The sequence below is a fragment of the Oncorhynchus mykiss genome, chromosome 5 (genome assembly GCF_057628025.1).
Source record: "Oncorhynchus mykiss isolate SJ-2025 chromosome 5, ASM5762802v1, whole genome shotgun sequence".
Classification (NCBI taxonomy): domain Eukaryota; kingdom Metazoa; phylum Chordata; class Actinopteri; order Salmoniformes; family Salmonidae; genus Oncorhynchus; species Oncorhynchus mykiss.
Window position 1 is genome coordinate 56,442,892 of NC_143026.1, and position 144,179 is coordinate 56,587,070.

The 144,179-nt window shown below is 43.1% G+C and overlaps 5 protein-coding genes across 11 annotated transcripts; 4 read left to right on the plus strand and 1 right to left on the minus strand.

The window, feature by feature from the left end:
* Positions 1-8,599: 8,599 nt before the first annotated feature.
* Positions 8,600-16,584, plus strand: LOC110524063 (transcription factor BTF3 homolog 4). Of its 6 annotated transcripts, XM_021603374.3 has the most exons (7): positions 8,600-8,729; positions 8,983-9,101; positions 11,504-11,565; positions 12,569-12,682; positions 14,269-14,470; positions 16,049-16,105; positions 16,210-16,584. In XM_021603374.3, the coding sequence occupies exons 3-7, from the start codon at positions 11,512-11,514 to the stop codon at positions 16,254-16,256; spliced, it is 474 nt and encodes a 157-aa protein (XP_021459049.2). In that variant the 5' UTR covers positions 8,600-8,729; positions 8,983-9,101; positions 11,504-11,511; the 3' UTR covers positions 16,257-16,584. The 6 variants fall into 6 exon arrangements, with proteins under 6 accessions (XP_021459049.2, XP_090091367.1, XP_021459048.2 ...); XM_090235241.1 differs by lacking the exon at positions 8,600-8,729 and having other exon boundaries at positions 8,875-9,101; XM_021603373.3 differs by lacking the exons at positions 8,600-8,729; positions 8,983-9,101 and adding an exon at positions 9,836-10,815.
* A 418-nt stretch (positions 16,585-17,002) lies between these two features.
* Positions 17,003-28,763, plus strand: LOC110522972 (zinc finger FYVE domain-containing protein 9). 2 transcript variants are annotated; one of them, XR_016496162.1, is made up of 16 exons: positions 17,003-17,252; positions 18,604-19,463; positions 19,588-19,687; positions 21,686-21,897; positions 22,378-22,510; positions 22,824-22,946; positions 23,129-23,284; positions 23,497-23,721; positions 23,954-24,036; positions 24,215-24,319; positions 24,556-24,706; positions 25,175-25,255; positions 25,475-25,771; positions 27,102-27,207; positions 27,327-27,506; positions 27,787-28,763. XR_016496162.1 is itself a non-coding variant. In XM_036977858.2 (16 exons), exons 1-16 carry the CDS (start codon positions 17,189-17,191, stop codon positions 27,946-27,948), a joined length of 2,904 nt encoding a protein of 967 aa, XP_036833753.1. In that variant the 5' UTR covers positions 17,003-17,188; the 3' UTR covers positions 27,949-28,763. The 2 variants fall into 2 exon arrangements, 1 of the variants encoding a protein (XP_036833753.1); XM_036977858.2 differs by having other exon boundaries at positions 25,609-25,771.
* Positions 28,764-37,897: 9,134 nt separating this feature from the next.
* LOC110524065 (very long chain fatty acid elongase 1) lies at positions 37,898-64,972 on the minus strand. The gene is made up of 9 exons (XM_021603376.3): positions 64,702-64,972; positions 53,452-53,562; positions 40,879-40,975; positions 40,550-40,740; positions 40,081-40,161; positions 39,830-39,886; positions 39,625-39,730; positions 39,039-39,175; positions 37,898-38,761 (listed from the first exon to the last, which is right to left on the minus strand). Exons 3-9 carry the CDS (start codon positions 40,937-40,939, stop codon positions 38,435-38,437), a joined length of 960 nt encoding a protein of 319 aa, XP_021459051.1. The 5' UTR covers positions 40,940-40,975; positions 53,452-53,562; positions 64,702-64,972; the 3' UTR covers positions 37,898-38,434.
* A 911-nt stretch (positions 64,973-65,883) lies between these two features.
* Positions 65,884-75,248, plus strand: LOC110524066 (MOB kinase activator 3C). The gene is made up of 4 exons (XM_021603378.3): positions 65,884-66,762; positions 71,311-71,887; positions 73,186-73,388; positions 74,395-75,248. Exons 2-4 carry the CDS (start codon positions 71,470-71,472, stop codon positions 74,422-74,424), a joined length of 651 nt encoding a protein of 216 aa, XP_021459053.1. The 5' UTR covers positions 65,884-66,762; positions 71,311-71,469; the 3' UTR covers positions 74,425-75,248.
* Positions 75,249-95,673: 20,425 nt separating this feature from the next.
* LOC110522873 (transmembrane protein 275-like) lies at positions 95,674-99,599 on the plus strand. The gene has a single exon (XM_090235243.1). It carries the CDS (start codon positions 95,822-95,824, stop codon positions 96,644-96,646), a length of 825 nt encoding a protein of 274 aa, XP_090091369.1. The 5' UTR covers positions 95,674-95,821; the 3' UTR covers positions 96,647-99,599.
* Positions 99,600-144,179: the final 44,580 nt, after the last annotated feature.

Consider the following 144,179-nt stretch of genomic DNA (forward strand, 5'->3'; position numbering starts at 1 on the left):
CATCATGGTTTGGGCCTGCTTTTCTTCAGCAGGGACAGGGAAGATGGTTAAAATTGATGGGAAGATGGATGGAGCCAAATACAGGACCATTCTGGAAGAAAGCCTGATGGATTCTGCAAAAGACCTGAGACTGGGACGGAGATTTATCTTCCAACAAGACAATGATCCAAAACATAAAGCAAAATCTACAATGGAATGGTTCAAAAATAAACATATCCAGGTGTTAGAATTGCCAAGTCAAAGTCCAGACCTGAATCCAATCGAAATTTCAGTCTCTCGATGTGCAAAACTGATAGAGACATACCCCAAGCGACTTACAGCTGTAATCGCAGCAAAAGGTGGCGCTACAAAGTATTAACTTAAGGGGGCTGAATAATTTTGCACGCCCAATTTTTTAGTTTTTGATTTGTTAAAAAAGTTTGAAATATCCAATAAATGTCGTTCCACTTCATGATTGTGTCCCACTTGTTGTTGATTCTTCACAAAAAATACAGTTTTATATCTTTATGTTTGAAGCCTGAAATGTGGCAAAAGGTCGCAAAGTTCAAGGGGGCCGAATACTTTCGCAAGGCACTGTAGGCCTATGTAGCTTCATGTATTTGTCTTTTAAAGCTGTCATCTCGGTTTTAATTTGAAACATCTTTTTACCCTTTGCTTGTTTATAACAATTGCAAAGACATTGGCAACTTTGTATTGTAATCAGCTTGGTTCTGAAGTTATCGGCAGTCACAGAATCAGATAGAATCCAGATGTTTATGTTTAGCGAATATCTTGTGTATGAAGTGACGCCAAAGGGCAAAAGAAGCATCTAACTACCCAGTTAGCTGTTCTACAACTTGAGTGCACCTTGAGTAACAATGGTTTTGGGAAAGAGCTCTGAGATTTAACGATACGCCTATGAAGTTTCTAACGATGAACTTAGCCTTAAGATGCTTTTGGGAAACCGGGCCCCAGACCATAAATTACACATTTTTTTGCACATTTTCGAAAAACACCATTTCCATGTGGAAATGTTGTATAATCACCTTGAAGTCAAGAATACTTGGTAGCAACAGACTTGCACAATCACTGTCTTAGTCTTCATCATAGGATCAGGACGTTAGCAATGAATGTGCCACCAGTCAAGAAGAGAGAAACAAGAGGACATACACTACCGTTCAATGGTTGGGGTCACTTAGAAATGTCCTTGTTTTTGAAAGAAAATAAGAAAAAAGTCAATTAAAATAACATCAAATTGGTCAGAAATACAGTGTAGACATTGTTAATGTTGTAAATGACTATTGTAGCTGGAAACGGTAGATGTTTAATGGAATATCTACATAGGCGTGCAGAGGCCCATTATCAGCAACCATCACTCCTGTGTTCCAATGGCAGGTTGTGTTAGCTAATCCAAGTTTATAATTTTAAAAGCCTAATTGATCATTAGAAAACCCTTTTGCAATTATGTTAGCACAGCTGAAAACTGTTGTGCTGATTTAAAGAAGCAATAATACTGGCCTTCTTTAGACTAGTTGAGTATCTGGAGTGTCAGCATTTGTGGGTTCTATTACAGGCTCAAAATGGCCAGAAACAAAGAACTTTCTTCTGAAACTCGTCAGTCTATTCTTGTTCTGAGAAATGAAGGCTATTCCGAGAAATTGCAAAGAAACTGAAGATCTCGTACAACGCTGTGTACTACTCCCTTCACAGGACAGTGCAAACTGGCCCTAACCAGAATTGAAAGAGGAGTGGGAGGCCCCGGTGCACAACTGAGCAAGAGGACAAGTACATTAGTGTCTAGTTTGAGAAACAAATGCCTCACAAGTCCTCAACTGGCAGCTTCATTAAATAGTCCCCGCAAAACACCAGACTCAACGTCAACAGTGAAGAGGCGACTCCGGGATGCTTTGCCTTCTAGGCAGAGTTGCTAAGAAAAAGCCATCTCTCAGACTGGCCAATAAAAATAAAAGAACACTGGACAGAGGAATTCTGTGGGGGATGCATGGCAGCAAAGCTACTACACAACACTAAACTATACATTAATTGCACTGTAACGGTCACAAACCGTGCCCACAAACTGTTAGGGACTACATAAAGCTGTCCCAAAAGCACCACTGCTACACCTGGCTATCAGCGGAGCCTTGTCTGTCAGCCTCATTTACTGCCTTTAAAAAAACATAGCTGATATGGCTGACCTGCTTAATCAAATGTGGTTTCTTCTAACAATTGAGATGTACAAACTATGGCATAAGGGGACGACCAGCGGATAAGAAACAATCCGTAATTTCGATTAAGACATGAGTGAGCTAGGACAGATGTAGTCAATATAACTATTTGTTCAGCACTTTTGAAATGTACAGCAACAAAATTCAGAACATGGGCAGTTCTTAGTGTTCTCCCTGTACACCAAGTCAGACCAATAGGATAAATAAAGGGGGCATATAAGCAGACATTGAAAGCTCTTACAATATTCGATGATTACATTTCTCTAAAACAGGTTATAGGCTACATGTGCACCACCAAGTTAGAACAGTATATGAAATTAAGAGGTGAAAATAGATCAAATTATTAGGGTGAGGCACATTGAACGCCATTTGGGTCTTTGTGTCAAAAAATATACATGTCATAAAACACTATTTTACGCGTTGAATAAGCTTTTAATTTGACACGTCAAAATATCACAATTCTATTATAGAGTGTTGTGTGTGCTGAATTTGAACGTGCAAGCCAAGCGCAACAACTACTATTTGTAGCACTGTCAAAGCTGTACAAAAAAAGTTAGTAACAAGCACACACCGGCCAGGAACGATGTGTTTACAATACCACATTGGTGAAAATAGTCCAAATTTTGTCATCAATGAATGACCATTCAAAACATATTTTCCCAGTTTGAGCTGTTTATTCCCGACTTCCCTGTTGCAATGCTTGCAGTTAGCCATTGTCACCGATTCCTTATAAACCACTCATTGTTGAATTTGTGATCTCCAAATTGTTGTGTAATGTTTATGTCCAATGGCCGATGAGCAGCAATACGTTTTTCTATTTTTTCTCCTCATTCTTTCTCTTCATATGACAAAAATTAAAAAGGATTTGCCAGTAGACTTGATTCAAGATGACTGCTAGCTAAAATTGTGAAAGTAAGATGTTGACATGATCAGTCCAATCAAAGCTACTGTACATATAACATGATTTGACGTAATTTCTGTGGACAATGACCTTGAGCCTTCTTGGAAATATAACTCTATGGCGGGACCCAAAGGGCTGAAATGTTGGATGTCCACCCTTTCTAAGGACTTAAGCTTGGCGATTGCGTAAGGTCCCCATGAGTGACAGAGCACTGAGCCAATCACGGCGCAATGCTCCTATTTTCTGCTGGCTAGCCCCACCACCACAGAAAGCACCGAGCTCAGCTGAAACACCTGCATTTTGGAGCTGCCTTACTCAAGAAAACAAAAAAGAGACCGTGTTTGTATGCAGCTTTATTAACTCAATCAAATACATTTTTTTTACATTGTTTGCAAACTGATATGTGACATGAATCAATGCCAAAATAGCATGCAAAACAGGCAAGCCCCCCCCCCCCCCCCCCCCACACACACACACACACATTTTTATATATTATTTTTTGGCTAAAAATGTGTCTCAAAAGAGCTGGGGCTCAGTCCATCCTGCCCTGAATGACGGGTTGCCACTGAGTGTTTCCCAACTGCAGTACTCGACTACCCACAACAGCACACATTTTTTGTTGTAGCCCCAGACAAACACCTGGTTCAACTAATTTAGGGCTTGATGATTTGTTAACAAGTTGGATCAGATGTGCTTGTCCGGGGCTACAAAACAATGTGTGCTGTTGGGGTATTTGAGGACTGGAGTTGAGAAACACTTTATTAGACTTACATTCTGTCTCACATAATGTCCTATATTTACCACCGTAGGTCATTGTCATCATGATGAGCACCCGCATCCCTGCTACTGGCAGTAATGCATGGCCACCTGGAACCAGATCCTAGGACCCCTGGGTCTATATCCTTCTGAAGAAGGCCATCATCTAGAAGCTTTTCCGGGTGGACACCACTGCTGGGGCACCAAAGCCCACTCCCACATCCTCCACCACTGGAAATGCAGCACACTGAAGGGCTCTGGTAAGATCAGCAGCACCTCCATCAGCATTAAGCCAGACTGCTTCTGCCTGAGTGGAGATGTTGGAGGCCTACCGAACACCATGATCAAGCCCATCACCTGAACTCCTGGATGGGGCATCTGATCAGAGAGAGCCTTGGTCCTGGGTGAAGGGTGGTTTGGAGGTTGCAGCAGCAGCACATTGATGTATATGTGTTAAAGCTAAGGAACCAGACAAGTTTGGTTTTTGGATGAGCATAGTAAGTACACTGCGTGCACAATTATTAGGCAAGCGAGTATTCTGATCTTCTCATTATTTCTATGCACATTTTCCAACTCCAAACCATATAAACTTATTGGATTGAATCATTTTTAGGTGATATGTATTTGTGTAATGAGGGAGTGTGTGGCGAAAGTGAATGACACCTTACATCAAGGTGTGCATAATTATTAGGCAGCTTTATTACCTCAAGTAAAATGGGCCAAAAAAGAGGTTTAACTGACACCGAAAAGTCAAAAATTGTAAAATGCCTTTCAGACGGATGCAATACTCTTGAAATAGCTAAACTATTGAGGCGTGACCACCGGACAATAAAATGTTTTGTTGCGAATAGTCAACTGGGGCGCAAAAAAAACGCATAGAGAAGAAAGGGCGCAAATTAACTGCAAAAGACTTGAGAAGAATTAACCAGCTACCAGGATCCCATTATCCTCCAGTGGCACCATGTTCCAGAACTGAGAAGAATTAAACGTCAAGCTACCAGGAACCCATTATCCTCCAGTGCCACCATATTCCAGAACTGAGAAGAATTAAACGTCACGCTACCAGGAACCCATTATCCTCCAGTGGCACTATGTTCCAGAACTGAGAAGAATTAAACGTCAAGCTACCAGGAACCCATTATCCTCCAGTGCCACCATATTCCAGAACTGAGAAGAATTAAACGTCACGCTACCAGGAACCCATTATCCTCCAGTGGCACTATGTTCCAGAACTGAGAAGAATTAAACGTCAAGCTACCAGGAACCCATTATCCTCCAGTGCCACCATATTCCAGAACTGAGAAGAATTAAACGTCAAGCTACCAGGAACCCATTATCCTCCAGTGCCACCATATTCCAGAACTGAGAAGAATTAAACGTCACGCTACCAGGAACCCATTATCCTCCAGTGCCACCATATTCCAGAACTGAGAAGAATTCAACATAAAGCTACCAGGAACCCATTATCCTCCAGTGCCACCATATTCCAGAACTGAGAATAATTAAATGTCAAGCTACCAGGAACCCGTTATCCTCCAGTGCGACCATATTCCAGAACTGCAACCTACCTGGTGTGTCCAGAAGTACAAGGTGTCAAGTGCTCAGAGACATGGCCAAGGTCAAGAAGGCTGAAACACCACCACCACCGAATAAGATTCACAAGTTGAAGCGTCAAGATTGGGCAAAGAAATACCTGAAGACAGATTTTTCAAAAGTTTTATGGACAGATGAAATGAGAGTGACTCTTGAAGGACCAGATGGATGGAACCGTGGCTGGATCAGTAATGGACACAGGGCACCACTTTGAGTCAGGCTAGGTGGAGGAGGGGTACTGGTATGGGGTGCTATCATTAAAGATGCGGTAGTTGGACCTTTTTGGGTTGAAGATGGACTGAAACTTAACTCCCAAACCTACTGCCAGTTTCTGGAATATTCTTTCAAGCAGTGGTACAGGAAGAAGTCCTCAGCATTCAAGAAGGCTGTGATCTATATGCAGGACAATGCTCCATCACATGGATCCAAGTACTCCACTGCTTGGCTAGCCAGCAAGGGCCTCAAAGATTGCCAATGACCTGGCCCACTTCCTCACCTGATTTAAATCCTATTGAGAACTTGTGGGCCCTTCTCAAACATGAGATTTACAGTGACGGAAGACAACACAACTCTTTGAACAGCATTTAGGAGGCTGTAGTTGCTGCTTCAGCGAAAGTTGATAGTGAACAGATCAAGAAACTGACAGGTTCCATGGATGGAAGGCTCATGGCAGTTATTGAAAAGATGGGTGGCTATATTGGTTACGTAATATTTTTGAAAGGCCAAAAATGTTATTTAATTGTCATTTTTTTGTTAATTATTTGTTACACTTACTCTAAAAATGGAGAATAAGCAAGTGTGTTGGGAGAAATGATTTTTGTTATTTAGTTTCCTAATAATTCTGCACACTAATAGTTACCTAATAATTGTGCCCACTTATACATTCCCCTGAGAAAAACAAAACTCAGATTTATTTTGTTAAACATTCAGGTTAGAGGTTCAATAACATATTGGATTGACTTAGAGTGATGTGTTTGTTCAACAATAAAATTAATACTGAGGAATTCAATTTGCCTAATAATTGTGCACACAGTGTATTGCGCATTCATGAGGCACACAGAACCTAGCAACAGGCATGTTGCATATCATTGACACACAATTAATGCCTGGACGAATATGGACCCCTGAGTTAGCCTCATTGACTGTTGTTTCTAGCTAACCTACAGCACCACCTGACCTTGAAAGGATGAACTCTGCAATCCGCACTAGCTGTCAATGTTGTTTTCTTGAGTCTTCACTGTGATTTTCAGCAGTATTATGATAGATGCAGGTGCTCAGAACTAAAGACATCTGCTACTCTCGAGGTCCCCAGAGCCCTTCGAGCCTGTGCAGAATGACAAGGCCAATTGATTGTTTCAAGCTCTGTTTCAAGCTCGCTATCAGTCAGTGAGAGAGTGCCAGGCAATTTGAAACATCAACTCAGCGTGTGTTCCTCCGTTGAAGCTAATAGTTCTGTTTCACAGTCTTCTGGAATCCCAATATGGCAGCTATGCCATTGTTACCACGTGAAAATATGGGTTTTGAATTCTTAAGAGACTTTTCTGGCTGGCCCGGCCGTTGAGGTTGCTGTTGTGTCTTACAGATGGTTGGCCTCTTCTCTTTGACCTGCTGCGGTACTGTGGACTGATGAAAAATTTGTTTTTGACACATTTGAAATTCATGTGTCTGTCTGTTCTAACTTAGAGTACTCCGTTCTAATACCTCAGGTCTATTGGCCCTACCCACCCCTACGGGAGGGCAGCTCCCTCTCAGCCCAGTCCAACACTTCCTCTGTCCTGGCAACCCAATGGTGGAACCAGCTTCTTCCTGAAGCTAGGACAGAAGAGTCCCTGCCCATCTTTTGAAAACATCTGAAACCCTACCACTTCAAACAGTATCTTAAATAATCCTCCTATGCCTGTGTTATGTGGATGTCCCACCTAGCTATCTTAAGACGAATGTACTAACTGTAAGTCGCCTGGACAAGAGCGTCTGCTAATTGACTAAAAGGTATATATATTTTTTTATAAAGTGTTGTACTTTTTGTACAACACATTTTCTGTATTAAGACATTTTTAGAAGTGATTCTCTCACCATGGGTGCTCAGCCGGCTTACCACTTACAGCGCAGTCAGTTTAGCTCATCTGATGATGAGTAGATCACCTCTATCCTTTCAGTGGTTTTAAAAGGATTTAATTTAACGTAACAGTGTTTACTTAAACCGTGTTGACATCACATTACGTATATTTATAGACTATGTATACAGCTGAAACAGAATGTGCAAAGGTATCCAATGAAAGTCACATCGGTGCAGTGTAACATATATCAAGTCACTGCAGTATAACTTGTCTGTAAATGCCTCATCTGTGTTGAAACATGGCCTGGAAGTGTTTTCCGATCCCAAGGCTCAAGTGGTTTGAGATTTGTGATTAACAAATGAATTATGTGTTCTTGAGTAAAAAATAAAATGTGCAGATGTTGTGTTTGTGTTAACCATCATGCCAACAATATGCATGCCAAAGATCAGTATTGTGTTTTAATTTCCATACGATTTTCACCGTTCATTGTATTGTTGAAACTTTGTATTGATATATCTGCTCTTTCCTACTTGAAAAACAATATAGGCTACAAGTTCAATGATCCCTTTAGTATAAACTAAATTATATAAATTTTTCTACAAATTGCCTTTTATGTTCAAACTGTGAATTTGAAGTGTTTTGGAAGTAGGCCTAGACTATGTTGACAGGTAATAAAAATGAAGTTCAAATTAATTTGCCGCTATGAGGAAGTGATTTATAGAGACTTGTTAGAATAGTTCTGTTTGATTGTGTTTTAACACACAAAGCTTTTCAAAATGTTTTTTTTCTGACAGGTCCCCCTGTGTATCACTCCCATACGGTAGAAGGGTTAATGAGTTTCCCCATTTCTCTTTTCCCCTTTTTTTGGGAACATATGTGAAATGCACTTTTAAACTGTGAAAGACAGCAATACCCCCCCAAAAATGTATAAATATAGGCTAAAACTGCTTTTCCAATAGAAATCCTAAATCACACTTGCAGGCAATGTCTTGGAGACATTGGCTGCATTCCAAACTCAAAGTTGACAGCCCTTGGCCCTAAACCCTCAGCCCTTGGGGGAATCCCCGCAGCCGTCGGTTCAAATGATTAGCCAAGCAAGGGAAGTTTGCAACGTAAGCCCTCAGCCCTCGTTTTTAATGGAGTTTGCGAGTGTACAATTACGTTCACTTCGGGCCTGAAAGGAAAGTCTGCCAAAACTTTAAACCTCAACATACAAGTGTAAGTTCAAAGGAATGTAAATAAGTTAAACTGTGCTACTAATGCACAAACACATCTCGTAAAAGTGTTGATGTTTTTGTTTTGTTATCTTTTGGAAATTGTAGAAATAAAACATTTTCTTTCTTCAGAAGTTCTAGCTAGGCAGGCTAACGTTAGTCAGTTAATTTGCTAGCTATCATACAGTAGGCGCAAATCCATTATATAGTTAATATAAGTAGACATGCAATCATAATTGACTGTAGCTCATATAAAGCTTCCGATGGCTGAAAACACAATCGTCGCGGGATGAAGGAATGTCTGCTCTGCAAGCGTAAACTCCTCAGACGTCAAGACATCATCAGAAGTGTCCAGTGTTGCCAACTAATTTTCAGGGTAAGTTGCTAGAGGCAGGTTGATTTGTTGCTAAATGACGTTGTAATGTAATTTCGTGATAACATAAAAACTGTGTCATTACGTAGAATACACAATAACGTTACTCAAATTGACTGACCATCTCGGCCAAAAAAAATATGATTTTGCATTTGTTCAGGTACAGATTCTCACTCTTTTCTGTACTTCTGGCTGTACAATTGTGATTGAGACATGTTGATTGATGTTGTAAGTTCTGTTCAAGATCAAACATTCATGACCAACTATATTCATTGGGTTTGGCTCTCGTACTACTGCTGCTGCTGCAGTCGGCCAACAATGATTTGCAATTAACTGAAATTGCTGCTGGCCTGCTGCTGCCTGTGCACGAGCTGAGCGCCTGCTGCTGACGTCACTCACAATGCACTTTTGCAGCCAGGCACGTGTGTTGTGACTGAGTGTGTGACAGACAAAATCGTTTTTTTTGTCATTTAGAGGGAAAATGCGTGCATTTTAGCGTTTGAGTCACTTTTCAAAAGTTACTAAAAGTTCCCAAAACGTTTTAAAAGTAGCTCAATTTGTTGCTAGGTGTTGTTTGGGGGAAAAAAAGTTGCCAGGGTAGTCTGAAATGTTGCTAAATCTAGCAACAAAATTGCTAAATTTGCAGCACTGGAAGTGTCCACTTAATTTGAGGGGAGAGGGTGTGTCTTTTCAGTGTTTGGAATGCAGCCATTGGCTAGATAAGCTATTGCGTGGCCACACGTCATCGGCTCTAATGGTCGTCTCGCCCCGAAATGCACATGTGCAAGTACTTATTTTTGACGAAAATGAAAACGTGTCAATTTGTCACTTTCACAAGGTTGGAGTAATAACATGTTCGACTACTTAGGCCGTTTGCTCGAATCTAGGTTGTGCCTTCAGATTTCGAGAAAAATATTTGTTCACTTCTCTCATTTACTCCTCAAACACCGGCTTGGATATTTGGTCTATTTTCGCAAGCTGTTTCCCGGAAGTCTTGCAATGTTGCGCTTCTGGGTTTAGAAACTCAATGGCAATACGCAACAAAGCGTCCAGGCGGCTGGAAAACCACTCGAAGAAGAAGAAATGGGTCAGTCGAAGACAGCGGATTGGATGATGAGTTCGAATTAAGCAGCGCGTCGGGCAAAGTTTGTGAAGATTAATGTTATGAATGGACAACACTAGTATCGAAAACTGGAACAAAAAGGAAATTGACTAAAATTGGAGTGGAGAATATGAATGTTAATGAATCACTTCTTGCTGGGATGCATATGTAGGAGACCTATTTGAGGTGTCGAAATAGTGAAGTATGCGCTGGAAAAAGTGGAGTCTGTCAGACCAGGAGTTGTCTTAGTTTGATGAAGACCACTCCTGGTTTTTGGGATTTAAGGATTTTACTTTAGAAAAAGTATGTTTAACTAGGCAAGTCAGTTAAGAACAGATTATTTCGCCGGAAGATTCGCCCTCCTAGGTTCCCCTTGAGCCTGTGTAGGGATTTTTTTAGCTGAAAAGTTTTGTGATTTAGTTCAGTTTATTTATTTTAGTTTGGTCGTGTATTTTTGTATTTTGTTACATTTTTGGGAATACTGTTTCCATCCCGCACAGTAGGTGGCGGAATGCACATTACGTTGTGCGATCGCCAATATACCATAGAAGAAGATCTTCGTCATATCCTCCTATCTTTCGTTGCCGCATGTTTCCTCGGATATTTGTGGATCAGGTCTGGTATATTGTTTTTACGTCCATTTTAGAGTGGTTTTATGGTAAACAATTACGTGTGTGTTTGATATTTGACTGGGATTGATGTACCTTAGATGAAAAGAGGCAATGACACTTCATAGGATACCCAGCAAATCCACTGTTTTCATTTTGTTAACTGGCTCGTGTTAGCGTGCTAGTCTGTCTGGTTAGCCTGGCTATATCTGGCTATTTGTTTGCGTCTTCAACAGACAGCATCCCTTTTGTGAAAGATGACGCATGTGGATTAGGCTCGTTATTGAAATTGTAGTTATGTTCTTTGTTTCACTGTTCTCCGTTGGGTAGTTAAAGTTAGATAGCTAGTAACAACGCCCTCTTGACAAATGTGGTTAACTAGCTCGCATATTGAGGTTCCCTGGCGTGTACAGTTGTTAGCTGGCTATCATAGCTAGCAGCTAGTTAAGTGAGGAATGCTGAACTCCATTCTCTGAGCGTTTCTCGGCTAGTTGGCTTGGCAGCAGATGTATGTTGACGCAATCCATAATACTTCCAGTCAAATTATGGATGAAACTGGTCATCTGGAGCAAATTGTTCTGATACTAGTGTAGATAATTGACAAGATAACAACCCATATGCCTCCACTTGAAAACAGTTCAGTTGCTAGTTTACATGTTTTAGTTTAACTTCTACTCATCTGTCATTTTTTCCAGGTAGAAACATGAACCAAGAAAAATTAGCAAAACTTCAAGCCCAGGTCCGGATAGGAGGAAAGGTAAGCTAATTTCCCTATTTAGAGATTCAACAGGAAGTACATGGGGTGCGTTCAGCAGGACAGAATGGTGTGCAATGTTTAAAGGTAGTCAGTGATATGACGTAGATGCGCTAAGTAAAAAGCATAGTGGGTCAATTTCCGCAACAACTAAGTGCATTGGAGCGCAAGGCTAAACTTATCCACTGTTTTGGTCCCATGCCTACCTATAGAAGTTTGAAGAGAGCCCGTGTACATGCGCAGATACTGTTTGAGAGTGAAGTCTTGCATCATGCTCATCGCAATATCTGTGGTGCTGCTTGTGCAACGTCATTTTGCTAACTCTATTTCAATAGAAACTGTTTTGTATGAAAAGTTGAAAAACGTTGTGATTATGGGGTTTGCTGCACAATTCCGTCATGGTCTCAACTACTCTTGGCTTCAAATTCAAAGTTTGGTTATGCATCAGCAGTCTTTCTCTTGTCAGTCACTCAATTTAGCTTAGGGCCCCCAAAAGGCTAGGGCCGGCTCTGTCTGCATGTGTGGGTATGGATGTGGGTACACAGACACGTGAGCCACTCTGGCCCCTCATGGGGTGTTTTTTTTTGTCCCATCCCCCACCCCATCAAAGTTGGACATCCCTTTTCTACATGTTGGAGGCATGTTTGTTATACATTAACGTGTCTATCTGAACATTCCAAAAACATTGTGTCCTGTTGAACGTGCCTCTGAAATGTGTATTAAATCAAGTCAATCTTGATGAGTTAGACCTATATAATACATTTTTATCAAATGACAATATAGACTAAAAGTTGTTTAAAATGGCACATTATTTTAGTCATTTAAGGTGACATGTTTATAATGAAATATAGGCCTACTTCTGTTATATATTTGCAAATGTTTTATTTTTAATCATCAGCCGTATGGTTTCCGATACTCCTGATAGGTTGGTAGAGCACTGGGCACACCACTGCTTTATTTAACCTCTATTGGTGTACATTCTTACATCTCCCTGTGTTGTTTTCAGGGCTCTGCACGTAGGAAGAAGAAGGTCGTACACAGGACGGCAACAGCCGACGACAAAAAACTTCAGAGTTCGTTAAAGAAATTAGCTGTCAACAACATTGCTGGTATTGAGGAGGTAAACACTGCTACCATTATACATTTTGTCATCTTAAGTTCTTAAATGTTGTATTTTGTTAGTTTCATGCCTCCCTTATACAGTGCCTAAAGAAAGTATTCATACCCCTTATTCCACTTTTTTTTTTGTTACAATCTGAATTCAATATGGATTCAATTAGGTTTTCTCACCAATCTACACAAAATGGCCCATAACGACGAAGTGAAAACCATGCTTTTGGAAATATATTGAAAATGAAAGAAATAATATTTCCTATACATAAGTATTCACACCTCTGAGTCAATACTTTGTAGAAGCACCTTTTGCAGTAAGTCTAAGAGCTTTCCACTCCTGGATTGAGCAACATTTGCGTACTATTATTTTCAAAATTCTTCAAGCTCTGTCAAATTGGTTGTTGATCATTGATAGACAAACATTTTCAGGTCTTGCCATATATTTTCATGTAGAGTTAAGTCAACTGTAACTTGGCCACTCATGAACATTCACTGTCTTCTTGGTAAGCAACTAGAGTGTAGATTTGGCCTTGTGATTTAGGTTATTGTCCTGTTGAAAGGTGTCTGGTGGAAAGCAGACTGAACCAGGTTTTCCTCTAGGATTTTGCCTGTGCTTAGCTCTATTCTGTTTTTTTGTGGGGTTTTTCGTCCTGAACGATCATACCCATCACATGATGCAGCCACCACTATATGGAGAGTGGTACTCAGTAATGTATTGGAATAGTTTATATTCAGGATAAAAAGTGACTTGCTCTGCCATATTCTTTTAAGTATTGCTTTAGTGCCTTGTTGCAAACAGGATGCATGTTTTGGAATATATATAAAAACTCTGTACAGGCTTTCTTTTCACTCTATCAATTAGGTTAGTACTGTGGAGTGACTACAATGTTTTATCCATCCTCAGTTCTCCCCTATCACAGCCACTAAACTCTGTAACTGTTTTAAAGTCACCATTAGCCTCATAGTGAAATCCCTGAACGCTTTTCTTCCTTACCGTCAACTGAGTTAGGAAGGACGCCTGTATCTTTGTAGTGACTGGGTGTATTGATACAAAGAACTTTACCATGCTCAAAGGGATATTCAATGTCTTTGTGGTTGAATCTGTTTGAAGCTTGACTGAGGGACCTTACAGATAATTGTATGTGTGGGGTACAGAGATGAGTCATTCAGAAATCATGTTTAACCTTTTTATTGCACACAGTGAGTCCATGCAACTTATGTGACTTGTTAAGCAAATCGTTACTCCTTAACTTATTTAGGCTTGCTATAACGAAGGTCGAATACTTATTGACTCAAGACATTTCAGCTTTTAATTTTTAATACAGTTGGAAACGTTTCTAAAAACACAGTTCCACTTTGACATTATGCGGTATAGTGTGTAGACCAGTGACGCAGTCTCAATTGAATCCATTTTGAATTCAAACTATAACACCCCAAAATCTGGAGAAGGTCAAGGGGTGTGAATACTTTTTGAAGGCACTGTAGATGTTGAAGTCTCTTGCTTGGACTGCAGCTTAGTATGGCTTTGGTGACCAAACTTGGAGTATAATTTTGAAGTGAGCAACCCCCCCCCCCCCCTCTTACTGTCACCAGGTAAACATGATCAAGGATGACGGCTCAGTGATCCACTTCAACAACCCCAAAGTGCAGGCATCTCTGTCGGCCAACACTTTCGCTATCACCGGCCATGCCGAGACCAAGCAGCTCACGGAGATGCTGCCGGGCATCCTCAGCCAGCTGGGCGCCGACAGCCTCACCAGCCTGCGCAAACTAGCAGAGCAGTTCCCTCGACAAGGTGGGTTGGCCCTCATGTAAAATCATTAGGTTAGGGCTGGAGTATATTCACAAGGAACTAACCTGGACAAAACGGGGAGGGACCAAGCAAAATGTGTCAAATAGAAGCTCTCGATTTTTGTTGCAAAAGGAAATTCTGTTATGGCGCGCACTGGGGATTATTTTGAGACCTGAGGAGTGTCTTGATGCTTACTATATATACAATTGAAGTCGGAAGTTTACATACACTTAGGTTGGAGTCATTAAATATCACTTTTCAACCACTCCACAAATTTCTTGTTAACAAACTATGGTTTTGGCAAGTCAGTTAGGACATCTACTTTGTGCATGACACAAGTAATTTTTCTAACAACTGCTTACAGACAGATTATTTCACTTATAATTCACTGTTACAAATCCAGTGGGTCAGAAGTTTACATACACTAAGTTGACTGTGCCTTTAAACAGCTTGGAAAATTCCAGAACATGATGTCATGACTTTAGAAGCTTCTGTTAGGCTAATTGACATAATTTGGATCGATTGGAGGTGTACCCGTGGATGTATTTCAAGGCCTACCTTCAAACTCAGTGCCTCTTTGCTTGACATCATGAGAAAATCAAAAGAAATCAGCCAAGACCTCAGGAAAAAGTATCTATATCCACAGTAAAACGAGTCCTATATCGACATAACCAGAAAGGCTGCTCAACAAGGAAGAAGTCACTGCTCTAAAACCTCCATTAAAAAGCCAGACTACGGTTTGCAACTGCACATGGGGTCCAAGAGTGTACTTTTTGGAGAAATGTCCTCTGGTCTGATGAAACAAAAATGACCATTATGTTTGGAGGAAAAAGGGGGAGGCTTGCATGCCGAAGAACACCATCCCAACCGTGAAGCATGGGGGTGTCAGCATGTTGTGGGGGTGCTTTGCTGCAGGAGGGACTGGTGCACTTCACAAAATAGATGGTATCATGAGGAATGAAATTTATGTGGATATATTGAAGCAACATCTCAAGACATCAGTCAGGAAGTTAAAGCTTGGTCGCAAATGGGTCTTCCAAATGGACAATGACCCCAAGCATGCTTCCAAAGTTGTGGCAAAATGGCTTAAGGACAACAAAGACAAGGTTTTGGAGTGGCAATCACAAAGTCCTGACCTCAATCCTATAGAGAATTTGTGGGCAGAACTGAAAATGCATGTGTGAGCAAGGAGGCCTACAAACCTGACTCAGTTACACCAGCTCTATCAGGAGGAATGGGCCAAAATTCACACAACTTATTGTGGGAAGCTTGTGGAAGGCTACCTGAAACGTTTGACCCAAGATAAACAATTTAAAGACAATGCTACCAAATATTAATTGAGTATATGTGAACTTCTGACCCACTGGGAATGTGATGAAAGAAATAAAAGCTGAAATAAATCATTCTCTACTATTATTCTGACATTTCACATTCTTAAAATAAAGTGATTGTAGCTAACCTAAGACGGGGGATGTTTTCTAAGATTAAATGTCAGGAGTTGTGAAAAACTAAGTTTAAATGTATTTGGCCAAGGTGTATGTAAACTTCTGACTTCAACTGTATATATTTTTTTTATTGCAGTGCTTGACAGCAAAACCCCTAAAGCAGAAGATATTGAAGAAGACGACGATGTCCCAGGTAAGGATGATTCCATTTGCAAGGGAAGTATTTCAGACACTTCAGAGGAAACATTATGTAATTTCAACCTGTAAAACCATCCTTTGTTTTCCTCTTCTCTTCAGACCTGGTGGAGAATTTTGACGAAGCATCAAAGAACGAGGCAAACTGATTGATCTTCCCCTTGAGACCCCATACAAGGATTGGAACTGCAATTAAGAAACTAAGGCGACTTCTCTGATGTTTTAACTTCTAGCTATGAAGACCTATCATTTCAAACACTATCCCGTCATCCAGAGACTTGTGTATTTTGAAATGTCCCAAGGATGCAGTCCTTATCAGACTTGCTTGCTCACTTAAACTCTCAACACATTGGTCAACGGTTCAGTACTTTTCACCACATTGTTAGTCTCGAACAGGATTGCGGTGGTCATTTTAATTAAAGCTAGTCTTAAAAATAATTTTGTTTTTACGAAACAAAATAAAGGTGATTAACATTTTCTACATGGTGCTGTGGTCTTTCTGGCTGTTGAAAGGGGATATTTAGTTTTTGAAGACTTGTCACAACAGCTGCCACCCTGGCCATCATTGTATCAAGATGCATAACTATTTGGTCACTATATAATTTCAAGCTGCTGTAGCCTCATGCTCAAAGTAATAAGGCCTTGCAGCGATGATGACATCCAATGTGATATTAGACTGACATGGATGATATCAAAGATGGTCGTAAGGACTTTTGTGGTATTTTTTTAGATCCATATGTTTTCTGTGGTTTCATGTACACAGGTCATAACACTTAAACCACATAAAGACATGAAACTGTCATATGTGCAGTAGACACATTTTTGGCTAGAAATAAGAGCACATTTTCTGTAATGGAATGATCTCATTAAGTAAACATATATTCTAATACAGTGTACACTGCTTTCGAAAAGGACGTTTAAGGACATCCTTGAGTTTACTTAAGACCTGCAGTGAGAGAGAGAGAGGGGGGGGGGGGGCAGGGGACGCAGAAGGAGAGAGGGGAATAAGTGGGAGGGAAATCGTCCCTCTGCTAGTGAGCAGGACTGCTTTTCTTGTCTTCTTCGCCACTAATGTTGCAATATGTTGAAGTTCTTCAGTGCCCGGGACGATGAGAATGAAAGCCTATTGGGTTCATTGACAGAAGGTACGTTTGTAATTCTATTCCAAAATAAAATCATACAGATAGAACTACATCATCTGGCGCTATCGTAGTTGGAATTGTAGCTGATCTGTGCAATCATGCGTCTTGCCGCGTGCGACACATTCATAGAAAGGCAGAAGCACACGAGAATATTCCTTCAGCCTATATGAATTAATGGGAAAATACGACTTGAATTATATGGAAATAACGCGATAAAGGGAATAATGCTGCGATATTAACCTGCAACGATTAATGAATCGGGATGGGGAGCAAATGTCGCATTGCCGTGTTCACTGGTTGAGGGGATTTAAACTGTTGCACGTGTGCTGGATGCGTCACCGTCCCGCGAAGCAAACGCTCAGTCAGCTGTACTGGTTGAGCCCTATTGTAGTTTATATGCGCCGTAATAAAGATGATATATTTACCAGTAATCTGTGATCGTCAGCATGAATGGTTGGGTGGTTGGGGGGGGGGGGGTAAAGCTGCAATGCAGTTTTACCCCGACAAGAATTCACCAACGCTAAAGGGTAGGCCTATCTGAAATTGTGCAATAGGCAATAACCAACCAAGGCTCAATCACAGCATAATGCAACCCCAAATCTGAATTATGAATTTTTCTTCCTCACAGTCGTAACATTTTGTCTTATTTCAGTCGATAGCGGAGTATAATATAAAAAAATATATATAGAATGAAATGTATAAATATCTTTATTTGTGTTATTGATCATTCTCGAAAATTCCAAACTAATTGTATGCACCTTTATTAATAATGTAACTTTTATAATAATAATAGTAATGTACATAATCTAACATCCAGTTTTGCCACTGAAGCCTGTATTTTTTTAATGCTGGTGTTTCACTATAGCCCTATTCCCCAGAGAATGAGTCAGCTTTACCTGGCTCTCTGGACCTGTCTCCCTCTGAAATGGCACCCTATTTCCTATATAGAGCATTACTTTTGACCAGACCACTATGGGCCTGTAGTGCACTACATAGGGAATAGGCTTCCAAAAGTAGTGCACTTCATAGGGAAAAGGCTACCATTTGGGACGTATCCTAGCTCTCTCAAGGATGACAGTGCACATATGTTGGCCTCAGTGGACGATTTAACTTATCCAAAGCAATGAGATAAATGGCCTCCCATTTATTGGACCCATTACCACCTAGGAACACAGACTGTCCCATCTGGGATCATGGGCGTGAGTGAGTGCTTAGGTGCTCTTGTGGACTAAATGTCACGTTCTTCGTATATATGCCTGTTTGTTCTCTTAGTGAAGTAAAATGTCTGTGTCAGGTTCATGTCACATATACCTTTACATAGTTTTGATCTGTTCCCGCGTCTTTGTATGAACAGATGAATCGGATGCTCCGTCTCTGATGGATGCTAAGCACCACTGGCTCCACAGACCCTGTCTGCTGATGCTCAAAGATGGGGATGTCACAAAGCCAGGACAGCTGGGCTGTGGACACATCGGATCAGATTCCCCTGCAAAACCCAAAGTCCATTCAGAGGGGGTCTTGAGCCCAGGGGTGGCTCCTGTTTCCCAACTGGAGACCCCCGCTCAGAGACTGATGAGACAGCTGGAGGAGGGAAACTGCACTGTGACCACTCTTTCAACATGGGGAGAGAGGAATTTTGGGGAGGCTTCTACCCCCCTAATGCTCAGCCCCTCCAAAGCTGCTGGGCCAGAGGTGGAGGTGGAAGAGGAAGTGAAGAACAAGCCCCAGCCATCCTCCTCCAAGGAGGACTCTGTGGTTGAGGAAAAGGAGCTGGAGGAGAGTGGACTTGAGCTGCAGGACCCCCCCAGTGGCTCAGATGCCCTAGGCCCTTACATTGACGACCCGTCTGGTCCCCCTTTGGAGGAGCCCTATGGAGGCGGCCATGATGCCCTGGTCCAAGGGCCTAGACTGGGGCTTCAGAGCCAGACCAAAGCCAACGGACTAGCTAATGATGAGACCAACGCCAACGGAGTTCAAGCAGATAGTGAAGAGGGAGCTGTGGGGGACTGCACACCTTCCCCTATGTCTCCAATAGTGGATCCAGACAATGAGCTACAGGCCGGCCCCGCGGGCATTCTGTCCAGGGAGCGAGGCACTATCCTCGGGGAGGTGGCCCCCGTGTGGGTCCCTGACGCCCAGGCGCTGGTCTGTATGATGTGTGAAGTCAGGTTCACCTTCACCAAGAGAAGGCACCACTGTCGCGCCTGTGGCAAGGTGAGGGTCTTGCACCACTATTTTGTGTGTGTGTGTGTGTAGGTTGTATTTAAAGTAAGAAGGGATTGGATGTTATCCCTGAGAAATTAGGCTGACCATTTGTGATCGTGTGTCTGTGCTACAGGTATTCTGTTCAGTGTGCTCCGGTCTGAAGTTTCGACTAACACACCTGGATGGGAAGGAGGGGCGTGTCTGTGTCTCCTGTCACTCAACTCTAGTGAAACGTGAGTATCACATGACAACACTGTTACCATGACACTACAGGGTAAATCCATTTAAATTCAATCACTTTTTGACAGGAACCCCTTTGATTTAAACGAAACCTTCCATACATGTTTGCCCATTGTAGAAGTGCTCATAAAGTGATTTGGAGTCGAATGCCAAAACATGAGATTTATATAAATTTAAAAGCTTACAAACAGGGTTGTCAAACTATTTCATAATTTCTGTGAATAAAAAATAAATAATAATATGTCCCTTTTTGACCTTTAATGTAAATGACTTATATAAAAAAAAAACTAAACTCAGATTTTTTTCATATTTGCATATGTTGTTGCTTATACCCTATTTTACATTGTCTGAGGTTTTTGTCTTGTTCCTGCTATCGGTTGAGACACAACATGTTCCTGAATACAGGGTAGATGTCATGTTTTGACTGATGAATGCACTAAAATGGAAATAAAATACAGATTTCTACTTTCAAATGGTACCACAAACCCCAGAGAATGTTGACTTGAATGGGAATATCTGTTGTTTGAAATTACAGTGCATTTGGAAGTATTCAGACCTCTTGAATTTTTCCACATTTTGTTACATTACAGCCTTATTCTAAAATTGATTAAATGGTTTTTTTCCCTTCATCAATCTACACATATTTCTCCATAATGACAAAGCAAAAATTGTTTTTAGAAATTTTAGAAAAAACAGAAATATCACATTTACATTAGTATTCAGACCCTTTATGCGATACAATTACAGCCTTGAGTCTTCTTGAGTGTGATGCTATAAGCTTGGCACACCTGTATTTGGTGGAGTTTCTCCCATTGTTCTCTGCAGTTCCTCTAAAGCTCTGTCAGGTTGGATAGGGAGTGTCGCTTCAAACCTATTTCCAGGTCTCTCCAGAGGTGTTCGATCGGGTTCAAGTCCGGGATCTGGCTGGGCCACTCAAGGACATTCAGAGACTTGTCCAGAAGCCACTCCTGCGTTGTCTTGACTGTGTGCTTAGGGTCATTGTCCTGTTGGAAGGTGAACCTTCGCCCCAGTCTGAGAACCTGCTCCAGAGCTCTCAGGACTTCATCAAGGTTCTCTCTGTACTTTGCTCCATTCATCTTTCCCTCGATCCTGACTAGTCTCCCAGTCCCTGCCTCTGAAAAACATCCCCACTGCACAATTCTGCCATCACCATGCTTCATCGTAGGGATGGTGGCTGTTATGTGCCTTTTATTGAGGAGTGGTTTCGGATCTCTATGGACAATTCCTTCGACCCCATGGCTTGGTTTTTGCTCTGACATGCACTGTCAACTGTGGGACTTTATATAGGCAGATGTGTTCCTTTCCAAATCATGTCCAATCAATTGAATTTACCACAGGTGGACTCCAATCAAGTTGTAGAAACGTCTCAAGGATGATCAATGGTACACCAATTTTTGTGGTGTACCAGCTAAATTACAGTCTTCTGAAGGGATAGGTCCATTCTATGAGTTATATTTCTATGATTGAAATGACACCCGCCCTGTATTCAAGAGCATGTTGTGTCTCAACGACACAAAAACCTCAAATGATGTTAAATAGGTTCTAAGCTACCACATATGCAAACATGAGTTTACACGTTGTTCTATAATGGATGTTAAGGGTTAAAAAATGACGAGAATTAAAAAAAAACGTTGTTTGACAACACTGTCTGTAAGCTTTTAAATTGATCAAACTCAACCGTTAATCTTTTCCAGTGATGAAGACATGGATGTCTCATGGTGGGGTATGCCAGACGGGTCAACTTTGAGCACCGTTATCTCCTGAATGTTTTGGCATTCATTGTCCAAAAAGTCACTTTCTGACCACTTCTACCATGGGCGAACGTGTATGGGACGTTTTGTTTAAATCAAAAGGGATGCTGTCAAAAAGTGATTGAGGCAATAAATGTCTTATAAAGTTAGTTGGTGCAATATGTGGACATTTGTTCCCGTCTATATTATTGACTTTCTCTCATGTATGTTGTTCTTTAGGAACCCCTCCAAGGGGGAGGAGGAAGGTGTGGTTTGCTGATGAGATCCTATCCAATGAGAAATCAGACTCTGCACCTTGTACCCCAATCAGAGGCCCCACCTTTTCACCGCTGTTATTGAGGAGAAGTATAGCTGCTACAATCAGAAGCGCCACTGGCTCACCACAGACCAGCAGGAGGGCCCCAATAGCACAGGAGATGCCCCTGCTCAATGTATGTAAAAAAATAAATAAAAAACTTATCAGACCGGACTGATTTGCTGCAATTTATACAATTCAAATAAAATATAAGTTCTAAGGATGTGGTAACATGCTTTCTGTTGGATATCTTTGATATCCATAACCCCACAGTATTCCACAAGCTCTCTCCTTTTGACTATCTTTCTGCCTCACTCATGGTTTGCCTCACTCATCTCCCTCCTAGTCCTCCTTCCCCTCCTCCCTCCATCTAGGGGCAGTAGGTAGCCGAGAGGCTAGAGAAGCAGGTCAGCAACCGGAAGGTTGCTGGTTGGAATCCTATGTCTGGTGGGAAAATCTGTCTGGGACTGTCCTCGATGCTATCACCTGCCGTTAGGGCTTTGAGCAAGGCACTTAACCCCTAAACTGCTCACCTGGCGCCGTGTGTGTGTGTCAGAGCGGACCAATTTCTGCCTTAATCAAGTGTTCTCCTCCTTCTTCTCCCTTCTCCGTACAGCCTCTGCAGGAGGCGTGTGGGCCCTGTGGCTGGGGTACGGCAGCCTTGGTCAGCAGCCACATCAGCAGCTCTGCCAACCTCATCCCACTGGAGGGCCTCCCTCCCATCCTCACCTCCACCGGAGTCAAAGGAGGTACGACCAGGCTGCTATCACTGGAGATGCTAACGGCTAGCTTACTGCAAAGCCACGTTTGGGGAAACCCCTGGCTTACTGTACTGGGACTGTCGTACAGTTAGGTAGACAGTGTTAGAGGTGTTACTCTGGTTCGTTATCAGGCGTTATGTCTTCGTGTTGGGCAATTTAATAGAATGTAAACACTAGTGGCCAGCTTACACATCTTATTTAGTCATATTTAGACACAGAGGTTAAACTATGGCTGACTGTTTTTAAAGGCGGTATTTGCGTCTAGCGGTGTCTAGCTCACAGTTTCCTCTGTCTCGCCCAGACTACACAGTCGAGGAGAGGCCCTCTGAGATGGTTCTCATCCAGGAGCTGGAGAGCGGCAGGCCCAACTCCCTGGTCTTTGTCCTCAACGCCAACCTACTGGCCATGGTCAAGCTGGTCAACTGTATGTGACCTTTCCTCTCAACCTTCAACCTTTTTTCAGTCATTGACCGTGTGTATACACTGTTTACATGTATTCCTAGCTCGCCATTGACTCAAGTCACATGTATATTTTATAAGAGTGTCAGACCGTGTCACCAGCAGTGACCTCACATTGAAGCACTGCCTCTCATTGGCTCTCCCCAGATGTAAACAGGAAGTGCTGGTGTGTGACGTCCAAGGGCATGCATGCGGTAGGCCAGGTGGAGGTGGTGGTGCTTCTGCAGTGTCTGCCTGAGGAGAAGAGCTTCCCCAAGGACATCTTCAGCCACTTCATACAGCTCTACAGGGACGCCCTCACAGGTGAGACTGGCTCTCTGACGTGGTCTGGCAACTTAGCTACCGTTGACCAGCACTGGACAAAGCTCTGAAGCAGGTCTTGAAAAGACTTCCAAGTCTGTTTAATGGTGTGCTGGTCCCTCACTCTATATATCTCTCATTATCTCCCTCCGCCCCCCCCCCCCCTCCCCCCATCTCACTCTCTCTCCTTCCATCTCTTTCCCTCCATCCAACAGGCAAGGTGCTAAGCCACCTGGGTCTCTCCCAGTTCTCCAGTAGTTTCCTGAGCAGTGAGGAGCATGCAGGGTTCCTCTGGGTACGCTCCACTCTCCAGTCCCTGCAGGGCCTGCCTATGCCCAACCAGCCCTTCCTCTTTGGCCTACTTGTCCACCGGGCTGAAGTACCCTGGGCCAAGGCCTTCCCCCTGCGCCTCATGCTCAGACTGGGGGCTGAGTACAGATGTGAGTCAGGGCTCTGGAAGCGGGAGAGAGATGTAGAGAGAGAGAGAGTGTGTGTGTGCGCGTGCATGTGCATGCAAGCAATACCCACATGAAGGCAGGATAGCTGTCGGGTTGTGGTATCTGTTACATGTGTTGCTTTGGCGACGCGGCTTTTCTCTTCTTTGTATGCGTTTCACTGCCACATCCACCCAGTGTCATCCCCATTAAGGCATTCCTCTCCCTTCCTTTCCAGTTTACCCCTGTCCTCTGTACAGTGTGCGCTTCAGAAAGGCTCTTTTTGGGGAAACTGGCCACACCATCATGAGGCTGCTAGTAGTAAGTAGCTTGCCTCTCATGACAATAACAGCAATCAACACCAAGGTTGTGTTCATTGGGGCACACCGTACCAAAACGATTCTTACTGGACAAATTCAGATAGTCCCTGCCTGTTTCAGTCAGTTGTTTCCATTTGGTGCCTAATGAATAACACATTTTTTCCCTCATTGCTTCCCAGGACTTCAGGAATTACCGGTACACTCTGCCAGTGGTGCCTGGACTCACTGTAGATCTGGAGGCTCAGAGGACCTGCATTAAAATCCCCACCAATGGCTATGAGGAGGTACAGCTAAACCACGAAACAACACTTGGTTAACTGTGACCAAGAAGCTGCTATAAATGCTTATAAATACTTTGTAAATGATAAAAACACTCCTTTATAAACAACTCTTTCATCAATAGATCAAGGGTTGACATCAATACATTCTCCCTCTCTTTCTCTCTCTCTTTCTCTCTCTCTTTCTCTCTCTCTCTCTCTCTCTCTCTCTCTCTCTCTCTCTCTCTCTCTCTCTCTCTCAGCTGATGAGGGCTTTGAATAAGTCCAATGAGCATGTGCTGGCCATGGGGGCATGCTTCAACGTGGCGGCAGACTCCCACCTCATCTGTGTTCAGGGGGACGATGGCCAGTACCAGACTCAGGCCATCAGCATCCACAATCAGCCTCGCAAAGGTGAGAAGCCCCTGGAATCAACAGACGGTGATGGGGACTATGGGAGACTGCATACTGCCTGTCCTGTAAACAAAGAGAAATACCAGTAGAGGGGGAATGCTACACAAAGGGCAAGCAGCACATCACCTACCATCAGGAAGAGGGAGAGGGAGGGAGAGAGATTACAGTACAGAGAGGTAATATTTACTGCCACGTAATCTAGCTTTTGGCAGCCTAGGGGGAAATCGTATGTGTGATTTGCCATGTTTTTATATGCTCACTTGCAATAACCGTGCCTTTGCTGTCACTTTTTTTCACCACTGGAGGGCAGTGTCGCGTCACGTGAGAGGGTGAACCAACCTGAGAAAGTTACTTGCTGTAGAAAGCTTACCTTACCTCTGTCATTAGTTTTGGTTAGTCCAACTGTAATATTTAGATGTTTCTATCTACAAGTCAGGTGGTTATATATGGGGCTGTGTTTTGTTTCAGTCACCGGTTCCTGCTTTTTTGTGTTCAGTGGAGCTCTGAAAGCAGCATCGGGATATCTTGCCAAATCCAGCATCGTGGAAGGTAGGTTCACACTTGTGTATCTTCGCTTAAAACTGGAAAGTTGCCTTACTAGTCGTATTTAACTAAAACACAGAAAGTCATATTATGATTGCTTTACTACTAACTTATCCTAAATAAGATTTCCTAAATAAGATTTCCTAAATAAGATTTCCTAAATAAGATTTCCTTATTTAGTCTGTCAATGTTTGTCTGTATGTGTGTGTCCATGTGCACTCAAAGTTGTGTGTGTGGCTGTATGTATGTGCATGTGAGTGTGTGTGTGTCCTTGTTGGTGTCTCTCTCTTTCTCTCTGTGTGTGTGTGTGTGCGTGTGCGTGTGTGTTTTTTTTTTGCTTTTGCTGTCCCCCTCTCCAGATGGGCTGATGGTGCAGATCACCGTGGAGACCATGGTGGAGCTTCGCCGGTCGCTACGGGAGATGAAAGACTACACCATCACCTGTGGGTCGATTGACCAGTCAGACAGCCAGGAGCATGTCCAGGTCCAATGGCTGGATAAGGAATGCACTTTGAATAAGGGGTGAGTGTTAGGTCATTAAACTTCTGATCAGTGTCCCATGATTTGTTTTTTGCCTATCGTTATCCTACATTTATTCTACAGCGTTGTTGGGTGCTTGTTTCTGATTGGCTAGAAGGGCATTCTAGAATAGACATTAAAACCAGATGACGGGCCGGTGGGAAAAGATATCGGGACGTTGGAATAGATATCAGAACTCCGTGCGATCATGACTCAATAAGCACCTACACATGCAGACCGTACTTGCTACAAAGTTACAGAACACTAAACCAGCCCCACACAAACTGAACTTGGATACATTGTAAATGCAGGTCCAACGAGAACCTGATGGTCACTCTGACAGAGCTCCAGAGTTCCTCTGTGGAGATGGGAGAACCTTTCAGAAGGACAACCATCTCTGCAGCACTCCACCAATCAGCCCTTTATGGTAGAGTGGCCAGACGGGAGCCACTCCTCAATAAAAATCACATGACAGCCCACTTGGAGTTTGCCAAAAGGCACCTGAAGGACTCTCAGACCATGAAAAATACAATTCTCTGGTCTGATGGAACCAAGATTGAACTCCTTGATGAACACCTGTTCCAGAGCGCTCAGGACCTCAGTCTGGTGCGAAGGTTCACCTTCAAACAGGACAACGACCCTAAGCACATAGCTAAGACCACACAGGAGTGGCGTCGTGACAAGTCTCTGAATGTCCTTGACTGGACACTCACCATCCAACCTGACAGAGCTTGAGAGGATCTGCAGAGAAAAATGGGAGAAACTCCCCAAATGCAGGTGTGCCAATCGTCATACCCAAGAAGACTCGACGCTGTAATCTCTGCCAAAGGTGCTTTAACAAAGTACTAAGTAAGGAGTCTGAATACTTATATAAATGTAATATTTCAGTTTTTTATTTTTAATACATTTGCAAAAATTTTGAAAAAACTGTTTTTGCTTTTTCATTATGAGGTATTATGTGTAGATTGATGACTGGGGAAAAAAACTATTAAATTCATTATAGAATAAGGCTGTAATGTAACAAAATGTGGAAAAAGTCAAGGGGTCTGAATATTTTCCCGAATGCACTGTACTGGCACGGTTTTCCCGCCCTCGACGTGCCAATATATCCTCCAGACACCGGCAATTATTTCCAAGGTAACGTAAAGAACGTTGGCGTTTTATATCTTACTTAAACCTCTCTCACTAACCCCATCCCATTGTCACTTCATCCACCTTTCAAGTCTTCCCCAGACTATCGGACCCTCTTGTCCATCGCTGTAGAATACCCTTTATCGTCGCTTGCCTTCTTTGTATGGCTGTGTGCGTGCGTGCATGCATGTGTATCTTGCAGTGTTATCAGCCCCATTGATGGGAAGTCCATGGAGTCCATCAATAGTGTGAAGATGTTCCAAAAGTCAGAATACAAGTCCAATGGAAAGGTCATCCGCTGGACAGAGGTACGCACGTCCCAACGTTTCACGTGGTACTCTTACTCTTACTCAAAGCCATTTGTCTCTGTACTGTATTCCCCTAAGTGCATGCCCATGTCTTTGTGAGTCTCTTGTGTGTTTCCCAGGTGTTCTTTGTACAGAGAGGGGATCGTCCCAAGAGCCAGGGTGACCACCATACAGAACACAGCCGGCTGACAGAGCGACTGGCCCGGGCATTCTGCCTGGCACTGTGCCCACACCTCAAGCTGCTGAAGGAAGATGGCATGGCCAAGCTGGGGCTGCGTGTCACACTGGACTCCCAACAGGTGAGGGTGCCCATTGAATGAACATACTGGACTTGGACCATTTAGATGTTAAGAAATACAACTTTCTGGGAGCGGAATCTTTCAAATTGCGCGTCATCTTACTTTAGTAGTTGTAGAAACTCTTGACTGCCTAAGATGTGAGTTGGGGACCACCTTTTTTTTAACAGGAAGTTATTAGTCATGTAAACAGTGGCGGGGTGTAGGCCTTCGTGATGTTGCCAAAGCTGGCAGTGAAAGCTATCGATGTGTGGCGGGTTAACATCGCTGTTTCATGTTCCAGGTGGGGTTTGTGGCCGGCAGCAATGGCCTGCCACTCCCAGCCCCGTACCTCAGCACCCTGGACACCGTGCTGACGCCCATCATCCACAGCAGGGGGCGCAAGAGGAGCGAGGGACCCGTAGTCATAGAGCTCATCTTCTACATCCTGGAAAACATCTCTTAGGGGAGGGGGCCAAAGTGCACACGCTCATCTCCACATCGCGCCGTCCACTCACCATCCTCTCTCCTGGCTCTCCATTTGTGCTGCTGTGAGTTCGAAAGAGCTTCAAAACAGCGTTGGTTGAAGGAGTACGCTCATTTAATGGACATAAAAGCTCACCTCCAGGCTCTATATGTCTCAGCCAGCCTGTGGCAAGAGGTGGCTGGGTGGTAAGTGGTCTGAAAGCTGTTCCATAGGTCACCCTGCCTTGGCCTCTAACTCAGCAGCAGAAATAAATGCCACCCTCATGTTGTTTTTCCCACTGTCAGGCTTTGTACCAGTGTTACTGTGGAATATCACCAAAACACACACATGAAACCCGAAAGTGGCCATGAGATCAGGGTATAAGTAATCTGCTTCATTTCGTGGCTTGAGACCAGTACGTCTGTATATTTTCAATAGAAATGCCCATATTTTGAGAATGCCTTTAAACTGGGGACTGGATTCAGCCCCTGACCTTAAAAAGCAATGGGAAAAAGAGAATGCCTTTAAACTGGGGACTGGATTCAGCCCCTGACCTTAAAAAGCAATGGGAAAAAGAGAATGACTTCAAACTGGGGACTGGATTCAGCCCCTGACCTTAAAAAGCAATGGGAAAAAGAGAATGACTTCAACAGAAATATATCAGTAGATCTGTAGCTAGCCGTTTGATGCATACTGAATGAATGAATGTTTAAGAATGTTTTCATATTTGAATGTATTTGAATTCCTCTTGATTGCCCCTGAAATGCATTACTGTCAACCTAGGATTAATTAAACATTATATTAACACAAGGAAATCATACAAGGTTTTGATTTTTTGAACCAAATCCGATCTTTATTGGTTGCATACTCCTATTCTTCCGATGTTGTCTGAGGTGCAGAGAAATGCTTATGTCTCTTATGCTTCGACAGTGATGTAATCCCCAACAATACAAAACAATATCAGAACAGGCAATGTCAGTCCGGAATATAAATATATATGTATATGATGGTGTGTGTAGACAGTATATGAATAGAATTAATGTGTATAGCAGTAGTTAAATAAGAAGAGCCTTGACTGAATACAGTATAAATATGAAATGGGTTAAAACAGTATGTCAACATAATTAAAGTGACCAGTGTTCAATGACCATGTACATCGGGCATCAGTCTCTACGGTGCAGGGTAGAGCAACGGGTGGTAGCCGGCTAGTAACAGTGACTAAGTTCACTGCAGGGTACTGGGCAGAGGCCGGCTAATGGGGACTATTTAACAGTCTGATGGTCTGGAGATAGAAGCTGTTTTTCAGTCTCTCGGTCCCAGCTTTGATGCACTTGTACTGCCCTCGCCTTCTAGATAGTAGCGGGAAGAACAGGCCGTGGCTCGGGTGGCGGAGGTCGTTGATGATCTTCTTGGCCTTCCTGTGACACCGGGTGCTATAGACGTCCTGGAGGGCAGGCAGTGTTCCCCGGATGATGCGTTGGGCAAACCGCAACACCCTCTGGAGAGCCCTGCGATTGCGGACAGGCGGTGATACAGTCCGACAGGATGCTCTCAATGGTGCATCTGTAGAAGTTTGTGAGGATCTTAGGGGCCAAGCCGAATTTCTTCATCTGCCCGAAGATGTCTTTGTGAATGGACCATTTCAGGTTGTCAGTGAGGTGCACGCCTAGGAACCCTCTCCACTGGTCCCTGTCGATTTGGATTGCGGTTGTGCTCTCTCTGCTGCCTCCTGAGTTCCACAATCAGCTCCTTAGTTTTGTCGAGGGAAAGGTTATTTTCCTAGAACCACTCAGCCAGGGCCCTCACCTCCTGCCTGTAGACAGCATTCTCACAGTACATTCAGGAACTATTCAGACCCCTTGACTTTTTGTTACATTACAGCCTTATTCTAAAATTGATTAAAACTTTTATTTTCCTTCATCAATCTACACACAATACCCCATAATGACAAAGCAAAAACAGGTTTTAAGTTTTTTTTGCAAAAATAAATAAATAATAATAACTGAAATATCACATTCAGACCCTTTACTCTGTAATTTGTTGAAGCACCTTTGGCAGCGATTACAGCCTCAAGTCTTCTTGGGTCTGATGCTACAAACTTGGCACACCTGTATTTGGGGAGTTTCTTCCATTCCTCTCTGCAGATCCTCTGAACTCTGTCAGGTTTAATGGGGAGCGTTGCTGCACAGCTATTTTCAGGTCTCTAGATATGTTTGATCAGGTTCAAGTCCGGGTCCTGGCTGGGCCACTCAAGGACATTCAGAGACTTGTCCTGAAGCCACTTCTGTGTTGTCTTAACTGTGTGCTTACGGTTGTTGACCTGTTGGAAGGTGAACCTTCGCCCCAGTCTGAGGTCCTGAGCGCTCTGGAGCAGGTTTTCATCAAGGATCTCTCTGTACTTTTCTCCGTTAATCTTTCCCTCGATCCTGACTAGTCTCTCAGTCCCTGTCTCTGAAAAACATCCCCACAGCCTGATGCTGCCACCACCATGCTTCACCATAGGGATGGTGCCAGGTTTCCTCCAGACTTGATGATTGGCATTCAAGAGTTCAGTCTTTGTTTCACCAGACCAGAGAATCTTGTTTCTCATGGTCTGAGAGTCCTTCAGGTGCCTTTTGACAAACTCCAAGAGGGCTTTCATGTGCCTTTAACTGAGAAGTGGCTTCCGTCAGCCAGCTCTAGGAAGAGTCTTGATGGTTCCAAACTTCTTCTATTTGAGAATGATGTAGGCAGAATTTCTTTGGTACCCTTCCTCAGCTCAGTGCCTCAACACAATCCTGTCTCTGAGCTCTACGGACAATTCCTTCGACATCATGGCCTGGTTTTTGCTCTGACAGGCACTGTCTACCTTATATAGAGAGATGAGAGAACCTCACCAAATACAGGTGTGCAAGTTTGTAGCGTCATACCCAAGAAGACTCAAGGCTGTAATTGCTGCAAAAGGTACTTCAACAAAGTACTGAGTAAAGAGCTTGAATACTTGATATTTTTTTATTTGTAATCGTTTCTGAAAAACAGTTTTTGCTTTGTCATTATGGGGTATTGTGTGTAGATTGAAACAATTTAATTCATTTTAGAATAAGGCTTTAACGTAACAAAATGTGGGAAAGATGAAGGGGTCTGAATACTTTCCGAATGCACTGTATATAAAAGTCTGCTTATCATGATATACCACAAACAAACATTCAAAAAAATGCTTTTGACCAAGAAGACCGGTTCAATGGCACGAAACGTCGCGGCTTTCTATCAGCACCATGGACAGCGCCCTACACACTAAGGCAAGATTCTGACAAAAAACAACCAGCAACATTGTTTCAATCTTACCATTTCAAAAAGGTTGCAGCTTCCTTGATGCTCTGTGGAACTTCCTGAATAACCGATCATTCCATTCTCCCCAAAATCTTCTTGTAAGATCCCCCTCAAATGGCAGTTGGATTAGATGAGCTTTCCTTAGGTGTAGCATGCTTCCTCTGTGCTGACTGAACACGTTTGTCAAAGTGGAAAATGAGTTCTCTCATGTAGCTGTGGCCGCCCCAAGAGTCAGTCCATGTTTCCTTGCAGTTAGTATGGTCGGCATAGCAGAGAGAGCCCTAGAGAATCGTTGCAAGATAGATATCAAGTGTGGTCAATTTGTCCTCCTTGGAGCAAGAGCGACACTTAACTCATATTCCACCAAATCTGTTTTGCTTAGATCTAACAGAGGTTGCACCACTGCCCCCTGTCTCTTGACTCAATCACATCCAATGTCCCCCTCAGTGATTACTGGTTTGAAATAAGGAACTCAATAAAGTCCACAATCGCCAACAAACACATGCGATTTCTTGCCAGCTGTCCATCAATAAGAAGTGTTGACAGTGTAACTGATGTTCCCCAATAACACATCAAACTAGTTTTTCTTTCCACAGTGCAGTGCATTACAAATGCTCTTTGCTTGATGTGTGCCTAGCAAATCCTTTGGTACGATCAATAGCATTCTTCCAGTTAGAATACCCAGCTTAGGTGAAGGCCTTGTCTGCGTTAGCATTGGACCCAACACAGATCTTTGGACATGGGAAAGAAAATGCAGCAGCTGCAGTAGCCATGTATTTCAGCCACTCTCTTCCTATGAAACAGTTGCCATTAAATTCATGTTTTTTTTTACAGAAAACCTGTTGACAAGGATATGATTTCTAGGCTAACCTAGGCTGGCCCCTCTGTTCCCAGATCATCAGGAACAGTCAGAGGTGGAGGCGGCTGTGAAGCCTTTATGGCGGCGCTTGTGGAAGGGGTGTGTAGGTGGGTAGGCTCTGTACACGGCGCTAGCTGGAGCTCAGGAGCATCATTGCTGCTGGTCTTGGCAGCGGCTTCGATGGTTTGATGCTGCTTCCGCTGGTCTCAGAGCATTTCGTATTATTGTGTACGTAAATCTGAGATACTCCATTTAGTATGATATATTCATTTGAGAATGTCCATCATCCATTTTCGTATGATATGTTACGAATTTGCTAAACGTACATTATGTTACAAATTTGCAAAGCATATGATATGTTTTTGCCTTAATACTGCAATACATAACATTTTGGGCGACCCAACCAAATTAAATAGGAAAGTTGAGTTGTAGATTTGTCATTCTCATTGAAAGCAAGTCTAAGAAGCAGTAGATATGTTCTATGTGCACTATTTCTATGTTCCCCTTCCTAAGTTTGGTTTTTGTACACCAGTTGAAAATACAATATTTTTGGTTATGAAAAATATATTTCACAGTGGTTTAGATGGTACAATGATTATCTACACAATGACTGCTTGTTTTGTCACATAAACTGAAATTATGCAAACTATAAACATTTTAGCAACCAGGAAATGGCGGCACGATTTCTGCATTTGTGACGACCGCCTCGATTTGGTCTTATGTAGCGAAATTTGAGATTGGGTACCAATAACACCAATAAACCTATCTGTTTAAAAAATGATTTAGTATATGTCAATCTAGCAAACCAGGCAACTAAAAGCAACTTTCTAAACAATGTTTTAGGTTAGTTTCTAGCTTGTTAGAAGGTGTAAATGGTACAATAAAATGGTTACTTGCTTATTGGACTCTTTTGTTTAGACATGTAGCTAACCATAATCCCAACTCATAACATTACTACCCGTCATGAATCTACAGGTAGCTAAAGCTAAATAACAAGCTAGGTTCAATGTTAGCTAGCTAGCTAACATTAATCTATAACTTGCCACGCAAATGGCTCAGAGATACAAATAACATTACTACACCGATCATACACGGATCATGCAGCCAGCTAACGTTAGCTAGCTATCTAACAGTACACTTTAACTTGCAATGAAAACGACTTCTTCGCAAAATTAGAAATGTATAATATCTGAAAATGTAGCTAGCTAGATTATCTTACCCATATACATGGATGAACACTTCTCCCTCTCTTTCACTGATGCCATAGTTGCCCTTAGTTTGATGATATAATCCAGACAGGTGTTTTATACAACAGCCTATACAACAGCCTTCGGTGTTCTCTTTTCGGCTCCCTCAGCATTTGCAATCAAATGTCTGAATTTTCACCTTCTCCTTCGCTATCATACTCTGCTTCCACCGGGCATTACACTGATTTCAAAACTCAGTCCTCCAGAAAGTGGAGAGCCTTAACAACACTTGTGCAGTTCTTTTTTGACATATTTTTAAAAAGCCACATTAGAAAGCATACTAAGCAGCTCATGTTATAACCAGAAGCCTGCTACATGGCAGATCTGAACTCAGATTAATCTGAACTCATCTTTCAGCATTTCCAGCCCATCCATTATAAGCCAATCATGGCTAGGCGAAGGTTCCTTACTTCTTCCATGGCTAAACCAACTGGGTTCATAATTTAACAATTGTATTCGTATTTACAGATGGCATACAAGTTTGTTTTTAAGGCACATTAAAGTTAATATGTTCCAGAAAGCATTCTTTATCAAATTAAAAATGCACATTCAAATGTCTGTCCTGTAAAGTAGTGACGCGCGACATATATGCCTAGTTTCCTGAGAGTTACATATTGCACCTTTAACTAACCTTATGTCTTATGAAACTATACCAAATGTAACATAGCATACTAATTTGAGTATCCCGGATTTACATTTACTATGTTACGTCTAGTCAATCGGACCAGGCTGCCTACACACACTGCAGCAGTGTGCCCTGTCCATTGTGCTGACACTGCAGCAGAGGTACAGATTTTTTGGGTGCCAACCTGTCATTCAATCTTTTAACTTTTTGGCTATTTTTATATAGGGACATGAAACTAAAACTAAAACTGAGGTGGCTAAGGTTTGAACTGAGGGGGCTAAGGTTTGAACTGAGGGGGCTATGCCTTCTTTAGCCCCCTCGTGGTAACTGGCTCGCGCCGAATGCAATTGGTTTAGACTTTACTGTGAAATGCTTGCTTATGAGCCCTTCCTAACAATGCAGAGATTAAAAAGAATAATACAAATAAAAATAGTAACACAAGAGGAATAAAATAAAATACTATATGCAGGAAGTACCAGTACCAGATCAATGTGCAGAGGTATGAGGTATTTCAGGTAAATACTGTATGTACATGAAGGCAGGGTAAAGTGACTAGGCATCAGGATAGATAATAATAAGAGTAGAATAAAGAACAGAGTAGCAGCAGCAAAGTGTATGTTAATGTGTGTAGGTGTGTCAATGTAGTGAGTTTGTATACAGTGTGTATACTGTATATAGTCTAGTGAGTGTAAGATAGAGTTAGTGCAGAATGTTCAGTACCAATAATTTACTATTTAGCAGTCTGCCTATTTTGCAGTCTTGTGGCTTGGGAGTAGAAGCTGACTCGGAGCCTGTTGGTCTGAGAGCCGATGCTCCGGTACCGTTTGCCAGTCCATGGCATGGGTGGCTGGAGTCTTTGCCAATTTTTTTGGCCTTCCTCTGACACCGTCTGATATAGAGGTCCTGGATGGCAGAGAACTCGGCTCCAGTGATGTACTGGGCTGTCCGCACTACCCTCTGTAGTGAGGTCAAAGGCGGTGCATTTGCCACACCAAGCGGTGAGGCAGCCAGTCAAGATGCTCTTGATGGTGCAGCTGTATAACTTTTTGAGGATCCCATGCCAAATCTTGTCAGCCTCCCGAGGGGGACTATGCAGGTGTGTGTGAACCATGTTAAGTCCTTTGTGAGGTGGACGCCAAGGAACTTAAAGCTCTCGACACACTCCACAACAGCCCCGTTGATGTGGATGGGGGCGTTTTCTCCCCTCTTTCTCCTATAGTTTCAAGATCACCTCCTCGTCTCACAAACATTGAGATAAAGGTTGTTGTCTTGGCACCAGATTACAGATACTTTTCAAAAACTAAATGAATTCTTTTTGGATGACTTTAAATCCCCCCTAAGGTTGATGTCTGCGTCCCTGTGTAAATCTAATTAGCATATAAAAAAAATCCCCATAACAAACAGTTTAAGCTAGAGCTATTTTTTTGCGTTGGCGGTAGCTTCCGAGCAGTTTGGCCTAAACTATTATGACCCCTCTATGGAAAGATGAGACTCTCACGAACACGATGGTGTTCGATCTCTACGACCCTCACAAGCATCTTGGGACTTGTTTGGGACTTGTCTTGGAATCTGCCAACTTCTGTCAGTAGCATCCGGACAGTTTGGGCTACACACTAATGTGTGTAGACTCCCATAAGGTGAGACTCCCACAAATACGTACATGTCGATTGTTTTGCTCTAGGATGCCCACAGACCTCACAAGACTCGTATGAAGGTCCCCTGTTACCAGTTGAAAAAATGAATTTAAGTATACTTTATGTATGTAGAGACTGTTCAGTTCCAAAAATAACGGGTTAAATACATGCAAACAAACTGTTTCCTGATCTTTCTTATATATCTCAGATATAGGCCAGATACTTCAGAACAAACTTCCTTTAGATTTTTGTTTTGGGGGGGGATATCTGTTGTTTGTATGGGCTAATAGCAGTAAGGCCAAAAATATTGTAATATTTTTGTTGATACTACAAAGGGTCTTAATATTCTAAATCAAATAGAAAAGGAGCATTGGTATGACATTCTTAAAACAATTCCATATAGATTAGTATAACCATCCCTTCCCTTTTTAGACTCTTTACGGAAAAATACATTATGACACCCTTCTGTTTTCTCAATGACATTAAATTCAGATTGGAAAAAACTTGCAAGTTTAAGTTTGTTCCACCTTGAGCGAGTCTGACCAGAATGTCGTATACCACTATTATGAAACAACAAATGCACATTTCTGTTTTCTCAACGACATTAAATTCAGATTGGAAAAAACTGGCAAGTTGAAGTTCCACCTGAGCGAGTCAGAGACCACTATTATGACACACCAAATGCATTCAATGGATTATTTTTGTCTTCTTCTAACGCCTGTTAAGGGGAAGGTAATCCAAAAGAAAAGGAAAGTAATCAGATTAAGTTACCGAGTTTAGGTAATCCAAAAGTTATGTTACTGATTAACATTTCGGACAGGTAACTAGCAACTGTAACGGATTACATATAGAAAGTAATCTACCAAACCCTGTGCACAGTGCACTTGTCACCAGCTCCAAGTCAAACTCATATATCTTGTGTTTGACCTAACCCAACCCTGAACCAGGCCCCCTCCCTCACATGGAGAAAGCTGTGGGCTGGGTGCTGACACTGAGCGGTCGGCAAGGCGCTCTGCTCCCCGGGTCTTCCGATGCATCTCATCAAACAAAGCAGAATGGGCCTCTTGTTTACATCCTACATGCTTGACGTAGTTTAGATGGCTGAGATAACACTACAAGGCAGGCATGCTACTGGAAATGCATTCATACCCATTTGAAACAAAACACTGTTCTATTCACTTTGAGCCTAGGCACAAAGAAATTTAGCTAACCGTTTAGACAATAAGCGTTTTGTAAAACCATGTGTGCCTACAGGACCAGAACATTAGCTAGTTTCATGAGAAAGTATGTCAAGGTTCAATCTCATAAGTATGGGACTATAATGCAAAGATGTCAATTAGCGTTTCTCAAATAGTTTAACTTATGAATTGAATCACTTAGCAGCCTCCAGCTACCAAGTAATTAACAGGACACCTTTATAAGACCTGCCACTGTACAGGTGAATTATGTGTGAAATGCTTGATAATGTAGGTGATATCAACATAGAAGTATATTTTCTGGGTGATTTAAATATTGGGGGCGGCAGGGTAGCCTAGTGGTTAGAGTGGTGGACTAGTAAGTAGTTCAAATCCCCGAGCTGACAAGGTACAACTCTGTCGTTCTGCCCCTGAACTGTTCCTAGGCCGTCATTGAAGATAAGAATTTGTTCTTAACTGACTTGCCTAGTTAAATAAAGGTCAAATAAAAATATTGACAGGCTGTCATCAAGCTGCCCACTCAAGAAAAAACGTCAAACTGTAACCAGTGCCTGCAACCTGGTTCAGGTTGTCAACCTACCAGGGTAGTTACAAACAGCACAGGAATGAAATCATCACCATGTATTGATCACATCTTTACTAATGCTGCAGAAATTTGCTCAAATTAAAATTGTATAACTGCCTTAATTTTGTCGGGTCCCAGGAAGAATGGGGAGCCATGATATAAATATAAAATACTTAAGAAAACAAGTGAGTTGTACAAATATACTCCTGGGCAAAAGTTGCACTACTAAACTTCTTCTGAGGATAGAAGGGAAGAAAGATCCACTACAGAGACGAGGCCATTGGTTAACTCCTTATTCGAAGCATACTTGGTCATTGTCGGTCACCGATCGTCAGGGAAGGCTTTTACAGCTTTCATAGCCATAATGCGTTTTTAATGCAGACTGAAATGTGTCAACTAAACTTGTGTGTAAAAAAGGTTTTTGGAACGCTGTCAACCTTTGGGTCTTTTTTAAAAAGCTACAGTATTCAACGAAGGTTCAAATTGTCATGAACATTTCCACAGGTAATACCAGTTACTTAAAATGTAATTTATTGGTATTTCATTTAACATAGATAAAGTAACAAAATTCTAAAGCATACCATTTTCATTAGTTGTTTTTGACAGTAAAACTATTTACAAAGGTGTGTTCAAGTTTGATGATAGAAACTGTACAGTGTCATCTGTCCACAGGGGGTCAGAGGGACATGATCGGGTGGCGACAGGTGAGTGGTGGGTGTAGGAGTGTTTGTGTGCACATGTACATACAGTGTGTAACCTTTCATGGGAACTGTCTTCATTGGCAACATCAGTGAAGATAAAATTAGGCCATAATAACATGTCTTCTCTTCATACATTGTGTTCCATAGTTAGTTTCCCAGTTTAAATTTAAAAACTGTTAATGTGGGACCCCAACTGAGGAAATCATTGACCACGTCATTTCCCCAGGTTGTTGTGCGGAATAAAACTTAACGATCAGAAAATAAACATAACCAAAACATTCTTTGGAATCCATGGTAGTTTGTGCGGGGATCTCATATTCATGCGTCTTGGGTGTTCTTTTCTGAAGATCTTAGGACTTCTTCATCTTGTCCGCATGGGCACTGCCATTTTTGTGGTGACTGGAACTGTTGCTGGTGCCATTGCTGGTACTGTTCTCATGGTATTTGCCATTGGCGACCAAGGTGGTCCCGTTGGCCTTGCCATTGAGGCTGGGCTTGGTATCCTGCTTGGGCAACCTCTTGCCCTTTACGTAAGCCTGGTACCAGAAGTTGGAGAAGAGCACAAAGAAGAAGGTGCCATACATCCAGATGAGGTGGATGAACAGGGGGACCTGGTAGTCACAGCTATTCATGAAGTAATACTGGGTGGCGTGAAGGGACACCATCACAAACTGAACCTGTTGGGTAGAGTTGGTGGAATGATGAGGAACAATGCATATATGGGGATGGATGTTCTGAAGTGGTACAGTGCTTACACTGATGAACAATGGTATTTACTACTTTAGTATTCTGCATCTACAACAGTCCCCCCCCCCCCAAAAAAAAAAAACTAGTAAATACAACCTTTTGGAGAAACAACTAAAAACTAAACGGCAATAGCAAACTACTCATAGTACAAATCCACACGGGAAATGACAAAGCCATATAGATCCATTTAAACTAACAAAAACATACCAGCTGGATGGCGGTCATGTACTTCTTCCACCAGAGGAACTTTTGGAATTGTGGTCCAGCCGCAGACAGGCCGTAGTAAGAATACATGATGATGTGGACGATGGAATTCACCATGGCATGGAAAGAGCCCATTCCCCCTGGGGTAAAACACACAGAACACTTCAAAGCAACCCTGCCCACATTACACTGGGTCCACCAACAAAATACCTGTCTACCAAGAGTTTCTTTAAATTCATGAATGAATGGGTGATGAGCAGTTTGTGGTCTGTATTAACAGCTAATACATGACAGTCATTTATGTTGTTTCGGTATCCCTTCTGGGGTAAGCATGTAATCACGGGTAACACAAACACATTTTTTAGAAGGCATGAACTTTTGGACTACTACACTTGAATTGAAAGGGCTCAATTTCCTCCAATCGTTTGTCTACTTCAATTGGAATTGTCTTCCCACCCTTTCACACATCCGGTATTACAATACCAGGCGGCAACATGACGATAAATGTTTTCCTTTTTTTTTTAAATGTCAAAAGTTGAACTAGTAGTCCAGTTGACTGGTAGAAGGCCAGGCGGCAGTATGGACTGACCGGGAGCGAAGCTGACGCCCCACCACCAGGTCCAGGGCATGAAGGAGTGGTGGAAGACATGCAGGAAGGTGATCTGGCCATGTTTCTTCCTCAGAACAAAGAACACCTGACCCAACGAGAGGAATGTCAAACACGCCGATGATTACCTCAATGTGAACAGAGGGAGAGAGACTCCAAATTGAAGGGAAATCATCTGAAGTCTTACCGTGTCCAAGAGCTCAATGAATTTGGAGAACAAGAATAACCAGGCCACTCGAACCATCTAGTGAGGGGAACAAAACATGACAAGGATGAGAATTTGGACAAAACAGCCTTGTCTAAAGATAGTATTGATGCAATGGATCGGTAGGAATATTGTAAGAATGTTGACCTTGTCATGCATACTTTCTTTCAAAGAAGATGCATCTCATGACCATCACGGGGAACCCATGTGTGAAGCGAAGATTCAACACTTACTCTAAGGCCTTGGGGGCTGTCTGAGTAATCAATTGCGTCACATCTCCATGTGTATGTTGTGGCCCAGCCAGACATCAAGAACTAAGAACACAAGAGGACAAAATCAGTTTAGACATACTGTAGCTACCGGTAGTCAAACTGGATTGGTAGATTGGAAAGAACCCATACTGTTATTGACATAAGCAAGTGTATATTGACTATATGGAAGTATATCGGTCGTCTTTATGTACATCTCAACTCTTATTTACCTCTTTGCCTCCTGCCTATCTAGGCAACAGTAATTTAGCTAGTGTTCTAATTATCCAACACAATCTGGCCAAGGAGGCGAATGACCCATTTAGATAGAGCAGCCACATACCAAACACCCAATATACTGCCAGGGAAAAGACTAGCTCCAAGTGCTGTTGACTATGCCTCTCAAAAGAACCAATCAAGAACCTGATCTTGGCGAGACTTCACAGTGTCTCACCTCATAGACAATAAAGGTTGACATCGCCACCATGGTAAAGTTGTAGGCGATCATGGCCTCCTTGAGCTGGAAGGGCTTGCGGTTGGCCATGAAGCGAGGCCCAGCGACCAGCACGAAGAAGATGTAGGTCAGCAAGATGGCCGTCATGCTCACCGGACTCTGCATGAGTGGGTAGCCCCACAATCGCGGGTCTGAGAAAAAAGAACATTCTCAGAGTTGTAAAAACACACTACAGAACAGGTCTATGAGCAATATGTCAGTTAGCGCTTTCAAAGTACACAAAGCAGAGGTATAGTCACGTAATTAACTATGTCGAAAAAATACCTCACCTGTTCCCTTCAAGAGGAACTCGTAGACCTCCATGGCTCTAGCACCAATGTCCTGAAGCATTTTGACTAGCTTCCCCCTGTGGTATCACCCAATCACCTGTGGAAAAGCAAATGGATGAGTCATTATGTCATTTTAATAATAGCTACTACACTCAGCAAATACATTATACTGTATATAGAGGTAAGTGTAATATGCTACTGCAATACCCTTACATATTGGCTTACAGTGCATTCCAGAGGTATTCAGACTCCTTGACCTTTTCCACATTTTGTTATGTTACAGCCTTATTCTAAAATGTATTAAATAAATAAAAATGTCCTCATCAATCTACACACAATACCTCATAATGACAAAGCAAAAACAGGTTTTTAGACATTTCTGCAAATCTATAAAAATCAGAAAAAACCTATTTACATAAGTATTCAGTCCCTTTGCTATGAGACTCAAAATTGAGCTCAGGTGCACCCTGTTTCCATTGATCATCCTTGAGATGTGTTTACAACTTGATTGGAGACCACCTGTGGTCAATTCTATTGATTGGGCATGATTTAGAAAGGCACACACCTGTCTATATAATGTCCCACAGTTGACAGTGCATGTACGAGCAAAAACTAAGCCATGAGGTCGAAGGAATTGTCTGTAGAACTCCGAGATAGGATTGAGGCACAGATCTGGGGAAGGGTACCAACAGATTTCTACAGCATTGAAGGTCCCCAAGAACACAGTGGCCTCTATCATTCTTAAATGGAAGAAGTTTGGAACCACCAAGACTCTTCCTAGAGCTGACCAAACTGAGCAATCAGGGGAGAAGGGCCTTGGTCAAGGAGATGACCAAGAACCCAATGGTCAATCTGATAGAGCTCCAGAATTCCTCTGTGGAGATGGGAGAACGTTCCAGAAGCACAGTCATCTCTGCAGCACTCCACCAATCAGGCCTAAAGTACTCTCAGACCATGAGAAACAAGATTCTCTGGTCTGATGAAACCAAGATTGAACTCTTTGGCCTGAATGCCAAGCATCACGTCTGGAGGAAACCTGGCACCATCCCTACGGTGAAGCATGGCGGTGGCAGCATCATGCTGTGGGGATGTTTTTCAGCATCAGGAACTGGGAGACCAGTCAGGATCGAGGGAAAGATGAATGGGGCAAAGTACAGAGAAATGCTTGATGAAACCTGCTCCAGAGTGCTCAGGACCTCAGACTGGGGCAAAGGTTCACCTTCCAACAGGGCAATTGCCCTAAGCACACAGCCAAGACAACACAGGAGCGGCTTCGGGACAAGTCTCTGAATGTCCTTGAGTGGCCCAGCCAGAGCCCAGACTTAAACCCAATCGAACATCTCTGGAGAGACCTGAAAATAGCTGTACAGCAACATTCTTCCTCCAACCTGACAGAGCTTGAGATCACCAGAGAAGAATGGGAGAAACTCCCCTAAGACAGTACAGGTGTGCCAAGCTTGTAGCGTCACACCTAAGAAGATTCAAGGCTGTAATTGCTGCCAAAGGTGCTTCAACAAAGTAACTGAGTAACGGGTCTGAATACTTTTGTAAATGTGATGTTTCCGTTTTTTATTTGAAGTACATTTGCAAAACTTTCAAAAAACCTGCTTTTGCTTTGTCATTATGGCTTGTTCTTGAGACAGGAAAAAAAACTATTTCATCCATTTCAGAATAAGGCTGTAAAAAGTCAAGGGGTCTGAAAACTTTCCAAATGCACTGTACATGCTATGCTATTGCAATACCTTCATTTACTGAATTTACAATGTCATTACAGTGTCATTACCCAAACATAATTTATGGTATTAAACATATCAGTGCTGCCTGCGTCAAATTAATAATTTTGTATTTCCCCAAAACCATCAATTCTTGTCACTCCCCAAAACATAAAATACAATAGAACGTCATAGCATAGCATTACTATGGCATCACTTTATAGCTGGTATTTTAGTTGGTTTCATGACATGAGAGAATGAGAAAGGAAATGTGTGCGCTGCAGTCGATAGTCCTTGTTCAGTGGCAGAGTGCTCTGCTTCTGAACGAGTATCACTGACCCAAACGGGTTGTCGTCAATGACCCAGCATTCCACACTCTGCCCCTCACATCCCAGCATGCCTTGCCCCTGTCCCTGCCCCTCGGCAGACATGGCCTGACAGTAGAGGGGAGGGGCTACAGGAGACAGACGAGCATCTCCATCCCACAGCACAGAGGCAGCCCTCGCCTCAGTTTGGGACTGCCAAGTACAGGAACCAGGCCAAAACACAGAACAACGGCAAACCACAAACTCTCCCTCTGTGCTCTCTGCTCTCCCCAAATGACCCCGGCCGTGAGAGAGAGAAGGCAAAGGCAACAGTCTTTGATGTTTAAATTTGTTCTAGACCGGTCTCAAGCGATCAAGGTGCAGACATAACCACACTGACTGAAGAAGGGAGTTCAAACAGGCTTATTTGAAGACATGTTATCTCTGGAAACAAACAGGGTGTGATGGTTTTACCTCAGGTTTATGAGGACAATTCGATTGAACTAAGTGACCTGCAACTTTTATCCTCTACCAAACTACAAGTATTTTAATCAAACAAAACAGTAACCATCTGATATTTGGATGACAACGAAATATGTGGATAAAGGGAAAAAAGTACAACTGTAAACATTTGTGTTCATTTATTTTGTTGAAAACAAGGAATGTTTTTTCAAATGTGAAGAGGTTTGTGCGTGTGTGCATGTGCGTGTATGTGTGTGTGAATGTTGCTGACTTTGTCTCACAGATTTTGACAAACAGTTCTGAACCAATCTTAGACATCGATGTTTCACAAGTTTGGACAGCACAGTATAGAGTGAGGACAGTACAGTACAGAACAGTAAAGAAAAGTAGAGTGTATTCAGTACAGTAGAGTAGACTTTAGTTCAGTACTGTAGAGTATGGTTCAGTGCAGTAGAGTAGAGCACAATAGGGTAGAACAGGGTTTCCAAACTGTCTCACTTGGGGCCCCCCTTCCAGCATTGGGGAAGATCCCGTGTTCACATTCTGTCATGTGGTGCAAAGAAATTTGAGCAGTTTTTACGCACATTTTCTTGCAATTCTTTACATTTTGTCATGTCAGAGACCTGGCCGGGTGGTGCCAGAATAAAAACCTATCCCTCAACGTAACCAAGACTAAGGAGATGATTGTGGACTACGGGAAAAGGTGGACCGAGCATGCCCCCATTCTCATCGACGGGGCTGTAGTGGCATCAACAACAAACTAGAATGGTCCAAACACACCAAGACAGTCGTGAAGAGGGCACGACAAAGCCTATTCCACCTCAGGAAACTAAAAATATATGGCATGGGTCCTGAGATCCTTAAAAGGTTCTACAGCTGCAACATCGAGAGCCTCCTGACTGGCTGCATCACTGCCTGGTACGGCAATTGCTCGACCTCTGACCGCAAGGCACTACAGAGGGTAGTGCGTACGGCCCAGTACATCACTGGGGCTAAGCTGCCTGCCATCCAGGACCTCTACACCAGGCGGTGTCAGAGGAAGGCCCTAAAAATGTTCAAAGACCCCAGCCACCCCAGTCATAGACTGTTCTCTCTACTACCGCATGGCAAGCGGGACAAAAAGGCTTCTCAGCAGTTTTTACCCCCAAGCCATAAGACTCCTGAACAGGTAATCAAATGGCTACCAAGACTATTTGCATTGTGTCCCCCCCCAACCCCTCTTTTTTACGCTGATGCTACTCTCTAAAAAAACATTAGCTAACATTGGAAAGTCGATCTGGATATTTCTGACAAGTTATAAATAACTGACAAGAAGAAAACTACCCAATTTAGAAATGGCACCTTGTGCATTCTACTATTACAACTTTAAAGACCGTTTAAAGCCGGACTGAATTCCTTTAAAAATATATTAATAATTTTTTGGTGGGGACCCCCGCGCCACCCATGCTGACTGTATTGTATACTTAATTAAACTCTACTGTACAGTACTCTAATGTACTGTACTCTACTATACTGAATTAAACTGCACTTTACTCTAATATACTGTACTCTACTTTTCTCTACTGTACTGTACTCTACTGAATTAAACTGTGCTGTACTGTGCTGTCCAAACTTGTAAAACATAGACGACTTTTCATTGTCATTTAGCTTACTGGTTACATTGTTACAATGGGGATGATTGTGACAAGCAACCCTAACATCTATGCTAATTAAGATGCTAGTTACCACATGGCTTGACCTAGAAACTCACAAATAAGCTTGAAATAAAGCTCTCCCTTTCCACCTTTCAATAAAAGTCATTGTTTATGGATACTCCCATCATACAACTATTTATGAAAGAAGGTTTGGTCTATCCCCCCCCCCCCCACAGGATAGACCAAACCTAGTTTACCCTATTTCTGTTCTTGACAAGAGCTCTCTAGGCCTATTCCATATAGGGTGAGCAGTCAATGTTATTGGTCAACAGCTGGGATGTGTGGGTGCGGTCCCATTGTTCAGAGCAGCCTACACTGCACTCTCCCTGCACTTGGAGTACAGTCTCATCCACCCTAAAACAACACCATTAAAGGTAATGATACACTAGAATGTGCAGCGGGAGAGTTTGAGGCCAAATGAGAGGGATATCAGGGCCAACAAAAGACAACATTGCGGAGAGTATAGAAAAGTGTCTTACCATGCAGCAAAAATACACAGTACAGAATCGTCATGGAATGAATCAAACAGTGATGTCTGAGCATACAGAGAGCAGTATAGAAAACATTGTCAAAGTGTACACAGTTGAATCAGAGGAACCCTGCACCAATACTACAATAGTCCAAGTGGAAGCTCCCATCCGCTGGTATGCTCACGGAAAGCCCTTTCAATAAACCAAACACTAAGCTGGAGGTCTTTAATATAGCAAGAATGTCAAACAACACTGCTTTTCAAGGGGGAAAACTTAAGGCAAGTGCTTTGTTGAGGGTGGCAAACACACAAACATTTTTTTTGTGTGTGTACATGTCAACGGTTACCAGTTCATGCACTTCCACACCGTTTGAAACTTTGACCGAGGTGATTCAGATTTATTCAAGTGGTGTAAATGACGACCTGTGACCTACTTCAATTGAACCTATGACAAACAAAAGTTTGTCAACACTAGGTTAAGGGAACCAGCTTACGTATGCACTATACTGAAAGGTGTTGACTAGCAAGCCATTCCCTTTAATCTGTTTCACCATCTGTAGTCTATCATGAGGAAAATACAGTGTCTTGTTCTTTTCCTTTTGACAGTGGTGACCCACTGGGCAAAAACTAAATCCAATGACATGGTGACATTTGTTTATTTCAGGTTGAATTCAAGTTAGTTGACAACTCAACCAAATGTAAATCAAAACTAGACGTTGAACTGATCTGATCTGTGCCCAGTGGGAATGAACTTGAATTCAGCAGGCAGCCATTTTCAGACCAACAGAGCTTTCTATAAAAGGTATGGACTGTAATCATCTGAACTGCAAACAAACCTGTATGCAAAGGTAACTGGCATTAGGTTATCTGCACTGTACATCTCTTGAACCTTGGTAAAGGTGAGGAGTACCAGTAACTGTAGCCAAAAGGCATAGCAAATGCACACAGCGAAGAGGCAAAGGAATGCCCCGTTTGCGAGATCCAATCTAGTGGCCAATGGCATCTGCACATTTTGTTCACCTGGATCAAGGACACAGATTAAAACGGCACGGCCGGGGATATCAGGTTAAACTCCCATTGTCTTGATTCCGTGTGTGACCATGGCAACATTCCTGAGCAATGTGAGTGGAAATCTGACACGTAGGCCTCAAAATGTTAATGACACATGTCACATGTCACATTATGGATACACCACCTGGAAAAGTCAAGGAAATGCCTGCAACTAAAGTAGAGGTTAGCATTTACGCAAACCACATTTTATTATGAGTTTCAGGCAGAAAAGCGGAGTGCCTACAGGTGAAATAGGGCAAAGTTCACAGTATGTAGGTCTACAGTGCATCGGCAGGCCTCAGAGCTTCCTGGCTCTTGAATGAATGCGCATGTGTCGGTGTGATTGCCCTTTCCATTCCGATTCATATCAGAGACCAAACATTTCAGGAAGCTCTTACATGAAAAGCTGTGGAGAACGCGGTGAGTCGGCATGAGCAAAATAGAGTCGGCATGAGCAAAATATCTGTGGTGCCGGCACACGTCACAGTGCCTTGAACTCATCTGCCGTCTGTCTTGTTCTGAGGAGAAACACTTTCATATTAAGTAATCACGTGAACATTCTGACAACTGTTGGAAATATATTGTAATAATCTATTGGTCCTTATAACCCTAGACAGACTTGTGAGTTGTTAAAAATCTCACTGAACAACTGGATCTATAACTGAATGGAATTTACTGCCAAAGACCTGAGGACGGTGCACAAGAGGATCAGTTTGTATCGACAGGCTTTCTAATAAGGATGTAACATTCTTCGATACACATCGTCCCCGATTCAAATGTTTCAGGTACAAGTGAATCGCCCGGTTCGCCCAATTATTTTGCTCATATTACATTCTTTCTACCTTCCGAAAATACCTCTCATCTTCTGTGACAACTGATGAATCCTCTCAGTCAGTGTCGAACTGAGTGTAACTGTGTTGACAGTCATTAATCCACAGAGTAATTCTTCATGCCGAACGACCTCAGGCAATGTCAGTGGCCTAGTCGAATTGCGCACTGGGCACAAACTGATAGAATCAATGTTGTTTCAACGTAATTTGTCAAAGTATTGTGATGTGGAAAATACAATGTTTTCAAAAAAAAAGTGATCAATGTAAACTGCTGTTTTAAGGGTGGAACTTCAACCCCAGGATTATTTCAACTGGAGATCTATCTACAGCTAATAATTTGGTCTCCCATAAAGGATTTAATCTAAACCCAGTTTTGAGATTACCAATATGCTATCATGAGAATGATTATTGAAAGAGCTCTTAATAACTAAATAGATTCACTGTTGCTAGTAGAGTCACTCCGAGAGGTAGGTTTAACAGAGAAAATGAAATGTAACCATACTTTGTAAGTATATCATCAATGATACTTTTAGGATTATACAGCTTTTGTTTCAATTCAACCCAGGATTCAGCTGGCATAGGGCTTCAAGCTTTGGATGATTTCAAATGGAATCTTCAAGTTAATCATTAATATGTTGGATTCACATCTCCATCTCATCTACAAGTCAAAGTTTAAAAATACGACTCAAATAAAATCAAACCTTACACGCATTTCACTTAAAGTTTGAGTCCTATTCTTGAACTTTGATTCTTGGTTGACATATCAATTATTCATTTGTAGACAAACTGGAATTAAAGCCAGACTAAGTCAGTGGCACAAAACATACGTGCTTTTCAAATGTTGATATGTTGTTGCGTTGACAACCAAACACAATTTGATATCACTTTTGCAATACAATAAATAGCCTATTAACTTTAGCAAATGATATGGTGGATTCACGTCTCCAACTAAACCAAAAATAAAAGTTCAAGGGTAGGATTAAGTCAGTGGCTCAGATTAAACTATCCAAACATTAGATATCCTTTAAATGTTGATATTTGGTTGCATTATCAACCAAACACAACTACTTTTGTAATACAGTGAATAGCTTAAAGGTAAGGGTGGGTATCTTACAAAGTAATGTCACAGAATTAATCAACTTAAAATGAGTAACACATCCATGGCCACATTTTAAGGTTAGCCTACAGTAACTATGAACATCTTCTTATGTAATCACAGAAAGCCGTGCATGTACAAGATAGCATGCAAAGGTTGCAGGTCGGTGGAGATCTTCACAATTGCTTTAATATTGATCACTTGCACTATGCTGCCATCCAGGTCATTTGTTTCTGCTATTTGATGAAGTACAGTGATATCACTTAAGATGTTGTATAAATACAAAATATCTGACATTGTATTCCCATCCGTTTTTAAATGGTTGAAAGAGTGGCGATAACACATTTAGATGAACACTAAACCAATAATCAGACATTGTTTTTACAATGGAATTTGTCTGTGCTTTTAGATGGTTGAAAATATAGCGATAACGCATCAGGAATTCAATTGGACTGGGTGAATAAAGGTTGAAATCTCATTGATCAACGTCCCAACCAAACATTACCCAGATTTCCACGTTGAAATTATGTGGTGTTCCCAGCGGACGGCTTCGCGCGCTGACAAATGCGAGGTAGGCGGGCCTGTTCCTGATCAAGGCCCTGATCTTGCACATCCGCATGACACCTTCAGCATACAAACGCTAAAATGGCTTGGGCGATATGAGGCTTTACTAGGTGAGTGACAACCTATGTAATTTGCTAGGTTATTGTTATCTATGTGCTCTTGTGTTTTACTGGAATAAAAGTAAGCTATCAGAGACACAACCCTCACATGGCATTCAGTGCATTCAGAAGGTATTAACCACACCCCTTGACTTTTTCCACATTTTGTTGTGTTACAAAGTGGGATTCAAATTGATTCAATTGTCAGCGATCTACACAAAACAACTCTGTAATGTCAAAGTGGAAGAAAATGCCTAACATTTGTAAAAAAAAAAAAGAAAGAAAAAAATACATGAATATATCTTGATTAGATAAGTATTCAACCACCTGAGTCAATGCATGTTAGAATCACCTTTTGCATCGATTACAGCTGTGAGCCTTTCTGGGTAAATTGGTTGTTGATCATTGCTAGACAGTCAATTTAAAGTCTTTCCATAGATTTATAAGGCCATTTAAAGGAAGATTCCACCCCCCAAAATGATATTTTGGCATTTGTTTAATTTGCTCAGTGTTGACCTAGCCCAAAATGTGTTGCTTGTCAGCAATCAAGTTTTCAAGACATGTAACTTTCAAAATACAGAAATCATTATGATTTGTGTACATTTCTACTCCTGAAGTAATTTATGCTTGCCTTAACAAAGGATTTGAACGCCTGTTGACTATAGATATTTCAGCTTTTAATTTTTTATTGATTTGTAAAAATGTCTAAAAACATTATTCCGCTTTGACATTATGGGGTATTGTGGGTAGGCCAGTGACCCCAAAAAAATCACATAATCCATTTTAAATTAATGCTGTAACACAACTAAATGCGGAAAAATTCAGGGGTTTGAACGCTTTCTGAAGGGACTGAATGAATTTTATTTAGATTGTTCAGATTCACCATCAGCAATAATTTTGGTTTAGCTTTAAACAATCAGTGCACATGGTCCTTTTATATACACAGGGTAAAGTTTATAATTTCATAACAGCAATCACTTTTGCGAGAAGCACTGCATGGCCAAAGCAAGAGGAGAAGAGAAAATCACTCTTTGATTTTGAGATTGGGGTGAAATCCAAAATTGTGATTATACATTCATTGGCCATGTCATAGCTAATTTATAACTGATAAATATTGATACATTTCTAGCTCAAACCCTTAATCTGCAAAAATTACAAGTTAATTAGTGGGTGATGGTTAAGCTTGGGCGATATATACCGTTTATACCAGGATTTGACTATAAATTAAGTATAACTATAAGAAATCGAAGATGTGTGAAATAAATTATATCCAGCTCAGGGCTCCAGCTATGCATTTGGTTTTTGCTAACACACACACACACACACACACAGACACACACACACACACACAGACGCCCAGCTCATGAGCTCCATCAGCAGCAGATTTTAATTTAGAATGGAAAATGGATGAGTTTTTGCACATCGAATCGTATCGCAGCAGTTGAGCGCGAGATAACTGGGACGCTGATTACATTTGTTTGATTCATTATAAAACCATTTTGTGGGATAACAGATTCAGTTATAATCTGACAGCGTCATCACTTCAATCTGGCCATCTCCCTACCGAATGCCTCAAGACGTACCCATCACATGAGCTCACGACAAACTCTTGAGCTTTGAAACGCCACCTAAGACTCCCCACTGACAATGTAACAAAGCTCTCCGAATGTTGTAAAGAAGTAAAGACTTCCAAGGAGAATTTCCTCAATGTGTTGTGACTGCTGAGTCAGCAATAGTTGTTTTGCTGTGACTGCAAAGTCAGCAATAGTCGTTCCCCCAGCAGACAGTGGTGGATCCCAAGGTGGCAGGGCTGGCGTTATGGGCGGTCCTTGGGGGGCCTGGCCAGCCAAAACATACCTCCTGGCCCGCCCTGCCGGACCTCCTTGCCCATCCAAATAAAATATTTAAATATTGATCCTTTATTTGACCAAGACACACTCTGACAGAAAGACCCATCATTGTCAGATAAAGCATCCAAGCGAGCGAAACAGCGCCCCTCTGTCTCAGTGTGTGTAGCCCATGTACATGATGCTGTCTGGACTCAAGTAGTATGGCATGACATTCTCTTTTTTTGCCAGACCACTTTAGATACACAGGGCTACATATTGCAAGACAGAAGGGCGCTGTTTCAGTCAATTGGATGCAATTTTGGACTAAGGTGTGAAGGCAATCTACTTTCTTTTTTTTTTTTTTTTTTACAATCAAATGAAATCATCATGACTGGTTGTGTTCATGCCACATTAAAAGATAGGCTAATACATGTTTACAGTTGAATTGCATGTCGTTACTATAAAAGCCACAATAGAACAGCTAAAGCAGTCGTTTGTACTGCTCATGAATAAAATAAAAAAATGTATAACTCTGCCATTTTTTAATGTCATGCCACCCTCTGTCCTTGACTTTTCCTAAATACATGTAAGTCTACAATACACACTGTCGTTGTTCTAATTCTAATATGACAAACAGAACTGTTGTTGTAGACATTTGTTATATGGTTTTCCCCGTTGCCCCTCCTTCTCTCGACAGTAGGGCCTACTCCCGCTCTTCTCCCAATAGTTGAAGAGGCCGTGCCCAGTTGAAAATCACCCCGATAATTGCCTCGAAAGTGAACCGAAACTATACCAAAACTAATTTCACACATATAATAAGAGATTAAATAAATGAAGATCCTCAAGTATGATGGGGAAGAACGGATGAGTTGATGAACGAGGGGAAGCGAGCGATGCATAATTATGTGATCACCAATGTTGAATGAAGAACAGGCATTCTAATGTATTGATCTATTCTAATTATAATCTCAAAATGTTCTGTCCTCTATCATTCTGCTCCGGCCTCCTTGGAGTACACAAGAGAGCGTATGTAATTTACAAAGGCAAGAAGACCAAGATTAATGGATGCACTAGTTAGCATTGCTACAACATCTGAAGGAAAACAACTCCGACGGGTGGGGAAGAAAAAAAAAACATTATGACATCTCCGATGAGAATTCTTCTGATTTTGAACCTCAACCTGGACCTACACCTCTGAGGGCTAAACGCAAAAAAAAGGCAGAATTGTGCGCAGGTGCCCACGCCACCACCAAATGAAACGGTGCGACTGGAGAGGGGACGGCACCGTTTGGAATAGAACACGCCGGTGAGAATTCTACGGGCTACTATCAGCACATAATGTCGTCACTGCGGGAGTAGGCCCTACATATCAAGCAAGAAATAATATCATCAATGCACTCAACAGCTTTTGTTGTTTAGGCTATGTGAAATGGACATGCTGTCTTATCTACACTTATATTCATAATGACATTATTGCTTTTGTGATGATTTTCACTATTATCAAGCACACCTGGCGCTTGTAATGATGTTTAGGCTACTGATGTTTTCATCTTGCTGACCGTGCATCTTGGTGGTTGGGGTATTCATTTTTTTATTTAGTTTAAAAATAATCTTATACCGGGTTCCAACACCAATGCGTTCTGTTTCATAGCTGTAACAAAGGCACTCAACGAATACAAGTTATTGAACACTTATTTTTTTAAATGTACATACATCCACATAAGAGGTGGAGTGAAAACAACATGCCCCCCTATGGAAATCAAATGACCATCCAACAGATTCGGTCACCTTAACACCTTAACCAGAGGGTCACAAGGTCCATGTGCTACACTACCTCAATTCCATGAGGGAAACACCACATAGGCCGAGCTAACCAGCTAACCTTACTGTAAACAAATAGACAAATGTAGCCAATTGGTATTTAGAGACTGCCTGCTCCAGAATGGATGGAGGAGATACTTCCACGAAGCTATCAACCTCGACCTGTCATGTGATGATAAGCCGTCTCGAAACCTTGGCCAGACGCTATTCTCAGTGACTTCACGATTGACATTGAAAACCCAGAGGAGAGGCAGAGGAGAGGGGGGGGGGGGGGGGGGGAGGGAAACATCCACAGGGAGAGGGAGTCAAGGAGGAGCCCATTAGAACAAACACACAGTGCAGCATCTGTTTACCAGGAGTGTCTGCAAGGCTGCTACACCTACTGTACACACACACACCGGGTTTTCTACCTCTGCACACACACACACACACACAACGTCCAAACAATGTCTGTGTGTTTACCCCAGCCTGTTAAGACACAGAACAGAGCTATTCCCTGAGGTGATACAAAGCCTAAAACCAACTTAGGGACACAAACGCGACCGGTAAAAACCATTGGCTCAACAAGTGGGCTAACATTTGAGAAAGGGGTTAGGGTTAGTTTCCTGGGTACTCCATCTTGTGCTTAAGTGGGTGTACTTACCTCGTCGTTGCTGTGGTAAACTTCCTGTTCTCCTCAGAGCGGGCTAATGGATGCCAGTGTGGACGCCAAGTCCCGTTCACCGCAGAGGACAGCTTGCTAGCTCTCCCTGTCCTGATGGAGAGAAGGGCCAGGACAGCAGTCGAGGGAGAGATATGGAGAGAGAGGGAGGGACAAAGAGAAAGAGAGGAGGGAGAGGGAGTGAGTTAGAGAGAGAGAGAGAGAGAGCAAACTGACAAAGTGTGACTGGTACTGCTGCCCTCCAAGTCCCCACCCTCCCTGACTCATAAACACAGTGGATGAATAACTAGTTCAGAAAAAGAGAGCAAGGCATAAAGAGAGGGAGCGCAAGGGAGGGAGAGAGGGAGGGAGCCGTGTATATGTGTCAGTGAGAGTGCACGCCAGACAAGTGAAAAAGTAAAAGCAAGAGGGAGCTGGCCTTCTATTTCACCCAGCGGTGTGAAAAATAGTATAAAAAGGTGCCCTGGTCTTGCTGGAGTTGCCCCATCCCCCTCCTCTCTCCCCCCATTCCTCTCGCAGAGGTAAACACAGCAGAATATGGTATCCTCCTACGGCTAGTTTTTCTCCCAGGGGGCGGGCTGATAATATAATTCTCAGGCACAGCAGCAGAGAAATCACTGGCGACTCTGTTATCATGAAGGGGGCCATTGTTGCGCCGCTAGCGTCTCTGTCCCCCAGCCAACACAAAGAAAGCGAAGCTAACATCCATTTCACCCTCCATCTGGACTGGAAGTCGAAGTCTTTCCTCAAATAAACATGCACAACCCCACAATGACACCTACAAAACAGCCATGAGATTTCTAAACGTAATTGGAAAAAATGCATTTCTCATCAAACAACATGGAGCCCTTCCCCTAGTCTAGAGACTGTGACATTCAGAACACATAAGAGAAAGAGACCAGTTGGCGGATGCAATAAAACATGTCATTTTCCTGTTTACTCAAGGCTGGTGGTCGAATCTTATAACACAGACACAGCCATTATGGTTCCTACTACACGTCGACAGTGACTCACTGACTAATACCACAGTACGTTGTAAGTGCTGCTTGCTCTCACTCGTGTGAAAGCACTTAGTCTGATCTCCCCGCCACGCCCCAGATTTAAAAGGAGTAACAGATGTTTAGGTGGTCTTTAACGCTGCATAGTTGTGACATAGCTATGACGCTAGAAGAAACATGTGGGACACACACACACACACACGTCTTGGTATACCAGTCCTGGGCCACACAGAACAGTTAGGTCGGAGTCAGACACCATTTAGTTTTAAATTGACAGCGTAGCCCTTTCCTGCCTTCATTCACCCCACTCAAATCGAATTCCTGAAGTGTCCTCACTGTGTTTTCAGCCATCTAAAAGCAGAGTCAAATTCCATTGTAAGTACATGGGTGGAATGTTATTCATATTTTTCATCATTTCAGAATTAAATAAAGATTATTGAAAAAAATATATCTATTTCAGATTTTGGTCATGTACATAAAGTGTAATATTAGGAGGCAAACTAAAAATGGAATACCTTTCAACTCTATATCTGACATGGTACAGCCACAAATAACCATGTGCATCAGGTCTATACTTTTGTTTCAAAGTAGATTTGTTTCAGACTACCAAGAATGTGTGACCTTGATTTAACCCACCGCGGTAAAAGGTTATTAAGTAGCCTACTAATTTCTCCCTACTTTCAGCAAGCTCTTAGATTATTTGTGATGTAAAACAATTGGCAAACAAGCCATCACTAATTAAGAATGAATCTACTGTAACAAGGTACTTAGCCATGACTAAGACCTTCAAGTGTGCATCACAAATGGCACGCCATACATATTCACATCAACTGTTAATAGTTGTGCAGATGTACTTTAATGGCCTCTTAGTTTCTCTGTCAGCCAAGGCCATGTTACCCTGTCCCACAGGATAGAGTAGAGATGAGGGAGGCAGAGGGTTAGAGGCAGCTCTCTCCCTCCCTCCCAGTCCCTCCCCTGCTCTTATCCAGAGGAAATAATGTTAAGCGCCTTGCTCAGAGGGAACATCAGCAGATGTTTTTCACCTAGTCGCTCAGGGACCTGCTCTTAACTGCCAGGCTACCTGCAGCCCTCACATTTTTTTTTACCACATGCTATATGACTGTCAGCATAAACTGCAACACTAACCCATCTCTTCATGTAGCCTATTGTTGGGCCAGAAACCAAAAGGTCACTAGTTTGAATCTCTGAGCTGACAAGGTGAGAAATCTGTTGATGTACCATTGAGCAAGACACTTAACCCTAATTGCTACAGGGTCAGTGTTGATAATGGCAGACCCTGGCCATGACCCCACTCTCTGAGGGTCTCTTAGAGAGAGTAGCATATGCAAAAAAAAACATATGTGTGAAATAGGACCAATACGAGCACCCACCAAATTATTAATCTGTGCCCTGCTGACCTGGTGTGTGAGAGTGTGTGTTCTAATACGAAACAAGTAAGCATTTGTCTCCGAGACTTCTCTCTGTACCCTAGACTGTGCTGTACCAGGGCCTTCGCTATTCTCACATTCCACTGAATGGAATGAGGGCCCAGAAGTGTTTTGGGGTGAAGTTCCCCTTTAATAATGGGTTTCCAATCATATAAGAAAGAAATCACAATGAACATTACACACATATGCACACAACATTATGAACCAAGAGTAATCGAAGAGTGACCCAAGACTGTACTGTACATTCTGGCAACAAAAAAATCCTTGCAATCTTTGCAATATGGCTGGACTCTCAATGACCGACATGTTTATGCCACCACCGCTAGTGTGGGTGGGGAGGTGTGGGTGTGGGTGTGGGTGGGCAGGGTGGATAGTTTGAGTCAGAGGTGTCCACTCTTCAGAGGGATGCGAGGTGAAAGTGCTCCACCCTATGCTGAAACACAAAAATCAATGAAACTTTTCTGAAATGAAGGTCATGCTACTGAAATTCTAATATCGTCATTCCAGAACATTGGTCAATGATCAGTCTTGAAATAGCTAAGATATACCAGATATGTACCCAATTGTGTAGGTTGTGTTTGATGTACCATGCCATGGCGGTCTTCTGCATGCCCGGCCACACAAGGTTTGAGACATCTATCTCCACTTCCCTTCAGTAGCAAGGGATCTCAGCACTTCTAATTGGATTGATGTTCTAATTATGTTCTATTTGTGATATGTTTACTGTATTTGTGTATGAACTGTACTATGAGAGAGCTCCAACAAAAATTCCCATGAATGTTACTTGTTTTTTTTTTACTTAAAAAAAAAATGTTTTATTTTATTTTTAATACCGGCAAATGGCAAATAAACTACTTGAACTTGAAAAAAGGAGTTACTAGATCTTTCCTCGCATCCTCGCATCCTCTCTCCTCAAGGTACCCCATCTTGGACTTTCTTCTCGAATGCATTTTGAGAATGGGGAGAGAGCGAATGCAAGATAAGTTGCTTTCAAAATGTCAGCCCAGTTGATAGACATTGTTCAGTCTGTTTTTAGTTAGCAGTGAGATCCTAAGCTAAAATTGAGCTGTGGCTCCCTTGCAACATGGTCATTGAGATAAAACTAAGCAGGTAAAAGGTAATAAATATCCTGAAGGTAGACTTGACCTATTTGTGTAGAGCAGGTCTGGCAGACAGCGTACTGTAGGATTATGTAAGACTATGTACAGTGCCTTGCGAAAGTATTTGGCCCCCTTGAACTTTGCGACCTTTTGCCACATTTCAGGCTTCAAACATAAAGATATAAAACTGTATTTTTTTGTGAAGAATCAACAACAAGTGGGACACAATCATGAAGTGGAACAACATTTATTGGATATTTCAAACTTTTTTAACAAATCCAAAACTGAAAAATTGGGCGTGCAAAATTATTCAGCCCCCTTAAGTTAATACTTTGTAGCGCCACCTTTTGCTGCGATTACAGCTGTAAGTCGCTTGGGGTATGTCTCTATCAGTTTTGCACATCGAGAGACTGACATTTTTTCCCATTCCTCCTTGCAAAACAGCTCGAGCTCAGTGAGGTTGGATGGAGAGCATTTGTGAACAGCAGTTTTCAGTTCTTTCCACAGATTCTCGATTGGATTCAGGTCTGGACTTTGACTTGGCCATTCTAACACCTGGATATGTTTATTTTTTAACCATTCCATTGTAGATTTTGCTTTATGTTTTGGATCATTGTCTTGTTGGAAGACAAATCTCCGTCCCAGTCTCAGGTCTTTTGCAGACTCCATCAGGTTTTCTTCCAGAATGGTCCTGTATTTGGCTCCATCCATCTTCCCATCAATTTTAACCATCTTCCCTGTCCCTGCTGAAGAAAAGCAGGCCCAAACCATGATGCTGCCACCACCATGTTTGACAGTGGGGATGGTGTGTTCAGCTGTGATGAGCTGTGTTGCTTTTACGCCAAACATAACGTTTTGCATTGTTGCCAAAAAGTTAAATTTTGGTTTCATCTGACCAGAGCACCTTCTTCCACATGTTTGGTGTGTCTCCCAGGTGGCTTGTGGCAAACTTTAAACGACACTTTTTATGGATATCTTTAAGAAATGGCTTTCTTCTTGCCACTCTTCCATAAAGGCCAGATTTGTGCAATATACGACTGATTGTTGTCCTATGGACAGAGTCTCCCACCTCAGCTGTAGATCTCTGCAGTTCATCCAGAGTGATCATGGGCCTCTTGGCTGCATCTCTGATCAGTCTTCTCCTTGTATGAGCTGAAAGTTTAGAGGGACGGCCAGGTCTTGGTAGATTTGCAGTGGTCTGATACTCCTTCCATTTCAATATTATCGCTTGCACAGTGCTCCTTGGGATGTTTAAAGCTTGGGAAATCTTTTTGTATCCAAATCCGGCTTTAAACTTCTTCCCAACAGTATCTCGGACCTGCCTGGTGTGTTCCTTGTTCTTCATGATGCTCTCTGCGATTTTAACCGACCTCTGAGACTATCACAGTGCAGGTGCATTTATACGGAGACTTGATTACACACAGGTGGATTGTATTTATCATCATTAGTTATTTAGGTCAACATTGGATCATTCAGTGATCCTCACTGAACTTCTGGAGAGAGTTTGCTGCACTGAAAGTAAAGGGGCTGAATAATTTTGCATGCCCAATTTTTCAGTTTTTGATTTGTTAAAAAAGTTTGAAATATCCAATAAATGTCGTTCCACTTCATGATTGTGTCCCACTTGTTGTTGATTCTTCACAAAAAAATACAGTTTTATATCTTTATGTTTGAAGCCTGAAATGTGGCAAAAGGTCGCAAAGTTCAAGGGGGCCAAATACTTTCGCAAGGCACTGTATATATCGAATGAAATGACACCATTCATGATGAATGTGAGGAATGCCTTGCCTCTGGTATGAAAATAACTTCCACAATCTGATGTGTCCAAATCAAATTCATTCATTCACTCATTCAACGCTCATGGTGAACCTGGGATGATGTATATGCTTGGGGAAACATACTCATGTTCGATCCAGGTGCAGTTCTCTCGGTCGTCTGAGGTGATTAAAAGGGAAGGTTTGTCTGCAAAAGTCTTATGAAAGAAATTATTGTTTAGTACCTTCTAACTACTCACTGTGCTTAGACAAATTAAGCGATTGCATTTCTGCCATCATGTGGTTCGCGAGGCTCCTCTTCAGGACACAAGAAAATGTCTGCTAAATCTAATGGGAAAGTAGAGCACATAGCCAACTCTTAAGAGTAACAAGTTAAGCCATTGTCCTCTCTGTATTCCTGGATGACTGGGGGGAAATGACCCAGGAGAAAGCCAGCCCATTGCTTAGTGGCCAGTCAAACAATGAGCAAGGGGCATAAAATGTTGACCCAAAGCATTTTATTCAGTCCAGTCCGGGTCGTCCTTCCCTTGAGAAGCTGTAGAGGACCGGTTTCTCCGTACAAACTGTAGATTAACCCCAGTCCTGAACTAAAAAGCATGCTCAATGGACAATCTCAGTTGAAATAGATTTAATTTCAGGCTTAATCTGTGACCGGGAAACTGTCTGAAAATGTTCTGACACATCTGACGCAATCGCTTTGTGCAATTAGCCTGGAGAGAAGGCGATCCTTTAGGCAGCAGCCATTGACACTTGACACTGATTGGGGGATAGCAACATTCAAACTAACTGTGTAAACCAGGGGTGGTAAACATATTGTCACACCCTGATCTGTTTCACTTGTCTTTGCTTCTCTCCACCCCCCACCAGGTGTCTCCCATCTCCCCTCATTATCCCCTGTGTATTTATACCTGTGTTCTCTGCTTGTCTGTTTCCAGTTCATTTTGTTCGTCAAGCCTACCAGCATCTTTCCCCTTGTGCCTGTCTTTTCTATAGTTCCTGTTTTCCAGTTTTTGACCATTCTGCCTGCCCTGAGCCTGCCTGCCATCCTGTACCTTGCCCCACCACACTGGATTATTGACCTCTGCCTGCCCTGACCATAAGACTGTCTGCCGTTCTGTACCTTTTGGACTCTGATCTGGATTAATGACCTCTGCTTGACCTGCCATTTTACCTGCCCCCTGTTCTAGTAATAAACTTTTGTTACTTCAACACTGTCTGCATCTGGGTCTTCCCTAAAATGTGATAGTATGAACTGGCCGTGACTGACCCAACAGACTAAGACCAGCTCCACAATGCTGTCTCCCTGCAAGGAGCCATTAATGGACAACACGAGGAGTTACTGTAATGTCTTATGGAGGGACTCCATACCCTGGCAGAACGTCATAACCAGGCATTCAAGACTTTGCTGGAGCAATTCCCCGGATTCATCACTAGGCAGCGCGTCACATCTGTAATCTCCCAGCCTACCCCAGTGTCCCGAGAACCCTGCTTACCTCCTCCGAAGCGCTACGCTGGAGATTCTGGAACCTGCCGGGCTTTTCTCTCCCAGTGCTCCCTCATTTTCGAGCTGCAGCCTTCTTCGTTCCCCTCAGACAGCTCGAGGATAGCGTACATCATAATGCTGATTTCCGTGAGGGCACTCGCCTGGGATACAGCGGTGTGCGAGCAACAGTCCACCATCTACCTCAGTCTAGAGGAGTTCGTAGCGAAAGTTCGGAAGGTGTTTGATTCTACGTTGTCCGGGAGATAAGCTGCTCGTAAGCTGCTCCAGCTACGCCAAGACTCCCATAGTGGCAGACTACACTGTGAATTTTCATATGTTGGTGGCTGAGAGTGCCTGGAACCCGGAAGCATTGTTCGACATGTTCCTTCACGGATTATCGGAGGTGGTCAAAGATGAGCTTGCAGCCCGGGTGCTGCCCATGGATCTTGACTCCCTCATAGCCTTGACCATCCGGGTTGATGGGTAACATCTAGAACGTGGGAGAGAGAGGGAATCTATGCCCTGTCGCCCTCGATTCCTGCCTTGCCTCCGAAGAATCCTGGAGATCCCCGAATTCCACATGTCCGAGTGACCCCGACGTCACCCAAGTTCTCTCGGGAATCACCGTGGGCTGTCAACTCGCCCCCTTCTGAGTCCAGGCACCTGGGCAGGGCTAGATTGACTCCGGCTGAACGCTTACGCCGACTCCACACTCAGAGCTGTCTATGTTGTGGAGCCAAGGGACATATCGTAGCTACCTGTCCATAAAAAAACTAGGCTCATCAAGAAGGGGCACTGGTGGGCCTTATGGAGAACTTTTCATCTCCCCTTACTCGCACCCCTATCCATGCCATCCTGCTGTGGGGGAACCAGTCGAAATCTCTCCGGGTACTCATCGACTCTGGGGCCGATGAGAATTTTTGGGATGCTACCCTGGTGTCCGAGCTGGGCATCCCCACTCAGCCCCTCTCCATTCCCATGGACGTTAGAGTGCTGGATGGGTGCTCTATAGGCCGAGTCACTCACAATACCACTCTCATCAACCTACGAATGTCAGGGAACCACAGCGAGGCAATCCAATTTATGCTGATTAAGTCTCCTCAGGTTCCCGCGGTATTGGGATTCTCTTGGCTCCAGCAACACAATCCCATTTTTATTTGTTGAATTTTTATTTATTTAACCTTGATTTTATTTAACTAGGCAAGTCAGTTAAGAACAAATTCTTATTTACAATGAAGGCTTACCCCGGCCAAACCCCAACGATACTGGGCCAGTTTTGCCACGGGTCTCTCTCTTCCTTTGACTGTTCCCTGGGCTATCACCCCCCACCTTCAGCCCAGATATTTGTCCGCAGCTGTCGTCGTACCTGGAAGAGAGCCCAGTCGGCCCTTACTACCACGTCCATGTATCGACTACAAGCGGACCACCACCGGACCCCGTTTCCCCAGTATGTCTCAGCCCTTTGTCTCCTGTTTCCAGGCCCACCCCTTTCCCTGTCTCATTGACGGCCAACCGGCATACCCGATGAGACGTCTTGCTGAATGTTCGACCTCTGGGCAGGGGATTCCAGTACCTGGTTGACTGAGAGGAGTATGGCCTGGAGGAGAGGTGCTGGGTCCCAGCTAGTGACATCCTTGTCCCAGGCCTCATCGCTGATTTACAAAACCGGCACCCCGGTCAACCAGGTATTCACCCAGGTAGGATGCCAGGTGGTGCCCTTAGAGGGGTGTGTGTGTGTGTGTGTGGGGGGGGGGGGGTTCTGTCACACCCTGATCTGTTTCACCTGTCTTTGTGCTTGTCTCCACCCCTCATCTGGTGTCTCCCATCTCCCCTGTGTATTTATACCTGTGTTCTCTCTTTGTCTATTGTCAGTTCGTTTTGTTCGTCAAGCCTACCAGCGGTTTTCCCCTTGCTCCTGTCTTTTCTATAGTTCTTGTTTTCCCGGTTTTGACCATTCTGCCTGCCCTGACCCTGAGACTGCCTGCCGTTCTGTGCCTTTTGGACTCTGATCTGGATTACTGACCTCTGCCTGCCCTTGACCTGTCATTTTGCCTGCCCCCAGTTCTAGTAATAAACTTTTGTTACTTCGACACTGTCTGCATCTGGGTCTTCCCTGAAACATGATACATACGGCCTGTGGGCCAGATCCGGCCTGCGAGTACACTCAATCCGGCCCGCGAGCCCACTCAATCCGGCCCAGGTAAGGTTTGAGTAAACTTTTTTTTTTTAATCTAATGTCTCTGCCCAAAATGTTGGGACAATTGTTCCACTGTCCAATAAATCCCTATTTTTGTTGTTGTAAACAGCATCCCTCAAACATTGATTTATGGCACAGTGGACAAATGCATTGTTGTCAATTGCAAGTGATGGCTCGGCACAATGTGACAACCAATTTTCTCTGTAATGAAACTGGTTTGGGGGATCAACTACTAGCACAGAGTAGGCCAGATTCAGTGGGGATTTTAGCATGTAAATCTTGGTGGGGCAAACAATTACATATTTGTTTATGCATGCCAGCAAAGCCCCTACACTACACAATATGGTGACAAACGGTGCCCCAAACTGTTAGGGCCTACATAAAGCTGTCCCAACACCTTACCACTGCTACACCTGTCTGTCAGCGGAGCCATTTCTGGCAGTGATCAGTTCATTCAGCCTCATTAACTGTCTTTAAAACAAAACATAACTGATATGGCTGACTTGCTTAAACAAATGTGATTTATACTGAGAATTGAGATGTACAAACTATGGCATAAGGAGACGACGAGCGGATAAGAGGCAATCCGTCATTTTGATGAAGACATTAATGAGTGAACTAGGACGGATGTTATAGTTCAGCACTTTTGAAATGTACAGCGATAGAATTAGGAACACGGGCTGTTCTTACAGTATTCTCCCAGCACACCAAGTCAGAATCGTAGGATAAATAAAGGGGGCATATAAGCAGACAATGAAAGCTCTTGCAATTTCTGGTGCTTTCGGAAAAAAAACTAGGTAGAATCATGATGACGTCAGTGATCTTTAGGTCGGAGCTCTAGAAAGTGGCTTTAGTTCCTGACTTGCAATACAGAGTTGGATGACCTTTCAAAATGTATTTTTCCAGTTGGAATTCGTTTTTTCCGAGTTCCCAGTAGTCTTGAACTGAAGTCAGATTTCCCAGTCCTTAGTTTCCAGTTGTTTGAGCTCGGAAGAAGTCATGCTGAATTGACAGCATGGCCAATGTTGAATATTTATCCTTTTAAGCTTCGAAAAGAGACCCTTAAACACAGACTTGGACCACACATCCACTCTAGTGATTGCTTTGCAACTCTTGCAGTTAGCCACTGATTCCTTCCAAACCACTCATTTGCGATTTGAGATTTCCAACTTGTGTAATGCTTATGTCCAATGACCAATGAGCACCGATACGTTTTAACTATAATTTCTCTTCATTATTTCTCTTCATATGAAAAGGATTAAAAAGGATTTGCCAGTAGATTGTTGACTTGATGATGTCTGCTAGCTTGCTAGCTAAGATTTTGAAAGTATGATGTTGACCAATCAAAGCTACTTTAGATGTAACTTGATTTGACGTCATTTCATCTGTGGCCATTGACCTTGAGCCTTCTTGGATGGGCACTTCTATTGTAACTCTATGGCAGCACCCAAGGGGAATTTTTGAGCTCTACCCTTAGATTAGGAGGTGACGTTGCGTCCCCAAGAGTGACAGAACACTGAGCCAATCACGGCACAAATAGAGTACGTTACCAACCCCTATGCTCCATATTTTCTTCTGGCTCCCCACCACCAAAGAAGCACTGAGCTAGGCTGAAACACCTACATTTTGGAGCTGCTTTACTCAAGAAAGCCAAAAAGAGACCAAAGTTTGTGTGCAGCTTTATTAACTCAATTTTTTTTGTAGTCTTTTTTTTTACATTGTTTGCAAACTGATATGTGACACGTGGTAATGCCAAAATAACATGCAAAACGGGCAACCCCCATCCCCCTAAAAAATGGTCGCCACTGGCCAGATGTAAAAATGACACAATGGCATTGTGATTGCACAATTGATGGGCCACACACTTCCTGTTCATGTAGTAACTAGGAATAGCATAGGAATTAGGAATAGCATATTCACATAGCATATACATGAAAATAACTTGTTACTTCAAACTTTTACAAGTTTATCAAGTCAAGTGGTTTTGAAATCCCCTACCATGACTAATCATATGTATGCATGCAAGTATAGTAGGCAACTGTTGTGACATTGTGACAGCCTAGCCAACAGTATAATTTAGATCCCCTGCAGCCACATACCTATAGGTTACCTGTTTTACAATAATAAAATTACAATTGTTATACTATACTACAATAGTTGTACTTTTGATTCAAAATGTAAGTGGAATACAGCAAGTATCTAATAATCTGTCAAATAAAAGTATTACCCACCTGGAACCAAGTGGTGGAGAGCGTGACAAACTTGAAGAGGGAACCGTTAAGTGTGTCGTGTTTCAAGTGAAATGCTTGTCCCTCCCTCCTCCCTGTTTTTAATCCCTTTGATGGAGGAAAGGGTGGGCGGTCAAAGGAAAAGGTGGAGTCGTTTCTCACCAGAACTAGACCGGTGAGAGCATTTTATGTATTTATTTAACTAGGCAAGTCAGTTAAGAACAAATTCTTATTTACAATGACGGCCTACCCCGTCCAAAACCCTAACCCGGGTGACGTTGGGCCAATTGTGTGTCGCCCTATGGGACTCCCAATCCCAGCTGTACTGTACACACACAGGCTTATTTTATTAGTAGTTTACGATACATTCTTGGTTAAACTTATTTGATTGAGTTCTGTTATAATCTGTTTTATTATCTCTAATTAGTTTAAACTGTCCTATTCAGCGGTGGTGTCATTTAACAGATTACTTTGCTGTAATTTGTGTGGTAAATTTCTAATCTTTCTCTTTTTTTATTTCACTTAGTGTGAAAGGAGAAAAAAGAAAGAAGAAACCCGAAACACTGCTCTTGATAGCGTTACTACTATTCAATAAGCTTTACGTATCGGCCTCACGGCCTTCGTCAGAGCTTTTACTTAGTGTGAAAGGGAAAGGCTTGTCATAGCATGGCAAGGCTTGACAATGCACAGCATTTTTGTAAATCTAACATTCATTTCATAATTGATTATTGGAAATTATTTATTGACCGTAGCTTCTGTTTAAACTCTGGATTTCATGAGAAACTTTTCTCGTTTCTGAGCCCTAACGACCAAGAGATATGGAGACGCTGACACCCAGTGGATGTTGTGGGTGACTGCATGGAGACTTTTACCCGTGATTACATGAAAACCTCTTCACTGCAGCTGTGAGATACAGAATTCATGATTTTGAAATATGCACTTTGATGATCAATATTCAACATGTATTTGATTGCGTGGAGGTCTATTTTTGTTTAATTGGTTGCAAACCTGTTATAATCGTTGTGTAAAACACAGTACGTAACATGTCGCGGCCAATTACAATTGGATCGTTTATTCACAGCAACATACCAAGCGGGTAAGCGGGTAAGTGTCTTCCCTACATGACATGCACTTCAGAGAGAAAGGCCTGCTCTCTCTCTCTGCCGGTCCCTCCCTTTCTCTCATGCTGCCGGCCTGGAGCGGCACTGCAGGAGGGTCCACTGAATGCAGCCAGTGTGTGACCAGGTAACTTTAAACTACAGAGAACTCTTCCTCTGGGTGGCGTCCATAGCATCGTTAGACCATTAGGGAACAAACAAGCCTCACCCTTTTACTGTGGAAGGGAGCTGGTGAACAAGAACATTTCTGCGAAACATGCTGAATTTGATTACTCACGGCTGTTGTCTCTTTAATTCGTCTCCTTTGTAGATTTGTGACACTTGCTTGTGTACGTGTGGCACCACGCGATACACTTCTGCGGGCCAAAATTGATGGATTTGCTTATGACTTGACAATGACAGTGAAAGGATATGTTTTTGAGAAATGACAAAGGAGAGAGCGAGAGACTAGACTGCATGCCAAGAGGCCCGCTGTGTCCGCTCCCCCTGCTCTGGCTCTGTGGGATAATAAGAGGGTTTGTTTTCCCAGAGCTCCCACATGAGGGCTGGGCCTCGTTGGCTAAGGGGGACGGGCTGCCTTCCTACAGAATAAGTAGGCAGAGGGAGAGAATGAGGAGTGGCAGAGAGGGAACCTCCTTTGTCGATTTATAGGTCTTCCATGCACACATATACACACACACACACACACATAGATAGACACACACAGACAGCAGGGGCCTCTCAGACAAAGTCAGGATGTGACATCACTCACAGGAAGAGAAGCCAAACAACTTTTTGACTTGTACTTTTTTGTCTGCGCTGCTGTCGCTGGCTTCTCAGTGAAGTTGGAGCCTCGAGGTCTGTTGGTAGCTGGGAAGGAGGGAGTATCTGTAGGAACCGGAGAGGGACAGATCTGCCTGGATCGTTGTCCACATTCCCAAGTCGTCCACATTGGGAGCCCCGCCAGGTACTGTGGGGGAAACTTCTCCCCTTTTTTTATGTCTCTGTTGATCTCCTTGTATCTCTTCTCACTCTTTCACTTTGATGCATATAACTGGATCCAACTGTGTTTGGTCCATTGCATTAGCGACTCTTTTCTCTCCCACATATGTGTGTAGGATCTAGAAAGAGCTGCTGTTATTCTCCACTGTCCGAAGGAAATTCCATGGAAAACTCAGTAAAGTGAGCAGTGTGCACAGTGGGTCTGGTCCGCCATCCCCCGTACGTGATCAGACATGCACCAGTCTGTAATTGGAGAGGCATGTGGAGACTGAGAAGCAGTGAAGTCAACAAAGCGAATGTATCCCAATCCCTTGGCCTGTATAGAAATGTATCCTCTGTGCACTGCGACTGTTAAATACAGTAGTACTCTGAGGTGTACGGTCCATGACTGTTATTCACATCTGTGCATCTGAAAGTTAGATACCATAACTAATGGAGTGTAGTAGCCATCACTAAATCAGCCAACTATCCAGTTGTGGACCAGCACATATTTTCTGGTCATTCTCCAATGGACTACAAACTCAGTGCTTTCCCAATGTTGAATGCCTGTATTATCGCCAATAGAAATTCACCAGTAGAGCTAATACAGTGGGGCAAAAAAGTATTTAGTTAGCCTCCAATTGTGCAAGTTCTCCCACTTAAAAAGATGAGAGAGGCCTGTAATTTTCATCATAGGTACACTTCAACTGACACACAAAATGAGAAAAGAAAATCCAGAAAATCACATTGTAGGATTTTTAATGAATTTATTTGCAAATTATGGTGGAAAATAAGTAGTTGGTCAATAGCAAAAGTTTATCTCAATACTTTGTTATATACCCTTTGTTGGCAATGACAGAGGTCAAACGTTTTCTGTAAGTTTTCACACGCTGTTTTTCACACACTGTTGCTGGTATTTTGGTCCATTCCTCCATGCAGATCTCCTCTAGAGCAGTGAAGTTTTCACACACAAGGTTTTCACACACTGTTGCTGGTATTTTGGTCCATTCCTCCATGCAGATCTCCTCTAGAGCAGTGATGTTTTGGAGCTGTTGCTGGGCAACACGGACTTTCAACTCCCTCCAAAGATTTTCTATTGGGTTGAGATCTGGAGACTGGCTAGGCCACTCCAGGTCCTTGAAATGCTTCTTACGAAGCCACTCCTTCGTTGCCCGGGCGGTGTGTTTGGGATCATTGTCATGCTGAAAGACCCAGCCACATTTCATCTTCAATGCCCTTGCTGATGGAAGGAGGTTTTCACTCAAAATCTCACGATACATGGCCCCATTCATTCTTTCCTTTACATGGATCAGTCGTTCTGGTCCCTTTGCAGAAAAACAGCCCCAAAGCATGATGTTTTACCCCCATGCTTCACAGTAGGTATGGTGTTCTTTGGATGCAACTCAGCATTCTTTGTCCTCCAAACACGACAAGTTGAGTTTTTACCAAAAAGCTCTATTTTGGTTTCATCTGACCACATGACATTCTCCCAATCTTCTTCTGGATCATCCAAATGCTCTCTAGCAAACTTCAGACGGGCCTGGACATGTACTGGCTTAAGCAGGGGGACATGTCTGGCACTGCAGGATTTGAGTCCCTGGCGACGTAGTGTGTTACTGATGGTAGGCTTTGTTACTTTGGTCCCAGCTCTCTGCAGGTCATTCACTAGGTCCCCCCGTGTGGTTCTGGGATTTTTGCTCACCGTTCTTGTGATCATTTTGACCCCACAGGGTGAGATCTTGCGTGGAGCCCCAGATCGAGGGAGATTATCAGTAGTCTTGTATGTCTTCCATTTCCTAATAATTGCTCCCACAGTTGATTTCTTCAAACCAAGCTGCTTACCTATTGCAGATTCAGTCTTCCCAGCCTGGTGCAGGTCTACAATTTTGTTTCTGGTGTCCTATGACAGCTCTTTGGTCTTGGCCATAGTGGAGTTTGGAGTGTGACTGTTTGAGGTTGTGGACAGGTGTCTTTTATACTGATAACAATTTCAAACAGGTGCCATTAATACAGGTAACGAGTGGAGGACAGACGAGCTTCTTAAATAAGAAGTTACAGGTCTGTGAGAGCCAGAAATCTTGCTTGTTTATAGTTGACCAAATACTTATTTTCCACCATAATTTGCAAATAAATTCATTAAAGATCCTACAATGTGATTTTCTGGATTTTTTTTACTAATTTTGTCTGTCATAGTTGAAGTGTACCTATGATGAAAATTACAGGCCTCTCTCATCTTTTTAAGTAGGAGAACTTGCACAATTGTTGGCTGACTAAATACTGTTTTGCCCCACTGTAGATGTAAAGTACTGAGGAAGAGGAGGATCCTGTTCACACCACACGTACTGTGTACAAACACCATGCGTATGTGGAGGAAGCTGTCAAGAAGATGGATGACACTCTCCTCCTGAACAGTCTAGGGCCCCTCATTCCTACACGTCTCGAGAGTAGGACGCTGATCGAGAATCAGTTCTGCCTTTAGGCTCATAATGAAAAAGATTGTATGGAGAGGGGGGACCAGATCCTAGGTCAGCACTCCGACTCTGAGACGCTTTATAAATACAGGCCACGAGGAGTGAAAGAGGAAGCTCTTTGTCAAACTTCTACTAAAGTCTAACGCCTCTGTCAGACCGACAACGTCATTGCATCAATACTGTAATAAATTCTGCAGTCAAACTTTTTTCATTATGTAATCAAACATTTTAGTGGATATGAATGCAAGAAAAGTTCAACATTCACCTTTTGCTTACTAGTTCTGTCAAGTCAATGCATACAATTGTATGCATATCTTGTATAAATCCAATGTATGCACGACCCAGAACACAGAACGCACTGCAACTGCCTCTGCAACACAATACTGCAAGGCAAACTGAGCTTTCCATTGGAAATGAATGTACTTCTAGTGCAGCAAAACCCAATGACGCTATTGGTCTAATCGAGGCGTAATAGCAAAACGACAGTAAAACTACACTAAACCAAGTGTAATGCAACATTTCTACTTGCACTCATTCTGCATGACTCTGTAGATTTCAGACTCAGAGCACATGAATAAGCTTAACTTATATAGAAAGAAAAATATTTCCCACTTAAACCACACACGTTGCACCATAACAAAACCAGGAACTGTTGAGAGCAGCTGTGTGAAATGGAACGTGGGACACAAATGTGGATACAGTCACGTACAGTCATAAGGGCACGAGACATATGTGTCATATAGAATGAAAGAAGAAGCTATTTTAAAAGAAGCTTCAGAAGCATTTTAGAACAGCATACTGTCTCTAGTTTATTCAGCGTATAAAATTTGGAACAAATACCTGCATGACTTATTGACAGCTGTAAAGCTTGCCTTGACTTTTCAGAGCACTCCACATGAAAGTCATGGAAACTCAGTCAAGTTCAGATCCTTCTTAACCATGGAGCTGAGTAGCCAGTAGCCTGCCCTGTAACTGAACTAGTTTGCTGGGGAGTTCTCGGTAAGATCTGATCCACCACGAGTTATTCTCTTCTCTCTGGTGCGCTTGACTTGATTGATATACGGGTTGTTGTGATGACTCATCCCTCGAAATGACTACCCCCCCCCCTACTCCTTCATCCCCCCTTTTTCATACGATACCCTGATACGGACAATCGTTTGTTATTAACCCTTATGATTAAAAAAACAAAAGCAATTTAGTCTAATAGATTTTGTCCCTCTGCAACATTCACTGTCTGAAAGGAAAATGTCAAACCCATTCAGGCTGTTTGATCCTTAACTAGTCCAGGACACTGCGAAATTATCTCCTCATGGTCTGCCAGATGGTTAATAGCTAATAATGACTCGATGTATGACGCCATTACAGTAATTATCTACTGTGCTATTGTCCATCCCTACAGGGGAGTAGACCTCCGTCAATATTGTATCAGGTCAATGGTGAAGGTGTTAGACAACTCATGGTGCTACAATTGAACTTGAGGCAGTGTAGCTGCGCTGCGCAAGTGGATTTTCTCCAATGGAGTTGTATGACCAGTGAGAGGTAGTGTTCTGCATAGTTAATGTTGAGCATGTGGGTGGTGGCTTTTAAGTGGAAAGTTCAAAGTGTCTCACGTACAGACGACGTAAAGAACCCTTTCACCACGCTTCCTCTTAGCGAAGTGAAGCACGCTCTTCATTTACACAATTACCTTTGGCCATCCCCTCTGATCTGATTTCAGTATTAGATCACACTGGGCCTATTTCAAGGACACTGTGGTTGTTGGTCTTGTGACATTCAACGCATAGTGGCCGCCAGAAAATAAAAGGTCACCAGAAATGAATTCCGCAAATGGATTCTTCTCACCTCATATTTGGGGTCATATTTTCTGTTCCGAGCAGTTTCACAATCCCTACATGCTTTGCTCATCAAGTCCTTCAAGATATGCCCTTTGTAAACAAGCTTACAGTATTGTTTCTACTCTGCTGTTTTCATTTCCTGATTTCTATCATGCTGCCTGATAACATTGTGAACGAGCTGAGCATCTCTAACCTCTCATGACCTATTTTGTTTCCTCTATGTCTCAGAGAGGGGTCCCTCCATTCTCAATCATCCCCAATGTAGAGGTCACTGCCCTCTGAATAGAACAACTCCACAGCGACCTGCAACCTAAACAAACGTATGTTAGTGAAACCTGTCCAATCCATGCTCAGGAAGGCCACACCATAGAGTCCACCATTAAGACAATGGCGCTCTGTCTCGGACAAGTCTTCAGCAAAGACAAAACGTTTAGGCCTCGGAAGCGCTTTGAGCCTGGCACACAGCGCTTTGAGCTGTACAAGAAGGCCCAGGCCTCTCTGAAGTCAGGCCTGGACCTGAGGAAAGTGGTCCAGCTTCCAGAAGGAGAGAACATCAACGACTGGATCGCCGTGCACGTGGTGGACTTCTTCAACCGGATCAACCTGATCTACGGCACGGTCAGCGAGTTCTGCACTGAGCGCACCTGCCCCATCATGTCGGGGGGCCTGCGCTACGAGTACCGGTGGCAGGACGGAGACGACTACAAGAAACCCACCAAGCTGCCCGCCTTGAAGTACATGAACCTTCTGATGGACTGGATAGAGACGAACATCAACAACGAGAACATCTTCCCCACGAGAGTAGGTGTGTAAGGCAGTGGTTCCAAACTAGGATAGTGAATGCACCTGTGATGTGGCTTCATACCCACTCTCTCTGACAGTATCTTTAATGGATCTAGAAAGGTTCAAAGAAAGGTTAACGAGATAGGTTAATTACACAATGAGGGTGGCAGAGTGTGAATTATGGGGGGCCAGTGTGAGCTAAGCTCCCATGAATGAGACATGAGCTCCTCTAAATGCAACAAAAGTCAAACTTTGGGGGGGGGGTCTCTAAATATTGATAATTTGACCAAGACGGGCCGACAGCAAGATGCCCTGGCCGCAAGACGCATCAGTCTCACTGGAGAAAGCATCCGAGTGAGTAAAACAGCGCCCCTCTGTCTCAGTATGTGTAGCCCATGTATCTGATGCTGTCTGGTCAAAAAGAGTACGATGCTTTCTCCGGTGAGATAGATTCAGACATTTGCGAATTGAAGGAAAATGATGAAATATCATTTCATAATTAAAAAAAATGTGTTTATAGTTTTTTGGGGAACCACAGATTCCCTCGGCATCCATGACTGCACACCACTATATTAGGCCTAATGACAATCGCCAAATGTCATTAAATTTATGGTGTTTGTAACAGATGTATTTTTCCATTCATCAAATAGCAAGTGTACAGTGTGCACGGTTTGGATGCTGGGATCATTTTTGGAGTAGACAAATGTGCGCAGCTGCAGTTAGCCTACTTCTTGAAGTGATTTATTTGACAATCAGATGAAAACATCAAGACTGGTTGTGTTCATGCCACATTAAAATTTAATAAAATTATTTTTTTTACTGTTAAATGACATCTTTACTGTTAGGCCCATAAAAAAAAAATCCCAAGTGAGGCTCCCCCGAATGTCACGGTATAATTTACACTCTGGGGGGTGGCATTTGGAAGAAATTGAATGGGCTACTCTGAGTCTATTGTTCATTGTCAAAGGGTTGTTATCAAGCTCTGTTTGAGGAGGGAGATTATGTGCATGAACAATCTATTAAATTAACATGTAATTGCGTTGCGGGCTGCCGAGAGAAATTTGACAGTATACGATCTACCTACAGTATAGGATATTGATGTCCAGTGTGATTTGAATGATCTCCAATGGAAACGAATGTGACAGCTTTAATGCTAAGTGAGATGTAATTATGAAACATAATAGAACATAATTATGGAACATAATGCCATTCTGATAGTTACAAATAGATTTTCATTAATGCATCCAGGGTTGGTCTCTAAAATGAATCGAATGGGGTGGCAGTCTTCCTCACTGACAGTTCTATCCTCTTTGGTCCCAGGTGTTCCTTTCCCTAAGAACTTCCAGCAGGTGTGTAAGAAGATCCTGAGTCGTCTCTTCCGGGTCTTTGTGCACGTCTACATCCACCACTTTGACAGCATCTGCAGTATGGGCGCTGAGGCCCACATCAATACCTGCTACAAACACTACTATTATTTCATCTCTGAGTTCAGCCTCATCGAGCACTCTGAACTGGAGCCCCTGGTGAGAAAGGAGGTGTGGGGGTGAATGGAGGGGGAGGGGGGTTCAAAAGTAGTGCACTAAATATGGAATAGGGTGCTATTTGGGATGTATCCTTAGATAGAGCTTGGGTGGAAGGTTCCATTTCTATGTCCTGTAAGTTCATATTTAGGACAGGGGTAGAAGGGTGTCTGGATATGAATGTCTGAGGGCGTATCCCTCCCATTACTATCATAAAGACTGACTAGTTTTGCCGTGGCCCAATAAGGGAGGAGCTTACATTTTCCTCCATAAAACGAAGGCAGTGTATTGTCTGCGTTATTTCACACCACAACAGAACATGTTGTTTTGAGTGTCTGCGCAAACCACATAAACTGGGTGATTATACAGAATCAACTCTGGGCATAGAGCATATTACTAAATCACAGCCCAGTATAAAATAATTATACGATAGCAGTGTGTCTTTCATTTTCCCTTTGGCACAGTCATTGGAATTAATGATGCACCACTTATTTCCCCAGTTTGCATCATAAAAAAACTTGTTAAACTCTTTGTAAGAAATCTGGTTTGCTTTATATAACCATCATAAGTGAAATTGCAGTCTAGCCAGCCATAACTGAGAATCATGTCACGTTCAAGTTGTTTTCTCTAGTGCAGAGAGCTTCGTTACATCTGAACAGATGGAGGTAGGCGCTCCGAGGTACAATAAAATGCCTCTGTTATCATCATTATAAAGGACAGGCTTTACGTCCCCTCCTGGTGAAAAAGTAATGAGACTGTATCAACAACATAATCTGGGGGGAAATAAGCTTTTGGATGACTAGAGGTAAGATGGGAACAGCCGAGTGACTTCTCATCAGATGATGACTGTATTGTAGCCTATCTGTTGGAATATATTCGTGGCCTCATACAGCCTGACGGTAGGTGTGTAGCATTGTCGGTTACGATAAATTAAGCCTGGGGCCATCTACCGGTCATTTGTCAACATCATATGAATTGCTTGTCTCTCCTCTCTTCTCTTTACCCCCAGAGAGCAATGACAGAGAAGATCTGTAACTAAACCACTTGGACAATGGAGTGTACATCATTTCAAAAAATTCCCCGGAGCCCTTCAAGAGACCCACTGCTTCCAAACACTCAAACCAAAGGACAGTTGAATGGATTTTGAGTGGATTTGAAGAACTTAAGTGTTATCCATCAAGCATTAGAACGTTTATTCACATTTTCAGCCAATAGGCTATATGTTTTTATGAAAAAGGACTGTTCTGCTTCTTAGATTTTGTGCTGTGACATGCAGCATTTCAGTATTTTGTGTTTTATTTGAGTAACTGTTCTAGCTCCGTTTTACTAAACATGAATATGTTTTTCTTGTGCATGTTCTTGACATCATTAACTTCCAAAATGTGCTTGCGGTTTCGAGGTGTTTGAGCCATTTTGTGATGGACAGAAGGCGACATCACAAGACCCCTCTCCAGTATTTAGCATTTTGTGACAAGTACGTGTCCAATGTGTCCCAGCCAGAGGCAACAGAGTTAAGGACTTTGAAAAACAGACATTTTATGAGGTGTCTGGGTAAGTACAGGGTGACAACCGGAAGCAATACTTGTGAAATATTGACTTCATTTTCATTTACCAAAACTAGTTCAACTGGGATTACTCTGGGAGACTAATCTGATTGAGATGTGTGACTGATTCAATTGCCAAGTGTTAGGACAAGTAAGTTCACCCACTACAATTGGTGTTTTTGTTGCATGCCCTGTTCATTTGCATTTTATTATTATGGAAATGTTTTAGCTGTGATCAAACTAAATATCAGACATAGGATATTTTCATTCAGACGGTGACCAATTAAAACCTGCCTCATTGCTTTTGTAAAACCTTAAAGTAACTGTCCAGTGTTTCCAGATTTCTATGAAATGAATTACAATATGAGTGAAATAGTTTTTCTTCCAAAAAAAATGGTAATTAAGTATGTTATAAAGCAGCTTTTCTGTGTTGCAGTGGTGTGGGCTTACCTCAACAACAGAATGGTGTGGGCTTACCCCAACAACAGAATGGTGTGGGCTTACCTCAACAACAGAATGGTGTGGGCTTACCTCAACAACAGAATGGTGTGGGCATACCCCAACAACAGAATGGTGTGGGCTTACCCCAACAACAGAATGGTGTGGGCGTACCCCAACAACAGAATGGTGTGGGCTTACCTCAACAACAGAATGGTGTGGGCTTACCTCAACAACAGAATGGTGTGGGCATACCCCAACAACAGAATGGTGTGGGCTTACCCCAACAACAGAATGGTGTGGGCTTACCTCAACAACAGAATGGTGTGGGCTTACCTCAACAACAGAATGGTGTGGGCTTACCTCAACAACAGAATGGTGTGGGCTTACCCGAACAACAGAATGGTGTGGGTTTACCCCAACAACAGAATGGTGTGGGATTACCCCAACAACAGAATGGTGTGGGCTTACCCCAACAACAGAATGGTGTGAGCTTACCCCAACAACAGAATGGTGTGGGCTTACCCCAACAACAGAATGGTGTGGGCGTACCCCAACAACAGAATGGTGTGGGCTTACCCCAACAACAGAATGGTGTGGGCGTACCCCAACAACAGAATGGTGTGGGCTTACCCCAACAACAGAATGGTGTGGACTTACCCCAACAACAAAATGGTGTGGGCTTACCCCAACAACAGAATGGAGTGGGCGTATACCGTTCAAAAAAATCTTAACACAAGTAGACCACTCATTTGTCAGCTCATTCTCCTCAGGAGAATAACATCATCCTGTATTTGGAATAGTATTTGGAACAGTCTATTTGAGATACAAGTTTGAGGTGTTTAAAAAAACGAACATTTTAATGCTTTGGCTACAAATAAGAGCATAGGATTGAGAATGAGTTAACAGAATTTTCACTGGGCAGTTACTTTAAACAACTTTGCCATTCTCTCTCTCTCTGTGTGTGTGTGTGTGTGTGTGTGTGTGTGTGTGTGTGTGTCTGTGTGTGTCTGTGTGTGTGTTCGTTTTGAGGGCAGCTATTTGATATTAAAATACTAATATGACTCATGGATATAACTAATAGGACGTCCTATTTATAGAGCTAGACTATTATAGGGCATGGGGCCCTATAATAATATGGATATACTCCATATTTGGCCCCTGGGGGGCATGGCAACCATTTTTCAAAAGGCATGCAGATTGTAACAATATTTTGGAAATCTGTTTTAAGATAAATGCTCCAAATTTGGCACAGAGGTAGATTTCTGGACCCTTAAAATATTAAGATATGGAGCCAGCCCACATATGCAGCAATTAAAAGACAGATTTATGTAGCCTGAAAATATTTATTTCTGGAGCCACCACAGATTTGACCCCTGGGGACAGTTACTTTAAACAACTTTGCGATTCTCTCTGTGTGTGCGTGTGCGTGTGTGTGTGTGTGTGTGTGTGTGTGTGTGTGTGTGTGTGTGGCCCCTGTCAGTAATAAAATGTTAGAGTTCTGAAGGCCTTTTTTGAGATAAACACATCAAATTTGGCACAGAGGTAACTTTATTTAGCCTAAAAAGATTTAGATATGGAGTCATCACATATATGTGGTGGCCATCTTACAAAATGGCCACTGTCAGTAATACACTGTTAGAGTTCTGAAGGCCTTTTTTGACATAGACGCACCAAATTTGGCACAGAAGTTGATTCATGTACCCTGACAAGATTTGAGTATGGAACCACTACAGATTTGGCCCCTGGGGGCCTTGGAAGTCATCTTATGAAATGGCCACAGACGGTAATACAATTTACAGTTCAGAAAGCCTGTCTTAAGATTAACAACCCAAATTTGGCACAGAGGTATATTTATGTACCCTGAAAAGATTTAGATATGGAGCGACTCCAGACTTAAGTGCATAGATGACATGTGTTTTTTTCCCACTGCCCCTGTTTCGAGACCGGTGCATGATAATGGTCCATTCTAAATCCAAACAAATCGGAGAACGCAGCAGTCATTGAGAAGAGCACAAAGCAGCACTCCAAGGCCAAGGGCATAATGGCCACTGGCTGCAAAAGGCATGGATTTTTTTTAGGGTGCATTACGGCCACACAAAGGGAATGTCGCGGTGAAATTCGAGGCATTGTGAAGTGCTTGTCAAATGTGAATGAGAGACTGATAAAGTGTGTACAGCCTGCACACAAAAAAATCTAAGCAGAGTGCATGCCATTATTAGAGTCGCTTCATGACGCCTTACATTGTATTACAAATCAAAAAATATAGCCCAACATTTGTAGAACAACTAAAGTTACATTAATAACTCTAAATTAAGCATATAGGAGTACCTATTTCTTCGTTAACCGGTCAACACAAAATAGCTGCATGTACGCACTCCCTGAAATCGTTTGGAGAAAATATCCTTAATGTTCTATTCAGCTTTGTTAAATTATGTTCTTCATACTATAAAATAATGCCATGGAACTTTAAGCAAATCTTGTCTGCTAAACGAGCTAGTGTAGTCCACAGCCATTTTGGCATAACCAGATCAGAACCTAACATAAGGACATCTCAGAGTATGCTATTCTGTTCTTCTGAAATAGACTACATCTTCTTCATGTCATGCTTCTTTAGAACTGTCTAACATAGATAATGGATTTATTGTAAAAGTGTAGGCTATATTATATGGATTTATTATACTTTTTTTAAATGTAGACGTTCCAAAGGTCTGCATCAGTGGCTTGTAGGCTGTGTGTGGAAGCCAGGAGATGCTAAATGTGTTTATGTTAATTAACATCAATTACTCTGAGACCAACAGTTATTTGCTTGACAATCACCGGCTGACGAACATTTGGGACCACCACAGCCCTAATCTACACCTCGATTAGGCTGATCAAAAACCTCATTCTTTTGTTTCATGGTTTTCAATTTGAGCGTCTTCATGTCTATGTAGCCTACACTTTCTCATCCTGAACTTCTAATGCAAGTGGCTTAATGACAATGATCAGAAGAGCGGCTATTCAATGATTTGACAGCTCCGACACAGTTACACCGTCATTATGTGGGTGTCGGCTATCGCCGGCTAAACCCCTAGAGTCGATGTCCGCGCCCCTATGGAAATCAAATTAGTATAATAAAAATCTGTCTGTTTAAGATAGAGATGTCTGTTTTTTTTGCATGGGCTGCATCCACTGTGTCTGCCAATGGCGGCCTTCCGTAGCTGTGGTGGAGGTGGCCGAGCTGGAGCGGTGTTTGTCAGACCATGAGACATCCCGAATATCTGTCTTCTCACAAAAATGTCTGTAGCGTCTGAATGGCATGGAAAGATGAGACTCTCGTGAACAAGATGGTGTTCTCCGTTTTGCTCTATCACCCTCTATGACAAGCGTCAATGGACTTGTCTGAAGCGCCAGGAACAGTTTGGCCTACACACTAATATGACCACTCTATGGAAAGGTTGAGACTCTGTTTTCCATGTATGAATCTGTTATTCAATGCATTTCAATGGGCTAATAGAAGTAAGGCAAAATTCAATGTTTCATGAAAAAAACGGGGGAACGAAAATTCACATCAATCTACTTTCTTCACAATATGCACGATTGTTTTGCTAAGCTGCCCCACTGGCAGTGGCTTCTTCTTTTCGTCTAATGACTGAACTATAGACATGGGAGGGGGCGGGAAAAGGCAGGAGCTATGTCAACAACTGTATTTAAATGTGGAAGTAATTTTGCATGGCCCCATGCCCCGGTTGAGTGGAGATTTCCTAAGGACCAATGGAATGGTCTAATGTTAAAACCACGCTCAAACGGGGCACCGGGACATTAAAAACTAACAAGCCCATGTTGTCCACCCATCACAACACCCAGAGGATGTCAGAGAATCTGATGGAGCATTTAAAACAAACATTTTTTTAATTTAACCTTTATTTAACTTGGCAAGCCAGTTAAGAACAAATTCTTATTTACAATGGCGGCTGGAGGTTAAGGGAAGTCACAAGTGTGTTTTGACAAGTTAGTAAGCTGGATATTAGCTATTTCTGACACCAATTTAAGTTACCTGGAGAGAGTTCTGGAAGGCTTGCAGCTCTGCCATCGTGCTCTGCCTCACACTATTTACCAACTGAAAAAATAATGAAACATTTCAGGTTAGCTATCTACTGGAGTAGTACATCAGTATGTGAGTGGGGGGAAAACAAGACAGAAAATGTAACAAGAGAAGACCCGATAGCATAGAGCTGGCTTTCCCAAAATAATGATATGGCATGCTCTGACTTGAACACATATTCTACAGAACTGGTTGGACTTTTTCTTACTGTTTTCGCAAATATGCAGAGCTGTTTGTACAGTTTAACTGTACTCATTGGGTGAGTTACCTAGTAATTCAAGCAAACCCAGCTCGACTTCTTACTGGTGAAAGCAGTCACGACTTGTTTGTGCCAGACTGGAGGCAATAAACATAGTGTGAACTAGTTATTACAGATTTTCAACCTTATTAGCTAACAATCTAGCTAACCATATAAAGTTATCAGCTATATGAAAATAATTTCATGTCAAGCCAAAGCAACCTTAACCAGACATTTGCGCTAGTTGAGTCAGCTAATACGTCTTGCTAGCCAACGTTAGCTAGCTAATGAAGTTATGAATTACTTGTGATATAAACAAAATTCAAACCTGGAATCTGTGTCCAAATAGGCCAAAATCCCAAGTGGATTAAGGCACTGCATCTCAGTGCTAGAGGCGTCACTACAGACCCTGGTTCAATTCCAGGCTGTATCACGACCGGCCGTGATTGGGAGTCCCATAGGGCATCGCACAATTGGCCCAGCGTCATTAGGGTTTGGTCGGGGTAGACCGTCATTGTAAATAAGAATTTGTTCTTAACTGACTTGCCCAGTTAAATAAAGTTTTTTTTTTTTAAACGTTCCTGTTGCCTCAGAGATAATAACAGTCGAGTAGTACCAGACCGCCAGTTATTTCACTTATCTTGATGTTAAAGCAGAAATGTAGCATCATTTTTCATGAGTAATACAAACAGGCCTACACTATCACTGGATGTAAAAGTATGTTTGGGAATATCCATAAGGTTTTTCTCAACTGTTTGTCAGCGTTCAACTGTGCTCCTTCTTGTTCTTTCTCTCCCTCTCCACCGCCTGATCTCTCTGGCTCTGCTTGCACTTTCTTGCTCTCCCTCCCAGATCATTATGAATACGGGGCCCAGCTTCACAACCAACTCACTGTCTGCTGGGTTATCACATTGGCACATAGTGCATAATTAGTCAGCATGCACATTGCCCACACTCTGCAATTTAAGCAATAATTGCTTTATTATCAAATTGGCACATAGTAGTCTAACATGTTAATCAGTATACACAAAGCACACTCTGAGATTGAAGCAATAATTTATTATCTAATTGGCTAATAGTACATAGTTAGTCAGTATATCGCCCTCACTTAGTCCATTAAAGGATCTATCAATGAGCTACGATTCAAGCAATCATTCGAAACATAAGGAAACCATCTTTCCGTTGAGCAGCTAACCCCAGCGGTTGACCTGCATTAACAGTTGACCTGTTTATACAGAGGTGGAGGCCAGCCAGCAAGTGAGCATTTCAGACTCAGCCAAACGAATGAAGAACAGGAGGACAAGAGCAACAGACAGTTTTACTGGAAACTTCGACAGTGATAAGGATTAATCAGACGGCTGTGTCAAATATCTGTTTCCAAATAGCCTGATCTACGGGAGAAAAAAATATTTTCTTCCCAAAGTTGTCTATCTGACCGCCCGCAGCATGAAAAATGCCAACCGCGCCACAATAATCTCTGTTGGGGCCCACAGGTCTGCGGGAATGCAAATGTTTCACTTTTACTGTAAAGAGTGTTGTGATTTTAAATGCACTTGAAATAAAATTTGATTTAACTTATGCCCTAACAGTGTGTGGAATTTGTGTTCTCCAAGTCAGTGTGGCTCGACAGAGTACATGGCCCCAGAGGTGGTGGAGGTCTTCACAGAAGAGGCTTCGTTCCACGTCAAGCCCTGTGACCTCTGGAGCCTGGGGTCATACTTTATATTCTGTTGAGCGGCAGCCCCACCTTCACCGACCACTGGGGGACTGACTGTGGCTGGGACCGAGGAGAGACCTGCCACATCTGCCAGGTACACAAACATAGTGTACATACCCCCACCCACAACATCCCCAGTTCACAATTACACAGTACTACTACAGCGCTATTTGTATTAAGCATTTTTTTTTGCATTTATAATGAATGAGTCATGTTATTATGGTGAAGTCTATGTCTATGTTGTCGATGTTGTGTCCGACCCCTGCAGAATAACCTGTTTGAGAACATCCAGGAGGGGCAGTATAAGTTCCCAGAGAGGGACTGGGCCCATATCCCTGCCAAGGACCTAATCTCCAGGCTACTGGTACGGGACGCCACACGCCTCAGTGCTGCCCAGGTCCTGCAGCACCCCTGGGCTCTGGGGGTGAGTGCCAAGGCCAAAACTTAACTGGTCCTCTGAGTACTGTATGGGTGTATGGCCATAACATACTGGATCTGTTGATTGGGTTATCTTAACTGGCTTCCTTGCCTTGTCCCCTCTGCGTCATCTATTCTACACTGATCTGAGAAGGCTGAATGGGTGAAAGCCACCTATAAGAAACCAGAGGGCTTGTTTTCACCAGTCCATTTCCTCCAAACTGTACATCATTGATGAAGGAAAGGATACATTTGAAAGAATTGACACTGTTGTATTTAAACTTGTTATTTATTTCCCCCAAGAATGCACCAGAGAGAGGTCTCCCAACTCCACACTTCCTCCAAAGGTTCCACTTCCAGGTCTCATTGGACAGAATGTATAGTACATAACGGCAAAAACAAATCTCAAAAGGTTGTGGAGAAGTACAGATCAGGGTTGTGTTATATAAACATTTCCAAAACAGAGCACCATTAAATCCATTATTAAAAAATGGAAAGAACACGGCACCACAACAAACTTGCCATGAGAGGGCCGCCTACCAAAACTCATGGACCAGGCAAGGAGGGCATTAATCAGAGAGGCAACAAAGAGACCAAAGATGACCCTGAAGGAGCTGCAAAGCTCCACAGCGGAGATTGAAGTGTCTGTCCATAGGACCACTTTAAGCCATACACTCCACAGAGCTGGGCTTTATGGAAGAGTGGCCAGAAAAAAGCCATCGCTTAAAGAAAAAAATAAGCAAACACATTTGGGGTTCGCCAAAAGGCATATGGAAGAAGGTACTCTGGTCAGATGAGACTAACATGTTTCTTTTTGGCCATCAAGGAAAACGCTGTCTTGCACAAACCCAACCCCTCCCATCACCCAGAGAACACCATCCCCACAGTGAAGCATGGTGGTGGCAACGTCATGCTATGGAGATGTTTTTCATCGGCAGGGACTGGGAAACTGGTCAGAATTGAAAGAATGATGGATGGCGCTAAATACAGGGAAAGTCTTGAGGGAAACCTGTTTCAGTCTTCCAGAGATTTGGGACTGGGACAGAGATTCACCTTCCAGCAGGACAATGACCCTAAGCATACTGCTAAAGCAACACTCAAGTGGTTTAAAAATCTTGGAATGGCCTAGTCAAAGCCAAAACCTTAATCCAATTGAGAATCTGTGGTATGACTTAACGATTGCTGTACACCAGCGGAACCCATCCAACTTGAAGGAGCTGGAGCAGTTTTGCATTGAAGAATGGGCAAAAATCCCAGTGGCTAGATGTGCCAAGCTTATAGAGACATACCACAAGAGACTTGCAGCTGTAATTGCTGCAAAAGGTGGCTCTAGAAAGTATTGACTTTGGGTGGGTGAATAGTTATGCACGCTCAAGTTTTCCATTTCACAATAAAAATATATATTTTGCATCTTCAAAGTGGTAGGCATGTTGTGTAAATCAAATGATACAAACCCCCATAAAATCTATTTTAATTCCAGGTTGTAAGGCAAGAAAATAGGAAAAATGCCAAGGGGGTGAATATTTTCGCAAGCCACTGTATACTCACAATGACTGCCTGGTATTGTGATGCAATCATTTCCATGGTTAATGTAGAATGTTCATTCAAATTATGTTAACTGATGAGGCTCATGCAATGGAATGTACTATTTGTCAATTGAGTTTAATCAACAAATAACAACACATATTGATGGGTACACTTCCTGCTTTTACTTCATGCTTTGCTCTGATGGGTACACTCGCAATGGCCGCTCGTCCACCCATTATGCCATCATTGACTAGAATGGGGATTCCTGTTCTATTCATTCTATTTCTATGGCTGCTACTGCAGGCTAGGAGGTGGAGTTTTCTTCTTAGCTCCATTCCCACCTGGTTTATCCTTCTAATATCCTGGTGTGGTTCTAAGATCCTTACAGTCAAATTCACCCTTTTTCTCTACCCAGTTCCCCACTTTTTCCTCCTCAATTCAACTTCATCCTGGTGCTAGTCTCCCTTCCCCGTCTCTTCCTCTCTATGTGGTGTTTGCCATGTGTCCCCTCCAGGATGGAGTCAACGCACACTATCTGAGAATGGACGATAGCTGCCATTGTCAGCAGAATCCTGTGTAGCTTCACTGGTTGGTAGCCCCATAGTGCAAGCCCTCGTCATGGTCAGTCGTCTTCTTATCAGCTAGAAACAGAGACACAGGAGCACAAAGGGAAGAACTTTTATCTTCTACTAAACTAACACATGCTTAGTCACAGCTTTGTATCAGTTGCGGAGTCTGGTTTCAGTGACTGGTTTGGGTTGAGGTTGGTTTCCTGCATTTGATAATAACCTCAAACTACACGGACCGCAATCCCATGTTAAGACCACAGAAACCGAATCACTAGAATGTCCGATGAAGGGATTCTATTTGTATGATTAAGACTGCTAGTGCTGGTGGGTTTATGCTAGCCATGCTTAATTGCACGGCTATTTCAATTAAGGAATGGATCCTTGATCATATCAGTATGGGGCCTTTAATTCATACAGTATCTGTACTGTAGCTCGGCAGTCTTACTGTTAAGATCCTGTAATATAAAATAGTTGTAATTTATGTTGTGTTGGTCAAGCTGTGAAAAGATTTCTGTACTGAGAGGAATATGGTATCATGTATAGAGTTAATTAATACTGCAAAAGTAGAGCATTACTTTTCAGACACTTGGGAATGCTGCTTTTTGCATTGGTTTTATTAGCCTATATAAACTATGAGTAGGGCTGCACAAATATCAAAACGTTCCTAAAATGTCCTGGGGGGGATTTCTGAAACCAGCAGGGAATAAACTATAAGGGAATCCTCCAACTTGGAATTCGTCGACCAAGATTTCTGACAAGCCAGGGTATTTTTGGAAGGTTTGAGGAATTCTGCAACCCTAGCTGTGACTTTCCCAAATATGGAGACATATGAAATATATCTACACAATTAACTAGCATGACAAGCAAGCAGACACTGAGTATGTTTACATGCACACAATACTGCAATTCTTGTGGATAATCTGATTAATATAATAGTTTGATTGAAATGTTTACATGCTTTGCAAGAAGAACGCATACATTCAGTTGTTTTCCCGAACTCACTTCACTCGCACTAAAGAGGGAGGCTCGCTCGGATGGTGCTAATATTTGAAGTCTTGATAAAAACTACAAGCATTACCTCACATTTCCTTTCCAAATGATATCAGGACAATTCTGCAATTGCTTCCTTCATTTATTTTTAAAATATTTTTCAGTAATACCACTAACCTGTTGCTCCGTTTACTGTTAAGTGAATTCATTGTTGTTTGGTCTATTCACAGACATTGTCATAATCAGTGATTTGGAAATGCGACAATGTATATTTTTGTTAATTGTCTAATATTATGTGTTGTTTTTAAATGTTTGTGACTAAAGTGTTTAATATGTGTGTAGTTTATATTCTAGATGGGTTTCTCTGGAGGAAAGGGAGTTTTATTTTATATATATATATATCAGTATTTTTATTAAATGTTTTGTTGTTTGCACAAACATTTAGATGGCTTGTCTGTAAAAGGATCTGAATGAATGTGCCAAAGAAATCATGGAGATATAAATAACTTACCATGTGAAGACTGAAGGCTACCCTGTCACAGTAAATTAGTTTCGTGTTTTTAAGAATGAAATTGGTCAGATGGCCATTTCAGCCTGTACAATATATTTGTTCAAATCCACCTAGTTACTGAAATGCTCTTTGGTTACTGAAATACTCTTTAGTTACTGAAATGCTCATGCTTTTTTTTTTTAAGATTCCTTATTTTTACCGAATTGATTTATCTCTACCAGTTGACTTTTTCACCCCTGTAAGAGCTTGTCCTTTTATTAACCGGGGACACTGATGGAAGTCTAGCACTTATTCCCCTCACCCTATTAACTTAATGTATTACCCGGCTAATGTCAAATGGCATGTACCCACTACACGGATCTCACCCGGTTGCCATGGATACTCCATCGCTATAGCAACTAAGGGCATTCATAAACGGGCATGACTCAACAAAGGGTTGCCGTCAGAGAAAGTGCAACACATTAGGGATCAGTCAGTGGCTATGGTAAAGCCCGCTCACTCTGCCCCTAATCCCTATTGGCGCTGGTCAAGTAGTCTACAATATAAGCAATCGAGAGCCATTTGGGACGAATCAGCCTAACCTCAAATTAGATGGGATGAGACACACTAATTGGCATAAACTATCTGCGAAATACGATGTCCACTGTTTGTTTAAGCCCACGTGTATGAGTTCCTAAATATGCATATGTTCTTATGTTGCACATCAATGCGGTATGCTATTTTCCCAATAAAACCCGTTTATTTATTTTTAAATTATTCAATGTTGTTGTCGTTTTGTCTCACCATCATTGGCAGAACTCAGACGTGACAATTTGACAATTTGATCAACGTCCAGCATGAGTAGATAGACAGATGGAGAGAGCGAGAGATAGCGGTCTACGGTTAGAAAAACGGAGTGAATTGGTTTATTTCGGGCCCATCACTCACCAATTGCTCATAGAGTGTGAATGGTGAGTGAGTTGCGAATGGAGCAAGGACATTGGATAGAGGACATGGATGGAGTGATCGCGATTCACCTGTCCACACTCCTAAAAGAGCTCCTTAAAGGAGAAGGTAGCGGCGAAGATGCATGACGAATTAGTTGGACGGGCATTTGATTTCAATAGGCGGGCGCATTGTTTTCACGGGACTTCCTAAACTGTGCACAATGCGTGTAATAGTAATGACCCGGTAGCTCGTGAGTTTCAAGTTTGGGGAAGTTTATAGTACGTATCCTACAATTTTTACTGACCTGCGTACCAATTATGCACAATTTGGTGCAACATTTTCGTTTCAATAGCCTAATACGTTTACGCGTTATTTTTTTCAAAATCATTGTCACGTGGTTAATCATAAAAATCTGAAGTACAATTATAAACTTGTTACTATTGGCGAGATCACTAGCCTCTGCCATATGCTAACATTGATACGGCTAAAGACATGAGAGCATATAACTCAAATATACTATAGTCTATAGGCCAATGCACCAGGCCTATATCTTCGATCATCAACTAAATAAAATGCATAGGCCTAAAGCCGACAGATAAAAACAGTAAAAAGTACCCTGATGAAAATTAAATCATATTCATATCTCTTCTCCGCCGGTCTGCCTCGCTTTCTATGTCTTGACTTGAGCTATTGCTAGTGAAGTTCAACATTCTATGAAATCATCACACCGTCCAGCCAGAACTGTCCTAACGAATTTGCAACATTGTACCAACTAGCCTGTCTTACAACAGTGAGCTCCTGACAAAAAGCTTATTTTTTTACGTTTCCACTAGATATATGGAATCATCAAATCGTTGTGTTTTCCTTGGTGATCATTATGAGGCTTGGTGATTATCGAGGAACTATGTTAAAAAACAGACTTTGTTGACTTCTGTGAGGCGAATAAAAAATGAGTGGTGTACGTGGTGAGTTGGTCAATCAGCGATAACCGAAGTAAAGCCAGATTCAGGTTGGATATTCGAAGCATATTCGCCTGTAGTTTTCCTTACGTCCACCAACAGCAGTTAGGGACCGTCAACATAGTGACAAATCACGTTTTAAAATTGTAATAGCTCTTTAACCATTACTCCTAAAACGTTCAAAACTGGTTCTAGTTAACCCAATGGCATAGACACATGTTGCACACACTTTTTTTTGTCGATTTACATCTCACACTATTTTAAATTATTTATTAAAATGTTTGAATTTCAATAGCTCTTTGGTCATGTGACCTACTGACTTCAAACAGCATTCAGAATGTACAGTCAGTGGCCCTACACATTGCACACCCTTTAGTTTGTCCATTTTCATCTCACACGTTTTTACATGAATTTTTCAAATGTTCAAATTTGAATTGTGCCTTGGTCATGTGACCTACTGACTTCAAACAAGGTTCAGAATGTACACTCGGCAGGCATAGACATTGCACACCCTTTAGTTTGTCAAAATACATCTCACACGTTTTAATATTTGTTTATACTTTCTAATTTCAATAGCTCCTTGGTCATGTGACCTGCTGACCTGAAACAAGGTGCAGAATGTCCACTGACGAGCCTTCTATATTGCACACCCTTTAGTTCGTCCCTTTTCATCTCACACAAAAAAAATATAACTTTTGATTTTTCAATAGCTCCTTGGTCATCTGACCTACTGACTTCAAACAAGGTTCAGAATGTACAGCCTACACATTGCACACCCTTTAGTTTGTCCATTTACATCTCACACAATTTTACATGAATTTTCTATGTTTTTCAATGTTTCTCAATTCAATAGCTCTTTAGTCATGTGACCTTCTGACCTGAAACAAGGTGCAGAATGTCCACTGACCACCCTTCTATATTGCACACCCTTTAGTTTGTCCCTTTTCATCTCACACGTTTTTACATGAATTTTTCAAACGTTCTAATTGCAATAGCGCCTTGGTCATGTTACCTACCGGACTCAAACTGTGTTCAGAATGTACAATCAGTGGGCCTACACATTGCACTCACCTGCCAAGAGAGACTATCCCGGCGGCCGAGGCTGATTCCGTCAAGCCCATTCCCTTGGCTGTGTTTTTGCTAGATAGTAGGTAGGGACAGTGGGAATCTCGTTCACCATCTCGTTCACCATCAATTATTAGATGATGAGGCATTTGGCTACCTCAAGAAACTCTTAATTATGTCCCGAGGTTTACCGCTGCTTCATCGAATTTCCTCACTTTGACATGAGGGGGTCACAGCAACCCCGAAGGTGGTTTGAGTGCAACCACGAAGGAAAGCATGCTACAGTCAGATATCATCAAATTGACATCCATTCGAGTCACGCCCGGCGGTATCAGAGGCTTTTCTGTCTTACAAACTGGACATCAGTTGCCGCCTTCAGCGGACTTTAACTGGGTTTTTACACCCAATCGACATCAAGTGCCAGCGCAATACTTATAGGCTTGAGAACCAAATACCCCTCGCAGTATCTACCGGCACCATTGACCAGGTGTCGGAAGAAGCAACAGAAAATAATCAACCCCTTTCAATCATTTGCTTGCCCAGTCAGCTCTCCGGGACAGAGCCATAGGAACCACCTTTACCAGCGCTTCATCAATATTCCTCACTTTGACATGAGGGGGTCACAGTCACCCCACAGGGAATTTGAGTGCTACTGCGACAGGTGGGTACACTCCTTTGAATTTCATCAAGTTGACATCAATGGGCGTGGATGGTAATACCCACATCAGATGTAGACCTCTCTCCCCAGAGAAGCTGGAGATACACCCCACTTCGTAGGCCATGAGCCAGATCCATGCAACGGCCTATCACTGCGGGGCCAATGGGTTTAGTTTCCGCCTTAAGTCTAGTGAGCATAGAGGAGACCTCCCCACCTACAATGTGTGGGGCTGGCGAACGCCGTAGCTGGGGACATCCGTGAAAAGGGCCCTGCGCACTTCCAGAGTTTCTCCCGCCAACCGTCAGACCCAACCCCCCTTCGGCCCGCTGACGGACACCACCCCGATGTACCCCCGCACCCAGCCCCTTGCGAGACCACGGACGAGGGACCGCGAGATGGGCCGCACAACAAACTTCCAATGGTGGTGAGAGGAGGGCGATGGAGCGACTGTTCCCGCAGCCGCAGCTCGAGCCCAGCCTCACTTCGCACCCCAGCCCGACCGACCCAGGCCTTAGAGCCAATACATATCACGAAGTTACGGATCTTTTTTTGCCAACTTCCCTTACCTACATTGTCCTAACATGCCAGAGGCTGTTCACCTTGGAGACCGGCTGCAGATATTGGTACGGCCCGGCGTGAGATTTACACCCTCTCCCCCAGATTTTCAAGGGTCGGGGAGAGCTCACCGGACGATGCTTTCCAGGGCTATGGCCCCTCTGTCAGGGCAAACCCTTTCCAGGGCGCCCTGCCTTTCACAAAGTAAAGAGAACTCTCCCCGGGGCTCCCGCCAGCATGTCCGGGATCGGTCGTGTTACCGCACTGGATGCCTCGCTCTGAAAGTAATTTGAGGTCATTAGGTTACATGACCAAGGAGCTATTGATATTTTTAATATTGAAAAATGTATGTAAAATTGTGTGAGATGAAAATGGACAAACAAAAGAGTGTGCAATGTGTAGGCCCTTCCGGCGCCCTTCCGGCGCCCTTCCGGCGCCGACAGAGATGGCCGCCTCGCTTCGCGTTCCTAGGAAACTACGCAGTTTTTTGTTTTTTTACATGTTATTTCTTACATTAGTACCCCAGGTCATCTTAGGTTTCATTACATGCAGTCGAGAAGAACTACTGAATATAAGATCAGCATCAACTCACCATCAGTACTACCAAGAATATGTTTTTCGCGACGCGGATCCTGTGTTCTGCGTTACAAACAGGACAACTGAGTGGATTCCATGCAGCGACCCAAAAAAAAAACAACTCAGAAAAAGAGGGAAACGAGGCGGTCTTCTGGTCAGACTCCGGAGACGGGCACACCGTGCACCACTCCCTAGCATTCTTCTTGCCAATGTCCAGTCTCTTGACAACAAGGTTGATGAAATCCGAGCAAGGGTAGCATTCCAGAGGGACATCAGAGACTGTAATGTTCTTTGCTTCACGGAAACGTGGCTCACTGGAGAGACTCTATCCGAAGCGGTGCAGCCAATGGTTTTCTCCACACATCGCGCAGACAGAAACAAACATCTTTCTGGTAAAAAGAGGGGCGGGGGTGTATGCCTTATGACTAACGTGACATGGTGTGATGAAAGAAACATACAGGAACTCAAATCCTTCTGTTCACCTGATTTAGAATTCCTCACAATCAAATGTAGACCGCATTATCTACCAAGAGAATTCTCTTCGATTATAATCACAGCCGTATATATCCCCCCCCAAGCAGACACATCGATGGCTCTGAACGAACTTTATTTAACTCTTTGCAAACTGGAAACCATTCATCCGGAGGCTGCATTCATTGTAGCTGGGGATTTTAACAAGGCTAATCTGAAAACAAGACTCCCTAAATTTTATCAGCATATCGATTGCGCAACCAGGGGTGGAAAGACCTTGGATCATTGTTACTCTAACTTCCGCGACGCATATAAGGCCCTGCCCCGCCCCCTTTCGGAAAAGCTGACCACGACTCCATTTTGTTGATCCCTGCCTACAGACAGAAACTAAAACAAGAGGCTCCCACGCTGAGGTCTGTCCAACGCTGGTCCGACCAAGCTGACTCCACACTCCAAGACTGCTTCCACCACGTGGACTGGGACATGTTTCGTATTGTGTCAGACAACAACATTGACGAATACGCTGATTCGGTGTGTGAGTTCATTAGAACGTGCGTTGAAGATGTCGTTCCCATAGCAACGATTAAAACATTCCCTAACCAGAAACCGTGGATTGATGGCAGCATTCACGTGAAACTGAAAGCGCGAACCACTGCTTTTAATCAGGGCAAGGTGTCTGGTAACATGACCGAATACAAACAGTGCAGCTATTCCCTCCGCAAGGCTATCAAACAAGCTAAGCGTCAGTACAGAGACAAAGTAGAATCTCAATTCAACGGCTCAGACACAAGAGGCATGTGGCAGGGTCTACAGTCAATCACGGACTACAGGAAGAAATCCAGCCCAGTCACGGACCAGGATGTCCTGCTCCCAGGCAGACTAAATAACTTTTTTGCCCGCTTTGAGGACAATACAGTGCCACTGACACGGCCGGCAACGAAAACATGCGGTCTCTCCTTCACTGCAGCCGAGGTGAGTAAGACATTTAAACGTGTTAACCCTCGCAAGGCTGCAGGCCCAGACGGCATCCCCAGCCGCGCCCTCAGAGCATGCGCAGACCAGCTGGCCGGTGTGTTTACGGACATATTCAATCAATCCCTATACCAGTCTGCTGTTCCCACATGCTTCAAGAGGGCCACCATTGTTCCTGTTCCCAAGAAAGCTAAGGTAACTGAGCTAAACGACTACCGCCCCGTAGCACTCACTTCCGTCATCATGAAGTGCTTTGAGAGACTAGTCAAGGACCATATCACCTCCACCCTACCTGACACCCTAGACCCACTCCAATTTGCTTACCACCCAAATAGGTCCACAGACGATGCAATCTCAACCACACTGCACACCGCCCTAACCCATCTGGACAAGAGGAATACCTATGTGAGAATGCTGTTCATTGACTACAGCTCGGCATTCAACACCATAGTACCCTCCAAGCTCGTCATCAAGCTCGAGACCCTGGGTCTCGACCCCGCCCTGTGCAACTGGGTACTGGACTTCCTGACGGGCCGCCCCCAGGTGGTGAGGGTAGGCAACAACATCTCCTCCCCGCTGATCCTCAACACTGGGGCCCCACAAGGGTGCGTTCTGAGCCCTCTCCTGTACTCCCTGTTCACCCACGACTGCGTGGCCACGCACGCCTCCAACTCAATCATCAAGTTTGCGGACGACACAACAGTGGTAGGCTTGATTACCAACAACGACGAGACGGCCTACAGGGAGGAGGTGAGGGCCCTCGGAGTGTGGTGTCAGGAAAATAACCTCACACTCAACGTCAACAAAACTAAGGAGATGATTGTGGACTTCAGGAAACAGCAGAGGGAACACCCCCCTATCCACATCGATGGAACAGTAGTGGAGAGGGTAGCAAGTTTTAAGTTCCTCGGCATACACATCACAGACAAACTGAATTGGTCCACTCACACAGACAGCATTGTGAAGAAGGCGCAGCAGCGCCTCTTCAACCTCAGGAGGCTGAAGAAATTCGGCTTGTCACCAAAAGCACTCACAAACTTCTACAGATGCACAATCGAGAGCATCCTGGCGGGCTGTATCACCGCCTGGTACGGCAACTGCTCCGCCCTCAACCGTAAGGCTCTCCAGAGGGTGGTGAGGTCTGCACAACGCATCACCGGGGGCAAACTACCTGCCCTCCAGGACACCTACACCACCCGATGTCACAGGAAGGCCATAAAGATCATCAAGGACATCAACCACCCGAGCCACTGCCTGTTCACCCCGCTATCATCCAGAAGGCGAGGTCAGTACAGGTGCATCAAAGCTGGGACCGAGAGACTGAAAAACAGCTTCTATCTCAAGGCCATCAGACTGTTAAACAGCCACCACTAACATTGAGTGGCTGCTGCCAACACACTGACACTGACTCAACTCCAGCCACTTTAATAATGGGAATTGATGGGAAATGATGTAAATATATCACTAGCCACTTTAAACAATGCTACCTTATATAATGTTACTTACCCTACATTATTCATCTCATATGCATACATATATACTGTACTCTATATCATCGACTGTATCCTTATGTAATACATGTATCACTAGCCACTTTAAACTATGCCACTTTGTTTACATACTCATCTCATTTGTACATACTGTACTCGATACCATCTACTGTATCTTGCCTATGCTGCTCTGTACCATCACTCATTCATATATCCTTATGTACATATTCTTTATCCCCTTATACTGTGTACAAGACAGTAGTTTTGGAATTGTTAGTTAGATTACTTGTTGGTTATTACTGCATTGTCGGAACTAGAAGCACAAGCATTTCGCTACACTCGCATTAACATCTGCTAACCATGTGTATGTGACAAATAAAATTTGATTTGATTTGATTTGACTGTACATTCTGAACCTTGTTTGACGTGAGTAGGTCACATGACCAAGGAGCTATTGAAATTGTACATTTTGAAAAATGTATGTAAAAACGTGTGAGTTAAAAATGGACAAAATTAAGGGTGTGCAATATAGAAGGGTAGTAAGTGGACATCAAACCTTGTTTGAGTCCCGTAGGTCACATGACCAAGGAGCAATTGAAATTCAAATGTAAAAAAAGTTTGCACTTTGTTTAAGCTCCCTAACTAATTCGACTTGGAATAGGAAATGCTGCTCACATTTCCCCATGTTTATTAGCTTTGGAAAGCGAATTAATGTCCATATCATGAAAATAAGACCTGTGCAATGTTGTGCGCATTTTTCCCAACATCATGACACTCATTTGTAGTCTGTGGCTCAAGTGGTTTGAAAGCTATTGAGGTTTGATAGCGTGAATATCCATCGAATATCCAACTTAAATGTCTTTACCTCGGTTCAGCAATAAGACGTTGACCAAATGGGCACCTTCCTACATCTGCATGCATTCTGGAAAGAGACGCACCATATCTTCGCCCCCCCCCCCCCCCCCCCCCCTGTACTTGATCCAACATTTAAAATTATACTCAAAACACATTATCTTCACACATATTTCAGACGCTTTTCACTGACTGCCGCAATTTACTCAGCTAAACCTATTGCCACGCGCACTACCCAAATTGCCATCTTCCCAAACACACTTAAACAATCCACAACAAAAACATTTAAGAAGCGATTGATCATCTGTGGCTAAGTCATGCTCCCTGGTGAAGGGTGAAGTATTTTGAAATAATTTTATTTAGACAGGAGTAATTATATAAGTTTAGGTCTGCATATTATTCCCATAGAAACGCATTGGGCTTACACTGGACAGATTTTGGCCCATAACGCGGCCGTGCTGGAGAGGAAGGTGTTTCACAAATAATGCTTTATTGGTTGCACTGTGTTGGTGGATAGTTCTGAACCAGGTGTCGATTCATTTGTCTGGGCTATAGGTCTACAAAGCAGCTTTCCAAAACAAGCTTTTCACATTGCTATCGCAATAATTTAATTAACAAGAATTACCCCCCTAGTAGGCTACATATTGAGCTTTTTCAATTTCTGCAAAAAAATATAATTTTCCTGCATATGCCACAGATATATGGAATAGAATGAAAGAGTTATTTGAAAAACTATCCTGTCTGTGTTGGTTTGTTTAACCGTTACTCTATGTGGTTTAACAGTTTCGTGGTACTGTAATTGAACTGCGAGTGTTCATCGGTGAATGGCGTTGAAATGGTGCCCCTAGTGGTTTAGCGTTAACCATGCATGAAACTAACGAGCGCTCTTCTCTTTCCCTCTATGGTCCTTCACCTTGTTGGCTGTGTGAGCGCACCAGAGGAGTGTCACCTAAAGTCGACGATTCGTATCGAAATGTGAGGCAAACGACGGGGAATTTCAAACAACATTGCCTAAATGATGGAACTGATCAAATGTAAGTAAGATCAAGGTCTCTCAAAGGCGTTGTAGACTATTTGATGTTTTCATTGCCAAGAGAGGAGTTATTTATCTATTCTATTCTAAAGGAATTGTTAAATGACAATCAGTGATTTTAGAAGATACTGTATGTTGCTCATTAAAGAACGAGTTAAATGAGAGAACTATAATGGTACTAACATTTTTCATTTTTAGGGTAGCCCAATGTGTAAACAGTTTAGACAGTTTAGTTTATTGGCTTTGTCAGTCTTAAACTGATATTGCACATTTATGTAGTCTAGAATACACTTTTAATAAAATAAGATCACTACCACAATGTTGTCTATGAATGTCTGCGTGCAGCTTTGCAAATAGGACTATAGAAGCAATTATTTATTTGACTTGCAGAACAAAGTGTGATTGTAATTGTTCTTTCTGTACCTATGAACAATAACAATGAGTCCTGAATGTATGATTCTCTGTGAAAAAACGGGGCATCAGTGTGTTGCAGAGCTAAGGATAATAATACCCTTGATTTATCTAGTCTTTGTAGAATTTCTTACACATGGATGCATAATGCATCAGATTTTCTCCCTCAATGTCAGTTCAATTACCTTTAGACCTGTGTGACAATGACCTATTTCCAGAAAACCTATTTCTATGGAAGGAACACATCATCTGACTCTTCTGTCTATCTCTTGTAGGGCAGAGAAAACCATGACCTGACCTGTATCTGGGCTGGACTATCTTGTCATTAATCAAGCCTATTACATTGTATCTGAATCCATAAGACAATTAAGTAATATGCAATCATAAAAAGATCTGAGTTACACAGTACCCATCATCAAGCCTAGAGAGATGGTCCTTTCCGAGAAGAGCTCCAGGGCCTCGGGGCCTAAGAAAGCATGCAGAAAATGGGGCCTATGGCCCCAGAGTTTCCCCTCCCCGGCCCTGTGCTGCGCCTGTGGCCTGGGGATCATGCTGGCGGGCATCAACATCACCTTGGTGGGGGCTTTCACTTTCAAGTCCTTCATCCCCGCCAGCAACCCATCCATCGTCATTGGGCCACTGCTCCTAATAGTGGCTCTGTCCTTTTTTGGGGCATGCTGCATGTGTAGCCGACGGGCCCCGGCCCGCGATACCCGTAAGGCAAAGGGGGGCGAGAGCTGGGGGCTGATGCGGATGGGGGCCGGCGCAACGTTTGAGATGGAGACAAGCGAACACACGCTGCAGGACACCACCGCCGTGCAGCTCAGTCCCACCAACTCCCCGACCTCCTCCCACAAGTCTAGTAACTCCACCCATAGGGACACCCCTGCACTGCGGGCCTGTGAGGATGACCCTGCCTCCAGTGCCTGCGAGCTCACCACCTCAGAGACCTATAATATAGATGTGACACCTGATGACCAGGTCTTGACTGCAGAGGACCAGGCAATGACCTCTGAGGACCAGGCATTGACCACTGAGAACCAGGCATTGACCACTGATGACCAGGCATTGACCTCTGATGACCAGGCATTGACCTCTGATGACCAGGCATTGACCTCTGAGGACCAGGCATTGACCTCTGAGGACCAGGTATTGACCTCTGAGGACCAGGCAATGACCTCTGAGGACCAGGCAATAACCTCTGAGGACCAGGCATTGACCTCTGAAGACCAGGCATTGACCACTGAGGACTAGACATTGACCTCTGAGGACCAGGCATTGACCTCTGAGGACCAGGCATTGACCTCTGATATTGATTATAAGGAGAGCATCCAGATGAAGGCTATACACAAGCCTTACCTAACGTAGCAGGGCTGTCTCCTGGCTATTACATAAACTGGTGCCGTATACTCCTCTGGTACTATATACAGTGCATTTGGAAAGTATTCAGACCCTTTCACTTTTTCCGCATTTTGTTACGTTACTGCCTTATTCTAAAATGTATTAAATCATTTTTCAATCTACACACAATACCCCATAACAACAAATATTATATATATATATATATATATATAAAAATATTTGTATTTTATTTACTTTGTTGAAGCACCTTTGGCAGCAATTACAGCATTCGAGTCTTCTTGGGTATGACGCTACAAGCTTGACACACCTGTATTTGGGGAGTTTCTCCCATTCTTCTCTGCAGGTCCTCTCAAGCTCTGTCAGGTTGAATGGGGAGCGTCACAGCACAGCTATTTTCAGGTCTCTCCAGAGATGTTTGATTGGGTTCAAGTCCGGGCTCTGGCTGGGCCACTCAAGGATACTCAGAGACTTGTCCCGAAGTCACTCCTGGGTTGTCTTGGCTGTGTGCTTAGGGTCGCTGTCCTTTTGGAAGGTGAACCTTCGCCCCAGTCTGAGGTCCTGAGCGCTCTGGAGCAGTTTTTCATCAAGGATCTCTCTATTCTTTGCTCCTTTCATCTTTCCCTCAATCCTGACTAGTCTCCCAGTCCCTGCCGCTGAAAAACATCCCCACAGCATGATGCTGCCACCTCCATGCTTCACCGTAGGGATGATGGTGCGATGTTTCCTCCAGATGTGACACTTGACATTCAGGCCAAAGAGTTTAATATTGGTTTCATCAGACCAGAGAATCTTGTTTCTCATGGTGAGAGTTCTTTAGATGCCTTTTAGTAAACTCCAAGCAGGCTGTCATGTGCCTTTTACTGAGGAGTGGCTTCCATCTGACCACTCTACCATAAATGCCTGATTAGTGGAGTGCTGCAGAGATGGTTGTCCTCCTGGGAGGTTCTCCCATCTCCACAGAGGAACACTGGAGCTCTGTCAGAGTGACCATCGGGTTCTTGGTCACCTCCCTGATTGCTCAGTTTGGCCGGGCGGCGAGCTCTAGGAAGGGTCTTGGTGGTTCTGAACTTCTTCAATTTAAGAATGATGGGAGGCCACTGTGTTCTTGGGGACCTTCAATGCTGCAGAAATGTTTTGGTACCCTTCCCCAGATCTGTGCCTCGACACAATCGGAGCTCTACGGACAATTCCTTCGACCTCATGGCTTGGTTTTTGCTCTGACATGCACTGTCAACTGTGGTACCTTATTTAGACAGGAGTGTGCCTTTCCAAATCACGTCTAATCAATTGAATTTACCACAAGTGGACTCCAATCAAGTTGTGGAAACAACTCAAGGATGATCAATGGAACAGGATGCACCTGAGCTCAATTTCGAGTCTCATAGCAAAGGGTCTGAATACTTATGTAAATAAGGTATTTCTGTTTTTTTATATATAAATTTGCATTTCTAACATTTCTAACACATTTCTAAAAACCTGTATTCGCTTTGTCATTATGGGGCATTGTGTGTAGATTGATGAGGATTTTTTAGAATAAGGCTGTAATGTAACAAAATGAGGAAAAGGGGAAGGGGTCGGAATACTTCCCGAATGCACTGTAAACTGTGGGTACTGGAGTCTCTAATCAAGAAGTTTCATCCTGGATATTTTTTGGGGATCATTTGAACTCATTATTGGCCATGATCTACGGTGGGCTGTGGTCATGAACCAAATTGTAAAATGGGATGAAGTGCATGTTCGAAAAACGAAAAACAAATCAATATGTTCTACTGTGCATATTTTTAAAGGACTGTTACATTATGTATTTAAACTTAACCTTGTCCCCAGACTCAATTGCTATGACAGAAAGCCAGCTGAAGGATGAGGTTAATTCAGACGTGGAAAGAGGTGTTGACTAGATTATCTCAGATATTATAAGAGCAAGCTCTGCCAGTCAGTCTCAGCGTCAGTTAATGTCTGCGTCCCAAATGGCACCATATTCCCTTTAGGGCTCTGGTTTAAAGGAGTGCACTATAATGGAAATAGGTGCCATTTGGGACACGTAAATATGAGGAGGGAAGAAAATGAAGAAGAGGAGAACTAAAGCCTCTGATTCGTTGTAGATTGTGTCGGTCTCCCTGTCTGGCTAAATCTATTCCTCAGTGTGAGAAAAAAATAATGTTAATCTTGTTGGATGTTGTACTAAGATCTGGGGACTGTGGGTAGGATGATGGCTACATTTACAGCCAAACCCCCTTTGGTGAGGAGCTTATATGAAGTACAGTTAAAGAATTTAAAGGGACAGTTCACCCAAATTAGACAAATCCAGTAAGCAATCTTTGGACAACGTAAAACAGCAATCTGTGCTTTGGTTTTGTGTACTAGGCCACCTGACTGCATATCCGGTAAGGAAACCAATATGTAATGTAGTAATTTGGGTGAACTATGCCTTTAAGACTGTAAAAACATCATGACCAGTACCAGCATAGACCCCGCACAGACCCTGTCCTACTATTTTGAGGTATTCTTCTTTCTTTTCTTGGCCTATTGTGGTAAATCCTGTTACCTTGGACACCGTATGTACAGTACAAAGGGACAACTTAGTATTTACAGCATAGTAAGGCTCCCTGAGTCATGAAAACTGGTGAATCATTGGCTAGCAGAAACTGTGATTCCTGTCATTTTCTCTCTGTGTCACCTGCAGGTATTGCCTTGTAGTACTAATGTAGAGCATTAAAATACACATGTCCTTTGTATTTTTTCTTATACTGTATGCTAGGATGAGGGAGATGTTATTCGATGTAACTGTTGTACAATAAATGTGATGAGTTTGTTGGGAAAACATAAAGAAAATACTGTTTGCAACCTAAAACTGACTCCGATATACAGTATGCTCACATTTCAGATGTACTGCAGGACAAACATTCTGGGAGTCTAAATGTAGCAAGCCTCCTAAACCAGATCTCCTCCTTGTAGCCTGGGGATGAGATTAACATGTAGCTGACACCAGACAGTAGACAAGTTTCAGACAAGACAGTATACACCGAATGGACAAAACAATAGGAACACCTTCCTAATATTAAGTTGCACCCCTTTTTGCCCTCAGAACCAGGGGCACAACTTTCACTGCCCCCCCCCCCCCCCCCCCCCCCACAGTTTTGTCATTGGAATGTGATACAAAACGAGGCAACGGTGTGCTTTAGGACCATGTGGACGCCTCCGAGAGGGCGAGGAGGGTTGGCTGTTTGGAGTGTTTATCCGCTCGGATCAAAAAATTATGCCCCACTTTTCTAAAACCAAAGTTGCGCCCCTGCTCCGAACAGCCTCAATTTGTCGGGGAATGGACTCTACAAGGTGTCAAAAGCGTTCCACAGGGATGCTGGCCCACGTTGACTCCAATGCTTCCCACAGTTTTGTCAAGTTGGCTGGATGTCTTTTGGTTGGTGGACCATTCTTTATATACACAGGAAACTGTTGAGCGTGAAAAACTCTTTTGTCTTGCCCGTTAACCCTCTGAATTGCACACCGAACGAACACATAACACCATCGACGTCTCAATTGTCTCAAGGCTTAAAGATCCTTCTTTAACCTGTCTTCTCCGCTTCATCTGCACTGATTGAAGTGGATTTAACAAGTAACATCAATAAGGGACCTGTAGTCACCTGGTCAGTCTGTCATGGAAAGAGCAGGTGTTGCTGATGTTTTGTACACTCAGTGTAAACTAGACCAGGCAGGATGTGGGGATAATTCTGTCTTATCAGCAAGGATCCTGTGCAGTGAATACAAAACACCTCCTTCAGCTCTTTCCACAGCGTTTTGCCCACCACCACCACTTGGCATTTCACCCAACAGGCCGTGGCAAGGCGAGACTGTCTGTTTACTCATCGTTACACATCTGCTGTCCGCAAACACAGCTAGCCACACAGCCATACATTACAACGAGCATAGTTCACAGCAGACAAGACCAGTGCAGAGGAAGCAGATGCTCCGAGTTGACACAAAATGGCCGTCTGGTATTTCAATAACACATTAATACAATATCTTCAGAAAGTAGTCATACCCCTTGGCTTACTACCACATTTTGTTGTGTTACAGCACGTGTCAAACTCCCTTCCACGGAGGACCGAGTGTCTGCGGGTTTTCGCTCCTCCCTTGTACATGACTGACAAATTAAGGTCACTGATTAGTAAGGAACTCTCCTCACCTGGTTGTCAAGGTCTTAACTGAAAGGAAAACCCAGCAGGACCTTCATGGAATGAGTTTGACACTCCTGTGTTAAAGCCTGAATTCAAAATGGATTAAATAGATGTGTTTTCTCACCCATCTACACGTAGACCAGGGGTCTTTTCACAGTCCCCAAATCCAGAACAAATTCAAGAAAGCGTACAGTATTATATAGAGCCCTTATTGCATGGAACTTCCTTCCATCTCATATTGCTCAAATAAACAGCAAACCTGGTTTTAATAAAAAACAGATAAAGCAATACCTCACGGCACAACGCCTCTCCACAATTTGACCTAGACAGTTTGTGTGTATGCATTGATATGTAGGCAATGTGTGCCTTTAAATAAAATGTATGCAGTTCTGTCCTTGAGCTGTTCATGTCTATTGATGTTCTGTATTCTGTCATTCTGTATTATGTATCATGTTTTGTGTGGACCCCAGGAAGAGTAGCTGCTGCTTTTGCAACAGCTAATGGGGATCCTAATAAAATACCAAATACAAAAACACATAACACCACAGAATGACAATGTGAAAGAATGTTTTTAGAAATTTTAGCAAATAGAAAATAAAATACAGAAATATCTCATTTGCATAAGTGCTCACACAACCCTGAGTCAATACCTTGTAGAATCACCTTTGGCAGCGATTACAGATGTGAGTCTTTCTGGATACGTCTTTCCACACCTGGCTGTGCAACATTTGCCCATTATTATTTTCTAAATCCTTCAAGCGCTGTCAAATTGGTTGTTGATCATTGCTAGACAACCATTTTCAGGTCTTGTCATAGATTTTCAAATAGATTAAAACTGTAACTTGGCCACTCAGGAACAATCACTGTCATCTTCTTGGTAAGCAACTACAGTTTAGATGTGGCCTTGTGTTGTAGGTTATTATCCTGCTGAAAGGTGAATTCATCTCCCAGTGTCTGGTGGAAAGCAGACTGAACCAAGTTTTCCTCAACTATTTTGCCTGTGCTTAGCTCCATTCTGTTTATTTTTTATCCTGAAAAACTCCCAAGTCCTTAACAATTACAAGCGTACCCGAACCCATAACATGATGCAGCCACCACTGTCAACATTCACATCGACAGGGTTGTTGTGGAGCGGGTCGAGAGCTTAAAGTTTCCACATCACTAAGGACCTATCATGGTCCAAACACACCAAGACAGTCGAGAAGAGGGCACGGCAATGCCTAATGCCCCTCAGTAGGCTGGAAATATTTGGCATGGGTCCTCAGATCCTCAGAAAGTTCTACAGCTGCACCATCGAGAGCATCACTGCTTGGTATGGCAACTGCTCGCCATCCGACCACAAGGCTCTACAGAGGGCAGTGCATACGGCCCAGCACATCACTGCGGCCGAGCTTCCTGCAATTCAGAACCTCTATACCACGACGTGTCAGAGGAACGCCCTAAAAATTGTTAGTCACCAGCCACCCTCCAGACTTTTCTTTCTGCTACTGCATGGCAAGCGGTACTAAAGTGCCAAGTCACGGGCCAAAAGTCTCCTTAACAGCTTCTACCCCCAAGCCATTAGACTGCTGAACAGTTAATCAAATGTCTACCAGGACTATTGACAACCTTATTTTAGTACTATTTGTTCATTATTCTTTTTTTGCACTGACTCTCTTGCACAGGCTCGATGTACACTCACTGGACTCTAACCACACACTACACTTACAGTCCAACACACAAACACACACACACGCACGCACGCACGCACGCACGCGCGCGCGCACACACACACACACACACACACACACACACACACACACGCACGCACACACACACACACACACACACACACACACACATTCCTTCACACTCTGCTACTCTCTGTTTATTATACATGCATAGTCACTTTACCCCTACCCACATGTACCGTTCAAAAGTTTGGAGTCACTAAATGTCCTTGTTTTTGAAAGAAAACCACATTTTTTTGTCCATTGAACAAACATAAAATTGATCAGAAATACAGTGTAGACATTGTTAATGTTGTAAATGACTATTGTAGCTGGAAACGGCAGATTTTTTGTGGAAGCTGCCAGTTGAGAACTTGTGAGGCATCTGTTTCTCAAACTAGACACTCTAATGTGCTTGTCCTTTTGCTCAGTTGTGCACCGGGGCCTCCCACTCCTCTTGGTTAGAGCAAGTTTGCGCTGTTCTGTGAAAGGGGTAGTACACAGCGTTGTACGAGATCTTTAGTTTCTTGGAAATTTCTCGCATGTATTAGCCTTAATTTCTCAGAACAAGAATAGACTGACAAGTTTCAGAAAGAAGGTCTTTGCTTCTGGCCATTAATCGAACCCACAAATGCTGATGCTCTAGATACTCAACTAGTCTAAAGAAGGCCAGTTTTATTGCTTCTTTAAATCAGCACAACAGTTTTCAGCTGTACTAGCATAATTGCAAAGTGGTTTTCTATTGATCAATTAGCTTTTTAAAATGCTAAACTTGGATTAGCTAACACAACGTGCCATCGGAACACAGGAGTGATGGTTGCACAGGAGTGATTGACTCGGTACAGGTACCCCTTGTACAGTAACGTCACCATCCAAAGTCTAGTTGATAACTTCACCATGCTCAAAGGGATATTCAATGACTGCTTTATTTTGTATTTTTACCCGTCTACCAATAGGTGCGAGGCATTGGAAAACCTCCCTGGTCTTTTTGGTTGGTATGTGTGTGAGTGGTGTAAACACTATTATTGCACACAGAGCTAGTCCATGCAACTCATTACGTGACTTGTTTCATCACATTTTTACTCAAGACATTTCAGCTTCTCATTTGTTATGGATTTGTAAAAGATTTGAAAATCATCATTCGACTTTGAAATGATGGGGTGTTGTGTGGAGGCCAATGACAAAAAAACAACTCATTTTAGTACATTTTAAATTCAGCCTGTAACACAACAAAATGTGGAAAAAGTCAAGGGGTGTGAATACGTTCTGAAGGCACTGTCAATCTGGCGACTGGCATTGGTGCCACTTGAGATGGAGTAGGGACAGCGCACACGAAGTTCGGTTGATTTATGTTTGCAGTGATCTAATTTGGCTGGATGCATCCAGAGAAGATTAGGGTTACGTCCCAAATGGCACCCTATTCCCTGTGTTGTGCACTACTTTTGACCCTTTTGGCCCTGGTCAAAAGGGGTGCACATTATAAGGAATAGGGTGCCATTTGGGACACCGCCTGGATGTGTTACGATGAACCAGTCACGGGGGCCGCAGATTCATTTGTATACCTTCATGGGAATATTCATTAGATAGGATCTGAATTGCAATCACTGGCGACAATAATTGCTTACGGAGGCAAAATTCTAATGTGATTTGGGAGCTCATGTCCCTTTCTCTTCTCTCATTGTGGGGCAGTGCTTTGTGTATTTAATAACGCTGGCATTGGGACTAAAGGCCTAATCGCTTGGTCATGTCAGGGCCAGAGCACAAGGTTATTGCCTATATAATTCAGTAAAGCATTGCATTTCTCATTAGCCTGTGCTCAGGGCCATTACACACTTACCATGCAAGCCTTGTCATGCAAATGTGATGCTTTGAATGAAGAATGCGTTCAAAACTCTGACAAATAAAGTGGGGTATAGGAAATACAAATAACCTCATATGAAGATTTGATAAATGGTGAATTCTGGTTTAAATTACATTTGAATTATTGTCATAAAAAAAAATTGAATGATTTGTTGAAGACATGCAATTATTACTCAGACAAAGTTCTTTGAACCCCTGTCTCCATCTAGTGAATAAAGGTGGAAAAGACACCAACGGTCAATTTGTACATAGGATACTGTACAATTCTGTCACTAGAGGGAGATCTATCCATTCACAATAGAAGGAAGAGAAAGTGTGCGACTGTGCAAGGCTTGGCACAAAAGACGTCAGTTATATCTAGATGTTATTTTTACACCTGCTAAATGATGTTAATAGCCAGCAGCATACCACCTGCATCCCACTGCTCGCTTACCAATGAAGCTAAGCAGGTTTGGTCCCTGGATGGGAGACCAGATGCTGCTTGAAGTGATGTTGGATGTCCAGTAGGAGGTACACTATCCTCTGGTAAAACATAAATCCCCCAGGGCAGTGATTGGGTACATTGCCCTGTGTAGGAAGCTGTCCCAATCTGGCCCTAACAACATCATGGCTACCTAATCATCCCCAGCTTCCAATTGGCTCATTCATCTTCCTTGTAACTATTCCCCAGGCCGTTACTGTGAATTATACTTTTTTCTCAGTCAACTTACCTGGTAAAGAACAGGTAATAAAATATATGCTCTGTATTGTATTCCATTTTCTGACCAAATGAATCACTAGATCATAATCTTCAATACTTGTGAGAATTGCTTTGATCATAGTGTCTTTGTGAGGTCTAACAATCAGATCAATCTAATCAAAACGATCATGTCTGTAATGGTATCTTAGGGTTCATTACGTTGAACAGAACATATTGCTTTCTTCAATGTTGTACATCCAAGGACTCTGGAGTCGGAAAATATAATTTGTTGACATACAGTCATGTCATAATAGGGTTGAGAAATGATTGTACATTTTCCAAAAATTCCCAGGTTTTCCAGAAATCCTGGTTTGAATTTGGCAACCGTGGATAGGAATATTAATGCCAGATTTTGTCACTGTCCTTGGGCCCCAATTTCTTCAACAACTTTTTGTTCAGAGAGAAAGAGAGAAACGTATCCTCCAGTGGCCCTGAACCGCTCTAGCCAACTGACTTGAGATGCTAAACACACTTCTCCCATGGGAAATATGCCCAGGTGCGAGATGATTCTGGTAGATAGAACAATAGCAAGGTGAACTGTCTTCTGACGCTCTTTGCACAAAACGATCAGCTGCAGGTGAATGACCAGGAACATGAGCGTTTGTAATGACCTCACTATATATTATAATAGCACATTTATAAGGATAAACATTATGATTTCAAAATGGACCACCTTCAGTCAAAGTCAAAATGTCAAACACGATTTTGATTCTCTTAAAATTCTCCACCTTTTCTGAAGCATCCAGTTTCCAGTTATATTGCACATGTGTCCTTCCTTCCTGTCATAACAATATAAAATAAAACATACAATGTTTAATTGAAATTTTTCATTACAAAAAAAAAATATCCATTTTACATTAAAGAAGGAGTGCCTTCTCTTTAGAAAAAGCGTAAGGCTATTAACTAATTCATGTAGCCATTGTCTCGAGCCTTGTGGTGTCTTTGATTTCCTATGTAAATCACCAGCCCGATTACAAAATGAGCCGCGTGGTGCACTTGTCTTCTTGCTGCAGTGGGCTCTTCTATTCCTGATGACTGCTGTAGTATAGGTGCTGCTGAGTGCTGACTCGGCTATTGTAAAACAAATGATATGTCTGTCTTCTTGTCACAATAATCCACATCTATTTCAACAGGGAGGAAGAACGGCATTAAAGCCGAATGGAGGATATTACTATTATTATTCATCTCATGATAAATGCATAAATGTCCACCAAAGCTGAATCCGACATCGTATTCTAATGGCCTGATTGCTCTATTCAGATATATTAATTTCTTGCCTCATTCTCTAGCAGCCCTGCCCCCTCCTTTTAATGCCAAACTGGTCATATTTTGTCCCCAGATTAGCATAGAGGCAGGCTGACAGTTGCCTCTGCTCAAGGTATTTAGGAGACATAATTCATTCATAGATATAGAAGTGCTCTCGTTTGTCATCCCCGTTTTTCTGCCGACTGACGCTTTCCACCATTTCCTCTGGGTGGTGTGTGTGTGTGTGTGTGTGTGTGTGTGTGTGTGTGTGTGTGTGTGTGTGTGTGTGTGTGTGTGTGTGTGTGTGTGTGTGTGTGTGTGTGTGTGTGTGTGTGTGTGTGTGTGTGTGTGTGTGTGTGTGTGTGTGTCAGGGGAGGGGCAGCCCATCTGATGTATTAGCTGGCATATGCAAGCAATGAATTATCAAGGAGGAGGAAAGGGAAAAGGAGTCAATGATCCCCTCCTAGAGAGAGAGTCCAGGCCTGTGTGGCCTAAGGGGCCCTTTCCGTATTCACCCAATCATTTCACAGGAAAGTGTGCAGAGGGACCTAGGGAGTAGTGTAGGAGGGAGAGAAGATGGAGCACCAGTGCTCATGAACATACCCGCTCACACACTCTTTCCTTTCCTCAAGCTTACTCTCACTCTTTGCCCCCTTCTACGCATGCACACACACACACACACACACACACACACACACACACACACACACACACACACACACACACACACACACACACACACACACACACACACACACACACACACACACACACACACACACACACACACACACACACACACACACACACACACACACACACACACACGGCAGGAACTGGAGAGGAGTTCTGATCACTTCAGTAATAATCAATTTTTATACATACTTACTCCTTCTGACTGATTCGGCTGAGCTGGAATAGCCACGCCGTGACCGGCAGCCATTTTGCCATCATGTCCCAGTTTTCCTCCTTTCCTCTCTGCCTTTCCTCAAATCAAAATGTGGCCCTGATTGACTGTACTGCTCTGACTAATAGAGTGGATACGGCAAATGGAATAACAGTTTTTTTCCCCTCTATCTTTCTCCCTCTCCTTCTCTCCCTCACATGTCCACAGATTGAGCGTTTCGATCCTGTTTTTGATGAGGACGAGCCACTCGGCGCCGGCGGGTGGCGGATGCCGATGCCTCAGACGGCGGCGGCACGTGGTGGCAGCCTGGGCCGGCGGAGCCTCCCGTGACTGACAGGGCTGACAATTAGGTCGTTAGACAGCATTATTGTACGTCCCAAATGGCACCCTGTTCACTTTGCAGTGCACTATTTTTGACCAGTGGCTATATGTAGGGAATAGGGTGCCATTTGGGACGCAGCCCTATGAGTGGGCTGATAGATGGCTGATAGCTCCGTAATGGGTTTTTAATGCTGGAATCTAAGCGGAGCGCCACCGGGGACAGCAGGCATTATGTGCAACCAGACAGGTGGGTTCCTCCACAAGAAAGGGAGAAACTCTCCTGGGTTCTGAGGGAAGGGTGAAGGGAGGAGGGGAAGAGGGGAGGAAAGAGGAGGAGAGAGGCTCTAAAAATAAAACAGCCCAGCGACTGATCCTGTTCAACACAAGGAGAAAATAAAGTGTTTTTCACTGGATCACTGACCTGGTTTTAGATCCTCCATACTCCTGTGTGGTGTCCATAACAGGACTTGTTTCAAGGTCAAGCTGCACTAATATGGACACCGTACTTCTGCTCTTCACTTTCCTCTGGTAGAGAAGGCCCCATTTATGAAAACATTTTTTGCCTTCTTTTGCTTTGGAATCATTTGTAAATTGTAGTAGGGGTCTTAAGGAAATCACAAGGGAGGGAAAATTGTTCTCCACCTTCCAGATGATTGTATTTCCTAAGAGGTGAAGTGGTGTTTTAAATCATTTTAATCTGAGATGGCTCAATGGCAGTAGGGAACTCATTTTAAAACAATGAACAATATCCCCGTCCTTTTGTGTTGTTGTATTGTAAAGATTTATCATTCGGCACAGTGCACATTGAATCTAAGCTGCCCAGAGTTTTAAAATCAAGAGTTAAAAAAAAAAAATCTTCCCATATAACGATAAACTTTTAAGTTATAAGACATAGGCTAATGTGTACGGGGTGTTACAGAGGGATAGTTTAAGGAGAGATTAGGGAGAGCGAATCAAAGCCTCTAGTAAAACTCAGTCAGAAACGGAGCGGTTGTTTGGTGCTTGGCATCGACTGATGCCTGATGCTTTATGCTTTTAAAAGGAGGGGCTTGGAGGAGAGCTTTGCCAGCCAGCATTGAGTGACTGACTGAGTGTGCATCCCAAATGGAATCCTATTCCCTATATAAAGCACTGCTTTTGACCAGAGGCCTATGGGTGGGCTCTGGTCAAAAGTAGTGCACTTTATAGGGAATAGGGTGCAATTTGGGGACACACACCGACTCTGTCTACTACCAAAGCCGCGCTTCTTTCTCCCTTTGGCTCTGCCATTGAGAATGAATGGGCCTCTTCACAGCCATCGTGGACCTGGAGAGCCCCTAGTGGTGGTGTTGGGTAGAAGAACTCACAAGAGGGAGGAGATGGATGCTGTTTCAAAGGTGAATAATGGTGGTTGCTTTCTCAGGCTGTTTCTGATTTGGCCACATGAATCATACTGTGTCACTGTGCTTCATCGAACAGCAGAACCAAATGACCTGGATGGCAGTTGAGATTATAGTGAAAGTACACGGTGCAAGTGGTCAATGCCGTTCGAGATTCTGCAAAGATTATAATGGCAATTATTCTGAAGAGCTCCACAGACCTTCACGCTTTATATGATTACATAGGAAGACATGTAGATTTGCAGTAGCCTCAAACTGTGGCCATGGATGTGCTATTCCTTTTAAGGTTGAACGTTACATTAGTTTGTAAGAGAGCCTTACATTTAGGCTAATTACTGTTTTGCAAAAGTCATATTTCATTGTGTTTGGTGGGCAACACAACCAATTATCAGCATTTAAAGGAGATATTCTATGATATTCTATTCTATACGACTTATTCTAGCTTTAATTCCAGTTTGTCAAAAAGTAATTGACATGTTGGATTAACGCCTCCATGTCAACCAAAAAATGGAAGTTAGAGTAGGACTAAATCACATCAAACTTTTAATGCATTTTAAATAACATGGATTTGATTTAGTCATGTTCTTTAACTTAGATTGTTGGTTGAGATGGAGATTTGAATCCAATTTGTAGACAAACTGGACTACTGTCAGTCAGTGGCACAGATGAAACTATCCAAACAGAAGATACATCTCCGTCTAATGTTGATACTTGGTTGCGTTGACAACCCAAGGCATCTCAATATCACGAAATATCATTACATTTTAAAGAGCTTGAAACCCTAGGCCTGACAATTGTATTGTCTATTGTCTGTTGATGACTTTGCCAAATGCTAGGGCTAATAACATCATTAATAAAGTAGGATCACATTTCAGTTGCTCTGTTAAACCTACTGTTTGGACTGAATCAGATAGCAATAGTGAATCTACACTGAACAAAAAATATAAACGTGTAACGGATGTGAAACGGCTAGCTTAGTTAGCGGTGCGCGCTAAATAGCGTTTCAATCGGTGACGTCACTTGCTCTGAGACCTTGAAGTAGTGGTTCCCCTTGCTTTGTGGAGCGATGGGTAATGATGCTTCGAGGGTGACTGTTGTTGATGTGTGCAGAGGGTCCCTGGTTCGCGCCCGGGTATGGGCGAGAGGACGGTCTAAAGTTATACTGTTACAAACGCAACATGTAAAGTGTTGGTCCCATGTTTCATGAGCTGAAATAAAAGATCCCTGAAATGTTCCATATGCACAAAAAGCTTATTTCTCTCATTTTGTGTACAAATTTGTTTACATACCTGTTAGTGAACATTCCTCCATCCACCTGGCATGGCATATCAATAAACGGATTAGATAGCAGGATCATTACACAGGTGCACCTTGTGCTGGGGGCAAGAAAAGGCCACTCTAAAATGTGCAGTATCGCAAAACACAACACAATGCCACAGATGTCTCAAGATTTGAGGGAGCGTGCAATTGGCACGCTGACTGCAGGAATGCCCACCAGAGCTGTTGCCAGAGAATTGAATGTTCATTTCTCTACCATAAGCCGTTTTGTCAGTACGGCCAACCAGCCTCACAACCGCAGACCACGTGTAACCACGCCAGCCAGGGACCTTCACATCCGGCTTGATCACCTGCGGGAGTGTCTGGGACCAGCCACCCTGCAACCCAAAGAATTTCTGTACAAACTGTCAGAAACCGTCTCAGGGAAGCTCATCTGCGTGCTCGTCGTTCTCACCAGGGTTTTGATCTGACAGCTGTTCAGTGTTGTAACCGACTTCAGTGGACAAATGCTTACCTTTGATGGCCACTAGCATGCTGGAGAAGTGTGCTTTTCACGGATGAGTCCAGGTTTCAACTGTACTAGGCAGATACCCAGCACCTTCGCACAACCATTGAAGAGGAGTGGGACAACATTCCACAAACCACAATGAACAGCCTGATCAACTCAACGCGAAGGAGATGTGTCGCGCCGCGAGACGCAAATGGTGGTCACACCAGATACCGACTGGTTTTCTGATCCATGCCCGTGTTGCTTGTATGTTTCTGTTTAGTGTGTTTCGTTTTTAAAGTGGTGATATCTCAACAATCATTCTCACAATAGCACATTGGTAATAGTCAATGATACAGTAAATATCATAGCTGGGAGACCAAGTGGTAGCTGGAGATACATTTTCCAGTAGGAGGTGCTGCCCAGCTGTTTTTTTCTTCCTGATAGTGAACATAACATTGAAACGCTGAGATTGTTTTGAAAGGTACAAATACAACATATTTTATACAAGGTCTATGTTGACATTTGGTTGCCATGATGACGTAATCCCGTGGTTGAAATGTCACCCTCAAAACAACAGTTCATTACTTTTTATCAAATCCAATGTATTTCCCACCCAGATTCCACATCCCAATACGTTGACACAACGTTGATTCAACTCGTTTGTGCCCGGTGGGCAAGTTCCTCTGCAGGGATCCTACTAGTTGGAGATGAGAACGGCTGATAACAATGCAAGTCAAGTCATTGAGCTGCAGTCTGTGCCATGGCTCTCTCACCCGCCAGGCCCCGACCACCTGTCACTCCAGAGAATACACACCACTACAGTACGTACTGAACCTAGTTCGCAAACATTTCATATGTGTATGTGTATGTGTACCTGTGTATGTGTACCTGCCAGTCATCACAAAGCGTCCATTCAGACCCGTGGCTGAGGAGTGAGAGGGAGTAACACAACAATGTGTGTATGATTGCTGCAGCGGGCTTTTAAGTGACAGGTAAATTGCAGGTTAAGTGGGGAACACAGCCTTTTAACAAGAGGCTTCGGGCTCCTGCAAATCCTCCTTAGACTCTAATCTGAATACAAAAGGCAGGGGCGGAGGGGGATTAAAGTTGACCCCTCAATGTGCTGTTTGTTTCCGAGTGGAGGGCTCGGTTTGGAGAGCACGGAGAGGAGGGCGAGGCCCCCTAGGTTTACGTTTCCCTTTGTGCGACGCGGCGGCATTTAAAAACAACGGCGCCCACAATAAAGCCTCTTCAGTCGCTAATTTCACCCGGGAGGACAAAAGAAAGGCTTGAGTCCTTGGCTTTGCCCCCAGAGTTCTTAGTCACCAGGCCTTGGGAAAGGGAGGGATGGAGGCAGGAGCCTGAGCAGGCAACGGTGGAAGAGAGAGAGAGAGAGAGAGAGAGAGAGAGAGAGAGAGGTGGAATTCAGAGATCTTCAAAAGGACTGTTTATTTAATTGCGGATGAAATGCTGTATAACGTGGCAGCCATTATCACAAGCTGCGAAAGGGAAAACAAATCCTAGCTTTATTTAGCAGTGACGGATGGAAAGAGGAGAAGAAGAGAGGAGAAGAGAAAAGGGCCGGGGTGAGGCAGGCGGGTGGTAGGGGCTCGAGGAAAGAGAGGAGAGAGAGAAAGGCGCTTTGGGTTGTCAACGTTTTAGAGGCTTACAGTCAAACCTATCCAGGCTCAGGAGAGAGGAGGCTGGGTGTTAGGAAGGCAGAATGACTCCTGATAGAAGGAGTTTGCGGCTCAAGTCTCCGGGAATCGTCTTGGCTTCCGGATGAGGGGAGGACTAATTGATTCTCTGAAGTTTCCTGTCGCAGAGCCCGATTACAGGTGTGACCGGATTAAAAAAAGGAGGGGAAAAAAACAAGGGATCTGGAGGAGGAGTGTTGAGAAATCAAAGAGAAGAGATGATGAGGGCTGCCACCATACGGATCAGTGGGAATGTTTGTCTGTCTGTCTGTCATGTGTGTGTGTGTGTGTGTGTGTGTGTATGCGTAGAAGGGGGCAAGAGTGAGAGTGAGCTTGTCTGTCTGTCTGTCTGTCTGTCTGTCTGTCTGTCTGCATACATGTGCACCTGCATTTGATCTGCATGCTCACTAGCAATCTATAGGTCATGTTACGAAGGCGCCCCTTCTCAGTGTATCCAAGCGCACAATGTGCTTTAGCTCTCTCTCCCTCATCACTCTTACGGTTACAGCATCTCAGAGCCAGGGGCGTGTGTCCACTCACCACCCCCACCACCGTCCACCCTGGCTGGGGGAAGATTGAGTGCTGAGGTATGGGGGAACCACCATACAGAGCTCTGAGAGAGGAGGCTCCAAGAGAAGGAGAGTTAGGGCTCATACCCCACATATCCACACCTAAGCTGTCACGCGCCCTGGCCTTAATGGCTTGTTTAGTGGCTGAAGCCCAATCTGGGGCCCCGGATAGCCATTATTCAGAGGAGGATCGATCGGGCCCCTGGGCCACTGGCGTCTCGGTGCCCCTGCGGTTCCCTGTCCCTGAACCTGTACTGTAATAAGCGTACTCATGTCAAGGCGGTAATTATCATTGATCTGGAGCTGCTGTGACAGGGGCCAGGGTAGGGGCCTTGCTGTGTGATTCATACTCAGCATGGAGCTACTGCTGTACATGGGGACAGCCACTGCCCAGACACCCAAGTCACCATTCTCCCATAGTCTATCAGCCTTTGTGGGCCCTGCTATGGCATGGATTAGCCCTGTGGATACTAAAGGGAGGGAACGGGAAGGTGGGTGTAGGGAGTGTACTTACCATTTCCGTGCAAGATCTGATCACAAGCTCTACTGCATGTAAAAAATGAACTCTGCAAGACAAGAGTATATCATTATGATACAAATGTTTGGTATTACTCAATATCTCACTCACATATTGGACTTTTATGGTATTCTATGCACGTGAACAAGAACAGACATCAAAGCATTTATTTTAATAATACTACATGTAGTGCTCGCACAGTGTGTGATGTCACATGCGAGGCCCAGGTCACTCTCCTCTCACTCAGCTGCAGGTGACCACACAGTGTGTGATGTCACATGCGAGGCCCAGGTCACTCTCCTCTCACTCAGCTGCAGGTGACCACACAGTGTGTGATGTCACATGCGAGGCCCAGGTCACTCTCCTCTCACTCAGCTGCAGGTGACCACACAGTGTGTGATGTCACATGCGAGGCCCAGGTCACTCTCCTCTCACTCAGATGCAGGTGACCACACAGTGTGTGATCTGTAGTGTAAATGTCCTGTATTTACCAAATCATGAGAGCAAACCACACACAAGTCAGAGTTATCATAAAGTCAATCTTTAATTATATGAGCTCCATCACAACCCTGTGACTCTCAGATCAATTCAGTGTCTATAAATGAACTCTCTGAGAGTCCTTACATATTGCAACTGAGATCCTTTATAGCAAAGACACACATAGCCAGACAGCATTGGCTATAAATTATCATTCAGCTTTGTCTCCTAAACTATGTTCTTATCTCGCTCTCAGGACCATAAAAAAAAACCTCATCAACAGGCATATAGCAAGATCACAGTGGACAAGATCACAGAGACACAGACACAGATGACTAGCACACAGACATTGTGGAGCCAAGAGATAATTGGTTCCCCCTCAATCATCCCTTAATATGGTTTAAAAGATATGTTTACATATGAAGACAAGCTTGACCTCTCCCCTCTCTGCGGCCCAAGTAACTGAACCCTGACAGAGAACAGATAACTGCAACCAGCCAACAGTATTATCCAAAAATAGACATTCTAATGACATACAGTGCCTTGCGAAAGTATTCGGCCCCCTTGAACTTTGCGACCTTTTGCCACATTTCAGGCTTCAAACATAAAGATATAAAACTGTATTTTTTTGTGAAGAATCAACAACAAGTGGGACACAATCATGAAGTGGAACGACATTTATTGGATATTTCAAACTTTTTTAACAAATCAAAAACTGAAAAATTGGGCGTGCAAAATTATTCAGCCCCCTTAAGTTAATACTTTGTAGCGCCACCTTTTGCTGCGATATGTATGTCTCTATCAGTTTTGCACATCGAGAGACTGAAATTTTTTCCCATTCCTCCTTGCAAAACAGCTCGAGCTCAGTGAGGTTGGATGGAGAGCATTTGTGAACAGCAGTTTTCAGTTCTTTCCACAGATTCTCGATTGGATTCAGGTCTGGACTTTGACTTGGCCATTCTCTAACACCTGGATATGTTTATTTTTGAACCATTCCATTGTAGATTTTGCTTTATGTTTTGGATCATTGTCTTGTTGGAAGACAAATCTCCGTCCCAGTCTCAGGTCTTTTGCAGACTCCATCAGGTTTTCTTCCAGAATGGTCCTGTATTTGGCTCCATCCATCTTCCCATCAATTTTAACCATCTTCCCTGTCCCTGCTGAAGAAAAGCAGGCCCAAACCATGATGCTGCCACCACCATGTTTGACAGTGGGGATGGTGTGTTCAGGTGTGTTGCTTTTACGCCAAACATAACGTTTTGCATTGTTGCCAAAAAGTTCAATTTTGGTTTCATCTGACCAGAGCACCTTCTTCCACATGTTTGGTGTGTCTCCCAGGTGGCTTGTGGCAAACTTTAAACAACACTTTTTATGGATATCTTTAAGAAATGGCTTTCTTCTTGCCACTCTTCCATAAAGGCCAGATTTGTGCAATATACGACTGATTGTTGTCCTATGCACAGAGTCTCCCACCTCAGCTGTAGATCTCTGCAGTTCATCCAGAGTGATCATGGGCCTCTTGGCTGCATCTCTGATCAGTCTTCTCCTTGTATGAGCTGAAAGTTTAGAGGGACAGCCAGGTCTTGGTAGATTTGCAGTGGTCTGATACTCCTTCCATTTCAATATTATCGCTTGCACAGTGCTCCTTGGGATGTTTAAAGCTTGGGAAATCTTTTTGTATCCAAATCCGGCTTTAAACTTCTTCACAACAGTATCTCAGACCTGCCTGGTGTGTTCCTTGTTCTTCATGATGCTCTCTGCGCTTTTAACGGACCTCTGAGACTATCACAGTGCAGGTGCATTTATACGGAGACTTGATTACACACAGGTGGATTGTATTTATCATCATTAGTCATTTAGGTCAACATTGGATCATTCAGAGATCCTCACTGAACTTCTGGAGAGAGTTTGCTGCACTGAAAGTAAAGGGGCTGAATAATTTTGCACGCCCAATTTTTCAGTTTTTGATTTGTTAAAAAAGTTTGAAATATCCAATAAATGTCGTTCCACTTCATGATTGTGTCCCACTTGTTGATTCTTCACAAAAAAATACAGTTTTATATCTTTATGTTTGAAGCCTGAAATATGGCAAAAGGTCGCAAAGTTCAAGGGGGCCGAATACTTTCGCAAGGCACTGTATCTCACATAAGCATGCAATAAAAATAAAACATAATCTATGTTACCCAACTATTCTGATTAATCCCCAACACGCCCCTCTCAAGGGACTCAGTCCCTTCTTAAGAATCAGAATAGTAACATGGCACCTTACACAATATTTAAAATAAAATGTAAAAAAATAAAATCCCCTCAATGTCAAATACCTAAGCTTACAACCTTTATTCTACAAGACAAACTTGCACATGTTTAATAACACAGAATAATCCATTTGAGGAAAATAAAAACATAACATAGAAATGCTCCCTAAGTTACATGAGAGCCAGTATCTAAACACAGGCCTCCTCACAACATATAGAACAGACATCCCTCTAAATCCTCATGCTCAGAAATATACTCAGGAATAGAGAACAGGTCAGGGAAATCATTCATATTCCAAATCATTATTAACAACCCAACTATTTATCCAACCAAAACTTAGAATGGCATTCCTCAGTGATTCAAATTTGTCTTATCACTCAAAGTAAAAACCTCAATTTAACACACATCAATATTAGCAGATATACATTCAGTATAATTATCCCATAATTCTACTATTAACGTAATCATGATTATAATACAGATCAGTATCTCAATGCATTCTAAATCTAAATTACTACAATTTACATGGTGTAGACCTCTTCAATCAACCTGTTACCACAAAAGTATAAACAATTTTATTGGCACAGTTGACCAACCCCCCCTCTCAGGCACTGATTCTTCTGGCGTCTCTTTCGTTCTTCTTCAGATAGCTTTACAGTTCAAAGTGGACGGCCCATGATAATGTTCCAATTTCAATGTCTCACCTTTACCACTCATGTCTTGTCCATAAACATGAAACATGAAAGAAAAGCAGTTGACAGCTTAGATCTGATACTGTACACCAATTTCTGTCTTGGTTCTTTTCTCTCGGTAGAAGTGGTTCGGAAGGCCTTCTTCAACGCCTTGTCACTCTTCTTCAGCCAGTTAGAGGAGGTTTTCAGGTACACACACTATTCGGTCCAATTATCTCTTCCATGCATTAAGATACCGTCTGATGTCACTTTTCATGATAACCTCGAAAGAACAGATCAGAACAACAGTTTAGTTCAGTTCATTAACTACATGATAAATTATTACTTTTACCAATTATTCTTAATACACATATCTAAACATATTTCACAGAGAATATCAATACATTCTATTGAAACTATTCTTTCAAATTGGTTTATACTCCCCATCTCACTGTCAACTCCATCGTAGAGCCAAGGATCAAGAAGTTAGACCTATACCCCTCGGGAATAGAACAAAACAAACACAACAATACAATACACTCCTTCACATATCCCTTCAGGTGTATAACTTCAAACCTTCAAAAAACTGAATCCTCCCCCATGTTTTACACATATCTCTCCGTATGAGAGTAATGTAAAACAAAACTGAAAAAAATATATAAAACAAAATTTCAACTAACCTAATCAAATTAAAATCACTAAACTAAAAAAAAAACTCAAAAGAAAAATGATTTGACCCCTATTGTTACAGTTTTCTTCTGGTGAAAGAGAGGAGGACCAAAATGCAGCGTGGTTATCTTTATACATCTTTAATGAAAGATGAAAATAGAACAATATACAAAACAAGAAATGTGAAAAAAATCAAAAACAGTCCTAACTGGTGCAAAACACAGAGACAGGAAACAATCACCCACGAAATACCCAAAGAATATGGCTGCCTAAATATGGTTCCCAATCAGAGACAACGATAAACACCTGTCTCTGATTGAGAACCACTCCAGGCAACCATAGACTTACCTAGAATACTTAACTAAACACAATCCCATAAACTACAAAACCCCTAGACAAAACACACCACATAAATCACCCATGTCACACCCTGGCCTAACCGAAATAATAAAGAGAACAAAGAATACTAAGACCAGGGGGTGACACCTATGGTCATAGGAAAATAGACTTAAAGCAGCATACCCTTAGTTAAAAGCAATGCCCTCTCCCTCTTCACAGTGGTCCAAATTACAAATATGGCTAAGAACTACAAACTCAAACATATTTACCAATTACACAAATTATCTTGAAAGCAGTATTACAAATGACCATAAATTCATTATCCAAATGGCTTCCCAATGCGGGGTGATCAAGCCACAACGGAAGGTCATCAGAAGGTCATAGGACACACAAAACCCTTCAAAGCAGTGTTTTTCACTATATTAAACAAATTGCAAACAATAGTCAAATAGTTCCTACATGTTGTATCCCTGGTTCCCAGAACATTCCTTTATCAAAATAATTAACGTGTGTAATTAAAACTCAGAAAATAAAAACTCATTTAAATCCCATGTGGTGAGTGCCCCTTTAAGATACCTTTGCACTAAAACAAAAACTTCCAGGCCCTTTTCAATGTGGTAGTTTATGGCCTCAATCTCACTCACTCTCCCCAAGAGTATAGTCCCTGGAAACATTCCAAAGAGAGACAATGAAATACCCATTTTCCCAGAGAAAACACAAAACACTTAGTTAGTATTCATTACACTACATCGATTCAGAAACTCAAACGTGAACTATAAACCAAACCTAATGATAATTCCACTGTACCTCAAATCATTAATCATACGTTTTAATCAACATCAATGTATATGCATGCTTAATTGAACATGTTACCCTTAGATACAATTATCCTTACTATCTAAATACTTTTTCCTCTGTCGCAAACGTAGTACATTTCTCAGCGTAAGAAATCAGTAATTTAATCCCAGGCATTTAATAAAAATGTAGACGTGTTCTCCCATGGCTCCTTCAACTTACATATGTAGATCATTTCCATCCATCCCGGAAGAAAGAATCCTACTCAAACACATCAGAATACACTGTTTAATTAAGTTAAATCAACTCCTAAAACAAACCATAAACAAATAAACAAACCCCTTTAATCAGCAATCTAATCATTTCAACCTGTTGATATACATTTTGTAAAAACGATCCGATCAAAAGTTGGCGCTGTCTCATCATCGTAAAAATCAAAACAAACTTTTTTCCACTCATATCCAAAGTTTTAATTCCCCAAAGTTCAATACTGTTCTGCACATCCATTAATAATCTTCCTTTAGTCTGTACAGGGTCTGAAGTTCCAATGTATGCAGATGATACAGTGATAAATTCATGCAAATAACAAACTACACAAGAACTCACTACTATAATGGTTCAGATGACAAAATTGCTCAGAGACTCATGTTCAGAGGCTCATCTCAATAAAATAAAACACAGTCTGCATGTTCCTCAAAAAACAACTACTGATGCCCCTGAGACAGATGTCTATGTATCAGGGGAAACGCTCCCGGTGGTATCTGATTTTAAGTACCAAGGCATCATACTTGATTCCAACCTTTCTTTTAAAAAGCAAATAAAAAAGGAACTCAAATAACCAAATTCAACCTAGCTAATTTCCCAAAACATATGAAATTGTTTTGACTATTGCGGTAACAACACTATAATTAAAATCTATGATACTCCCCCACTTAACATACTAGTTTACTAGTTTGGCCCAAGCTTGCTTTTCAACATTCATACCCATTCAGTCTTTTGCCAACAGGCTCTCAAACTACTCAACCAGCAATCAACTTTAATGACCTGACATTGTTCCACATAATGGAAACATACTATAATGTTAGACTACATGAACTTTCCTGCTCAAATTAACTGGCGTTACCTAAACAATCAAACCAAGAATCAATAACCATCAGAATCCATTCTCACAGTGGGCAAAAATATAACCCCTCCCATTTCAATGTTTTTCCTTACCTCTATCGTAAGCTTTAAAACCAAACTTTAGAACTTACTCTTCTCTTTGCTCTTCACACTTCTGAAATGTATTCTATTTCTTTAAAAATAACACACGCAGCGCCAAAATTATAACATGCTTCAGTCAATCTATAAGAATGAAAATAATTTCAGTAATCACTTTCTATCGCTAATATTCAGAATTTCTTTAACTTAGGTAACTGTCTTCTCTATTGATACAGTAATTTAAATACGACTCAATTCTCAATACATTATTCAAGCAGATAATTAAGTGAACAGACATCGTCTTGCATCAAAATTCGCTTTGTTATTATTTTAAGTTGAATTAGTCTATCAATTTAACCTAAACAATCTATTGAAAACGTTCAATTTATCCATTCTATCAATTTGAACCAAACAAGCTATTAAAACGTTCAGTTTATATTTTATACAAACACTAGCGACCATAACTTTCCAGGCAAGACATACAAATAGATTATTTACAATCAAAAACTCAGAATTCAGTTAGCACATTGACTGGGAACGGAACCCTGGCAGGCGAGAATTCTACCATGGAACCACCAATGCTATGTAAACAACTAAGATTCTCCGCAAATAAACCCACTTTACAAGTAAAATCAAGACACGTCACTATCGGCAATTCCCAGAAGAATAATAGCCCAAGATTAATAGTACAAACGTTACTCCAGCTATGATTCTCAAATGCCAAATGAATAGATTAGCAATCAAAGAATAAAATCGACATTTAATGACTAGGAAACAGATATTGCGCCTTTTAATAAAAGTAGATTATGTTTACTTATGCAACGTATTTCAATTCATCTTTATCAAATTATCCATTAAAGAGATACCAACTCAAAACCTACGTACGTCTACGAATGGGTGGTTTAAATTGTATCTAATTATTCTCAGCATTACTTTATCAAATCTCTAGTAATTGATTATACACACATACAATTTATCATAATTTCAAATAATTCACAGAATCCATATAAAACTTAAGAAAGGTACTCACACAGAACTTTAAGGATCACCCACAGATGCACAGAATGAGGTCCTTCTTCCAATAGGGCTTCACCAAGTTCCATGTTTCACCTAGAATACACAGTCCCCTGGCCCCTCACCCCTACAGACCACACCAATCCACACTGTGATCAATTCAGTGTCAGGACAGCTCTTGGTCACTCGCAACCGGACAGTGGCAGAGTATCTTTTGAGTCCACAAACTTTCAGATTACTCTCCCCTGACTCGGCCCTGCTTACGCCACCAAGGTGCCTTCCTTACAAAGGAATTCACGCTCAGAGTATACGTGACAGGCATATTTAAAAAACTTGACTTCAAATCTGTGTGTGGTTCGCTCACCTTTTTCTTTAAAAAAAACTGGTATCCACTCGGCTCGCCTCCTCTCAGATCAAAGGTTGGTCCATCTGCTTCGTTCCCGAAGTGTGGTTTCCCTAAGATCCCAAGTTTGGGGGATCCCTCGTGCACAATTTATTTACCTAGATCGTCAGGTACGGTCACCGAGTGAAGATTCACATCCCATCCTCGTCGCCAAATGTAGTGGAAATTTCCTGTATTTACCAAATCATGAGAGCAAACCACACACAAGTCAGAGTTATCATAAAGTCCATCTTTAATTATATGAGCTCCATCACAACCCTGTGACTCTCAGATCAATTCAATGTCTATAAATTAATTCTCTGAGAGTCCTTACACATTGCAACTGAGATCCTTTATAGCAAAGACACACATAGCCAGACAGCATTGGCTATAAATGATCGTTCAGCTTTGTCTCCTAAACTATGTTCTTATCTCGCTCTCAGGACCATAAAACAAAACCTCATCAACAGGCATATATCAAATACACCCCTCCTGGACAAGATCACAGAGACACAGTGACTAGCACACAGACATTGTGGAGCCAAGAGATAATTGGTTCCCCCTCAATCATCCCTTAACATGGTTTAAAAGATATGTTTACATATGAAGACAAGCTTGACCTCTCCCCTCTCTGCGGCCCAAGTAACTGAACCCTGACAGAGAACAGATAACTGCAACCGGCCAACAGTATTATCCAAAAATAGACATTCTAATGACATATCTCACATAAGTGTGCAATAAAAATAAAACATCTTATCTATGTTACCCAACTATTCTGATTAATCCCCAACAGATGTCACATGCGAGGCCCAGGTCACTCTCCACTCACTCAGCTGCAGGTGACCACACAGTGTGTGATGTCACATGCGAGTTAGAGAGCTAGATAGAGAGAGAGATGGGGAGTCCTGGGTCGGAATAGGTGGAGGGGCAGGCAGACAATCGTTGGGGGGAGAGAGAGAGAGAGAGAGAGAGAGAGAGAGAGAGAGAGAGAGAGATGGGGAGTCCTTGATGGAGGTACAGCCAGGCCACTGTGGGTGAGGAGGTGGGGAGGAGGCCTGGAGAGGAGATCAGACTAGCCTTTCTCTGCTTTGTGATAATTGGGACAAGTGGACCTTGAAAGGCCTAAAGCCTCACTCACGACTATTAGACAAGGAACATGGGTCTTGACTTCATGTCTGCTCTGTAGCAGAGTTTAGTGTCTTTTGCTTCTGAGTGAATACGTCTATTTTTATTCAGAGATAATCAACATTCACTATACCTGTCTTTATCGCTTTCGTTGCATTAGACTTTCACTGACGTCCTCTTCTTGAATCGGATGGCTGCTACTTCCCCCTAGTGAACTTCTCCACCCCAGAGTGGGATGTACGGGGAGTAGGAGAGAAAGTGGTGATGGAGAAAGAGAGAGAGAGAGAGATTAGAGAGAGAGATTAGAGAGAGAGAAGAAGAGAGAGAAAGGGGGTGAGAGAGGGGGAAAGAGTAAGAAAGAGAGAAAGGGAAAGAGAGAGGGAAAGAATGAAAGAGAGATGGAGGGATGGTGGGGGTTTTGGAGGCAGGCAATCAGTTTTCTTTGTGTGAGCGTTGGAGCGGGACCGGTGTCACCTGCAGACCAAAGCCCATTTCCTCTGATTAAGTCCTCCGAAAATATTCCATTTGTCAGTGTCACCGCATTGCGCTGCCATGGTGACAAGTCAGCCGTGTCTGTTGACTATGTCACTCTCCAATTTACATCAGACGCTGACATCATCTTGTCGCTAATGTCTCTTTGCTTTTCTCTCTCTTTTCTCTATCACATACTCTATCTTCTTTAATTTACTCCTGTTCCATATCTCTCTCTCTCTCTCACGCTCACTCTCTCTCTCTCTCTCTCTCTCTCCTGCGCTCTCCCTCTGCCTCTCTCCACCTCTCTCCCTCCCTCTCTCTCTCTCCTGTCCTCTCCCTCTCCTGCCATCTCCCTCTCTCCTTCCCTCTATCTCTCTCAGTACCTGTGTTCTGTGATCTGCTCTCCCAGTGTAAGGCTAACTGCTGTAGTTGTGTGAGAGAAAGAACATGTGGAGATCTGGTTCAGGTTCCTTTTCCTAGGTTAATGCAAACAGTGGCAGTCATTGCATTCAAATGAACCATGGGTGAACACCACCTTATTGTCTATGTATTCCTTTCACATTCACATTACACCAAACGCAACCTCACCTAATCATAAGGGAGTCACCCTCGGATTGTGTCATTGCATTTCCCCCATAAAAGTTGTCTGTGCTGTCCATTAGCTGTGTGTATATGGCAGAGCAGTGGCCGAGTTTACTAGATCTGCGTCCCAAATGGCACCCTATTCCCTATATAGTGCAGTACTTTTGATCAGAGCTCTACGAGCCCAGGTAAAAACAAAAGTGCACTAAATAGGGAATAGGGTGCCATTTGGGATGCGGACCTGGAACCTCCACCCTATCTGATCTAACCCCATTAGTATCCAATGTCTTTTCAGGAGCAGAGCCGGCATGGTTCAGAGGGGACGGAAATTTCAATCTGCCCTCTATCATTTTCCCTATCATTACTCCAAACAAGACCATTTCCTCCTCTCTCCATCCCAAGCCCAGAGAGCGAGTGAGTGAGAGAGCAAGAGAGAGAGAGAGAGAGAGAGAGAGAGAGAGAGAGAGAGAGAGAGACTAAAAAGAAGGGCGTTGCATCTCTTACCGTGCCCAACTTTAAAATGAGTCGAGTGAAGAAAAAAAGGAGGGTGTTTTCTACATTATTAGGAGTCTATTATGAAACGATGTCGTCTCCCCTCTTCATTCGCCTGACAGGTATAGCGGACAGCGCCGGGTGCGGGGTCGCCTTGATGACTAGACTCAATCACCTGTGACAGTTTTGATTTGATGTCACTCTGTGGGTCGCTCTATTTGTTTGAGCAGTTAAGAGGTAATTGTGTGACATTGTCGGGGAAGGGGGGGGGGGGGGGGGGGGGGGCGCTTTGGCTGTGCACCTGCTGAACCGAGACGGGAACGAGACGAGGGGGAGTGGGGCAATAACAAATGAGGGCTATTACCCCCAAAAAACATTCCCAGACGGTGTGTGGGGAAGAGGTGTGTGTATGTGTGTGTGTGTGTGTGTGTGTGTGACTCATGAGAAGTCACTCATAAGCCATTCATAGTAAGAAGGCCTTAAAAGAAAGTCCCATCCCGGGTCAAACAACACAGCATGTGACATCCCATATAAAATCTTGAATATACGACTTTTCCATGCGAGTCATTAAATGCCTATACGGAAGGTCATTTGAATAGGGGCCTTGAATCCTGGTCTAAGATTTCTATTTTTGGGCCCTTAGCATCAAAGACACAAACCTCATCCAGAGTCTCAATAATGAATCAGATAAGGCTGACCACTATTGTTAGAACATTCCTCTTTTAAAGTCCTCTCTTTGCGCAGTGATTCCCAGTCCTCAGCTCTCACTGGGCTTGGAATGCCAGCCGTAATCTACAATCCTCCTTTTCGCAAGGAGAAAACGCCAAAGGAATCATGGATGAAGAGAGAGAGTGCAAATCTGTGAGCTGTGGCTTTACACCCCCCCCCCCCCCCCCCCACCCCTACTAGATACACCAGTCACTCACTTTCCTGTTGTAATCACAAGGAAGTAAAATAAAGGACATAGAAAGTGGAAGTAGTGGTTAGGACCAGTCCAGAGAGGGTCAATCAGGCGGAAGAACCAGTCCAGTAGTATTTTCCACTCTGACCACTATGCAGCGCTGTGCCTCTCTCGTTCTCTCTCTCCCTCTGTGTGCCAGGGAATAGGCTTTTTCCCTCGGCACGTTGCTGGGCTCATCCGTTTGTTTGTTATCTCAATCCAGGATTTGAAGAGATACAAAGCTGATTAAACAACAAAAGCACATGGGAAGATAAAAGACACTTAGGTAATGGGTTTAGGCTGCCTCTTTAGCACGCTCAACTCATCCTTCTTTTCCCTCTCTTCTTTCTCTGGGCTCCAATTGTGTCTCATTCTTCTCCCAGAGGCTTGATCCAGAAAGGAGGAAAAAGAACAAGGGAGAGAGAGAGAGAGAGAGAGAGAGAGAGAAAAAGAGGGCAAAAGAAAAGGCTTTTGGGTGACAATCTGTTGAGAGGCTGCAGAGTCGGTGAAACAAGCTGCAGTAAAGTGCAGCTGAACGCAGTAAAGTGGCTCTGCGCATGCAGCGGATTCTCAGGCTGTTTTGTCTGCTTGTGCTGCTTTGCTGTGAACAGTTGAGGGAGTTGTATAGAGACCGGGTGGAATATATGGAGGCATGACCTTTGTTTGGGTACCACATTCTTCATTTTCATCAAGATTTTTTATTTTTTTTTTCTGGAGTTTTTTCTTCTTTTTAATAAGTCTAATCTTTCAAATGGGGTGCCACATTCTGTTCATCTGGGTGATTACGTTTAAGCACTAACGTATATTAGAATGACTATTGTTTCATTTATGGAACAGTAAGATGGCTCTAAGTGGCAAAATACCCACTGGGCACACACTGGTTGAGTCAATGTTGTTTTAATGTCATTTTCAATGTATTGTGATGTGGAATATACACTGCTCAAAAAAATAAAGGGAACACTAAAATAACACATCCTAGATCTGAATGAATGAAATATTCTTATTAAATACTTTTTTCTTTACATAGTTGAATGTGCTGACAACAAAATCACACAAAAATTATCAATGGAAATCAAATTTATCAACCCATGGAGGTCTGGATTTGGAGTCACACTCAAAATTAAAGTGGAAAACCACACTACAGGCTGATCCAACTTTGATGTAATGTCCTTAAAACAAGTCAAAATTAGGCTCAGTAGTGTGTGTGGCCTCCATGTGTCTGTATGACCTCCCTACAACGCCTGGGCATGCTCTCGATGAGGTGGCGCATGGTCTCCTGAGGGATCTGCTCCCAGACCTGGACTAAAGCATCCGCCAACTCCTGGACAGTCTGTGGTGCAACGTGGCGTTGGTGGATGGAGCGAGACATGATGTCCCAGATGTGCTCAATTGGATTCAGGTCTGGGGAACGGGCGGGCCAGTCCATAGCATCAATGCCTTCCTCTTGCAGGAACTGCTGACACACTCCAGCCAAATGAGGTCTAGCATTGCCTTGCATTAGGAGGAACCCAGGGCTAACCGCACCAGCATATGGTCTCACAAGGGGTCTGAGGATCTCATCTCGGTACCTAATGGCAGTCAAGCCCCCCAAAGAAATGCCACCCCACACCATGACTGACCCACCGCCAAACCGGTCATGCTGGAGGATGTTGCAGGCAGCAGAACGTTCTCCACGGTGTCTCCAGACTATGTCACGTCTGTCACATGTGCTCAGTGTGAACCTGCTTTTATCTGTGAAGAGCACAGGGCGCCAGTGGCGAATTTGCCAATCTTGGCGTTCTCTGGCAAATGCCAAACGTCCTGCACGGTGTTGGGCTGTAAGCACAACCCCCACCTGTGGACGTCGGGCCCTCATACCACCCTCATGGAGTCTGTTTCTGACCATTTGAGCAGACAAATGCACATTTGTGGCCTGCTGGAGGTCATTTTGCAGGGCTCTGGCAGTGCTCCTCCTGCTCCTCCTTGCACAAAGGCGAAGGTAGCGGTCCTGCTGCTGGGTTGTTGCCCTCCTACGGCCTCCTCCACGTCTCCTGATGTACTGGCCTGTCTCCTGGTAGCGCCTCCATGCTCTGGACACTACGCTGACAGACACAGCAAACCTTCTTGCCACAGCTCACATTGATGTGCCATCCTGGATGAGCTGCACTACCTGAGCCACTTGTGTGGGTTCTAGACTCCGTCTCATGCTACCACTAGAGTGAAAGCACCGCCAGCATTCAAAAGTGACCAAAACATCAGCCAGGAAGCATAGGAACTGAGAAGTGGTCTGTGGTTACCACCTGCAGAACCACTCCTTTATTGCGGGTGTCTTGCTAATTGCCTATAATTTCCACCTGTTTTCTATTCCATTTGCACAACAGCATGTTAAATTTATTGTCAATCAGTTATGCTTCCTAAGTGGACAGTTTGATTTCACAGAAGTGTGATTGACTTGGAGTTACATTGTGTTGTTTAAGTGTTCCCTTTATTTTTTTGAGCTGTGTATATTTTTTTTTAAACAACCAGTACTGTTCTCATCTTATTTCATAAAATAGAAATGAGGGTAAAACATGTACTTAATATAATCATCAGAACAATGTGCACATTGAAATTGCGTTAAACTCCACAGAAATGTGTACATTGTATTTTTTATTTGATTCGATTTTATTTGGCCTTGTTATGTTGATAGTAAAATGGTATGTTTGAATCAACGTCATTGTATCAACATAAACTGACCAGGTGAATCCGGGTGAAAGCACTTGTTATAAAATCCAATTCAATCAGTATAGATGGAGGGGAGGAGACAGGTCAAAGAAGGATTTAAGCCTTGAGACAATTGAGGCATGGATTGTGTATGTGTGCCATTCGAGGGTGAATGGGCAAGACAAGAGAATGAAGTGCCTTTGAATGGGGTATGGTAGTAGGTGCCAGATTGCACCAGTTTGTGTCAAGAACTGCAGTGCTGCTGGGTTTTTCACACTCAACAGTTTCCTGTGAGTATCAAGAATGGTCCAACACCCAAAGGACAGCCAGCCAACTTGACACAACTGTGGGAAACATTGGAGTCAACATGGGCCAGCATCCCTGTGGAACACTTTCAACACCTTGTAGAGTCCATGCCCCGAAGAATTGAGGCTGTTCTGAGGGCAAAAGGGGGAGCAACTCAATATAATGAAGGTGTTCATAATGTTTTGTTCACTCAGTGTATAATGAATAAGAGATTAAAAAGATTTGGAATGTTCCACAGGGACGTTTAGTCATTTAGCAGATGCTCTTATCCAGAGTGACATACAGCTAGTGCATTCATCTTAAGATAGATGGGAAACCACATATCCCAGACATAGAAAATACATTTTTCCTCAATCATTTAGGTATCAGTAGAGTCAGAGCTAGTTAGGTGTCTTTAAAAAAAAATCTATTGCTTTTTTTAATGGGGGGGGGGGGTCGAGGTGAGGAGGAGGATTATGTAAGATACTCTATGAAGAGGTAGGGTTTCAGATGTTTTCGGAAGATGGGCAGGGACTCAGCTTCAGGGGGAAGCTGGTTCCACCATTGTGGTGCCAGGACAGAGAAGAGCTTGGACTGGGCTGCGCGGGAGCTGCCCTCACATAGGGGTGGGAAGGCCAAGAGACCTGAAGTGGCAGATTGTAGTGCTCGTGTTTGGGTGTAGGGCTGCGGTAAGTTGCAGGGGTTTGATGGCACAAGCAGGGCGCCCAGCCAACAGCAAGTTGCAGTAGTCCAGACAGAAGAGAACAAGTGCCTGGATAAGGACCTGCGCCACTTCCTGTGTGAGGTAGGGTCATACTCTACGGATGTTGCAGAGCATAAACCTGCAGGAGCGGATCACTGCATTGATGTTTGCAGAGAATGACAGGGTTCACGCCAAGGTTCTTTGCACTCTGGGAGGGCAACACTGTGGAGTTGAACCGTAATGGAGAGGTCTTTGAGTGGGCAAGGCCTACCCCGGGAGGAAGAGCAGTTCCGTCTCTCGAGGTTGAGCTTGAGGTGGTGGGCCGACATCCAAGTTGAGATATCCGACAGGCACGCAGAGATGCGTGACGCCACCTGGGTGTCAGAAGGAGAAAAGTAGTTGAGAGAAGAGGAGAGGGCCTACAACCGAGCCCTGGGGGACACCAGCAGTGAGAGTATGTGGTGCATACACAGATCCTCTCCACGTCACCTGGTAGGAGTGGCTTGCCAGGTAGGATGCAATCCAAGAGTGTGCATAGCCTAAGACGTCCAGCCCTGAGAAGGTGGAGAGGATCTGATGGTTCACGGAGTGCAGCGGACAGATCTAGGAGGATGAGAACAGAAGAGAGGGAGTCAGCTTTGGTAGTGCGGATAGCCTCTGACATAGAGAAGAGCAGTCTCTGTTGATTGACCCATCTTGAAGTTTGACTGGTTAGGGTCAAGAAGATAATTCTGAGAGAGATAATTAGAAAGTTGATCAAAGACAGCAATGCTCAAATGTTTTGGAAAGAAAAGAAGGGATGCAGGTGTATATTTTGAATGAGTCAAGTGTTGGTTTCATGAGGAGGGGAGCAACTTGGGCCATTTTGAAGTCAGAGGGGATGCAGCCAGTGGTCAGGATGAGTTGATGACGGAAGTGAGGGAAGGAAGAAGATCTCCAGATATGGTCTGGAGAAGGGAGGAGGGGATGGGGTCATGCGGGCAGATTGTCGGGCGGCCAGACCTCACTAGTCGCAAGATGTCATCTGGAGAGAGAGGGGAGAAAGAGGTCAAGGCATAGGGAAGTTCTGTGTGAGTGAGACCAATAGGCTAAGTGAATGAGTAGCGGATGTCGTCAACCTTTTTTTCAAAGTGGTTGACAAAGTTGTCCGTAGAGAAGGAGGACGAAGAGGGAGGATTTCCTAGGGTTAGAAGCAGACGCTTGAAATTCAGAGTGGTAGAAAGTGGCTTTAGCAGCGGATACAGAGGAAGAGAGGAGGGAGTGAAAGGATGATTGGTCCTCCGGAAGTTTAGTTTTCGCTGCCCGCAGCCCTTGTTCTGTAAGCTCGCAATGAGTCACTCAGCCATGGAGCAGGAGGGGAGCGCCGACCCGGGAGGAAAGGGGACCGTGCGAGTCATAGGATGCAGAAAGGGAGGAGAGTAGGGTCGAAGAGGCCGAATCAGGAGACAGAAGGATTTAGCAGAAGGGAGAGATGGAAGGATAGAAGAGAAGGAAGTAGTGGGAGAGAGAGAGTAAAGATTGCGACGGCACATGACCACCTCGGTAGGGGCTGTGTGGTTAGGGTTGGAGGAAAGGGAGACAGAAAAGGAAACAAAGTAGTGATCAGAGACTTGGAGGGGGTTGCAGTAAGACTAGTAGACGAGCAGCCTCTAGTAAAGATGAGGTCAAGTGTATTGCCTGCCTTGTGAGTTGAAAGGGTGAGGTCAAAAAAAGGAAAGGAGGGGAAAGAGAGAGTTGGAAAGAAATGAATCAAAGGCAGACATTGGGAGATTGAAGTTGCCAAGTATTAAGAGCGGTGAGCCATCGTCAGGAAAAGAGCCTATCAAGGTCTCAAGCTTATCGAGGAACTCTCCAATGGCACCTGGTGGGCGATATATGAAAATATTGTTAAGCTTGAGTGGACAAGTGACAGTGACAGCATGGTATTCAATTAAGGAGATGGACAGGTGAGAGAGGGAGAAAAGATAACATTTCCAGACCTAATTAGTAGACCTACGCCACCACCACCATGACCAGATGCTCTCGGACTTTGAGAGAAAACATAGATGAAGAGAGAGCAGCTGGAGTAGCAGTGTTCGCTGGGGTGATCCATCTCTCCGTCAGGGCCAAAAAGTCAAGGGACTGAAGGGCAGCATAGGCTGAGATGAACTCGGTGTTCTTGGCCACAGATCAGCAGTTCCAAATGCTGCCAAAGACCAGGAATTCCACATGGGTTGTGCGCGCAGGGTACACTAAATTAGAAGGGTTGCAGCCAAGGGGTGGGGGGCGTCTGTAAAACCTACAGGGAGAGGTGAGAACAGGTATAGAAACACACACACACACATAGTTGACAAAGCTACAAAAGAGCAAAATGAGATCATCTGTAAATAACTAGGTAAGATACTCAAATGAGAGAGTGGTGTGGAGCCTTCCTCTCTTTCCTTCCTCTAATAATTATGCAGAACAACACAGCAGAAGCGCCTTTGTTTCAGCGACGGTCTTAGTTTTGCGACAAAACCGCCACTGACACGAGCGCCACTTACATCTGACCACCACTTACATCTGCCACTGAGAAACCAGGAGAGACTGAAGAACTAACATGAATTGCTAATTCCCTAGCAAAGGTGGAGAGCACGCCTCCCTGTACTAACTGCTGATTGCCCAGGAGAGGTGAAACCATTTCTCCTCCAATGCAGCCACTGATTACCAAAACAAGTCACAAATTGCCCTGCCCTTTGATCCTGGTCCAGGATTCATCTAGCTATGGATTGAAGCATGAAATTCTACCAGTGGGGGTCGGTGACGTTTAAGATGAGAGAGGACAATACGTGTTTTTTATGAGCATGGCCTTATTTCTATTACAACATATTAGATGACAGTCATTCACCCAGCTCAATGTAACATCAATAGGTTTACGCTATTACATGATACTCAAATTTTCCCTATACCCATCATGAGGTTGCTACAACCTAGACTATGAATTCAAGTTTATAACTTAGGTGCACAGGTCGAGAGAAATGTGCGTATTCAAGATGACAGACATTGACACTTTCAATACCGCCTTGCACAATTTTTCTTGCATTTAGCTGATCTAGGGTGTAATCATTTGCAAACGAGAGTTTCTATTGGACAAATTCAGGTATGGTTTTGTTCCATTTGCTTCTGTAAAGAATTTGTTTTCAACAGAATCGGCAGAATGAATACATCCCTGATCACACACAAACACAGTTCACTTTCATAGCAGCCACACACAAACAGCATGATCCTTTTGATTGTTGGATAATTCCTTCTCGCCTCTACGCGCTCTCCTCCTCTCACCTTTCCCCTTCACTTGTGCACAACACATCAGCTGTCTGTGACCAGGCAAAAAATCCTTTCCAAGCCAAACCTTCATATCATAACCGCTACACACAGCCTACATCGTTGTCACCACATTAGCTAATGTCAAGTCAACATAGCTACTAGAACTAACGCATTAGTAAACCCGCTACAATCATAGAGTACAGTGTCAAGTTATCAAGCAGTTTAACAATTACACTGGTGGGCACCGGTGGCAACAAATTAATAAAATCAAAAGCTTACCTTGACTTGAAAGAGTTCCAGTGTTGAATAGCCAAAGTCAGCTAGGTAGCATCCTTCTGCTGCATGCGCTCTGATAGTTTGGAGGACGTCCTCCGGAAGTGGTCATAATTGCTGTGTGTATGGAAGAGGATGAGAACCACGAGCCTGCTATGGTTTTATCTAAAAAAGGATAACATTTTTAATGATTCACTATTTGTTTTTTCTGAAATTCACTGAGGAGGATGGTCCTCCCCTTCCTCTACTGAGGAGCCTCCACTGGTTTCTTTATGGAATTTTCAACGCAACACACATATTTCAGCGTATACATAGTTCTGAAGATGATGTTGAAATTAGACTGATGTAACAACCTGTTAGACAGGTTAAGTCAATGTATTTAAGTTTAGGTTTTAACTTAAGTTCAATGTTTACAACGCTGGTTGAAATGAGATGAAAACAGTACTGGTTGAAGATTTTTTTTTAAATCCAATGCATTTTCTTACTTGGATTCCACATCAAAATACGTTAGCAAATTACGTGGAAACAATGTTGATTCAACCAGTGTGTGCCCAGTGGGTAGAGTCTAAATGTAGTACCACAGTTATATCTGGTATAGGAAGTAGAGCATCCTTCTGTCCTGATGATAGGATGGCACCAGGGGAGTTGAAAACTCTAGGTTGTTATTGGACAGGGAATGTTTGGTCATCTAATGGGAGTGTATGTATGTAGATTGCCTCTAATTTCAAAGCCAGCCGAAAGATGACAAACTCTCACATTTTGTTCCGATTCAAGGCCAGAAGCATCTCACTCACATGGTTGATGCATAGTATGTTTCATTACTTCTCGAAGGAGAAAAAACAACCTTCTGTGGATCAAATATGGCCCTTAATGTGCAGACAGCCTAAATACCCATTGTTAATATGAGGCTTGAGTGGCATGTAAAACCAACACAGAGCACGTAAAGGAAGACTTTTCCCCTCTCCTGGTTGAACATCACTAAAAGCAATCCCAAAGCTTAGCACTCCCTCTTTGATGATAACACTCTATGGAGGTCAGTAATACTGAGCTATGAGGAGGGTAGAGAAAAATATATATATTTACGCTCCTCTCGTTTCCTCCCCTTTAACGGAAAGAAGCCATGAGAAAGGTGCTTACCGAGAGCGAGATAAAGGGCAAAATGAGAGAGAGCGGACGTGGATTAGGGAAGGAGGGAAACGATCATGGCCAGGAGAGGTAGGGGAGAGGGAGGCGGATGGGGGCGTGAGGCGAGGGGAGGCCAGGGAGTTGATGTCTGGGCTGGTTGGATATGAGGGGAATATTAATCTGGGTTTAGTGTGAGCAGGACCCCACAAACGGCTCAAGCAAACAGAGCTTAGACGAGGCCAAGTCTTCGAGAAAGTCCTAAATCTTCACATTAGCTCCCCGCGTTTCTTCTGCTGAACCCGTAAGCTCTTTTTCTAAAGGACAGCACAAACAAACCGCAACCCCCCAATACTAACCCTTGCCAGTCCCGCGCCTCCCCTCGCTCCTTTCTCACAAACACACGTACACGCTCTCTCAAAATCAAGACGGATTTGAGAATTCCAGATTGCTGGGAATTTTGAAATCCGAGGCCCAAGTGGATAGGGGCAGATTAGAAGGGTGGCCCTCTTAAAGAGACAGGATGCCACACAATTGTGTTCCTCTTCCTACTGTGTGCCCTACATCTGTGTCACTTGAGAGAGAGAGAGCAAACAGACAAATAGCGGTTATGGGAGAGTTGAGTGTCTTGATAACCCTTTTTCCTCCCCAAAAATTGTAATATCAAAATGATCCGACCGTATTTTGGAGTATTACTAATTCGGGTGATTTTTAACTGTCCAATGAAGAAAAACGTTGTTAATAAACATCTCCTCTGAGCTACAGAAGTAACAGTGATGGAAAAAGTACTAAATAAATATAAATATTAAATATGAAATATTATAGAAAATGACTCAAGTAAAAGTGAAACTCACCCAGTAAAATACTACTTGAATAAATGTAATTGCAAAAATATACTTAAGTATCAAAAGTAAAAGTATAAAGAATTTTAAATTCCTTATATTAAGCAAACGCGACAGCACCATTTACATTTATTTTTACGGATAGCCAGGGGCACGCTCCAACACTCAGACATAATTTACACACAAAGCATGTTTTTAGTGAGTCTGCCAGATCAGAGGCAGTAGGGATGACCATGTACGTTCTCTTGATAAGTGTGTGAATTAGACAATTTTCCTGTCCTGTTAAGCATTCAAAATGTAACGAGTACTTTGGGTGTCAGGGAAAATGTATGGAGTAAAAAGTATATAATTTTCTTTAATGCATTTTTAAAAACTAGGCAAGTTAGTTAAGAGCAAATGCCTATTTACAATGACGGCCTACCCCAGCCAAACCCAGACGATGCTGGGCCAATTGTGCGCCGCCCTATGGGGCTACCAATCATGACCGGATGTGATACAGCCTGGATTCAAACCAGGGACTGTAGTGATGCCTCTTGTGCTGAGATGCAGTGCCTTAAACCGCTGCACCACTCGGGAGCCCAAATGTAGTGAAGTAAAAGTGGGAATTGTCAAAAATGTAGATAGTAAACTAATGTACAGATACCCAAAAAAATGACTTTAGTACTTTAAATTATTTTTTACTTAAAAGTACTTTACACCATTGAGAAGTAAGATCTTAATTTGATCAACCTGTTGCAGAAGAACTTTCCTGCAATGCAGGAAATGTAAACCATGTAGTATATTTGAGGTTTAAAAGGCTTGCCAAGTTGGTAATTTTGACTTTTCTCTTAAGAAACATTTGTCAACCCCTACAAAGATGTCCCTTAATTATAATCCACATAATAATTCACATTTCCTGTTGCTGCAGAACCATTTTCCTGCTGTGGCAAACTGGCTCAAATTAAGATCCTCCATCTGTATAGATAAGTAGTGTAAGAAGATACTTTCATATGAAATTGCATCAATTTCCGTGTTTAAACCAATCTGTATGAAAATCTCCAAAACTTGGCCAACATGAACGATAGCTGCAACGGGAGCTATATTATGTTGGCTTGCTATAGGCTACTGTACTTTGTGAACACACAGTGAAGTGGACTTGTTTTTCTGTTATTTTCATGGTGGAAAATCCATCTCAGAGGTGACAGGATTGTGGAGTGGAAAGTCTATCTCGGAGATGACAGGATGAAATATGTGGGGAATGGAGAGAATGGTTGAGTTTGTTGTTCCATGTGGCTACAGTAACAGTATGATTTAGTGGCAAATGCTAACTAGATGGAATGCAATTTACCAGAATCCCATTAATAATTCACAAATTCAAGTATTTAGATATTATTTAATACATTATTCTTCACAGGTATTCACACAATTATCTCTCATGTCAATACTCTATGGACTGCCTTGAGCAAGGTCATGATAGGATTTTATTTCTTAATTACCGTTTCAATCTCGGAAAGAAAGATTTAGCCACAATCTTTGGGGGGGGGGGGAAATGCCGAAGCTATATTCCTATGTTGAAGTATTAGGATGCTATCAATATAGCTAAGGGCTAGATTCAATCCGTACAGCGGAAGATCGTTTCGCAGAAGATTCTCATGTTCCTGGGACTGCATTCACGGTAAACTATGTCGGCTCAGTCGGAAATGACCTTTTTGCCACGATACTTTTGCAATACTTCCGTGATACGGATTGACTCCAGCCCTAAATGTTGTCATTTTCTACCACAGGGGCCCTTTAAAACAATTAAAACAACACAAACATTGTAGAACTCTAATCATTTGGGAGGTGGAGGAGAGAAGTCATATATGAGCAGCTTGAAACCTAGAAAGGGTATCACACTGTCCCATAGGTGGAAAGTAGAGAGGGGGGGTTGGTGGAGGGACGGGGGAAGCTGCTGAACCTCATCCCGTCACCTGCAGCTTCGTGGCGGGGTGGAAATCAGGGGACGCTCCCTTCTGACTGAGTTTCATTAACCTGACTGCATGTACCAAAAGCCCTGGTATTAGACTTAATCAAACACAACCCGCCACACACACTGCTGTCTTGTAGGTCACCCTGGGACGCCCATCAAGGGGCCAATGTGCAATCATACACACACACACACACACACACACTTGAACGCACGCACACACACATGCACGGATACACTCTGGCAGCATTAAATATCAGACTCTGCCACCACATACCCGAAATTGAATTATTTTTAAAGGGGTCATATTAGCTACAGTAGACCAACCAACCATCATTTGATGGTCTGGAAGTGTGTCCAAAACTTTAGGTCACATGGTTAAATATTAATCTTGAGAGGAAGTGATTTAAACATCAAATGGAACCTTAAAATGTCTCCCACTCATGGATGTGATTTATTTTCTTATTGAAAGTTCTCTATCAACTCTCAAGACTAAAGTGTATTATTTACACATGAAGTGCAACATATATTGCCATTGCAAGTTGTAAAACTACAAGAGCACATTGCTAGTTCTCAAGGACTGCAGCCAATGCTGGTTCCATCCTTGCATTTTATGTCATCAAAGACGGAGTCAATTAGATTAAGATCACTTTATTGGTCAAATGCTAACAAGGTCCAACTGAAATTTGACTTCCACTTATAAACCCTCCGAAACGAACGCATACATATACAGGTTTTTTGGAGAGGTGCGGGGGGTTACCACACTGGGCGCCCTGGTTGCCAGCTCACTTCCCACCAGATTTTTACAGTCTCCTGTTTGTTAGCTCGACTCTCTAACATCTAGGATACCTGCCTCCTGGAAGGTGAAGCGTGGGAAATCTATGGTCAGTCACCAATGGATCTATTTAGTGCCAGGGAGATACAAAAGGTTGTGCGTCTCTGACGTAGGCGTAATGATATAAACGTATACAATCTGCTCTCTTAACACATGGTTGACACTTGGGAGTAACGTTTTTGTGTGACGCGGGCTTCCAATTGGCTCATTCGTCCTCCCCTGAAACTATTCCCCAGGTCGTTGCTGTAAATGAGAATGTGTTCTCAGTCAACTTACCCGGTAAAATAAAGGGTGAAAATATGTATATGTCCAAACATATGTAGGTCATACAACACACACACACATGCAGATACACGGACCTGCCAAGTTGGTTTATACAACCACCATACAGCCATGTCATACTCAGGCTTTGCATTTTGAATATTACTCCATACACGGTGGGTTTACACTTACAAGGAGTGAAAAGGATTTTTCCATTTAAAAATGTAATGGAGTAAAAGGGGTTTTTACTATAGATATGTACAGTACAGTAGGAGGGATGGTTGTATTTAAGAGGCCTGTAAAAGTCTCCCACCGGCAGTATTGTCCTCGCAATGCTACTTACTGACAGACAACACTAAAACGTACCTTCATCAAAAGAAGTCTGGCAAATGTTATGAGATTTGTCAGAATGAAAAGAGACAGGATTTCTCCTTCCCCTTTTCAGCATGCATAATGTTTACGCTTTTCTTGGAAAGGGTGTTTAGGGCTCTCTAAATTAGTGAAACCTTTGGTGTAATTTTGATTAATTGGTCGTGGATAGGGGCAGACACACACACGCACACATACTGTACACAGACACGCACACATGCACGTGCACTGTACACACACATTTGCACACACATGCACCCCCCCCCACCCCACACACACCCCAGAAGTGTGACAGGTTGCTCCCCAGCCTGCCCTTCAGACCCTCTAGATGTAGGGGGCCCTTGGGGGCATTGTGGAGCTTGCGGCGGGTAACCAGGTGTCCACCCAGGCGGGTCCACCCACTCTGCAGACAACCCTCATCAAGCCACTGCCCTCCACAGATCCATCTTCCACTGACACTTCATTTAGACTGCATTAATGTGGAATTAAGGGCTGTTGGCAGGGTCTGGCAGGGCCTGACAATCCCACAGCACCAGCAGTTATCCTCGTCCTCTCCTGGGAAAGAGAGAGAGAGAGCGAGAGAGAGAGAGGGAACGAGAGAGAGGAGCCAGGCTCCGATTCTGAATAGGGCCAGATAAGGCGTTTTCAGTCCTACAGGCACAAAGCTGAGGAGGTGATTAGAGTTCTCTCTCTCATTCAACCTCAGTCATCACTACTGCTAATCAACTAAAGGAATGCGTAAGGTTTTCTCAGATTCAAAAGAGATCATCAGAACCATTTGAAGTGCAGATATCAGCTCTATGTACAGAATCTTTGGTGTGGGTGGGCGATGGATATAAATCTGTTTTGAATAGTCACCTAATTATCAAATCTCAGAGTTGGACTGTAAAAGCCTGGTGAGTGCAAATGCTATACGGCTTAATCCATATCACTCACTGCCTCATTCTCATGGTCTTACTGTATCTGCTGATGAAAGGTAAAGCAATGGGTCCAGAGCTAGACCTAATGTAGAAGGCCCAATATCCATCTCCAAGCTCACAACTGAACATAGCGAACAGCATTTGGTAAGGAGTGTATGCGATGTATGACGTGTTCGCACTCAGATGAGAGTTACCAGATCGTATCAGGAAGACGCTCACAGTGTGTGAGCATCACTTTGAAATATCACACACACACATATCCGGACTCACCTACCACAGTCTGGCTCACGCTTGCAAATCCATACTCGAATGCACACACACACACACGCACACACACACACCATCTATGTACATGAGTCGATCAATATTTATCAACAGCACAAAGTCACGATACACTATAATACTACTCTCTCTCAACTCCTCCTCAAGAAAATCCATGCATTTGCATCTTCTACAGTAGCAAGGGATCCATTCATATGCCGCCATAAGCCTTCCAGACTCCAGCATGAGAAGCAAAATCCAAGTGGATATCAGAATGTTTGAGCTGCCCTGGATGACCGAGGAGGAGTCGATCACGGGGTAGGAGTCAGGTCAGCCCCCCCCCCCCCAAGCCCCCACACTCCTCCATTGCAACCCCACTGTCTCAGGGGAGTTCACAGCGAGGGTCCCCCCCCCCCCCCGAACCTTCGTCACTGACCAGGCGGTTGAGAGGCACAGAGATACCCCCTTAAGAAGCTTTGCGCTCGGGAGGAAACTTAATCTCCTTTTTTAACGCCATCCCAAGGCTCTTCAACGAACCCTGAATAGAGCGTGGAGCTTGGGTGCGAGGGAGGGAGGGAAGGAAGGAGGGAGGAGCCGGCTGTGGAGTATCTCCCAGCCCACATGGCAGCCCAGCCCCAAATCTGAATATCTGAGCCACAGCGGAGAAGCTGAGACGCTCCCAACGCCAGCATAGGAATTAGCCCTCCGACAGGCCGCGCTAAATCCCAACTCCCCTCCCTCTGCTCCACACTCCAGCCTCGCCGCCGATACTATGCCCCCCTACTGCAACCCCCCTATTTCCCCCGCACTGCACGTGTCCACTGGGCTAAGGGGCCTGAGATAAAGCGGGAGAGACAGACAGACAGGCAGGTGGTAGCCTTGTACATATCAGTTCAGAGATCTCCTGCATCCCTCTTGGCCTATACACTTGGTTTAAAAACAGGGATAATTTATTTAATTGATCAGTACTTAACAGCTTAAACATACCCCTTGTCAGGGGTTTCTACGACGTCGTCAAGAGTGAGAAGGGAGAAGAGAAAAAGAGCATTCATCACCCAAGTCATTCCTCCTCATGTTTTGGTCAGACTCTGGCCACAAAATGCTGCAGGCAGAGGACACAAAGAGGACTTGCGTCGTGTCAAGAAAGAAGATGACTTTCTCTTCCTCTCTGTCTTTTTCACTCTCTCCCTGGACCCAAGGGGCCAGGGTAAATATTCACACCGACAGACTCGTGCGAGAAATCTCTGAGCTCCTTTTATTTGGAAGGCGGTGTGACAGATTACCGGCGAGTCGGATTCCTCAGTGGCAAAGAGGTAGCAGACCCTCTTTACCCAAAACACATTGGGAGAAGTGCCCTGACATGCTCCTTTAACACCCTGTCAGAAGACTATTCCCGAAGCAAACACAGTCAAGGGTTTCTCTCCACAAGTCAGGCCCCTGCTTATAAACCTCCCCAAGAACGACTTAGCCAGCGTCGAAAGAGCAACGAGAAAGCAAGATGTGGGCAAACCAAACAGACCCTTACAAAGCCCTGGACGTGGAGTAGAGAGTGTGAAGAAAGAGAGTAAAGAGCAGGAAAGGAGAGGTGATCGGGAGTCGGAACACAATTTTGAACACAATCTCTACAGCCGCCGAAAACAGAGCCGAGCTGTATTTCATGCGTGTAGACTCTTGGAGAAGCAATTTGTTTCAATCCTGTCAGAACAATGCTACTGTGCTAATTGTGTCGCCTAGTGGATTTCAGTCACAATACAAATGTGACAAATTTTAACTAATTATGTTTTTTTTTTACATACAGCTAAAAAAGGGGCAAAGTAGCTTTTTGTGATCAAGATTAATTTATCACTCGCTCCGAAAAGTTTTTTATTTGTTATTTATTTGTTTTTATTATTATAGTATTTATTTCTGTTGATTTTACAGAATCTCTGTCCATGGCTTGTCCAAGGACATGGATAATAAAGTATCGTATTACATCATATCGTAACGTGTATTGTATCTATTATAGCAAAATATCACATATTGTATATCGCATCATATGTTTGCACCTGTCACACAAACAACAGAGCAACTGATGACATACTAGCTAGCCTAAACTGCTCTCTTGGCTAATATGTGCATATAAATGACAGGGAAAGTGAGGAGAGTGCATGTGAGTGTGTTGAGTGTGAGTCAGTGAGGAGCTGACCGTATTCTAGACTGAAGGCCCAGTGGAGGCATCTGTAGTGGGGGTGAGACATTCTGGCACGGCCGCGATAATACAGTCCACCCACTGGCTTAGCAAAGGCAGGAAGTATATGAGGAATTCAAAAACCAAAACAATTTACTCTGACCCGAAGAGGTGAAAGATGCCTCTTCTAATACTTTGAAAATGATTTAAACCTCGTAAAAAAATAATACATGTTAAATATATTGCTAGTGCAATGTTCTCTGCATGATTTCGATTTGATATGCTCTAATTGTGTCCAGAACTTGCATGATCGAACTCACTCAATAGGCGTCATTGGGTCCGTCTTTACTGACCACATCGAGTCAGGACCTTGGAATTAACATCTCACCTCCAAGAGGGAAAGATCAACGGAGCACCAGCGGGATATCATTTAGGGTGTCAAGTAGGTGGCTCAGAGATCAAACACTAGACGTCAGTGGGGGTGTTGCTGGGTGGCGTGCCAAATGGCACTCTATTCCCTATAACGATTTTGATCTTGGAGATGTCGGGTTTGATCTCTATGTAAGGAATAGGGTGCTCTTTGGGATGCAGCCTGGCATCTGAGTGAGAACTATTTCACAGGCTGAGCTGACATGGCTGGTGTGGACCAGAGAAGAGCAATCTCTCTCGCTTTCTCTCTTTCTTGAAGAGCTTAATTGTGAAATAAACAAGAACACAATAAATGGTGCTGATCACTTAAAGTCTTATCTAATTTAAAATAATGAATTTATACATTTTTCATGTGATGTGATTGATTCAGTGTAAAAAATTATGCAAGTTTTATTGGTGGTGAAGTTCATTTAATTGTTTTGTTAGGCGCAGAACACTGAGTTCCCTGAGAAATTTGTCAAATATACTTAGTTTTAGTCAACAGCAAACAGAATGTAATGAAATTATCAGACCGGTGTCCAGTCTTACAACTATGTAGTACATGAGGTTAAAATGTTACTCCTTCACACTTGTTTAACACTTGGCCAGAGACCTGACGGACAGCTTCCATGGTGCGCTGTGTGTTGGACAGGCTCCCAGTGGACGCCAAGTGGCCATTTTGTGTCAACTGTGTTGTACCACCTCAGAGAACGAGTCCAGGGAAGAAACCTTTGTCACCCTCTAAAGCAGGAGCATAAACTGGGTTAAATGGTCCAATGGAAAATGTATTTACAGGTACCGGTACCATGGCAATGAAGGTTCACTTGGCTCTAAAAAGAGGGGGCTGAGATGAGGGGCACATTGAAACGTGTGCGGGGTAAATGGAAATGTAGATATTATTTTAGATGAGGACTTAATGAATGGATTCAAAGGGGGAAGGGAGGAGAGAGGGAGTGGTCAATAATTCAGAGATTCTTACATTGAAAGAAAAAAGCCAAATAGATCGTCCAGCCATTCATTCTCTGTGGAACTGTCTTAATTAGAATTCAATTTAGTGGTGTGTGTGTGTGTGTGTGTGTGTGTGTGTGGTTGGGAGGGGGACATTGGACCCCCCTTTTTTTTTATTCCTTCGCCTCTGTAGTCTGCCTGATGGGCTCTCAAATACATTCCACTTGAGCCCCGAGCAGACTTAGATACACTTGTCACATAATCAAATGTGAAATACAAAGTACTGTATGGTGAAAGGGGCGAGAGACTTTATTCGAAGGGAAAGGGGGAAATAATTTACTTTTTTCTCTCTCTCCAGCAGCTCTAGTTCCAGCCAGTCGCTTGCTGCTTTCATGTCATTTAGATGAGTGGTTAATAAGGCGGAGCGTTAAAAGGATTATGATCCTGTTGGGCCGTGGCCGGGAGGGGGGAGAGGGGTTGGGGGCGGGTAATGCTTCTGAGGAAGGTTTTCAGGGAGCTGGGGGGAGGGGGGGGGTACAGTGCATGGACAGAGGGGAGAGTATCCTGCTCACTGTCAAGACTCATTTAGCCAGAACTAAGCAGTCCAATAGGCCCTGAGCTTCTCCAATTATACGAAATATCGTATTCTGGGCCAGAGGGGATTTTCCCTAAAGACCCTCCATGATATCTCCTCTCCTCCCTGCTTTGCGTTAATGAAGACTCCTCAAAAAGTTGGCCAATCTGGGCTAGGTGTTGAGAGGTATTGGCAAGCCAGTAGGGGAGTCCTGGGGATTGGGGTTTGGGATTGGGATAGGCAGGGGGAAGAAAAGGAGGAATCTTTGGGCTCCAAATCTTCCACCCTGGCCCTGTGGAGATTTACAGGTCCCTGTGCTGGAAATCCAAAAATAAAGCTTAAGAAAAATAAGGCTCCTGAAAACTTAGCATTGTTACACTTGAGGATAGTGCAGTGTGGTTGGACTGTGAAAAGTAGGTGAGCTGTCAAAGGCTTGCTATGGAAAGAGGCTCTTACAGGTAGGCTTTACCAGAGAAGACCTGTCACCAGTCTCTCAGAAATGTCAGAATGTCACCTGGTATGTAGCTAAGGAAGAGGAAGGGTTCAATTAAAGCAAACTTCTCCCTGCAGAGTCTTACCATAAGAGACAGATTCTGAGTCACCATGGCTGGTCGCTTGCCATTGGCTGCCATCCCCCGACGCCTTCCTTCCACAGGCGAGCCACTTCTTTGCTAGAGCCCATTTTCCGCAATCTGCGTGGATCAGCTCCCTCTCGCTCACACTCCCAGCTCGCTCTGCCAAGAACGAAGAAGACACAAGCCTCCTACTTCCTCCCCCACCACAACCTCGCCACCCCACCCCCGACTCACAGCACCCAGCTCCTTCTCCTCCTTCTTAAACACATCTTTAATTCACACAACTTTGAAGTGGCACTCCGGCAAATGCACTCAATCAATTATAAATGAAATAATCTCCTTATGATATTAGAGATTTTGAAAAGTCTAAGAAATGCCGGGAGATTAGAGAGCCCAAATCAGTTTTAGCGGTATCTAAAGTGACAGCAGGAGAATCATAGGAAGGAGCGGGTAGAAACTTAAAATGATTATGTAGATCTGTGTCACCGGCGAATGTTTCTGCAAATCCCCGCTGGATCTACCGCGACGGAGGAACCAGATTATTCCCTGGCCTTATTTAAAAAGGGCTGCAGCGCTTAAGTGGCTTTTCAAAAGGAAACATTTATACATATACACACACCATATATTTACGGCTATGACTACTCCCTCTCTTGACTATAGCTACGTTTCCC

Excerpts from the sequence above, each read along its gene's own strand:
- LOC110524066 (XM_021603378.3), top strand. The coding sequence starts at position 71,470 with ATGGCGCTCTGTCTCGGACAAGTCTTCAGCAAAGACAAAACGTTTAGG. Across the intron at positions 71,888-73,185 it reads CATCTTCCCCACGAGAGTAG|GTGTTCCTTTCCCTAAGAAC; the intron begins GTGTGTAAGGCA and ends CTTTGGTCCCAG. Across the intron at positions 73,389-74,394 it reads ACTCTGAACTGGAGCCCCTG|AGAGCAATGACAGAGAAGAT; the intron begins GTGAGAAAGGAG and ends CTTTACCCCCAG.
- LOC110524063 (XM_021603372.3), top strand. Across the intron at positions 12,683-14,268 it reads ACATTGCTGGTATTGAGGAG|GTAAACATGATCAAGGATGA; the intron begins GTAAACACTGCT and ends TACTGTCACCAG. Across the intron at positions 14,471-16,048 it reads AGAGCAGTTCCCTCGACAAG|TGCTTGACAGCAAAACCCCT; the intron begins GTGGGTTGGCCC and ends TTTTTATTGCAG.
- LOC110522972 (XM_036977858.2), top strand. The coding sequence starts at position 17,189 with ATGTTGAAGTTCTTCAGTGCCCGGGACGATGAGAATGAAAGCCTATTG. Across the intron at positions 22,947-23,128 it reads CATGGTCAAGCTGGTCAACT|ATGTAAACAGGAAGTGCTGG; the intron begins GTATGTGACCTT and ends GGCTCTCCCCAG. Across the intron at positions 27,507-27,786 it reads TCACACTGGACTCCCAACAG|GTGGGGTTTGTGGCCGGCAG; the intron begins GTGAGGGTGCCC and ends TTCATGTTCCAG.
- LOC110524065 (XM_021603376.3), bottom strand. The coding sequence starts at position 40,939 with ATGCTTCAGGACATTGGTGCTAGAGCCATGGAGGTCTACGAGTTCCTC. Across the intron at positions 39,731-39,829 it reads TCATTGAGCTCTTGGACACG|GTGTTCTTTGTTCTGAGGAA; the intron begins GTAAGACTTCAG and ends TCGTTGGGTCAG. Across the intron at positions 39,176-39,624 it reads GGGCGTCAGCTTCGCTCCCG|GGGGAATGGGCTCTTTCCAT; the intron begins GTCAGTCCATAC and ends GTTTTACCCCAG.
- LOC110522873 (XM_090235243.1), top strand. The coding sequence starts at position 95,822 with ATGGTCCTTTCCGAGAAGAGCTCCAGGGCCTCGGGGCCTAAGAAAGCA.